This window comes from Balaenoptera musculus, chromosome 21 (genome assembly GCF_009873245.2).
Source record: "Balaenoptera musculus isolate JJ_BM4_2016_0621 chromosome 21, mBalMus1.pri.v3, whole genome shotgun sequence".
Classification (NCBI taxonomy): Eukaryota; Metazoa; Chordata; class Mammalia; order Artiodactyla; family Balaenopteridae; genus Balaenoptera; species Balaenoptera musculus.
Window position 1 is genome coordinate 26701469 of NC_045805.1, and position 144179 is coordinate 26845647.

The window sequence follows — 144179 nt, forward strand, 5'->3', positions numbered from 1 at the left end:
GTCCTCTGTTGCTCACATAAGATTCTGTCAGCATCTATGAAACTGTGACTAATCTGCAAGCAGGGTCAATCTCATACCCTTCACAGTTCTTGACCCCTGGCCAGCCCCTAGGCACAGATGTGGTTCAGAGGCAGCTGATAGATGAGTGGTGAAGCCATCTTGTTCATTTCAGCCCCAGTAGACACCACATGCAGCAGAAAAGCTGCTCTGCTGAGCCGAGCCCGGAGCGCAGAATCATGAAAAATAATAAATTATTTTGAGCTAAGTTTTGAGGGTTTGATATGTAGAAGTGGATAACTGAAATAGAGAGCATAGCTGTCATCTTCTCCTTCCGAGACAAGCTCAGACGGTTTCCATAGTCCTTTCTGCTCGTTCCTCATAAATCCCTACATATCTGAAATCTTACTTTAATGTCCAAATAGATGTGCCTATATCTTGAAAAAATATATATATATATTTCAAAATTGAACATTCAGGCTCAACAATGGCCAGTGGCCCCCACTGCTGATAGGATAAAATTTAAGGTTCTCTGTTCTGCCTCTATCCTCCTTATCAGATGATATTATCCATAGCTTCCCTGCCAGAATTTTTTTTCCTATTGTAGCCCGTGCATGTCATTCTCCTTGTTGACTCTGAACTTAAACTCCTACTGTCCCTCTGGACTAGCATGCCCTCTCTCTGTCACTACTAAGTCATCTCCATTCTTCCAGCTTGTACTCTTGTTGATTTTCCTTTTCTGCATTCTTAGTGTTACACAGATTATTAATCACATATTGATTTATGTTGTATTTTAAAAAGTGGAATTTTATATGCAAAAGCAAATGTATTCATTGTAAAACAAATGCAAAACTACAGCTATTCAGATGAAAAAAAAAAACAAAACTCATTCTACCTAACATGAGCAACTTCTAATTTCCTTTACTATATTTTCTGAACTTTTTTTTACATACATGTGTGCACATATACACACATTTACATGTGATCATTTTATTGATCATTTTATTTGTATAAGTGAATGTCATAAGTAATTTTAAAAATTATGTAATTTTATTTATTTATTTATTAATTAAAATTTTTATTGGAGTATAGTTGATTTACAATGTTGTGTTAGTTTCAGGTGTACAGCAAAGTGAATCAGTTATACATATACATATATTCACTTTTTTTTTCTTTTTTTTTTTGGCATTCTTTTCCCATGTAGGCCATTACAGAGTATTGAGTAGAGTTCCCTGTGCTATGTAATTTATTTTATTTTTATGTGAAGTTACTGGAAAACAGATGTTATTGGCAACATTCTCAACACTAGAATTGCTCTAACGAGTACTGAGTTGGACACATGCTACAAATCCACATGTCACTTTGGCATTCTACGACAGCAAATTAAATAAGAGCAAGGCAGTGGATGTCTTGGATCAAAAGATACGTGCATATTGAATGTCTTTTGACATAGATTGGTAAATTGCAAAATTTAAGCCTGTTTGTCCTTGCTCCTGCAGTGTTATAGAGGGTACATTTTCCCCACCCTGCCAAGATCGGAGATAAAATATATATATGATTTATCCTTGAAGAACTTGGGGTTAGGGGCCCTGACCCTCTGCACTGTGGAAAATCCAAGTACCGTAAGTCCCATATATACAAAGGAGTCCCGTTCTGAGAGGGCATTCGTAAGTCCCATTTGTTCATAAGTCCAACAAAGTTAGCCTAGGTACCCAACTAACACAATTGGCTATACAGTACTGTACTGTAATAGGTTTATAATACTTTTCACACAAATAGTACATAAAAGAACACAGAAAAAAAGAAAACACTTTTACTCTTACAGTACCTTGAAAAGTATAGCAGTACAGTACAACAGCTGGCACACAGGGGCTGGCATCGAGTGAACAGGCAAGAAGAGTTACTGACTGGAGGAGGGAGAGAAGGTGGGAGATGGTAGAGCTGAAGGATCGTCAGCAATAGGAGATGGAGGGCAAGCTGCAATTTCCCTCACGCCTGACACTGAGGCCACAGGTTCTGGTTCCTTGCTGGATTCAAGCCTATCTACCCTCTTGAAAAAATGATCCAGGGATGTCTGGGTAGTAGCTCTTTTTCTCTTGTCATAGATGACGCAGTAGCACTGGATTGCATTCTGAACGGCTGCTGCAACTTTTGTGTACCGTTCTATGTTCAGGTCCTGTGCCTCAAAATCTAACAGTGCCTCCTCAAATAAAGAAAATCCCCTTGCCATTTCCTGCATCGTGAATCTCTTCAGTTCTTCAGTTACTTCTTCTTCCTCTTGTCTCTCTTTGTCCTTTCTCTGGGCCTCCAATTCCGTCAGGTCTTCATTAGTTATCTCCTCGTGTTGCACAGCAAGGAGTTCAGTGAAGTCGTCCTCTTGCAGATCTAGCTCCAGATTCTCGCTGAGGGTCACTAAGTTGCTTAAGACCTCTTTGGCCTCCCTACCCACCTTCTTAAATCCACGAAAATTGTGAACAAACTGCGGGCAAATGTTCCTCCAAACCCCATTCGTGATGATGGCCGTAACCTCACGCCAAGCAAAGCTGCTTTTACGTTTGCTTCCGGATATCCTGGGCTTGAAATAAAGATACTGGTACTACTGTACTCTATACAGTACTGTGCAGTAAAGTACACAAAAGCACAACCACTTGTAGAGGATGCACGCACGGGACAAAGTACGCCAGACATGTGAACTAACTTACATGACTGGACATGCAAATGCACGTTCGCATCTTTGGAAGTTCGCAACTTGATGGTTTGTATGTAGGGGACTTACTGTATAACCTTGTAGTTGGCCTTCCTTAGCTGCAGATTCAACCAACTGCAGACTGTGTAGTACTGTAGTATTTACTATTGAAAAATACCTGTGTGAAAGTAGATCCACGCAGTTCAAGGGTCAACTATATATAAAAGTTCAATACTCCTTTACATCACTTCTTAGTTATTATCCTAATGCTTTCTGTGTACAAAGAGCTTTCATAAACACCACCTCCTTTATCTTCACAGCAATGCCACGAGTAGAAAGAGCAGGTATGTTTCTTCCCACTTCACAAAAGAGGAGATCAACACTTAGAGAAATCAAATAGCTCACATGGTTTGCATGGGGAGCAAGAGAGCCCAGAGAAGAACTCAGTCCTGTATGTCCTCTCCAGGAGTCACAGGCACCCTGTCCAAAGGTGTCCCTTGGAGAGAACTGTGTGGGAGCCCTGGTCTCCCCGCATTCCCGTTCTGAGAGGTGGTGCGGAGTTGGGAATCCCAGCCTGTCCCGACAGCTGCTGGCCCATCTGATGGGTTTCCTGATGCTCTCGGGATCTTCTTCCTTACTTGGACTCCTTATGAGCCCACCGATATATCCCTGGCTTGTAAAGACCATCGATTTTGATTTCATTCTCTTAATGCAGAGTTGTATGAAGGATGTGTCGATGAAAGTGAGAAAATGAGACAGCTTAGCCATTTTCTTCATTAATCACAGTAGAGTCTACAACCCCAAGGTAAGGGGGAAAATAGAGGTAGGACGACTGGGAACAAGAGGAGAATGTGTGCATTTCAGTTCGGTCTCCGACGGCTCTTCTCCAAGTTGCCAGCCAGCGTTAGCAGAGTCATGGAGAGAGCCCCGTTCCTCTGGCACACCAGCAAATCTTGCTAATGTAATGGAAATGATAATTATTCCCAGTGACTAGCATTTCACTTCCTCTGGACTGTAGGGGTATTAAAGTTGATTAAACACATATGCTTTGGGTAGACAGCGCATGCAGTTACATATGGAGCCGTGAGTTTTCTTTGTGCTCAGGAAAGAGACACCAAGACCACAAGAGCCAGGCAAAGGCTGAGCAGGACTTAGGAGATCATAAATGAGGGAGTCCACGTCCTTTTACAGGCCAGACAGGGGCAAAAACCTAAAGACTTTTTTTTGTTTTTATTCCCCACATCTCTGTACAGGAAAAAAAAAAGCTCAAAAAGGCTTATTAAAGTTAAAATTCAGTTTTAATAATTTTAATAGAATTTGCATTTCCCCTCTCCTCTCAATATATATATATTTGACAAAGATGAATAGGTTATACCCGCTTATCTAAAATTTGCAATTTAGGTACACATGTAAGCATATATGTCATGGATTATGAGTTGACAGAACTAGTCCATTTTACAGTGTGTGGGGAATGACTCACATGTCCTCAGGATGCAATTATTTTTTTTAAAAAATGTGTTTCTCCAAATGACTCTTCTGCAACATTTCTCAAAGCCAAGAAGTGATGTTTATCTCATTCGGAATCCTGTTTGATTAATCACAGCTTGATTTTTCCACACCATTGGCATGAGGGAATATTAAGAGGCTATTCTAAACAGGCTTTGGAATAGTTGATGCTGGGTCTTGAGATTAAACTTTTGAACACTCCACTGCTTGCCCTGCAGCCTCACCAGTCTCTCCCAGTCCTGACGTAATGAAGGGCAACAGCCCACAGCTTCCCTGCCATGGATGGCTATGTTGGCTCCAAGTCTAGGCTGGACGGCAGGTTGGCTGTTTGTGCAGCAGCTGGGCTACAGTTATTCTCCGGGGCTATGGAAATATTTTGCTTGGCCACATTTCACTTGCTTCAGAATAAGGAAAGTCCCTTCCCGCTCCATGTATTAAATCCATGGATTAAAATATATGTATTATATGGGGGAGGATAAATTAGGACTATGGGATTGACAGATAAACACTACCGTATATCAAATCGATAAATGGCAAGGATTTACTGTATAGCACAGGGAACTATATTCAATATCTTGTAATAACCTATAATGGAAAAGAATTGAAAAAAAGGAATATATATATCAATATAAGGTATATATATATTTCTGAATCACTTTGCTGTATGCCTGAAACTAACACAATATTGTAAATCAACTATACTTCAATAAAAATTTAATTAAAAATATATGTATTATATCTACAAGAAGGGAATTCATATAACTGGGTACAAAAAATATTTTAAAAAATATTTTAAATATTTAAAAAATGCCCATTTTTGCCAATATCAACTCCCCTATATTTTTAATTCTTGAAAAAAAGAATCTTTGTTGTTTGCTGTGTTCTAATTCAGAAAAATTTAAGGAAAAAGTTAAGGTCACTCCAATCCTGCCATTAAGAAATACCAAGACTCATATTTTAATGTGTTTATTTCTTTCATCTATAACTTTGGATAGAGTTGCAATCATAAGAATTTATCCTCCGTGAACAGATATGCAGGGAGCTTACATGCATATTAGTGAGATAGGAATTTACCCTGACTTTTTTAATAGGCATTTGCCCACCTCTTCAAACTATTTTAAAGCATAATTTTAATAGTTTCACTCATCAATTAAGCTTTTACAATAATGAGAATTATTCTCAATTATAAAAGTAGAAAATTTGGAAACTTAGAAACATGAAGGAATATAAATCACAGAAGAGCCCATCAAGTGATCAACAAATATTTTTAGCGTATTTTTTTCTCTCGCAATCCCCCTTCCTTTTATACACAAGCACATGACACACACACACGATGATTACCTATATGTGTGGATGTGTTAAATTTTGAAAAAAGTCAAATTGAGTGATTTTTAATCTTTTATTTAAAACTAGTTTGAAAAATTTCCAATGGCTTTACAAAGTCTTTGACAACCTTAATCTAATATCTACATAATATTTCATCATATGGATGTACCATCATTCACTTACTAGTCTTATATTGTTGATATTTAGATTGCTTGCAACTTTTTGTTATTGTAAATATTGGAGCAAACTGCATTCATATGTAAAACTTGTGAACCCATCATTAGGGACTTCCTAGGACAGTTTCTTAGAAGGGGTACAGTAGGGCCAAAGGAGACAATGTGAGTCTTCTGCCATGTACTGCATAGGACTCCCCAGAAGCTTTTCCCGTGGTGTGTACCCTCCTACAGGACTTGAGGGGGCTTGTCGCTCTCAGCCCTATGGTCTGTCCTCTGTACCTCACTGCTGCTCTTCCAGTGAGCAGCGGAAAGACTAGCTATTCTTTCCACTTTCAATAGATGAAGAAATGGCGGGAGGCTCAGAGTCGTATGAACAAACAAGCGGTTAAGAAAAGTAGCTAACTGACCTGAATCTTAACTGGGTGCTAGATCCTTGAAACAAAATAAAGTAAAATAAATGCCGTTGGTGATGCCCAGAGGCAATGGAACTGATGCAAAGCCACGAAAGAGATACAGATCAACAGGTCTTCTGGTACCACCAGCCAGTTGGCGACCCTAAAGGGAGAGACAGAAATAGCTTGTTGCTTTGAAATGTGCCTTGGTCTGTCTGGGGAAAAAAAAAGTGTGAGAGTTGTAATTTGTGGAAGTCACAAACTAAAGGGCTTTGAAATGTACTTAAGAAAAAAAACAATCAAAGTGCTGAGACAGCTTTGTTCCCCAATAACCACAATAGAAATTTGAGGTATGGTTTTTAATCAGCTGTTTAGGGAATCCATGTGGGTATTCTCTCGATGGTGGCTGTATTTATTTATGTATTCATTTGTTTGCTTATTTATTTATTTATTTTTAATTTTTAAGAGGGAGCCAGACAAAAGTGCCTGAGGATACAATGCTTCGGACCTATATTAAGCTAACAGAAAGCCAAACTCAAGCATTAACTCTTCGATGGCTCATTGTATTGGAAAACAAGTCTCAGAATTCATCACACTGGGCACCGATCACGGCGTTTCGCGCAGACGCTGGTGTATTCTATTCTGCAGCCGCCCCCCGGTCCTGCTGGTCACATCTGGATCAATTTTCTGAATCCTGGCAGTCTGAGCTGGTGTTTCACTGAGGGGTATTTACTCTCACACAGCTGTTCAGCAGCAGGAGCAGAAAATCCACTCAGATACAATTAATACCATGTTGTAATAAGGAGACATCACCAAAAGAAACAGTTGCTGAATTGATTTGGATGATGCCGAGGAAGATAACTCTAATGATAACAGTGATTAATATAACCATTACTGGGTAGAGACTCATAGAAGGAACATATTTTAGTCCTGGCTTTGTTTACACTGTTGCAATCTTTCATGCTCCAGTTACCCACATAGATCATGCACAGCTGCAGATAAACTTTGCTTTGGTCTGAATTCTCTATATAATCGATGAAAACACAGGTAGATGATGGAAGGACACCCAAATACCAGTATGATTTTTTTTTTTTTTCTGCTGGAGATAAACTTGTCTGAAATTGCCAAAGTTCTCATAAACTGAATCTCTTAGAGATGGCCAAGTAAGGCTGGTTACTCAGTATTCCTCCGTGTCCTGTTGGGGGGTGGGACTATTAGAACACCTGTACTAGACACTGTATCTCCATCCCCTAAGGGGGTTTCTCCATGGCTACCCTTCTTGCACCTGGAGGGCAATTCCCCTTTATTGGACCTGTTTGGAGAGCTGTGGGCCGTTTAGCATTTGCAGGGTCTACCTGCCCGTAGTTCCCAGTCATTGTGACAATGTAAAATGTCCCTGCATGTTCCCAGATTGCCTTCCCTGCGTAGAAATCCATTGACCTGGGCGTCAATGGGCGTCAAATCCATTGACTTTTTTCACTTTGACTTTTAAGGTTGGAAAGAATTCACTGAGATCTGTGAATTCAAATCTCCTTATTTCACAGATGAAGTGTAAGAATGTGTGACCCTTTAAGACTCTCCCTTAAAACTGATGCCTAAACTGCCACCACGGGGGATTGTTATGACTTATTACCTGGGTTCCAATCCTGGGTTTTCCACTTCTTAGCTGGGTGATCGTGCACGCGTCGCTGAACCTCGTGCTGCAGTGTTGTCGTGGTTCAAAGGGGGACAAAGTAGTCCCTTCCTCACAGAATTGTTTGGATGATAATCAAGATAATGCAGGTAACAGACTGACCCCAGATGACCACTCTGGCAACCTTCTCTCTGCGCATGCGTGATCTGCTTTTATTAAGAGCCGGACTTGAGTTCCGCAGTAACAGTGGCTGCGAGAGACGGCCAGCGTTTGTGACCCAGGGGGAGGTCCTGGCTGGGAGAGAACGGCAGGGGAGACAGAGCTGCAGCTTGCCAAGGATGACTCGGATGTTAGCAATGGTTATTACCCTGTTCACCAGAATACCTACCTCTTGCTGATTTCAGGTGCCCCAAGAAGAGAGACAAATCCTGTTAGAACCTTCCTCCTCTGCGTGGGTAGCTAGTCAGAACCAGCGGTTAGTCCTGCATCTCAGAGATTTTTCCTAGGCTAGGGACTCTCAAACTTGACTGTGAAGGGGGACTATTACAAATACAGATTCTGGGTATCTGTCTTCTTGGACTCCAATGGTTTCAAGTGGGCCCAAGGTTCTGCATTTTCAAACAAACTCTCCAGGTGATTCTGAAGTCGGTGTCTAACTTGAGAAACATTGACCCAGAAAATGTTTTCATCTTTAAAGATGAAAAGGACTTCCCTGGCGGTCCAGTAGTTAAGACTCCCCGCTTCCACTACAGGGGGGCAAGGGTTCTATCCCTGGTCCGGGAACTAAGATCCTGAATGCCGCGAGGACAAAAAAAAAATAAATAAATAAAGATGAGAGAACATGAGGCCCACAGCTGCCCAGCATCTTGGTGGCAGCATGGGGCCTGAGAGCTGGCAGCCTGATAGCCTGATAACGGCTTGTATTATGTAAAGGAGACCTCAGGAAGGCAGATGTCCCACCACTCAGTGTCAGAACTTCTTCATTTCTATAGTTTTCTGCCCTTAGGGCCTTTCAGCCTTTTCATTGAAGCTTCCAACACGCTAATTTGGTCATCAGAAGTAAATCCTGGAGGATCATTTTGTGAGCCATTTCTTAAAAGGATGCTGAGACATTTGCTCTAATGAGCAGTGGTGTTTCTGCCCAACTGGAGAGAATCAGAGAAGGATGGAAGGCAAGGGTTTGGGAAGGCCTTGGTCCCTGCACGGTGCCACGGTGGGAGCTTTGGCCCCCTCTCTTGGCCACCTGCTACTCCACCCAATATGGGTATGTGGCAGGGAAACCGGAAAAAATTCCGGTTATTGGGATCCTACTCACCACCACATCACCAAATGTGCTAATATATTATTTTTAAATGAACTTCACAGTGAGAAGATAAATTTCACTCCTTAACCCCCTGCCAGCAAACCTACTCTGAACATGGCTTTCACCTGCCAGTCAATACTCCCAGGCTGTGCAATCACTATTTATGGGCGTTCTGTGAGACAGAGACGGTTGGACACCAGCCTCCCTCCCTAACAGAATAATGTGAATGATAATAATATCTCCCATTTCTTACAAGGTATCAGGTACTAGGCCAAAAGCACTCTATATGTAATTTCTCATTTAATCCACACAAAAACCCATGAGATAAGTGATATTATTACCATTTTATGAATGCAATACTGAGGCTTAGTGAGGTGAAGTCATTTGTCCAAGCTTACACTGCTAAGAAGTGGTTCAGGTAGGGCCCAAGGTAAGACTCCCTGACTCCCAGGACCATATTCTTGGCCGGTATGTTCTACTGCATCTTGTAAGATCTCAGTCTGCCCTTTGAAACCTGAGTTGCCCACTCCTGCCTAGGACTGGGATGTCTTGTCAGGGATGGGGATGGAAAAGATGGATTTGGTGCTTGTGGGTCCATCACTGTTCCTCCTGTTAGTGACATTTCTTCCACATTTGGAAACTAAAACTGGCTTCAGGATCCCCTTTGTTAGAAATGGAGACAACAGGGGAGAGAAAGAAGCAGATTTGGACTTGTAGAGAGTGAGGGGTCTGGGAAGGTAGAGAGAAAGCTATTTGCCTGGACCCAGTTGACAAGAGAACGGAAATTCCTCTGTTTCCCGTTGAATTTCATTTGACGTGAGCCATTGGGTGAAGGGGCTCAGAGAGCACTGGAATGTGGGGGGAGACGGAAATGGAAGGATGGAAGATTTGAACTTGGCAGAATTAGACATTTTTGGGTGCTTACACATGTCTTTTGCCGAAATCCAGCTCCCAAATAGACAGCAGGCCACAGATACAATCTTCCTCCTCTGATCCACTGGGTCCCTCCCCCTGAAGTTTATTTCTACTTGTTTCAGCCATCAGAACTCCTGTTCATTGAAAAATTGGCCCTGTGATAAATGTCGATGACGGTGAGCCATCTGCCTTGCACTGGCATTTGTTCACGTGGTGGTGACTCCTTTCCAACCGTATCCTTTTCCTCTCATCAGCACCAACTGACCAGCCATCATCCTTCCCAGGGTCCGCTCAGTGAAGGAAGGAGACAGAGATGGATTCTAAAGTGACTGGACAGCAAGGCTCCCAGATGGATTTGCTCCCCCTTCCCCTTCCATTCCTCATCCCGGGCTCTAATGGGACATGTGGCCCAGTTGCCCTTGTGCCCCAGCTGGCACTGAGCCAACGTTTAAAAGACAAGTCTTTGACTTCAGACACGTGAATGATCCCAGCTGAGAGCAGCTGAGCCCACACCAGAACTGCCCCGCTGAACCAGCCCAAACTGCTGATCTGCAGAATCATGGCCTAAATGGCTACTGGGTTAAGCCACCATGTTTGGAATGGTTTGTCTCATGGCAAAAAGTTGCTGATGTATATGTGAGAAGGTAAGAGTTAAATAGTGAGAGAAAGAGATTTTGATTGGCTTTGCCAGATGCTGGTGTAAGATTTCATAGTTCCAATAACTAGGTCAAGCCCAAGTGGTAACGTTATCACTGCTGGGCCATGGAGTGGATATACTTGGCCTTTAATGAGGCTTTTTTTAAATGCAGAGAATTAGTGCTTTCTAATTCTCCTGGTACCCTTTCTCTTTTGGAGGCAGAGAGGTAGGTCTGCAAAGCAGGTGTGTCTTTATGGCTTCGAGACCTTAGCATGGTGGATCATATTAGCAAGAGATTTGGATAATTTTTTCTAGTAGGTTAGGGATAAAGATCACGGAGGTCTAATTTTTGAGACGTTAGAGTAGAGAATCCAGGGCATCAGCCAGCAGGGCTACTAATTTCCCTGGAATTGGTTATCTCAGGAGTAATCCCATCATAAATGAAAGGGGATCCCCAGGAGGAGAATGATTGAAAAGCCAAAGGCTGGTGCAGCATCAAGGTGTGGAGGTCACTTGTGAAGTCCAGCAACGTAAGCAACGTGATCTTACCTCACTGCCGTTAATCAATTTTTGTGACCTTGTGTGAAGATTTTCATATCTAGGAACTTTGGATAATTTATCCTAAGACACGAATATCTGGCTCCCTGCCACAGTTTCTGGATGGATGGATGGTCCTCAGACTGCGATGTGCCAGTTGAGAGTTGCCTGTGGGAGGAGCATTGGGTGGGAGGAGCATAGAGTCTGTGCTGGTGTATGAGTGTGTCTGGGCTGGGCGGGGAATTTTCCCTCGTTCAGAACCCAGTTGCTGAGTCTGGGGGAGGGGCGGATATTTACAGCTCCATTCGGGGATCAGACTCTAGGAATCCGCTAATGCTTAAACTGTGTAATACGTTGAAGGCTATAACATACCTTCGGAATACATGCTTGTTGGCATGTAAGAGAATTGATGGAACTTCTATAACATGTTTCCTAAATGCACACATCCTGTGCATCACACCGTGAGTGCACTTCCACAAGAAAAGAAAAGATATTACATCAGTCTCAGAAATGAAACCTCTGAATCAGGCTGATGGACGACCCAGCTGCTCACTGATTGAGGGATGATCTGTGAAGGGAAACCACGGGACACCGATTTGCGGAAAGTCAGTCGCACAGTGAGATCGGTGAGCTGTGAGGACGCATCCACTCATTAACCAAAACCTGTGCAAGGGTTTGGGTGGTTTACTGTCTACACTCCTGGATGCATTCATTGCAAAAATGGTCATTTTTGTTATAAGTCCTTAATAATTCCTGGAGGTTCTTCAGGAGGTAGTAAAGAATGTATTTGGGCTCTGAGAGAAACATTAATATTTTCATTCAACAACACTTTATTGAATGTTTACTCTGTGCCAGGCACTGTTCTAGGTACTTAAAGTACATCAGGGGATAAAACTCACAAAGATTCCCTGTCCTGGTGATGGTGTGTGGAAACTGACAAAAAGTAATGAGCATAACAAAGTAAGTAAATGTAAAGTTTGGCCAAAGGAGACATTTTCTTGTATGTGCCAAGGAAAAAAAGGATAACATAGGGATAAGAGATTTCAGGAGTGCTGAAGGCAGTGGCAGTGTTTAAAATGTGGTTGGAGTGGACCTCACTGGGAAGGTGAGATCTGGGCAAAGACATGGAGGAGGTAAGGCTTACATGGAGAGATGGCAAGTCCTCTTGTTTTTTTTTTTTTTTAAACATCTTTATTAAAGTATAATTGCTTTACAATGGTTTGTTAGTTTCTGCTTTATAACAAAGTGAATCAGTTATACGTATACATATGTTCCCATATCTCTTCCCTCTTGCATCTCCCTCCCTCCCACCCTCCCCATCCCACCCCTCTAGGTGGTCACAAAGCACAGAGCTGATCTCCCTGTGCGATGCGGCTGCTTCCCACTAGCTATCTATTTTATGTTTGGTAGTGTATATATGTCCATGCCACTCTCTCACCCTGTCACATCTCACCCCTCCCCCTCCCCATATCCTCAAGTCCATTCTCTAGTAGGTCTGTGTCTTTATTCCCGTCTTGCCACTAGGTTCTTCATGGCCTTTTTTTTTTTTTCCTTAGATTCCATATATATGTGTTAGCATACTGTATTTGTTTTTCTCTTTCTGACTTACTTCACTCTGTATGACAGACTCTAACTCCATCCACCTCATTACAAATACCTCCATTTCATTTCTTTTTATGGCTGAGTAATATTCCATTGTATATATGTGCCACATCTTCTTTATCCATTCATCCGATGATGGAAAAATATGGAACGCTTCACGAATTTGCGTGTCATCCTTGCGCAGGGGCCATGCTAATCTTCTCTGTATCGTTCCAATTTTAGTATATGTGCTGCCGAAGCGAGCGCAAGTCCTCTTGTTTATCCCTGCATCCCTTTTCCTGAGAATCTAGTCAAATACGTTATAGACGGTAGTGGCTTAATAAAACTTGATGTACATTGAATTAAAGATGACCAGATATTTCTTCAGCATGAGGTGGGTGGTTTTTCAACAGATGAATGGATAAAGAAGATGTGGTATATAGATAGATGGAGAGATAGACGGAGATGGAGATAGGTAGATATATAGAATGGAACACTATTCAGCCATAAATAGAGGATGAAATTTTGTCATTTGCAGTAACATGGATGCATTTAGAGGGTATTATGCTTAGTGATACAAGTCAGACAGAGAAAGACAAATACTGTATGGTATCACTTATGTGTGGAATCTAAAAAATACAACAAGCTAGTGAATATAACAAAACAGAAGCAAACACAGATTTAGAGAACAAATTAGTGACTACCAGTGGGGAGAGGCAAAGGCGGGGCACAATAGGGGAAGGGAATTAAGAGGTACAGACTATTATGTATAAAATAAACAAGCTGTAAGGATATATAGTACAGCACAGGGAATATAACCAATATTAAATAATAACTATAAAAAAATTAAAGAAGACCACACACTTCTTCAGCATGGGATGGGGTGCGTTTTCCCAGAAAGGGAGGTGGCTAGTTTTATCCACGATGTGTCTCTATTTTATTCTTTATTCTTTTACTATCCTCTTGCTCTTGCGCATTGCAATCTGGAGTCTGTCTGGATCGCCCCAATGAACAGTCACCATTTTTGCCTTGGTCCAGCTCTAGCTGAGGGTGAAATCCTAGAGCTGCTGTGATTTTTCTGTTCAGCAGCCGCATTCTAGCTAGTGATGCTGCAGGAATATGTACTGACGTTCCCCTTTCCGCTGGCCCACACGGCCAAGGCACTGGCGGGACCGCCAGGACACAGCCTCTTTCTTCTCTCTCCTCCTGCCGTGAAATCCCTGGCAGGAAGCAAGAAGAAACTCACTTGCCTCAACTGTTAGAGGGGTAAGATGTTAACTTCCTTGATTCAGGGGGAAATAAAAGTGATCGACAGACTAGAGAGAACTGCTCCCCATTTAGCCAGCAGAAGATATTATATGGCTGTAAGCAGGGTTCAGGAGCGTGAGAAGGTAATAAACAATGTGTATAAGCTTGGCTCTCAAGGGAAGGAGAGCTGCTACCAAACCCACACTCAAATTGTTTTTTAAAATTAATTAATTAATTAATTAATTAATTTATGGTTGTGTTGGGTCCTGGTTTCTGTGCGAGGGCTTTCTCTAGTTGCGGCGAGCGGGGCCCACTCTTCATCGCGATGCGCGGGCCTCTCACTGTCGCAGCCTCTCTTGTTGCGGAGCACAGGCTCCAGACGCGCAGGCTCAGTAATTGTGGCTCACGGGCCTAGTTGCTCCGCGGCATGTGGGATCTTCCCAGACCAGGGCTCGAACCCACATCCCCTGCATTGGCAGGCAGATTCTCAACCACTGCACCACCAGGGAAGCCCTCAAATTGTTTCTTTCTTTCTTATTTCAGGGCCTCTGTGCATGCCATGCGTAATAAAGGTAATAAAAAGGTAAGTTTATAAAGAAGAAAGAGACCCGTCAAGGACGGAAGCCTCTTTATTTGCTCTCCTGTCGTGGAATTCTTCTCAATGAAGAACGAGAAGTGACTGGCTGAATGGCAGGCATAGAACAGAAGAGCAGATGAGGGTCAGATGGATTATTCAATGAATTTACAGTGTCCTCAGTGTTGTCATAGTTTTTTTTTTTTTGATGGCAATCCACCCATCTACCTCTCAAGAGACTGATAGCTCGTTCTCAAAAAGTAGAGCTGCTTCTTGATCTACTAGGTGGTGTGTCAAAAAACTGGGTCAGAACTCAGGCTCTGTGCTGCGGTATTGGGTCACCTTAGACAGGTGGTGTACTGTTCATGTGCATCTTCCATCACTGAGTCCACAACTGGGTACACTGCAGGTGCCAAGTAAAGATTCATTTATAAATGAATTAGTCTCCTCTATGCCTTTGATGCCTCCGTTTCCTCAACTGTAAAATAATACATTAAAAATATCCTCCCCATTCTTTCCTCCAACTCTACATGAAAATACTTCATCAGCATGTTATTCACTAGAATGAGACTGAGTCTGTGGAGTTTATGAACTCCTTAAGGTAGAGTCTTTGTAAATAAACACCAGAGAGTATTACCTTGTCTTTCTTGGAAACTTCCAGGTCTTAGGAGGTCCTGGGAAGAGTCCTGACAGAACAGGATAATCATGTGACCCTTGCATATTCAGCGATAATAAGGGACATATGTTGAATACAGTGTATCAGATCCTGTGCTTCTGTGTGTTAATTTCTTTAATCCTCACAGCGTGGGGGTGGGGTGGGGTGGGGGGGGACTACTATTATCCCCATGTTATAGATGGGAAAACTGAGCCGCACAGAGCTTGAATAGCTATGTTTCCTAAGATTGACAGTTAACAAGTAGCAGAACCAAGATTTGAACCCCGGCAGTCTAGCCCCAGAAACTTCTCTTGTAGCCACCAAAATAGAATGGCTCTTTGGAGGAGACTTTCACAGGAATCTTAAGCAAGCTTTGCTGATAAAGGAAATATTATAATGACTTCCAGGTGACTGTTATTTATTCAGAGTTTGTCACCTTTCTCTTCACTGCTCAATTTTTTTTTTTCCAAGTTTCAATTTAAGAAGAACCCATAATTACTGGGGCAATTATTCGTTTTGACAGACAATATAAATAGCCATAGAAATTCCTGCCTGTTCATTTATCCAGCTGACTAATACAGGCCACTGTATTATTTACTGTGGGCTAAGAACAATGGGGATTATATGGAAGCCACAATTTCTGTCCTCCAAGAGCTTTGCCATCCATTGGAGAAACAAGAATATACACCTGAATCCTGAATGGATATGGTGAAGCAATACATGGTATGTGTCCAAGGGGATGACACAGACACTCTGCTTCATGGAAATTGAGCTTATAATGGAGCTGGAAGGACTGGGGGATGCCAGGGGGGGAGGGGCAGCTTGACCCTGCACCTTGTGGGGAAGGTAAGAATTTTTTTTTTTTTTTTTTTTTTTTTTTTAAATTTGGGCTTTTTTTTTTTTTTTAGCTACTTTATTTATTTATTTATTTATTTTTGGCTGTGTTGGGTCTTCGGTTCGTGCGAGGGCTTTCTCTAGTTAACGGCAAGTGGGGGCCACTCTTCATCGCGGTGCGGGGACCGCTCTTCATCGCGGTGCGCGGGCCCCTCACCATCGCGGCCCCTCCCGTTGCGGGGCACAGGCTCCAGACGCGCAGGCTCAGCAGCCGTGGCCCACGGGCCCAGCTGCTCCGTGGCACGTGGGATCTTCCCAGACCAGGGCTCGAACCCGTGTCCCCTGCATTAGCAGGCAGATTCTCAACCACTGCGCCACCAGGGAAGCCCGGAAGGTAAGAATTTGATGGGAGTGGAGGTGACAGCGCAATTCCAGCCTAGTGTGTTAGTGAGGTAGTGTGTCAGGGGTTGCACGAGAAGTTTCTGGAGCTAGATTGGTTGGGGTCAAATCCTGGTTCTGCTACTTATTAGCTTTAAGTCTTGAGGAACTTGACAATTTGACCTCTGTGAGGCTCAGTTTTCTCATCTAGACGGAGGGAAAGAGAGGGTCTCAACAGATGCAGTACTCTAAATAGATAAGAGGAGCATGATTTGTTTACAAGTAACCTGGAGCAGTGGGGTGAGGGAAGGGAGAGGGCTATTATCTTCAGACCTCTAGGACTGAGAGAAAGAACAGTCATTAGAACCAGCAGGCACAGTGTAGAGGGACCTGCCTCTCAGGGAGCACTGCCCTTTAGGTGAGGGGCACAGCTAGCTTCTTTTTTTTTTTTTAATTAATTTTTATTGGAGTATAGTTGCTTTACAATGTTGTGTTAGTTTCTGCTGTACAGCAAAGTGAATTAGTTATATGTATACATATATCCACTCTTTTTTAGATTTCCTTCCCTTTCAGGTCACCACAGAGCACTGAGCAGAGTTTCCTGTGCTATACGGTAGGTTCTCATTAGTTATCTATTTTATACATAGTAGTGTACATATGTCAATCCCACTCTCCTAATTTGTCCCACCACCCCGCCCTTCCCCCCTTGGTAACTGTACGTTTGTCCTCTACATCTGTGACTGTTTCTGCTTTGCCAATAAGTTCATCTGTACCGTTTTTCTAGATTTCACATATAAGCGATATTACATGATATAGCTTAAAGGAGACAGAAAGGGAAGAAACAGTGGATACCTCCTTTCTGCCCCATCCCTCTGACCTCCTGCCTGGCTCCGCCCCTCTCTCCCTATTGGCTGAGCCCAACCAGGAAGCCACCATCCTTGGGAACTGGGTGAAATCCCACAGGTCAGGCTCCCAGGATGAGAGCTGGTGCAGATAGGCAGATCGTGGGTCCGGAGGGGCAGACAGAAAATATCTGGCACAGAGTGGGAACACCAAATTGCAGAGGCAGGGAAAGGCTTGCTGGTGCCATCTTGCCAATTCTTGAGAACGGCATGTAAGGATTTGGACTTGGTTCTGAAGGCAGTGGGACCATGGAGAATTTTTCAACAGGAGGGTGACACAGTGAAGGCGTAAGTCAACCTCAGCGTCTCAGGTGGACTGAAAGGCAGAAAGATAGAATAAATCAATGCTGGGAGGAGACGTTCTGGGTTAGACCTCAGTCCCCGTGCTTCATCCCCTGCCTTCACTTTGCAGCAGGCTTCCCGGTAGAAACTCTTTTTCTGGATTGCCTCTCTCTCTCCTTCCTTGCCTGTGGTTTTAAGATCTGCCCTGATAACTGTAGCCTGGTTGGCTATGAACTTTCCAGACAAGACAGAAAGCTGGATCTGAAGCAGCTCCCTGAACCACAATCTCGCAGCTGTCACAGAGCCAGGCCACCGAACACTGTTTTGGAAGGAAAGTGAACGTGCCTCATTACAACCTGATGCAGATCGCCTCTGACAGACACCGCAGTAATGGTTCAGAATGAGCACACTCCCACGAACAACAGGAAAAGAGACTTCGCATTGTTCTCCGGGCCCATAATTCGTTTGCTGTAAAAATGACTGTGTTGTTTGTAGGACATGTTTCCTCTCTGAACGATGCCTTTATTGAATCAATTTAAATATTTTAGGAACGAAGCACTTTGTGAAAGAAGCAACCTGATGCCTGGATGTGGGCTTGAAACATCGAGGTGTCCCTGGAACCAAGTCTTTAGGGGCTGTTTCTCTACCCCCCTGACAGTTGTATGTATGTCTGCCTTGCCACAGAGGACTTGACCCTGTGTTTTCCCATCATTTTTGTGTGGCAATGGACGGCAGGGGTAAGTGGCAACTGGAAACCAGCAACAGTGACCTCAGGGAACAGATGGATTTACTCATGTCCCTTTGTGAGTGGGCTTTGGAGGAAGATGCCTGTCTAGAGATGGCTTGCGATTAGATCAGTTGGGAAGTTTCAGTTCTTCTTGCTTTCAGGTGCTCATTCCAAGCCTCTAAACCCCAAACCAGGGGTGCTACTGCTTCCTCAGAGAAACAATCACACGGCAAGACATTACGTTTCTTTCTAGAAACACATTCATTGATGCATCTCTTAGCCAAACTGTAGGCCACTCAGAAGACTGGCTGATTGCAAAGAGGCTCGATTTCAAGGTGGGAGGAGTAAACAGGCCTCTTTTTTGGATGAATGCAGATGAAGTTGCAATTTGCCGTTTTTCAGTCAAGAGCATCAGGCCACATCAGCAAAGGTCATCCACTAACCATGTTTTATAAGAGAAATCTGAGCTCCCTTCATATTCCAGTCCTCAAGGGCAGTTTTCTGCCTTTTCCTGCCATGCCCTTCAATTATAGGATGATCTCAGATGAATCTGGATTGGGCTTTAGTTTTGCTTTTGGTTACACATAAAATAATTGTTTTCGAAACAATACCCTTGTGATTAGAAACCACTGCAGCTAAAAATATTTAAATCAGGAAGCATCCCAAATAAAGGACTTGGCAAAGCACATCAGATAGGACAAAAATTTTGCTGCAGAATGTAAAATAAATATCAAAAGACTAAACTACACATAAGGCACCACGAAGCATCAGAGTTTTGATGGGTACCATTTGCCCGAGATGTTTATACATCTCCGTGAAATTGCAGCTAATCATATAAATTCTTTGTTTCAGCTTGAAATCTGTTCCGGTTGACACCTTCACTTCTGTGTTGACTATTTTTCTCCCATCTTCTGATCTCCTTCTGCCTCTTTTTTTTAAAAGAATAAATTATTGGCAGAGCATGGGCTTGTGAAGCAGGGATTTGATTCTATTTAACTCTTTTTTTCCCCTTTTCCTCATTTTCTTATGTTTGTTTCCAGCAACTCTCAGGCTTAAGCTCCAGATGCATCTCAGATTCTCTCAATAAATCCTTCTTATTTTAATTTTTACCTGTTACACTGATTTCCTCCCTTCTTCTTCCTTCTTTTCTTCCCTTTCTCTTTCTTATTTCCGTAACAGGACTTTCTCTGTTTTATAGGGTAGTTATAAGCTATATGCTCGCAGGTATTGTGGATGGATTGTCCTGCTTCGGGGGCTGAGGCGTCACAACTACATGTCATGACATCAATTTCCCCTCTTGGAAGAGAAAGCCTTACACTGAAATGAGGACTGTTCTTCCTCCTTTTGTCACTGCTTTCCCTGACCAATTGACCAAATTCAAGTTGGGCAACAGGAAGGGTGAATAACGGTCACGAATATTGTCCTCTCCCTTCCCCAAACAGGGAAGCTGTACCCAGGGATTGTGAAGTTTGTGGATAGACAAAGGTGATCCATGAGAGTGATGGGAGTTTCTGTGCTTCTATGGTCTGAACGTTTGTGTCTCCCCCAAATTCATATGTTGAAATCGTCACCTCCAAGGTGATGGTATTAGGAGGCAGGGCCTTTACGGGGTGATTAGATCATGAGGGTGGAGCCCTCATGATTGGGATCAGTGCCCTTGTAAGAAGAGGCCCCAGAGAGCTAGCTTGTCCCTTTGGCCGTGTGAGGGCACAGAGTGGCTGTGAAAGAGGAAGAATGCCCTCACCAGAACCGATCTGCCAGCATTTTGACCTTGGACTCCCCAGCCTCCAGAGTGTGAGAAATAAATTTCTATTGTTTATAAGCCACCCAGGTAATGGTATTTTTGTATAGCAGCCTGAACAGACTGAGACAGATAGAGAGTAGTGTTTTGGAGACATGAAGGGCAGGAGCAGGGTAATGCTAATGTAGAAGAGAGGGTTTGTCTCACTCATTCCTTCCCTTCAGCATCTGTGTCCCTAGAAGGGAAAAGAGTCAGGTGCAACTGCAGGCACCAGGCAGAGCCGCCCTTCCTGTCAGGCCTCACCGCCCTCTGACTCGCCACTTCCTTGGATCATCCGTGTCGGTGTTAACTAGGCGTGATCCCAAGGTTGAGAGCTAGGGATTTTTACTTCCCTACGGATCTTGGAGTAGCATCATTTTAGAATATTTTCCCTTCTGCAACATTTCAATTTATTTGACACTCTCCCCCCATTAACATCCCCAATGTTAAAACAACAGGGCATCAATTTCCATCCAGAACTTACTAACTTCCTGCTTCCTGTGATTTCAAATTGCATTTTTTCTGATTGCTCAGCCCACAGTGATCTTTCCATTTCAAACTCCCCCATGTGATACTCTGTTTCCATGAGGGTGGGCACTGCACCGTGCTCTCTTTGAATCCCCAGCATGTAGCAGAAGACATGCCACATGGCTGGAACTCAAGAAACACCTTCCAGCAGTCACCATGTATTGATGGTGCGTTTATTTTTTTCATTTAAATATGCTTTGCTTTCCAACTGGATTGTAGCTGTTGGAGGGCACTGCACACCCACCACTGCAGAGTGTGCTGTTCTTTTTGCATGAAGTAGGTGCTCGTTAGAGACTTGTTTTGATGATGATGATTAAACTCCACAAATATTTTGTTGAATCCTTTCTCTGTGCCAGAAAGTGTAGTGGGTACATAGGATGAAAACATTCAAAAAAAAAAAAAAAAAGAAAGAAAAGAACCCTGCCCTCTAGGAAGTCATAATAGACATGATAATAATAACATATCCCTGGGGTCTGGCAGAGAGATGCACCTTATTCGAATAGCTGTTGATTTAATCATCATTATGTAGCCCCGATTTAAGAAGTACCTGGGCTTTGTCATCCGATCACCTGACATGATTAATGCAAGGCAGGGATTGAATTAATTACCTTTGAAGTGTCCTGAGTTTTTTAGCTTTTTTAGTCAGTGAATTGCATGTATTGCTTCTCATTTAATAACTTTGCCAAAGAAAATTCGAAACAACCATCTGCACAGGCTCTGTGCTGGGCACTGGGCAGAGAGAGAGAGAGAGGATGTAGTGGATAAAATACGAGGTCTCAGGGACTCACAACTGGGACTCACACCAACACTGCTTACCCCTCCTGTGAGGCCGATCTGCTAAGCGCAAGACAGAGTAAAAACCAAGTGTTACTGGAATGATTAATTTTGACTGCAGTGATTCTGGCAGACTTCACAAACAAATTGACATTTGAGTTGGACCTTGATACTGGATTTTGACAAGCAGAGACTGGAGGAAAGACCAACTCAGACAGGTGAAACAGGATAAACAAAGGCATGGAAGTCTGCAAGTTTCTGCCCTTAGTACGCAGTGGAGGCCTAATATTTGGGTGTGGTTGGAATACAGATTTTTCAAGGGCTGTGAATGACTGCAGGCAGGGGTTGCCTTGGCATTTTCAAGGTCAAATTAGGCCTTTGGCCAAGTTTTGTTTGGCTCAGCACAAGGTTTTAAATGTTTTGATTGGCTGCCAACATTTAAAAATCAGGAGATTTCACAGACACGTTCAGATTTCGGGCTTCTCTTAAAAACAATCTAGCAATACTGTGCCTGTATTTCCTCTAGGTGACAAGTGGCTGGAATTGAGTAAGGTCTGTTCTTTGTAAACAGGCAAGTGGAGTTCTTCAGCTTGTCACCATCCCTGGCTAACGGGCCACCATCAAATGGCACGGACAGGTATTTGAGTTTGTACCCTCTGACCCAAAAGCTTTACTGACTGCTGCATGCTGGGAGAGCTGGTGTCTGTTTCAGGGAACTTGATACAGTGGGTGACTTACACACACATCTGGATGGCTCTTGGGAGTTGGCAGACTCTTCAAGGAAGGAAACGTGTCAGGAGGTCATCCCAGATGCTGTTCTGAGGAATCTTGTTTGTCTAATGAGATCCTAAGCTGGCACACCTGGTGCATTTTGAAAGGCGGGGGTGGGAGGTGGGATAATGACCCTCACGGTTGAAAAGATCTCTTTCCATGGCAACCCACAGTGCTTTCGTCAATCTGAGAGCTTGTTAGCCTCCCTTCTCTGGTTTCTCTTTCCCTGATAAGTGAGTTTTCTTTTCTTCTGGAATGCAGGCTGGCAGCGTGCCAACAAGAATTGGAATTCATTTTCGGAACAAAGGAGGACACGTAGGTATGTTTTTCTCTTTTCATTTCCTTTGTTCAGCGGTTATGCCAATCAGGTGTTCGTACTTCTTGGACCTTCATGAACTAACTCTTCATTTCCCTTTTTCTCATGGAAAAGTGCACTTTGGGTGTACTGGTGCCCATGGATTTGTGCTGGACTTTGCACGCAAAGGCATATGAGCGCCCCCAAATGCAAACACAGGGTGATACACACACAAAATGCAGGTGTTTGGCAGACCTGTGTGCTCTTGCTCGTGCACAGACATGCTGAGCCTGATGCCCAGTAAGAGTGAGGTTCCTGACAAAACCTTCTTTTTAGAAGGATAAAATTGAAGGTTACTGAGTCGACGAACTAATCTATCTAATTAGATGCCTCTGAGCAAAATGCATAAAATTTGCATGAATTATCTTAACAGGCAAAGAATAGGACACAGGAAGGAAAATCTCCAGGAAATTTGCATTTTGATGGGGGAGGGGGAGGCTTGGGGACTAAAATCCAGAAGGTCCTTTCTGCTTTTATGTTTTGGAACTACACTCAGGAGGACCTAACCTGTGCTGCCTGTTGTCAGCAAAGACGGCCCTTGTATCCGTGGCTTTGCGAACAGTTCCTCCAAGTCTTGTCTGCGGACCGCCTGCCTGCCGGGGAAGCAGCCAGCAGGCGGCGGAAGCCCCATTAAGGCAGTGCCCGAGGACGGGGATGATCAGTTTCAGTCCTGGCCTCTCCCTGGCTGGAGGGACAGTTGCCTCTTGGCCTCTAGGTGGCACTGTTGTATCTATTGTAAGAAACACTTCACTTTGTAGCTACATCCCTGCTATTGAAGCTGGAGGGGCGGAATAAGAGAGAATAAAATACAGCTCCCTCTTCCTGCTGCCCCCCGCCGCCCTCCGCCTAACGTCATAACCCTTTCCACCTAGGCACAGCTGCTCCATGCAGCCCAAAGGACATTATATCCTGTTTAACCTCACATGATTTATTTAAAATCAGTGGTTCTTTTAGTTCCTTTGCTCTGTGTGCACATATTAAGCTCAGGGATAATTCATTTGAGAGCTAAACTACCCAAGATAACACTTGCCTCTCTCCATTTTACTCCCCCCCCACCCCATCCCTCCCAGTTCTCTGCCTCGTTGCTGCTCATATTCACACGGTGATGGGAGCGCTGTTGGAAGGAGGGCCGTGGTAGGGCATGTTCCTTGGACCCTGAAGGCACGGCTTAGTAGGGCAAGTCAGGGCTGAAAGGAGCAGATTGACAGTGCTGTGACAGGGAAGATGGCAACCTGACCGAAACGCGGCAGGGATAGTGAGAAGAAAGCCGTGAGTTCCACTCCCATTCCATTCTTTCCGGCCACCTAGAAAACCTGTCTCCTCCTGGGCTGACAGGTTTGGGCCAAGTGTGAGAATCACATTCTGATGTCTAATTAGAGGTAGTGAGGTGGAGATGGAGAAGGAAGAGCTCACTCATTAAGATTGCCTCAGTTTCCCCGGTGCTGAGACAGGAAATCTTACTGACCCATTAGGCAAAGACTTGAGGATAATCGAAAACGTATTTGCAAAAAATATGGTAGGCGTTCGGGAGATGGGGACTAATTCTCACAACATCATAGCATACACAGTCTGTCCTCGGTATCCAAGGATTTCGCGTCCGCGGATTTCGAATCCGCGAATATGGGGGACCGACCGTATCCACGGTACTTCACCATTTTACATAAGGGACTTGAGCATCCGAGGGTTTTGGTATGAGAGGGGGTGGGGGTGGGGTCCCGAAACCAATGCCCTACGGATACCGAGGGGTGACGGTAGTGAACAAGAGGGAAAGATACTGGGAAAATAGATAACATTTGGCGGCACTATGTTTGCAAAGACGTTTTTCTCTCTGATGTTAATCATCCCCTTCCCTCCACACAGTGATGTTATCCCTACCTCACCTGGGAGGATCCTGGGTCCATTCAGTGACTTGCTCAGATTCACAGAGTTAAGGAACAGAGCCAGTTCTTAAAACCGGTATCTGCCTCCAAGTTCTACTCTCCCTGCATAGTTGTTTTATTTTTATCCTGAACAGATTCTTCAGTTGGGAAGCAATATTCAAGTCTAGCCATCAACATTTGCCTTACTTGCCACCCAAGAATCAAATCAAGATATCCTTAGGGCAAAGTAATAAAAGAAGCACCAGTTTTCTTTTGTTTTTGTTTTTGTTTTTTTAATGAAAATTCTGACTTTATTTTGACCTGAGAAGCAATAACCTTAGGGTGTACTCTTTGTTCGCTTTCAATTTTGCTGTAGTTGTTTTTTGTTTGTTTGTTTTTGTTTTGTTTTGAATTTTAGTTTATAATTTTATCTGTTTGAGTCTTAATGGTACCTTCTGTAAAATAGGTTGAATAAACTTTATCTGGGCCTTGGGAATCAAGGGAAAATAATGTTTTATGAGTCACTCAGGGGTCTTTGAATGAAAGATTCAAGACAAGCATTAGTTTTTGTCATTGTTTTAATAGCAATTTATTAAGCCCAAACCTTAGGGAATTATGGAATAATATATGATTTCCTCTGCCTGATTACATTTTTGAGTTTTGTAAAAGTTTATAATGGATGAAATAGTACTTAACAGCTTCATAAACCAAACTGTTACGCACATTTAAATGGTCTTCACTCTTATTATCTTAACTAATGAATTTTGCCAGGCATCTCTGTTATAGCTGTATGATTTATAAAGATTATATTTACTTTTTCTCCTTATAAGAACCTAATGAGACCAAACTGGTCGCATGTAATCAGCCACTGGCCTTTTTCATCTCTTCGGGATTTATTTACGAAAGCTTATTAGAGCAAACGTACTGAGTAATATGCAGCGATAGCTAGGTTTTGCCCAGTGATCCCAAACAGCCAACACAGAATGTAGATAATGAAATGACAGGCTGATTAAAATGCAAGGAGAAAAGTAAATGCACTCAGGGCCCATTTCGAAAATCCTTACCTAGGCAGAACACCCATTAACATGTTTTCAACCTAAGAACGTCTTTTTGTACAGAGACCCGGAATGATACTGTAATACATGTCTCAGAAAATGAGGGTTGAGCTCTTTGTTTTCCACTAGTGCAGGACTGGGTTAAAGTACGATGCACAAGTGGTTGTACGGAATGGTGAGTGCTGTGGCACCAAAGATTGGATGACCCCTAATTCATGACAAGAAACCATAGGACGTAGTCCGCAGGGCTTAAATTCAACAACAGCTGAAATAAATAATAATTTGGACTAACATGGGTATTTTCCTCCTAGAATCTCTTTATTAGAGCCAACATCTAATACAACCTGGATCGATATGACCCAAGTTAGAATTTATCACATGTCAATCCTCTCTCAAAGACATTAGCAAAGCACATGATGACAGGGCTGGACCAAGCACTCACCACCATCATTGGTGTATCATGACTCTACACAATCTTTTGTTGTCTTTCATCCAGAGCATCTTCTTTTTTTCCCTGTTGTGATGTTCCTTTCATTTTTTTTTTAAGTTTTTTTTTTTTTTTTTTTTTTTTGCTGTGGACCATTTTTAAAGCCTTTATTGAATTTGTTACAATATTGCTTCTGTTTTATGTTTTGGTTCTTTGGCTGAGAGACATGTGGGATCCTAGCTCCCTGACCAGGGACCAAACCCACACCTCCTGCATTGGAAGGCAAAGTCTTAACCCCTGGGCCTCCAGGGAAGTCCCGATGTTCCTTTCATTTTACTAAAACAAAGACTCGCTACACTCTCAGCAGAGCATTGAACTGACATTTTCCTAACCTGACTTCAAAGGCCCTTAGGGATGAGGGACAGCTTAATTGTTTTCCCAGATGTCAACCTTAAATGTTTCCAGTCCTCTGTAATGTTCTAGTCTGTCATGATTGGCCATTCATAAAACTTTCTGAAATTGTTTGAAACCATTTATACATTTGTTTCCTTTCTGTACCACCTGTTGGTGTAATGTACTTGGTAAGTAACAACTTCCTCTATAAAGTTTCAAAGGGTGTCCCCTTGTACTAGTATTTTGAGATCTGTTTTCACCTTCTTCACATTATTGAAGATTTTATAGTTTCAGACAATGTTCCCTTTCTAGTCTTCATGTTTCTAGGCCACTGATATCCTAAGACCTTGGACCACCAGTTCGTTGGTGAAATATTCTCTTCAGGCTATCCCACTAGGAGAGCAACATTTGGGTTATTTATTGACTTATTCAGGCCTTTGCTCTGCAACTTTGTTTCCTTCACCTAGACTATACTGCACTCATCTAGAATGACCTGAATTAAAGGGTGAAAGCAATTATGGAATCAGAGAATGTTAGAGGTCACCCTTATTGTAGGATGAAGAAAGTCAGGCTTAAAGAAATAGATGACTTGCCCAAGGTCAGACTATTAAAGAGAGAGTTAAAGAGAGACCTGGATTAGAACTGGACTCTCAGGCTGATATTCTTTCCAAGGTCTTGCTTAAGGTCAAATGGACAACTGTTTTTTGTTTGTTTGTTTTTTGTTTGTTTTTGGTTGCTGTTGTTATTCAAATGTGGTCAAAAGTTCATGGTCAAAAAGTATCAACGGTGAAATTGTAAAGTAGGCTATCCCTGTCTTCAGTGCTTCTCTGTCCCCTACATGCCTCCCATTCTGGTGAAGGTGTTCCTGGTCGTGCTTGCCGAACACCCAGGGTCCTGGTGCCACTCCTGTCTCCCACCCACACCCATCAATGTGACCTATAAGGGGTGTGTTCCTTGCTGTCCCTTCTGACCTTTTTCTGCTGCCTTCCATCAACCTGCTATGTGGCCCCTGCATTGAGATTTCCTAGTCTGGTACCATATGGTGGTCTTGGGACCCTGAGGATAACACTCTAATCGGATATACCACTTCCAGCTGAGATACTCAGGGCCCCAAATTCATGTTTTTTCCCCTGTCTTCCTCTTAATACAATGACACAAAGAGTGAATATTGTGTAAATAACAAGGTCCTACTGTATAGCACAGGGAACTATATTCAACATCCTGTGATAAGCCATAAAAGAATATTTTAAAAAAGAATTTCTACATGTGTAAAACTGAGTCACTCTGCTGTAGAGCAGAGGTTGGCACAGCATTGTAAATCAACTATACTTCAATAAAATAAAAAAAAAAAGAGTGAATATTGTGGAGCTCTGGAAATCATGACCGCCCTATGGAGAAGATGCTTTTGCACAGAAGGGCCTTTCCACTGTCTATTGCTTTTAGGTGTTGGCTTGGGCTATAGCTGGTCCTATATATGATTCTGAACACACCTTGTGCATAGAGGTTACAGCTCTGCCATTTTGATCCTCTCCATCTGCAGGTCCTTTCCTCCCAGAGGAAGGCACGGAGGTTGAATAACCATGGATGTGACTAGACATAGAACTCAGCCAGGAGCAGCGTGAGGGCACCTGGGAAAGGGCGCTTGAAGGCAAGAATGCTCAAGGGAGGGGCATATGGAGAAGGGGGAGGAGTAAAGGGCAAAGGAAAGTAAGTTTTCCTGTTCCCACATTTTCATTGTTTTATTACATCTCGCCTCCCACAGTTTTGGTTCACTTTTCCTCATTTTGCTTTGTTTTATAGTTTTTAATCTCTTTCCTGAGTTTCTCCTGTTCTACTTCCTGCAGTGCCCTTGTAGGCACATTTCTTCTTGAACTGCTGAGCAATTTTTCTCTGCTACATTGTCCCGGAGAAGTTTCCCCTGGTGAACTTTCTCCAGTTCTCCGCCTATTGATTTTAGATATTCTTCACATTTGCCTGTGTTGTTAGGGATTCTGGATTTGAAGCAAACATTGACTCCTTTGCATTCTGAGTCTCGAAAGATGATATTTCAGAGCTTAGTGCCTTCACTCCTTCTATCTGAAGCGTCTGAACCTAAAAGAATTCCCCAAATTTGACACTCGACATTTATGAGCATCTTGTAATAGCAATGCTGGATGTTATAATGTGTCTATTACCTTGAAGACTGCAAAGTGTATCTGCAGGGCTTGCCTCACAGAGCTGCCCAATCTGCCTGCTGTGTAAAGGTTCCAGGTACCTGATGTTTCTACCCTCCTTATCATTGTAAACTCACGGGTAGAAATGCCACTAATTCCTCCTTTCCAAACTTCGCCCCCTTGTTGAAGAATGCTCTGTACACAATGGGCACTCAATTTTCTAAATGGTAACTCTCAATCCTGAACTTAAATGTCCCCAGTACAGATGTACTGTAATTTAAGAAAATCCAATATATAAAAACTAGAATTTACAGAAAAATATATTATTTGTATTACAAAAGAATTTATCATAGGGCTTCCTCTAATAGCAAACTCCTGTAGTGGATTCAAGTTATCTTTTTTCTTAGAAGGCAGTTTAATTTATATGGAAAAAAATAGATGGATTGACAGGGTCATATTGATTGCATAAAATAAAAACCTTTGCTTCTTTGTGACTAAGGGCTAGGTATCTCTTTTTTTTGTTGTTTTTTTTTAAATAACAGAGGTCTTTAAAGTGTTTGTTTATTTATTTATTTATGGCTGTGTTGGGTCTTCGTTTCTGTGCGAGGGCTTTCTCTAGTTGTGGCAAGCGGGGGCCACTCTTCATCGCGGTGCGCGGGCCTCTCACTGTCGCGGCCTCTCTTGTTGCGGAGCACAGGCTCCAGATGTGCAGGCTCAGTAATTGTGGCTCACAGGCCCAGTTGCTCTGCGGCATGTGGGATCTTCCCAGACCAGGGCTCGAACCCGTGTCCCCTGCGTTGGCAGGCAGATTCTCAACCACTGCGCCACCAGGGAAGCCCTAGGTATCTCTTTTGATCATATAGTTCTGTCATATACAGAGGTAACTATTTGTCATTACTATGAACCACAAGTTCTCAATTTATGGAAATGGAAAGTATGTAAGGTTAAGGAGCACAGAGCGAAACAGCAGTGGTCTCCCGGGTTTCAGCCCAGAGATTAAGGTCTATCCTATCACAGGTAACTTGAAAGGGAATTGGACACACACACACACACACACACACACACACGCACACACACACAATATTCCCCCTTTCCCAGGTAGGAAGAGTGCACAGCACTGGCCTGCAACCCAGAATGACCCTGGCTTTGCTTGTGGACCTCCCCCAACCCTGCTCTGACCTGTCCTAAGCTCTGTGACGCTCAGTCTTTGCCCTCGTGGATAGCTTTCCCAGGGCCCAGGTCATACCCATGCTGCAGGACCGGGCGGGGAAGCGGACACAAACGTTCCCCAGCCGGCTCAGCTCTGCCACGGTGGAAACACTCCCTCACTGGCTCTCCTCTGATGGAAATAGTCCCGACCTCTCAGCCCTTTCTCTCTCTCTCTCACTCTTGAAAGCCAATTTCCTGCTTCAATCTTATTCTTATGAATAGAAACACGGAGCTTGCATGGAGAATGAGAAACTACTGTATCATAGGAAGCAATCACACAGAACACAAAAAGCCATTCAAAGTAATTAAACGACTCCCATCCCCTTTTCTATATTTCTTTTCAGCTCCGCGCTGACGGGCTGTTTATCTTTGCCATCACAACTGCGGCAGCCGCCGCAGCGGTGCCTCGGCTGATGCCGAGAGGCCAGAATTCAGACAAACACTTTCATTCTCGGCTGCCAAAGCGTTTTAGCTTCCGAAAAGCAAGGGAGGCGAACGCCATCACCCCGTAAGGAAATACATACATACATACATACATACATACATACATACATACATACATACATACATAAATAAAGGCCCGGGGGTGAGAGAAGCTTCTGGGTGATTTTCCACTTGTCGGAGGAAAGGGGGTGGGGGGCAGGGGAAGGATGGGGGAGCTCATTGTTTCCAGCCCCTGGAAGCTTTTGTTCTCTTCAGCTGGGGCAAGGAGGCTGCAGCTCCGGTCCCAGCTGTGCAGGAGCTTGCAGGCTATCTAAGGAGAGGGTGATGTGTCCCCAGCAGGCTTTGCCTGGGGAGGCGACAGCGGGGCGGGAAGGTGGAAGCCGCTGGTTCTGACTGAGCAGGGCTGAGTTAACAGGGCTCCCCGTGTTACTTCCGGCATAGATGCCCTTTTCCAGGGCAGTTGCAGAGAGAGAGCTGAGAGGTTTGCCAGAGGGCTTAAACAAAAAAATTTCCCCCTTGTCCTGGTCCCAGCGGGTCTGTGGCTGCGGCTTCAGAGAGTAGGGTACCTTGGATAGCGTCACGGGGCTTAGAGTTGGAGAAAAAAGGAAAAGCTCAAAGTGGGTCAGTAGCCTGTGCTCTTCCATCAGCCCAACCTCACTAGTGCAGCTGGAATATATTCGTTCGCTGGTGAGAATCAATGTTTCTTCAGAATACATGGTGCTGGGGCACTGGTGAGAGAGCCTGGGGAGGTTTGCCCAAGAAAGGGCTTCTGGACTGTCAAGAAGTCGGTCACTCAGTCAATAGCACTTTTTAGGTGGGAACTGAGAGGTGTCACAAAGGACCCACATGAAAAAGCTCGTAACATCAGGATCTCCAAGGAGCAGGCTGGGCTGCTTTGGAACATAACTCCCTTGTGTGGACTTCCACCTGCTCTTACCCCTTAGGACCAGCTCTGCTGCTACCCTTTTTGGGTTTTAAGAAACTTTGCATCTAACAGGCAGCCTCTCCCAGATTGAAAATTGTGCCGAAGATGGTCCATAAAAAGCCAAATCAAGCTATATGGACCATCTCAATTTTAAAGACGAAAGGACTTGCGTTCCATTCCTCACTCCCCACTGCCGCCATAGACTCATTGTAGTAGGTTTCGCTTCCTGGTTTCTGTCAATTTCATCGCAGGTCCAGAGGCCCTGGATCCACTTCTTCCCCAGTCTCACTGACCCTGCGCGTGGAGTTGCCTGTTTGGTTTAATTTGGGGAGCTGGCACCTTGCCCCTTCCCCCCCCCCCCCCCCCGATAGACCTGTAGTATTCAGTGCTCATTTTGCATCTGTCATTATCTTTTGTATGCAAGGCAGTTTAACGTGCACTAAATGCAAATGGGCAATGTATACTCTGCGTTTTATTAACTCTCACTTGAGCCTGTTGTTGCCAGAGATGGCTCTGCCTTGCCAGGATTCATCAGCAAGACCCTCAGTACTTGGTTTCCTCTGCTTGCCCCTTCTCATTTCTGAAAGCTGCTTGTATCCAAGGTCTATTTTCTGCAGAGGCCACTGTGCCCTCCTCCTCTGGCTCGTGGAGTGATGGGTACGCCCACGCTTCAGACGGCAAAATCTTTCTGGGACATTGTACTTCAATCATGACCCAGATTTGGAGGCAGGGGTCGGAGGAGAGTGGAGAGAAAGGCTTCTTGTGCACCTGTCACCTACCTACAAGTGAATATTTCAGCAGATAGAGAACAATGAAAATATTTCCTGGTAGGTAAACGCAGATGTTGCTGCCTAGACAGGAACATTAAATCCTTTCCCCCCATTTAAACATTTTTAACAGGACATAGTCTTGCGATAATTTCACTCTCTTTTCAAAAGTGTTCAATATGCTAAATGAAAATGGTCATTCAATTTATTCTCTCAGTAGGAATCCTTGTAAGGTACAAGGGAGGTGGGGCATTGCCTACCGAAAATTAAATTGAGTCTTTGGGCGCAATGGCAAAAGATCTTGGAATTCTTGACTGCCAGGGCAAGTACATTGACATTCGAAGGTCACCGGGGTTAATATGCCTCCTTAAATACTCACCTTACTCCTTAGGGTGGCTTCAAGTAATGCGACAGATTTTAATTCTGACTTTTGGGTGAGAATTGGAAGTAGTAAATCAACGGAAAATGCATTCTTATAATATTTTCTTGGAGACGTAGCCAGTGAATATTTCTGGTTTGAGGACAAGAGGGTATCCACAGTTGAATGTCAGACACAGGGCGGCGGGGACACATCGTGCTAGCAGAGTGTGTCTGTCAAGGTCCTGGAAGGTTGGAGTGGCTGTAATTGCTTCAAAGCTGTGGTTGTATTTGAGAGGGCAATCAGAACCCACAGCCATACAGCACAAAGGTCTACTACTTTATATATTTAAAATCATACTCCATCCTATCAACTTTGATTTCAGCAGGACTTCTGTGTGTGGAATTTAAAGTTCCCCTTTTTTGTTTCGTAATATATTATCCATGAGGATGTTGATAATTTGAGAATGTTCCAAATTATCCTTGGTGTAAGCTCAGGGATAAGGCTTAGCTCCTGTTTTGTGGTTACTGTAAGTCTCAGTTGCTTTATGATTTGTGGAAGTGGTTGACCCAGCAAGGGAAAGCCTTGTGCAAATTAAATAAGAGAATTAAAATTAAAAAAAGAATCAAACAAACCCTTGAGGGATTTGATTTCATAAGTTTGAGGGTTACTTATTTTGTTTGTGTCAATGATGTTGTGAGGCAGGGCGGTTGAGTGAGTTTATTTTAGGTCCTTTGTACTTGAGTGACGTGTAGGCTATTCAGTAATCATTTTTTTAAAAATTAAGTAATTTATTTATTTTTGGCTGCATTGGGTCTTCGTTGTTGGGTCTTCATTGCTGCGTGCAGGCTTTCTCTAGTTGAGGCGAGCTGGGTCCACTCTTCGTTGCGGTGTGCGGGCTTCTCACTGCGGTGGCTTCTCTTGTTGCAGAGCTCGGGCTCTAGAGCACAGGCTCAGTAGCTGTGGCGCACGGGCTTAGTTGCTCTGGGGCATGTGGGATCTTCCCGGACCAGAGCTCGAACCCGTGTCCCCTGCATTGGCAGGCGGATTCTCAACAACTGTGCCACCAGGGAAGTCCCAGTAATCATTTTCCAAAACAAAAATAGTATTTCTTCTGAATAAAAAAAAATCAGTGCTTGTTTAGAGTTTGACGGTTAGTATCTCCAGTTGCTGAGTGGACATGTGGAAATCTGCATTATTAGAAATGGGGTCCTCGTTCAGAGATTGTATGATGGTGGGCAGTATTTTTCTGGGCTTTCCAGAGAAACAGAATAAATGGAAGAGGGAGGAAGAGTGATAGAGAGAGAGAGAGAGAAGTGAGATTTATTATAAAGAAATGGTCCATGTGATTATGGAGGCTGAGAAGTTCCAAGATCTGCAGTTGGCAAGCTGGAGACTTAAGAGAGCTTGTAGTACAGTTCCAATCTGAGTCCAAAGGCCTGAGAACCAGCAGAGTGGATGGTGTATATTCCATTCTGACCCCAAGTCCTGGGACAGGAGAAGACCTCTATCCCAGCTAGAAGACAGTCAGATAAGGAGAGAGAATTCTCTCTTACTCTGCCTTTTTGTTCTATTCAGCCCTTGGACAGATGGGGTAATGCCTACCCACCTAGGGAGGGCAATCTGCTTTACACAGTCTGCGGATTCAAATGTTCATCTCATCCAGAAACACCCTCACAGACGCCCAGAGTAATGTTTAATCAAATATCCGGGCACCCTGTGGCCCAGTCAAGATGACACATTAAATGAACCATCATGAGGGTATTGTAGAGGCTTAGCTCCATGTGTCAGCTCTGCAGTGTCTACTAAAATCCCTGGAAAATAATTTCTTAAAGCTGTACCCTGCTTAGTGGGGTGATATGATCCCATAAATTGCAATCTTAAAAACACCCTAAAGAAAGAACTGTTTCAAAGAGACAGGATACACTTTTATCTGCTCTTGTTTTCCCAACTCATACCGGCTCTGCTTATATCTCAGACCATTTTTTATTAAAGATTCACATAATTTGGAGAAGGTTGAAACAGCGCCCAGGATCCAGGATAGTATATGATCTACTAATCCTTTCAGTGGGCAACTGGACTCTCCTTCAGTATACCTTTGGGAGATAAGTTTCTCATGGCAGCCGTTGCTGCTGGTCCAGAATTTAATTATCACATACTCTTGCATGAATAAGTGCAAATGCAGCTGTACCAGGCCAAGAATACAGCCTTCAGCCTGTGCCCAGGCTTAAAAATCACCAGCACCTTCAGAAGAGAAGGGCTCTTCATATCACTAGTGTTGCCATTTTGGAAATGTCAATAATTACTGAGTGTGTCCCATGGAAGGCTTTGGTTCTGGGATATGAAGTGAGAAAGATGACATTAGCTTTGTAGGCCCCCTTGTATAGCAGGCATCTGCTTTCTGCCATCGTGTTTATATCTCTTAGGAATATTTTAAACCCCTTTGGCAACTGAACACACTTTCCACTGACTGTGGGATATTAATGGGTTATATAAACAGAGAACCAGTGGAACTAATTGAAAACAGAAAAATTTAGTCAAACAGCCATTTAGAGTCCAGGGGAGGGGGTAGGGGAGGAAGTGGATAGCAGACAATAGGCAACACAATATCAGATAATCATTTTTTTTTAATGTATTACCCCCAGTGAATTTATTGAATGTGTGAGCAGGTTGCCATGAAACCAAAGCAGCCAAGCTGAATGGTCAATTCAGTCAATTAGCACTGGCTTCTTTTCAGGCTTGTTCTCAGAGGTGTGCATAAATTATGCAGGGTTGTCTCCAGGCTTTTGGGCAGGTAAAACCTTTGCAAGAGAGCAGTCTCTTTGCCCTCTCAAAATGTGCTACATTTGCAACTCCTAAGTCTGTGTGGTTTTCTATCATGGTAGGGTTGGACTGGAAATGAAATTCTTTGTAGTTTGAAAACCCGAAACCAATATGATTTGGAGCCAGAAAAGAATGGGCCCAGTGATTATGAATCTAGCTGTTGGGCTCTTTCAACCAGACAGAAACTCGGAAGATGAGTAAAAGGGCTGAAATCTATACACATTTTCTTGCATGTTATTAAACTGAGAAGTAAAGATTTGCGACTATTTCCCCAACCCTGTCTCCTTCAATCAGATATCAATTCACCATCCTTGAACCCCCTTGTAATTTTGTGCTTTTTCCTCTTCCTCTTCTTCTTTCTTCTGCTTCTTCAATCAGACACTATAGTTTTTTAAAGCATTTGTCTTATTTCATTTTACTTCATCCTTCTTGTATTCAGGAATGTTCATATTTATCTTCTTATATTTTCCAGCCTCCCAGCACAATGAATTATGCATATGTTTTGCAAATAAGTGAATGAATGAATGTATACCCAACTCGATTTGAACTTTACTAGGTTTCATGTAGGACAAGAGGAGTGATTCAAATTCACAAAGAGATAGTACACTCTAAAATGCTGGTAGTTGAATTTGAATGTCAAAATCACTTATTTTTTAAAACAAAGAAAGCCTTTTCCCTATGGTACCTAGAGGGGCATAGTTATTTTTGAAAATGTTGGACTGACAATTCCTGCAGGTTTGTATCATATGAAGAAAAAATTCAAAATTGTAACACTTTTGTCCTAAATCAGTTGCTTTGGAGAATATCTCCTTTACTGCATGTCTTAAATTTTAACTTGTGAAACATGGCATGTATTGGGTTGGGCAAAAAGTTTGTTCGGGTTTGTAACCTCTTACAGAAAAACCCAAATGAGCTTTTTGGCCAACCCAATATACAAAAAGATTTATAAAATGTATATATCCAGTTTAAAGAATGATTTTAGAATAAACATCCATATACCCACCACTCAGGTTAAGAAATAAACTATTACCTTAGAAAAGCCTTTGCGCTTTCTCTTCTGAGAAATCACACATCCAAGAGAGGGATCACACATCCCTCTCTTGCCCTCACAGACAACCACTAGATGTTGAATGAATCATTTCCTGGCTATTCTTTATACTTTCAATTTCTTTTCTTTATACTTTTAATGAGTACATACCTATGAATAGACAGTCAACAGGGTCTTGCTTAGTGTTTTCTAAATTATATATAATAATGTTCTTGGAGGGAAAGATTTAATCTCATGAGGATGTCAATTATTCCCAGATTGGATTAAATTTGATTCCCAGATTGAACAAAATTTACATAGATTTAGTAAATTTCAATAAAAATCTGCCTTTCCGTGGAGTTTGAAAATATGATTCTAAAATTTATAGAGTGGCGAAGGGTCAAAAACAGCCAAGACACTCCTGAAAAAGTGGCAAAAAGTATGTATGTGTGGAATGGGAGGCTTTACCTAACAGATACCAAGATTTCTTATAAAGCTAGAGCAATTAAGACAGTGTGGCATTGGTGCAGAGATTGACAAGTAGACCCACACAGCAAGATAGTTAGATCAGAAGCAGGTCCGTGATTGTATGGGAACTTGATATACAGCAGAAGAAGCACTGCAGACCACCAGGAAGAAAAATGAACTATCTAGCAAACCATTATCCATATGGACAAAATAAAATTGGATGTCTACTTCAAACCATGCACAATAATACACACCTATCGAATTAAATATGAATATGAAAGTTAAGAAAGTCAAAACTATAAACATTTGTGAAGAAAATATAGGAGAATATCTTTAACAACTCTGGCTGTGAATGACTTCTTTCACGAGATGAATTAAAAAAAATACAGACATAAAGGAAAAGGTTGATAAATTCAACTACATTAAAAAATAAGAACTTCTGTTCATCAAAAGACATCATAAAGAGACAAATCATAAACTGAGAGAAGATATTTGCAACAAATGTAACTGACAAAGATTTAGTATCCTGAACATATAAAAACCTCACATGAATCATTAAGCAATAGGCAAACAACTAAATTTTAAAATGGGCAAAAGACAGGAATATAAATTTCAGAGGCGAGGTAACCTATAACCCATAAACACATGAAAAGATGCTCAATGTCATTAGTATTCAGTGAAATGCAAATTGAAATCACAATGAAACTTTACTGCGTATCTACCAGATGGGCAAAAGTTAATAAAAGTTCTCTCTCTACCATTTGTGAGAATGTGGAGAAACAGGACAGGATCTCTCATCCACTTCTAGGGTGGAATGTAAACTGGTTCAAAAAAGTGTGACTCTACTTAATACATTTAAAACCACCATATCGTGTTGTCTTATTAACAGAAAAGAGATGACAGGGAAGGTGGCAGTTCCTTGAAATTATCATTAAATGCTCTTAGAAGTCAAACTGTTTGGGGACTTCCCTGGTGGTCCGGTGGTTAAGACTCTGCCCTCCCAACACAGGGGTCACCTGGTCAGGGAACTAGGATGCCCCAGGCTGCACGGCCAAAAAAAAGTCAAACTCTTCAGAGGAAGATTGGGGTGCATTGTTGATTGGAAAAACTCTCGATGGCTTTTTTTTTGAAGCTTGGCATTTTTGCATGGGTCAGTTTGTTTCTTAGGAAAATGGATGAAGTTTCATCAATTTTAGAAATCTTTGGTGCTAAGAACTGGTTTATATAACTAAAATAATCACAACATAGATCTACCATCCACACACCCTTTGCGGGACCTGTACTTGTGGCCTTAGGATTGTATTAAGTTAGAAGTGGTAGGGGAGATCTCAGAGGTTGTTCTGTCTAAAAGCTCTGACTGCCAGTCCCAAATGGGTGGGGAATTGTGGGTCCTGACTAGCAGGTTACAGACTGGGGGTAAGTTAGGAACCAACTTTTGAGTCACAATGCCTGAGTTAGAATTTTAGCTCTTCCAAGGGACTTTAAAACACAGTGATTTGACTGTACATTTCTAATGGTATATACCCTAGGAACAAAAAGAACTGTTAAAAAACCCCTTAAACTGATTATGTTCTTTATATGATTGGCAATAGTTGTAGTACTGGTGCTCTTGTAAATATTGTATATATTGTAGAATAAATTTAAAAAGCTTTTATGAGGAGAATCTAATTCTATCATTTCTGGTGTCGTTGAGAACTGTAATTCTTTGTGTGGGAGAAAGGAAATAGAGATGTAAATTTGAAAATATTAAGTATGAACCTTGAGGTCTGAATTTGAAGTGGTATTGAAATGAGTGTAAACTCGTGATGTATTTTGTCTTAATATTTTTTCTTAGTTCTGTCCATGGAAGAGGTCTAGAAGGAATGATCAATTCAGTAACAATGTGCAGATTGATGTCTTTAAATATCACTTCCGCTGAAAGGAACCAGCCATCCTTGGAGAGAGGTCTGGGAAAGGAAATTACATGGGATTAACTTGGAAAATCTTGTCTGGGCAGATAGCAAGGCAGCTATCAAAAACCACTAGGATTTTGCCAAAAGGTTTCAGGAAGCAACTTGAGTTGGCCAAGTATGGAATAAATGAACATCAGTAAGCATAACTACAACGAATTTAAATACACATAGAATTAAATCCATGAGTTTACCATGAGTTAATAATAATCCTGAGAAAACAAACATTACTGTTCATCATGGAAGGATGCCAGCAAATCCACTTATTTAGAAAACTGGTATAAAAAGGGAAAAAATCAAGCATTTATGCTGCCATTCCCATGAACTATATAATTGGATAACTGAATGGTAGATATAGGGAAAGTAATCTTTATAGAAGTATTCCTGCTAGTAAATGAAGAAGGAAGATGTAATTAGAATATCACCATTTGTTGCAGGGCAGAAACAGAGACACAGATGTAGAGAACAAACGTATGGACACCAAGGGGGGAAAGTGGCGGGGGGCCGGGTGGTGGTGTGATGAATTGGGAGATTGGGATTGACATATATACACTAATGTGTATAAAATGGATAACTAATAAGAACCTGCTCTATAAAAAAATAAATAAAATTCTAAAATTCAAAAAAAAAATCACCATTTGGCAACCCCTGATGAACTACTAGATCTAGGTGTTGAACATCAGTGGCTGCTAACATTATAAAAGAGAAAGAATCAGGCATTACGTATCCTTACAGGAGAGCACACACTGCTTATGAATCAGTCTTGTTTAAAAAAATCAATTAAAAAAAGTAATTTATTTATTTTTGGCTGCACTGGGTCTTTGCTGCTGTGCGCGGGATTTCTCTAGTTGCGGTGATCAGGGGCTACTCTTTGTTGCGGTGTGCGAACTTCTCATTGCGGTGGCTTCTCTTGTTGTGGAGCACAGGCTCTAGAGCGCAGGCTCAGTAGTTGTGGCACATGGGCTTAGTTGCTCCGCGGCATGTGGGATCTTCCCAGACCAGGGCTCAAACCCGTGTCCCCTGCTTTGACAGGTGGATTCTTAACCACTGTGCCACCAGGGAAGCCCAAAAAATCAAATTTGAATGTGATCACTCCTTTAGGTTGACCCAGCAGTACAGGAAGTTCAAGGAACAAAGCAACATGTTTGACACCACCATGAACAGGTAATCAGTGGAATTCAGACTATTGGAAATTGTACAAGACAAATGATCCAGTTTCCTTAATAATTAATTTATAAAAAAAAAAAAAAGAAAAAGAAGGAAAGAAGAAGGAAAGGAAGGAAGGAAGGAAGGAAGGAAGAAGGCACTTTTAAATGAGGCTAGCCAAAAGGTGTATCAGTTGGAAAGAATGAGCTTCATTTAGATCTTGATCCAAACAAGCAAACTGTAGAAGCCAAACAAAAGCATTAGCTTTGCTGTTGATGCTTAAAAGTGTTTTCTTAAAAATAAGTTCATTTATTCTCTGTAAGCCTTAGTTTCCCCATCTGTGTAATGTAGATAATAAACATAGCCTCCCTCATAGGGCTTTAGTTGGAGTTAAATAAAAAGATGGTCATCATAGGGACTTCTCTGGTGGCGCAGTGCTTAAGAATCTGCCTGCCAATGCAGGGGACGTGGGGTCAAGCCCTGGTCCGGGAAGATCCCACATGCCGCGGAGCAACTAAGCCCGTGAGCCACAACTACTGAGCCTGTGTTCTAGAGCCCCTGTTCCACAACAAGAGAAGCCACCACAATGAGAAGCCCGTGCACCACAACAAAGAGTAGCCCCCGCTCGCCACAACTAGAGAAAGCCAGCATGCAGCAACGAAGACCCAACGCAGCCATAAATAAATAAATAAATACATAAATTTATTTAAAAAAAAAAGATGGTCATAAACAACAAAGACCTACTGTATAGCACAAGGAGCTATATTCAATATCTTGTAATAACCTGTAATGAAGAGAATCTGAAAAAGATTATATATATATATCTGAATCACTTTGCTGTATACTTGAAACTAACACAATATTGTAAATCCACTATACTTCCATGAGAGAATAAATAAATGAAATGATATTTGTAAAGCACTTAGCACAGTGTCTAGTACATTGTAAGGACTCAATAAATGTTTGTTGTTGTTATTATTTCATTGTTATTATTATTACCATGAAAGATGCTTGTTAGAAGCTTGGGAAGCAGTCTTGTGTCACACTATCATATTCAAAATTGGAAAATTAGAAAACAATAGGAAAGCCGATCAGGTTGGCACTGGACATGACTGGAGGTGGAAGTAGGTTGTCAGAAAAGTGAGACTAAGGAACGCTTTCATCCAGAGTTCTGGAATGAACTGCAGCCTTCTAGCAAGTGTTCAGAAACTCTGGTGTGCGTTTGCCAAGAGCAGAGACAGCAACTACCAAGAAGTGAATACAACCTACAGCATGTTAGTGGTTAAGGATGGGATTTGCTTCAAGAATGAGGCAGAGCTGGGACTCAAATCCAGGTTTCTTGGCTGCTGGGTTCAGGGTTCTTTTTCTTCCCCCACACCCCATCATTATACATTTCGCTGAAGTCGAAATGCAAAGAAAGTAGGGGCCTAAGTACGAAGTGCACATTGTGGTCTTTGCAATATTGCCAGGAATACTTGTGGAACAGGGAAACATGCTGAAAGATGTGAAAAACGGCAAATAGGTAGTCTTGTATTTCCCCCCCATCCTGCCTTTATAGTTCGAATGTTTCCTGAATATAAGAGCGGTTGGAAGTTGCCAGGTGAAGCTCTACAACTCTAATTGATGTGATAAGAGAGAGGACATGCTCTTTATTTATTTATTTATTTATTTATTTATTTATTTATTTATTTATTTTATTTATTTTGCACGCCACACGGCATGTGGGATCTTAGTTCCCCAACCAGGGATCGAACCCGTGCTCCCTGCAGTGGAAGCGTGGAGCCTTAACCACTGGACCACCAGGGAAGTCCCGGACATGCTCTTTCATTCTCAAAATAGCCTTGAGAATTCATATTATTATTAGAACCGTATTTCAGATGAAGAAACTGAGGATTAGAAAAGTCAAGTATCAGCCAAGTTCACAGAACCAGAGAAGGCTGAGCTAGGACTCAGACCTAGCCATGCTTTTTATATTCCACCATCACTGAGATAAAGCATAGCCTTTAAAAAGGAAACAGTCCTAGTATTTTCATGAATAGAGAGGCAAAATCTTGTTCATTAGTTAAAAGAAACTAGATGTTTCTCCTCTCTTTCCCTTCAAAGTGTGGTTTTAAACCCTGAAATAAGATCACTGTTAAGGTCAAAGTAATGGTTACAGTAAGATCTCAGTTATTCCAGTTTTAAGTGCTCCATGTACCTATTATTCCTTAATTTTAAACCCTATCCATTACCATCAGGCCCATCTGATGTGCTCTTACACTTACCGTTGGGGCCCCATTCAATTCCTTTGTGGTCGTTACACATTAGGAGAAGGAGAGAAATCTCATTAAAGACACTACCAGTATTAAAATTAATTTTTCTCTTATTCTTGTAATTTGCTGTTACTATCATGGAAATCATATCTTTTTAAGACTGTAGAAAATTCTCCCTTCTGGTTGTTTTAATAAAAGATCGTATTTAGGGATGTCAATTGAAACTTGATTGTGAGCTACATTTGAATTAGGGAGCCGGAAGAAATGAACTTAAGATTAACCAGTGTTCAGAAAGACAGAAATTATCTTACTATGACCACTAAAGCTTGGTCTCGAGACAAGTCATTTCATTTCCACCCATGGCAAAGAGAGCTTTCAGAGAATGACTCCAGGCAGACTAGAGGTGTTATATCTCTCAATGCATTTCTTCTCATTCTCTTTTTTTTAGAAGACCATCTCAAAACTTTAGGAGACTTTTGGGGGCTTTTCTTTTGACTGTCTGTATTACTGAATTCCCCAGTGTGTCAAAGAAAAAGCTCTAGCATCATAGAATGAGAATTAGAGAATATTGCTTAAATGGAAAAAAAGCTCTTCTAGTGTGTTTTTCGATAGCTCATGGATCACTCTTTTTCACTGCACTTTTATGTCACTTAGTTTTGTGCCTTAATACTATCTAATGCGCCATCCTGTATACGAAACATTTCTAGGAACTGACCTAGACTGACTCCTCATCTACTGGCCCCTCTGCAGGATTAAGTTTTGTCACGGATGGTTCAGAAAGAATTTAAAGTGATTAAACTATGTCATGTGATCGAGTTTACAAAAGGGACCTGCTGATGCGAATGAACTGGACTTTAATTCTATCATTATAATGAAATATCTTTAACTCCCAAACAGATATTAATATCATTTCTGCTCAAAAATCACTGCAGAACTTTTCATGCCATACCATCACCCACAGAATTCCAATTCGCTGAAGGTATTACAAGCATCATTGAATCTTCTGGGCCAAGAAAACCCCCAAACAAACCACCAAACCACCAAACCTGTGCCAGGGCTCTCTGTAGCCTGGATCAGTAGAGATTTTCTCCTGTTCTGGACTGCAGTAAAGAGTTCCATCCTTGGTACATAAGTCACAGCAACACATCCACAATGCCGTGTGTTGGTTTCATAAAGCTCACCCGAGCACTGGGCCATTTTTTGTAGTAGTGGTAGGGGATATAAAGTAGAGCAACTTGTCTTTCACTTTGGAGGATATCCAGTCTAGACCACTGCACTTCCAGATAGTTCACTGAGTTGAATCATCTTGGCATTTATTGCCCATCTTCTATCACAACTGTGTCTAACCAAGGCATTTAAGGTACCTGCTGCTTCTTGTTCACCACGTTGTAGTCATGTGATGTTACTAATAACGTGGACCAGTATGATGTTCTAGGAAATGGGGAGACCATCAGAATCCCTGTGAACAAAAATATGGCAGAAGTTTGGATAGTTGATGTGGTCCTGGAGCAAGAGAGTGTTCTGACCAAAAAGAGAAAGTAATCCACTTCTGGTGATTTCTGTTCCATGCTTTAGAAAACGAAGCATTTTCCACATCAGTGCTACATACCAGGTGCTTCACTTTGTGTTGACTTGCTCCAGTAAAGAGACCACATCTGGAATAGCAGGTTGATTTTACGATTAAGTTTATGATAATTTACTGTCCTTCCTCAAGACCCATCTGCCTTTTGCACAAGCCAAGCCAGAGAGTTAAATGGGAATGGTAAGAATCCTCACCCCTGAATCTTTCAAGTTATTGGTAGTGGCACTAATTTCTAATAATACCCCAGTATTGGTTCTGGTTCACTATTGTGATCAAGAGATGGGACCCTATGGACCTCCTTTATGTGCTTCTTACAGTCTAGTCCTCCACCATTGGCCAGAGAACTAGTGAAGGTGTTTTGCTAGTTTTTGACCATCCTATTTCAACTCTATATTTAACTATTCTGGGAGGAATAGCCATAGGATGAACTAGACCCATTATGAAATAGACTGGGGCCAAAATTTGCTATCAAACCCACATAAGCTCTGGTAGACCTCAGAATATCTGAGGGACTTATACTTCAGTAAGTTTGACATATTAGATATCTGGGGGGGGAGTATCTTCAAATTTAAAAAATGGGAGTCTCATTAAAAAAGATTTTATTGCATAGTTGGGCTCTCAAGATGTAAGGAGATCTTCATGGGGCAAGGAAAAAGAAAGAGGAGGAAATAATATAAGCTGAAACTAAAATTGTAAACAATGAGCACATTTGAAGAGGTTCTCTGCAGGGGTTTTATATCACCTGCATAACTTTCCTCTGTGGCCCTGTTTTTCTGAGGGCATGTGGATATACCTTTTCTACTATAGAAAAAGTGCTTTGAACAGTGGAAAAAATGAGGAAGTTGAACTCAAGACTCCCAGATATATCGTGTGAGATTGGGAATAAACTGCAGAGATCCCAGATAGGTAGAGCCTCTGGCTTCCAGCAGAAGCAAAACCAAATAATGTAAGGAGGAATGTCTTCTCAATTTAAATTCTGAGCTCTCCCACAGGCTAAAATCAACATTATGAGCTCACAAATCATCCTGAGGGAGAGAAATAATAGATTTAGTTCCTCAAACATTTCAGATGATGGAACTATTATGTATGGATATAAGACAACTATGTGTATTGGTTTTCTATGGTTACTGTAACATATTACCACAAACCTAGTGGGTTAAAAAAACAACACAAATTTATTCTTGTACGGTTCTGGACTTCAGAAATCTAAAATCAAGGTGTTGGCTGGAATGTGTTCATTTTGGAGGTCTCAGAGGAGAATATGTTTCTTTTACTTTTCCAGCTTCTAGAGGCTGCCTGCATTCCTTGGCTCACAGCCCCTTCCTCCATCTTCAAAGTGCATCACTCAACGTCTGGTTCCATTATCCCACCTCCTTTTTCTGACTTTGCCCTCTTTTTTTCTTTTATAAAGACTCTTGTGATTACATTACCTTGGTCCCACCCAGATAATCCAGGATAATCTCCCCATTTCAAGATCCTTAATCACATCTGAAAAGTCCCTTTTACCATATAAGGTAACATATTCACAGTTTTGGGGGGATTAGAATGAGAATATCATTGGGGGAGGTACATTATTCTGTGTACCACACTATGCATGAATATTTAAAGATTTTTTTTAAAAGAATGGAATCACAAAAATGACAAGCACCATGGCAATATATGAGTAACCATATAGATTTGAAAAGAACCAGATAAAAATGTTAAAAAAAAATGTAATTGTCAGTTAAAAAAAAAATGCTTAAGATGTGGGCCAAACAACAGAGTAGATGCAGCTGAAAAGAGAACCAGTGAACTGGAAGATAAAATTGAATAGTAATTCAGTTGGATAAAAATGAGGAAAGAATAAAGAAACCAATATTAAGAATGAAAAAAAGGACATTACTACATATTTGACAGACAGTTAAAAAATGAAGATATTATAAATAATTTTATGAGTGAATATTTTAAAATTGAGTAAAGTAGGTAATATTTTGAAAAAAATACAAGTTGCCAAAACTGATACAAGAAGAAATAAACAATTTTATGAGTATAAAAAAAATCTTAAATCTACTATTTTCTTTCCACAAAGAAATCTAGGCCCAGATTGTTTCACCTGAGAATTCTAGCAAACAAATACTAAAAAAGCCAAGTCAACCCAACACAAATTTATCCTTTTTACTGGTCATTAAGCTATTGTGTCCCAGCTCCAAGCCCATTCTTTAATACTTTGCTTTCTGATGCCAGAGCTGGGATTTTGCAGTTCACAGTTCTTTTTGATTGGCTTCCTGTTAGGCTCTGTAGAAAGAGTGCACTAGGGGGAGACTGGAAAAAAAGGAGGTGGAATTATATAATATCAAATATCAAAAAATTATATATTAATTAAAAAACAGATTATAAAAATCAAAAGACAAAGTAGATAGTGGTCAAAAGAGAAGTCAAATACAATGAAGACCAAACATAAACTGTGAATTTTGTGAGGTAACCATTGTACATTTAGGGAGAGCTGCTGAGGGGTAATGATGGGACAGAAGCCAGATTAGAACAGGTTTACAGGTGCATAGACAGTAACCATGGAGACCTATGGTGTGGGTTGGTGCTCACTATTTCTGGGCCCAGATGGTACTGCAACTACAGGTTTCAGGTCTTTAGCAGCTATATTTTGACATGGCTGGAACAAGCGTGGACTGACAGCGTGGACCCCCAAGTTCTAAATATTATGAGGCTTAAGTGTGGATTAGATATTAATTCAGGGCTTTATCTAGAGTTAGCTCCGTAAACCATACGTTGGTATTGCAGAGCTAATATACTGTGGTTGATTGATTCACCCTAGTTCTTTTAATGTCAAACCTTGTTGTACAATAAAATTGTTCTTGATGATCCAGGCCACCTGAGAATTTTCCATTCGATTCTGGTTTTCTATTAACACAGATATTTAGTCTTCTTCCATAGCAGATGTTTATGCCTCTAAGGGAGTCTAACTTTACTACTTAATTAATAGTGAATAGGATCTGGTTATAGGATTAGATGGCCCAGTCCATTAAAAAAGTCTTTTGAGTCCAAGCTTCTGCCACTGGTTACTTGTGTTTGGGTAGGAGATTTGGCAGGAAGGGAAGTTTTGCTCCTGTAGGCTATTTCCAGGAAGTGATTTTAATCTGAACTACATTTACGGCGGTTCTCCTTGGTGTCACATCTCGTGTTGTGTTGGAAGATCTTGGTTTTACAGAACAGCTACAGCAGTGTTTCAGATGAGCTGGCAAAAAGGTCATGGCAGGGAGTCTATTAATGAGGGAAGCTCAAAAATTTTGTGAAGGAAAACCTCCTTCCTGGGATCAGTATTAAAATTTTTATAAATAATGTCCATATGTGCTTAAAATGAAAGAGTTTGGTTCAGTTTATGAAGCTTACCTTTTGCATAAAATTCAAGTAATTTATTAGGCCATGGAACTTCCCTTGGTCCTTAGGGAACAACCAAGAAGGGCAAAGAGGCACAAAGCAATTCATGTGCATCCCTTGAGAAATAACTCAGGCAGAGACTCATCCAATAAGAAGCCTCTCTGCTTCTCCACGAGCTCCCTCCAGGTACCACTTGAATGCTTGATTCTCTCAGGACTTCTTTGTTTCTTCTTTCTTGGGAAACTGGAGCCTCATTAGCCTGTTTTCCTTACCCTCAGAATTTTTTTTCCCCAATAACAACTTGTTCCCAGACTTTAAAGACACTGGATAAAGAGGAAAAGCTGGAACAGGACACCTGCTAATCTCAGACCAGTCTAAACAGAGTCACAGTAGTTGGTCAGGGTCCCAGGGAGAGCGTATGAACAGGAAATGTTAGCTGATGGGGAGAAGGAATCCACCCTGAAATGTCTTCTTCACATTTCTCTTGCTCATTCTCTCTTTCTCATTTTTGTTCATGGCAGGAAGTATGTGTATCTTGTGTTAAAGAAGCCATCAATCATCTTTTATAACCCAGGGGTGTATTTTATTTAAGTGTGTCTTCAAGGTAAAGTGTGCCCTACAGAACACACAATGCAAAGGTTTTTAGACTGTTTGAACTCAGACACGTCATCCTTTATAGGAAGGGACAATTTCCAGTATCTTTGGGCAATTATATGATACTGGGCCACGTGGTAGATTGTTAAGTAACGACTTCCAATGAGTCACACCTTCTAGTATCCAAGCACTTATGTACTCCTGTCCCACGAGGACTTGAAGTGGGCCACTGGCTTGCTTTGGCCAGTGATCCAAGTAAGACGTTGCCAAGCACTTGCATATTGGGGCTTTCTTCTTGGAATGCTGCCCTTGGCCGTTGCCATGTCAAAAGCCAGAATGAAAGGCCACAGAGAGAGAGAGGGGCTGAACCACCCCGGTTGTCTCTGCTGAGCCCAGCTGCTAGCTGTCCTGCCAGGTGAGTGAGCCACATGGATGGTCCACCTAGAGAGCACAGGAAGGACCACTCAGTCAATTTACAGGATCATGAAAAATAATGTCACCTCTTTGAAGAATAGCAGTAAGTTTCGGGGTGTTTTGTTGCACAAATACAACTAAAATGGGTCAGGACCTTATATTTTCATATTACATTAATTTTTGGCATATTTTTGAGGGTAATTATATTTATGATATTTCACAGCAAATCACTATGTGTAGACCTATACATATCCCTGCACATATACATTAAAATATGACTCTACAGGAAGAATAGATTGGTGGTTGCCAGGGGCTGGGGGTGGGGGAAATGGGGAGATGCTTGTCAAAGGGTACAAACTTCCAGTTATAAGATGAACAAGTTCTGGGGATCTAATGTACAGTATGGTGACTATAGTTAACAACACTATTATATATACTTGAAAGATGTTAAGAGAGTAGATCTTAAATGTTTTCACCACAGACACACACACACACACGTAATTACGTGAGATGATAGAGGTGTTAACTAATCTTATTGTGGCCATAATTTCATAATCTATATGTATATCAAATTATCACTTTGTACACCTTAAACTTACACAATGTTTTATGTTAATTATATCTTAATAAAGCTGGAAGAAATTTTTAAAAATGACTATATAGAAATGGGACAAATTTCCATAAGGCAAAGCCAAAATCCATTCCTTTGTTCAGGACTCTGTGTATATATTGCATAACTAAGGGTGGTAAGAGATTATAAAGGTTGGGTTGAAGGGTATGTGTAATTGGGTGACTAGAGAAGACTATGGCTGTGTGTGTGTTTGTTACATGCATGTGCATTCAAAGAAAATGAGAGAGAGAGAGAGATCAGGGAAATGATTAGAGGAAGCTAGTTAAATAGATAGGGTTCTCGGTGGGTGATGATGTACTAAACAGCACAGGTGGGAGAAACATGCTAACTTCTGAGTTCAGGACCTACTGATTAAAACAATTTCCATGTGGTGTTGAAGCAGTGGCTCATAATTAAAAGTCAGATGAATAAATGAATAAAAACATTGGTATTCCAGGGGATTCATTCCTAGGGTTCTTTTTACTTTTTCATTATAGTGTTTGAAATTCTTTGCAAATTAAATGTGTAATGTTGGAGCCACAAAGAAAAATGGGGCATTAAAAAAGCAGATAATCTTACTTTATACCAAATTGCCTATAGACTGTCCTATGATAGTCCGGATTTTTTTTTAACTACACAGGACACAGAAAAACATAGACTTTTCCCGATGAATAGGGAAACACAATATATTAAAAGATATTCATAATTAGAATTATGTTTGTAAAGCAATGCTGAGCCTTATTTAAAACATTCTTTCTAATGCGTGTGTGCACATGTATGTATGTGTGTTTTGCAAAGCACATTTTCAGTAGCTCAGATGTTCTCCAAGTTGAGGTTTCACTTGGTTTCACGAGGGTTGAGCCCTCGTACCGTCATTGAGGGCACTGAGGCTTTAGTAGTAGGACAGTCGATGGGTTACCACCTCCTTGTCTGAACGGCTTTGTTCTGTGTATACATGTAATGCCCATTTGCGGTGAAACAAAATAAATCCTCTTGCAGTAAACACTTCCCACAGATCTGCAAAGTAATGAGGAAACTATGCATAAATAATTACTTTTGATTTATAATAAGCAATTAAAAGGTACATGACCACCCATCCACCCACACACACACAGATACATCACACATATTAAAAGACACCACCACTGCTGCACCCCTTTGGGATCTAAACCTCTTGACTGTTTCTGGCATAGAAACCCACATTTTTGTTAGCTGGGAATAATTGGCAGCAGTATTAATCAAATCCTTCTCACTGCTTCCCTAATTGCCTTGCTATTATAACAGCGATGATTTCTTCGGAAGAAATCACTTGATGTGAAGCAAAGCGCTATTTGCCGAACGCCCCATCCAGACTCACCAGGTTAGATGGCTTTCTTCCTCCCCAGAAATTGATAAGAACACACATGGAAAGGAAGCACATGTGGCCGTGGGATGTGCTGTGTCAGATGCTCCTTGGGGTCTAAGGATACCTTGCCTTGCTGAGGAGTATGAAGGAGAACCTCAATGGTCTTATTTCTAAACGATTAGCTTAAGGACTCTTCTTTGTGCTCATAAATCATTTAAAATTACAATCTTCCCTCTTCCCTCTTCTCACTTTACACCCTCCACCTGCATCACAGGGCTCCACCGTCCACAACACATTCTCTGTGAAAATTAAGGAATCCCTAAGCCAGTGTCAATGGTGAGGTCGTTCACAGTGAGTTTGCAATGAGTTTGGGTTAAACGACTGTACTTTCGTTTAAAAGCAGTGTTACTGAAAGTGTGGTCTGGAGACCAGTGCTTCCACAGAGGGTGAATGGCACTCCAGGGGCTGTGTAATGTGTTTGCACTTGCCCTCCCAAGGCTGTGCTTAGAATTTTCCTGGGAAATAAACACATAGCAAAAAAAGTTTCTACATTCCTAGGAAAACCAATCTGAAGACCGATGAATTGAATTTTCCTACCAGCATCTTTGAAGGGTCTCAGAACGTGTGCTGTTCATCTTTTCCCAGTCCCCCTCTGCTGGAGACCAACTGCCTTGGTTACTTATTAAAGCTACTTGTGAAAATATGGATTCCTGGAACCGCTGGGAAAGTTCTGGTTTAGTAAGTCTAGCATGGGAGCAAGGAGTCTGTGTATTGTACAAGCACCTGGAAGATCTCTATGCTCACCAGTGCTTGAGAACCCCTGTTAAAGATGAGTGAAAGCTTAGATAGCATGAGGATTAATACCCTGATACACAGGATTGCTCTTGGAACAATTTGTTTGTAATTCACCAAAGATAAGTGCTATTTTATACTGTGAAGTAATTTGTATCATCAAAATGCTGTGTGTGTGTCTGTGTGTATACATTATCTATCTATCTATCTATCTATCTATCTATCTATCTATCTATCTATCATCTATCTATCATCTATAAGAGACATTTGGTCTTCAGAATCAGTAGGGAAAGGAAGTTAACATATATCAAGTGTCTACCACCAGTCAGGTACTCTGGCCCCATTTTTCTGTTGTTACATCATTTTATATACATGCTGAGCAGTACTGCCATCTTCATTTTATGGAGGGGATCACAAGACAGATACTAATGATTAACTTTGGGCCCATAGTCCTTCATATATGAGGATAGCAGAGGCTGTCAGTCGTCCCCCAATATCGATGCTCCCTTTCTTTCTATGCGATAAACTAAAGCTCTATGTAACTGGGCACGTGGACCCAAGGACTAATGACTGCATTATCCAGCCTTCCTTTCAGCTAGATGTGGGCATGTGATAAAGTTTAGCTCTTGGTATATAAAGAGGAGCCATTTGAAGCTTCCAGGGGTATCCTTTTGCTATTTTTCATTTTATTTGATTAACTTTTATCTTGCGGAAAATTTCAAACTTTTAGAAAAGTAGAGAGAACAATACAATAAATCTCTAGGTACGTGTTGCCCAGCTTTAACAGTTACCAACACTTGGTGAATCTTATTCTATTTCTTCCCCTTCCTCTACTCACTTGCAATGCCTGCCACCCTCCACTGGCCATTAAATGCCATAAAAGGGGAGGTATGCACTGTCCTTGTTACTTCCTGCCAACTGGGACATGTATGTGACAGGTGAAACCTGAGTAAATATCTCCCATCATAGGTGGAAGCCACAGGATAAAGATGGCAGAGAAAAAAGAAAGAAGGGTCCTGGGTTCCTGATGTCTCTGTGAAGTCATAGTTACATCCAGGACTATACACTGTTAGACTTTTGTATGTGAGAGAAATACATTTCTACAAAGTTTAAGCCACTATTCTATAACTTGCAGCCAAAATTATCTCTAATGTTTACAGTCGGTCAAATAGAAGAGCCTGTTGAACGATTCTTACCAAAACAATGCAGCACCAAACCACTCTTGTCCACATTCCTGCCTTAGTAAATTCAATGTCACCCATAAAAATGGAATCCTTTTTTTTTTTGAATTTTATTTTATTTATTTTTTATACAGCAAGTTCTTATTAGTTACCCATTTTATACATATTAGTGTATACAAGTCAATCCCAATCTCCCATTTCATCCCACCACCACCCCCTGCCTGCTACCTTTCCCCCTTGGTGTCCATATGTTTGTTCTCTACACCTGTGTCTCTATCTCTGCCCTGCAAACTGGTTCATCTGTACCATTTTTCTAGGTTCCACATATGTGCATTAATATACGATATTTGTTTTTCTCTTTCTGACTTACTTCACTCTAGATCTATCCACATCTCTACAAATGACCCAATTTTGTTCCTTTTTATGGCTGAGTAATATTCCATTGTATATATGTACCACATTTTCTTTATCCATTCGTCTGTCGATGGGCATTTAGGTTGCTTCCATGAGCTGGCTATTGTAAATAGTGCTGCAATGAACATTGGGGTGCATGTGTCTTTTTGAATTATGGTTTTCTCTGGGTATATGCCCAGTAGTGGGATTGCTGGGTCATATGGTAATTCTATTTTTAATTTTTTAAGGAACCTCCATACTGTTCTCCATAGTGGCTGTCTCAATTTACATTCCCACCAACAGTGCAAGAGGGTTCCCTTTTCTCCACACCCTCTCCAGCATTTATTGTTTGTAGATTTTTTGATGATGGCCATTCTGACCCGTGTGAGGTGATAGCTCATTGTAGGTTTGATTTGCATTTCTCTAATAATTAGTGATGTTGAGCATCCTTTCATGTGTTTGTTGGCAATCTGTATACCTTCTTTGGAGAAATGTCTATTTAGGTCTTCTGCCCACTTTTGGATTGGGTTGTTTGTTTTTTTAATATTGAGCTGCATGAACTATTTATATAAAAAATGGAATCCTTGATAATTAAAGATGTTCACAGGTTTCAAATGATCAATCTGATCACCTTGAAGTCTTTACTGTAGACTCGGTATACATAGGCCACCAAGTAGACTATGTATTGATTATAACATGACCTTAGTAGTTGGGTTTTGGGCCAATAATTAACATTAGTTAATAAAAGTTGAGTCAGAGACTACTTATGGTTTGTTCTCTATTATCTGCTTTTCTTTTGTTCCCCCTTATACTTGGCCCCAAGTTTTCAACTGAGCATATGACCTTATAGAATAAAGTGTGTACTTCCTAGCCTTATTTGTATCCAGGGGCCATCAGGTTACTAAGTTCTGAACAGGGAATGCAAGTTGGAGAGATATATTCGGCTTAAGGGAAGTATCCATAGGGGACAGATAAGCTCTTCTGTTACTCCATCCTCCCCTTCTTACTGCCTGGGATACAGATGTGATGCCTGGAGTGTACAGGCATTTGGGACCATGATGTAGAAGCCTCATGTTGAGCATGGTGAAGTGACCAGTTAGAATAAGCCCAGCCCTGAACCATTTACCTCTAGACATCATTTCTGTGTGAGAAAAATACAGTTCTATTTTATTTAAGTCATGTTATTTCAGGTTTTCTATTGCTTGCAGCCACACCTAATCCACACTGATTACTATTCTCACACTTTTAAAAAAAACATGAAGTGTGACTGTAATTTGAATTTTGTTAGGTTAGCTGGATTTTTATTTAATTGAGGCATACCATAATATTTTAAACAGATCCTACCTTGGGTGTATAATTTATAATGTATGTATATATATATATATATTTTTTTAAAATTTTGGCTGCACTGTGCAGCTTGCAGGATCTTAGTTCCCTGACTAGGGATTGAACCCAGGCCACCACAGTGAAAGCACTGAGTCCTAACCACTGGATAGCCAGGGAATTCCCTATAATTTATAATGTATTATTAGAAATATGTGTTGAGAAGGCAGTACAAGATAGTAATCCTTGACCTGGATCTATACAAGAAAGTAGACTTGGAATAAATACACTCCTTCCCATCCTTTTCCTATTGTTATTGGCTAAAAATTCTTTGTTCCCAAATCTTGTTTTGTGATTCTTTTTGGAGGCTCCAATGTAACTGCAGACACTTGATCAAAAGCTCTAGATATTCCTTGAATTAGAAAACAGATGAGTGGGTATGGTGTGTCTCTTCGGTTTTCTTCTTCCAGGCCCACTCTCTAACTTTCTTCATCCTGCTCTGTGCCTTGGGAGGCTGACCTATATGAAACCCATGAATGGGTTCTGTCACTCTGCTGTTAGATGAATAGCAGGCACTCACAGGTGATCCAATGGACAGAAAGAGTAAGTCAGGACACTTATTCTTATGACTTCCTACCTTGGCTGCTTCTCTTGACTAAAAGTTTATATCAATCAGCTATTGCTGCATTTAAAAGTTTTCCCCAATTTAATGACTTAAAAAGCCATTTAAGGCTCATGGTTCTGTGGGGTGGAAAATTATGTTGGGCTCAGTTGGCTGGCTCTGGTCTGAGCCTGGCTTGGCCAAGTTATTGTGGAATCTGCAGTCAGTTGGTAGGTTGGCTGGGTACTGACTGGCTCAGGATGGCTTCCCTGAGAAATTTGCCAGTTGGCTAACTGTCAGGTGGGACAAGGGAGATGAGGATATATGTGTCTTATCATCCAGCAAGGCTCTAGGTCATTCTCATGGAAGCTGGGGGGGGGGGGAGTGGTTTAAAGGAGCAAGTGAAACACACCAGGTGTCTTGGGACCTCATCTTCACTTCTGCTACATTCTATTGGCTAATACAACATAAGATCAACCCATATTCAAGAGGCGGTGGGGGGAGATTCTGGCTTTTAGTAAAAAGAACTACAAAACTGCATTGCAAAGAGCATGGTATGCCCTTGCACAAGAAAAGAATTGTGGTCATTTTGATGATGTAATAGGTCACATCCTCCATCCAAAAGCTCTCACCATGCAGATTTTTCTTTGAGTTCTGGTAACATCTCTCTATTTTTGTCCATTATCCTTAGGGGTACTAATGGCTCATGCTGTCATTAGCAGATTGCTAAGCCATCTTTGTTCATACCTTCCTAAAGAGACAACTTCACTAAACTTTCCTGTTATCCAGCTTGAGTTTGTCTTCTTTTCCCTACCAAGACCTAGCCTGAACTATTGGAGTTTTTCTATTAAACCTGGCAAACTGAACATCTGTTTTTACTTCTGGAAATCCCACTTTGAGGGGAAAAAAGCTTTAAACCCATAAGGACAAAAATAATGTGAGAGATGACAAAATTAATCAAACAATATTTTTGAAATATGGAACACTTTCCACCTTTATAGATGGAAACATAGAAATCTAAAACGAGCAGGAAAATCTGAAATGAAGAGTTTGCAGAAGGGTAAGCCAACAAGAAGCAAGTCAGTTTCTGCCGCAGGACTACACAGAAAACCTCAGGAAACTGAGGTACCAGGTACCTGAAAGTAGGGATAAAGGATGAGGAGAGAACAGGAGAATTGAATAAGGTCTGCAGGAGGGGCAAATCCAGGATGCCTTCTAAACACTTGTTGAAGACAGGTGATTTTTCTAGAGAAACTGAACCCTTGAGAATCTGGATTTTGGGACAACTGGCATAGAAATGAGCAGGAACAATTTACCTTAATGAGAACAGGGGACATGAAGTGAGAATCCATACACTGAAATGTCAGAACCCATGGTTTCCCCTTCCATCTCTCAGCCCTCACCATTCCAAGAATTCTTGCAGCCAGGTACCTATTGCCTCTACGTTGGCAGAGCAGAAAATTGGGGCATTCTTCTCTGCTGAAGTTGGCTGATCCTAGAAAAAAAATCTATAGATACTGACATCTGGATGTCCCCCAATGAAAAGGTTGGGCCCTGACAGATGATAGTGGAGCTCACTTATTGACTCTCTACCTTACACACAAAAGTTCCATTTCGCTGCTCAGTACTCAATATTCCATTAAGCCAAGGATCATTGCCCAATCAAGAAATGGTCCAAACATGACTATGTCAAAAATCAACCCAAGTGAATAAGAGTAAATTCGAGAATACAGAAACAATGCAGAGAGCTAAAAATAATACACACGAAACAACCAGCATAGTCATGATCTATATTCTCAGATCCATAGAAGCAGATATCATGTCCATAAAACAAAAATAGGATAGTCTTACCAAAAGCAACAATAGCAACTATGACAACAACAACAAAAAACCAGAAAAACAATGTAAGAGAACCAGGCAGAACTCTTGGAATGCAAAAATATAACCCCAGAAATGAGAAAAAAAAGTCAATCGAAGAGTCAGAAGTTAAAATTGAAGAAAACTCCCCAAATGTATGAAATGACAAAATGGTAAAAATGGGGGCTCAATTTAAGAGCCCTGTCTTCAGCTATAGGAATTTAGAATGAAAGAGAAAATGTAGAGGGGATATCAAGGAAATAATTTATTACAATTTCTCTGAACTGAAAAGCATGAGTTTTCATATATGAAGGGCCTACTAAGTGCTCATTATAATTAATGAAAAAAATCTTGCACCAAGGTATTCATGGCGGTCACATGGACAGAGAGAAAGAGGTTTGAAGATCTAGCTGCTGGTTTTGAAGACAGGGGAAGGGAGCCAAAGCCAAAGGATGCAGGAGGCTTCTGGAAGCTGGAATGGGCAAGGAAAAGGATTCTCCGCTGGAACTGTTCACAGGAAAGTAGTCCTGAAGGGTTTATTTGAGACTTCTGACTTCTGGAACTGTAATTACACATTTATATTTTAAGCCACTAGGTTGGTGGTCATATGTTGCAGCAGCAAACGGAAACGAAGTCACTGGCCAAAATACCAACAAAGTGTGCCGGCAAAGTAAAGATATTTTGGATACTCATGTCTCAAAACTTTCACCTCCCTTTTCCTTTTATCAGGAATTTACAAGAGAACATGTTCTATTAAAAGAGAGGGGACTTTCCTGGCGGTTCAGTGGTTGAGACTCTGTGCTTCCACTGCAGGGGGTGTGGGTTGGATCCCTGGCTGGGGAAATAAGATCCTGAAAGCCACATGGTGAGGCGAAAGAAAAAGGTCCAGCGCAAGAAAGAATATGACATGAGGTCCAGAAAACAAGATGCCCATAGGAGGGGGGTGAGGGACATTCCCATGATAAGGGTATAAGGAAGTCCCAGGTAGATAACAGGGCAGAATTTTGAAAAGCAACTGTTCCCTACTGGAGCATCGCCAGGCAGGGGTGTGCGAGGTTCTTCATCTGTGCATTTTGTGAGAGTGAAGAGCTCAAGCTGTCAGAAGCCAGAATGCCTGGGTTTCAACTCAGTTTCATCACTGACTATCCATGCAGCCAAATTATTTCACTCAGTTCTCTTTTTTTGCAAAGTGGAATAATAGTCCTACCACATAGTGTTGAGGTGAGGATTAAATTCATACATGTGGAATGCTTAAAATAGTTTCTGGTACCTAAGAGCTCAATTGTTGTTACCTTTTTATTATTAAAAATGTTTTAGAGTTCTGTTGGATATTTCAGGAGAGGAATTACTGATAGGCACATGGAATATTGAACAAATACACCTCTTTCCATGAGTCAATTATAAACAGTGTTGTAGTGCAAGTTACAGATGTCAAGGCTATTTACCATCATAATTGCTTACTACTGATTTAACCAACATCGTGGTTTAAGTGCTTTGGGAGGTTGGTAGAAGGTGTGGTGTGTGTGGTGGGAAAATGAGTTGGGTGAATAGGACATCAAATGATAAAGTATCAAACTGTAAAATCAGGTATAGCGGTATAAGCATACTATTTAGATACAGGTAAAAGAGTTAACATTGATTGCCTCTACAGATTAGGTATCAAAGTGGGAGAAACTATTTATTTCTATTATAAGCCCCATGGCACTATTTGACTTTTTAAAATATGTACATAGATACTTTGTTAAGATTTTTAAAAATGGATAATTAAATTAACATATGCTATAGAACACATTTAGCAAGGTAGGGCAAGCCACATAAGCTTTATTACCAATAGTGATATATTTAAAATTCTTTGACTCTTTTGTCCAAAAATGTGAGCTATAGAACAAAAATTAACTTCAGAGTTTTGGAAATTGCAAATATTCAGCAACCTTTAGGTCTTATCTCTAGCGATATTTCAAAGTCAATGGTGCTCAACATGGGCTGCAAATAAAAATCATCTGGGTTATACATTGCAGTCGCCTAGGGAACTTTTAAAACTTCTAATGCCTCAGCTCTACTCCAGCCCAATTAAATCAGAATCTCTGGGGGTGGATCCAAAAAATCAGTATTTTAAAGCTCCCCAGGTGATTATAACGTGTGACCAGTTGAAGACAACTGAAAGAAAACATTTTAAGTGATGTTTGATAGAATTGTTTTCACTCATTGGCTTTATAGTAAGCAACACCCCACATTCATCAGCTTGGTAGGAACAGATGTGGAACTGGTGGTAGTTTACAGAAATAAATGTATTTAAAGTATAAATATATTCATCTGTGGGTGGGTACGGGTGTGTATTTCCTACATGTTGTAATTTGGATTAAGATCACGGTTGAGCATTTCTTTGGTTAAGTTTGTAAAACCATATATAGCTTTACACTTTTTGGGGGGTTATTTAATGCACGAGTCAGATTCCCAAGCCTTAGATGTTTAAATAGTGATTTCTATTGTTGAAACACACTGATTTGTGTGAAGACAAGATTTATTAATGAACTAATGAATAATAACTAAATTACACCAGGAAGACCTAGTATTAATTACCATGTAATTCATACTGCAGTTTATAAATCAGATACAAAATCCAATAATTATAGGACAATTGCTGTGTAATTACCTTGACTCCACATAGTAATTACAGGGTAATTTTGTCAATAGTTCACATCACATATCCATAAAGAGAACTGCTATTACTTTGCACCCTGGAGTTGAAAATAACTGGCTAGATTATTCTAGCATCGGTTTAGGGAGGAAAAAATATATGATCTTTACTCTAGTTTAGGCTATAGAAGTCATCTCAGATTTCGTTTGTAACCTGCTCAGAATTTGGCACTATAATCATTGATACCAGAGATATTTAACATGTAACACAATTAGTACGGAAGGTTTTAAGCATTCTGTTATTCTGTAGCATCCAATATTTAAATTAAATCATACCTAACTAAGCAAATGAAAGTGGATATCTATGTGTAAGAATGGCCTTTGATTAAGAACAATTAGAACATGGTAGAAAATGCTGCTCTTCCTTTGGTGATACAGCGTGAATAGTTTTATTCTCGCTGAACTTGAGTTGGCCAAAGCCTTCCTTAGCAAGTGAGTAGACTACCATTTACTTAGCTCTCTGCAGGGGGTTTTTTTGGTTTTTTTTTTTTTTTCAGATGTTTCAGCTCCATTGGCAGCACACTGTGCTGGGGAGCTAAGGAAGAGACATCCAAGAGGAGGAGGAACCAATAGAATCGCTGTGAAATGGGGGGGAAACCCAATATCATCCCCTGCCCAGAAAAGGGGTTTTCAGTCTAAGACCAAATCTAAAGAAGGACAAAAACGTTTCTGCCCACGTCCAAGTAGAGCTGAAACTGGAGGGAGATTGAATCTGGAAGACTGGTATGTGGGTGCACTTCCTATGGCTCTTTGGCATATGCCAATGACTGAGATGAGTCGTCTCAGGGATTTCATTAGAGAGGTGGAGAAACAGTAATAAGACATAGATGTATGTGCCAGACTTCTGCTGCCCACACAAAGGGTTAATCTTGGACTGTCAGCTTCCTGGGGGAACAGATAAATCCCAAACAAGATGAGGTCCAGGAAAATGTTCAGAAAAGCCTCTTTCTTCATTACGGTCATAGAAGTCCTCGGACATAGATTTGAGAGGATGATCCTTCTGAGACTCTAGGCTGAGGTTCTGGATATCCTGGATTTGGAACGTTTTATTCTCATTGTTTAAAGTGGTGACAGTAATAACCACAACAATCTTTGGAAGGTTATAAAAATAAAGTTCAATTAAATGATGACAGCTAATCTGTTAACTCTCAAAGCTTTCCTGCCGGGTTAAGGATGGCCAAAGCTCAGTTCCTGGAACCACGGGAGTGTTTATAATAAGGAACCACAGAGGTGTTTGGATCAACTTTCAACTACACCAAAATAGGCTGCAGACTCCCTGACTCCTGTTCACCCAAACATAATGAGGTCATTGCTAGCGGATCAATAAAGCAATGAAACTACAAACAGGATGCAAAATCCACTGGGGCAAGACTTCGTAAATGGAACAAATAGTTCTGTAAATGTATCCTCGCCTTCCTGAAGTCTGAAATGCCCACCAAATTAGGAAGAAAAAAAAAAAAGAACTCCAAAGTTTGGCCTTTAATGCCCTGCACAAAGTGTCTTCCTATTATAACTGGAGTCTTTTCTCCCACTGTGCACTTGAGTGCATCCAATAACTCGGTCGTTTAGAATCTCATCTTTTGTTAGGCAAACCCTGCAGTTTCCTGTTACCAGGCTCTTCCCTTTATATGAAAGACCCATCCATCAGTAATGTCTCCTGCCCAAATCTTATTCTTTAAGGTCTAGAATAAATGCTACCTCTGCCAGGAAGCATTTTCTTATCACCCCAGTAAAGAGACTCCTCTTCTTTCTTGGAAATCCTAGACATATTCTCTCTGTATTTTTATACACATCTTTTCTATTGGCTCTTACCATGATTTACACATCTTCAGATTATTCCAAGATATGTATTAAATTTCACAATACAGGTAAAACTGGAATGAATGTACTTTTTGGTATTTCCTTTTTTATTTTATTTTATTTTTTAAATTAATTAATTTATTTGTTTTGGCTATGTTGGCTCTTCGTTTCTGTGCGAGGGCTTTCTCTAGTTGCGGCGAGCGGGGGCCACTCTTCATCGCGGTGCGCGGGCCTCTCACTATCGCGGCCTCTCTTGTTGCGGAGCACAGGCTCCAGACGCGCAGGCTCAGTAGTTGTGGCTCACGGGCCTAGTTGCTTTGCGGCATGTGGGATCTTCCCAGACCAGGGCTCGAACCTGTGTCCCCTGCTTTGACAGGCAGATTCTCAACCACTGCACCACCAGGGAAGCCCCGGTATTTCCTTTGTTAGAGTTTAAGCATTTTTACGCTATACAAATTACTGGACTCCAGAGGTGCTGATCCGTAGAGTAAACGTTTTTAGTGTGAGATTTTGACCAAAAAAAGGTCCATTTTATCCTGGAAGTATTTTCTTGTTATTATACTGATGATTATTAACAACTTGCTTTTTGATTGACACTGAAGGTTCAGTGTAGGAAATTGAAGGTGACATCTTTGAGTAATGTTAACAGAAGATCTAAGATTATATAATTAGACACAAGTAGCACTTTTGGAGGAGTTAAGGTATAGTCCCCTTAAAGCTTTACAAGTACCATCAGATCTGAAAGTGGGGACAGTGAAACAGGTCATGTGTGCTGTTGGAAGAGCCCGGATGGGGGTTCAGGAGATGGAAGGCTGCCCATTTCCCTCAATAACTAGCCATGTAGTTTCCATCAGGAACTAGTGGGGCAGGCCAAGGAACATCTCTGTAAAATCAGGGATTTAGTTTAGGCGTGCTCCAAGGCATCTTTGGGCTCTAAGACTTCATAAGTCTTAAGACCAACATGCTGTGAATAAATATCGTGGAGAGAAATACTGTAATGAAAAGGAAACAGAAGGCTGTGATGAAACCTTGAACTATTGGAAACAGTAATAATGAAGCACAGATAATTTTTTCTTCAGACTTGTCCCGAGGAAAATCGTGGCTAGGCACCCCTCTCTCTTTTTCTCCACTGTCCTGGTCATTTATCCTTGTTTCAATCGCAAGGGCATTGCTCTCAGATTTCTCAACGGATTCCAGTGAAGGTAGAACAGAAGGCAAGTTAAGGTATTTTTTTCTCCTGCAGAACTCTTTGCAGGAGGCACAAGAGGCCTGGCAGTTTACCAAGGTCCAAAGAAGAAGGTTTTTAGGTACCCTCACATGGGACAGGCCCCTCAACTGTCATCCCATCCACCCTCATCTCAGGGAAGAGTTGAGCAATTAGGATAAATCATTCGTTCTAATAATTTAGAAATATCTACTATTATTATTTCAATCACACTGGCACCATCACTTTAAAAGCAGCTGAAAGTATTTTAGCTCAAATCATTTTCCCAGAGCACGTGGAATTAAAATGTTCCAATTATCAGGGCACTGCAGGGCTGAGTGACCAGCCAGGGAGGAGAGGTACTCAGTTTGCTTTCTGTCCAGTCACCATTACATCATGAGCAAGCATGAAGTTCCTGCCATCTCAAAGCGACTGGTCCTTAGCCTTCCATGACAATGGAGATTTATTGCTGGGGCATGTGTCTGTCCCCACCACCTAAAACAATGCCTGGCGCAGAGTTGGGTGTTAATATACATTAATTGAAAAACAATCCTAATTGCATTATGTAATTAATGAATGTATTACACAAACACTCTTATCAGGTTACTATTTCCATCTCTGTGGGGTAATTGACAAATAAATCTTCTGAATTATATTAATGTTGGGTGAATTAGAATCTAATTATTTGGAAAGCTCGGATTTTAAGGAGAGTAATTCAAGGTCTTAAAAGCAATATCTTGTTAGGAAATTACAGGCTAGCAGGTGTATAGGTCATTTCCCTGAAGTGACCCAATTTTTCTGGCTGAGCAAAGTATACTTTTATTTTTACTTACTATTTCTGGTCTTCTGAGTTGTTGAAAATTCAATTGGCTTTCACTTCTCTTGACCAAGACTTACTTGAAATGAGCCTAGAGTTGTCTTGCAAAACCATATTAGGATTTAATGAGGGACCAGAGTATGGTGATGAAACATATGATTTACAAAGTAAAGAATAGATCCTTTGTGGAGAATGGAATTCAGAGTTTTGTTTATTTGCTTATAGCTTCAGGGAGATTGTAGCCGGTAGTGCTTCTTCATTGGCTTCCAAACTATTTGACTTAAATAGACCACGGAAATGCAGACACTATCCATTTGTCTACCATAGAAGAAAGTAGTCAGTCATTGATTTAGGGCCCTGCCCCAAATGGCAAGGCCACTGTGATGAGTATAACTCAAGACCATTTATAAATATGCTAAAGAGTAAAGCAAGACTGGAAAATGTCATGATTGATTGTCCTGGAAACACTCACAATAAAACACTACCATTTTTCTAAGGAGTGTCCACCCCTTAGAAAATGAAGTCACTTCTCTCCAAATTACCCAGTAAGGGTAGTCAGCAGGAGTGTAGCTGATATCTCCAAATAATTCAAAAGTAACTTCAGATGCTCCAGTTGATTTACCTTCCTAATTATGTTTTACATCACTTGATACCCAATAAAAACTTGGCACATTTTCATAGTGTTTAAGGTTGACTTAATAATCTTTCAATAAAAAAATGAACATATATAATCTACCAAGTCATTAGGAAAAAAGATCTGTCAGATCTTAAAAGAAAAGGACCACTGAAACACAGCCCCAGCTCTCATTCACAGCTGCTGTAAGTAAATTATCTAATCTTCTGGAGAACAACTTGGCAATACGAATGAAAAATGGTATAATGTACATTTATAAAAATACAGCAATTCCCATTCTAGGAGTTTACCAAGAAGAAATAATGTGTGTATAAATATGTGTTGAATATACCAGGAATATTCCACACAGTTTGGCTTACACTACCAAAAATTGGAGTCAAAGTAAATGTTCAGCAACAGAGACTTGGTAGCATAAATTAGCAATCATGAACACTGAGGATGCAGATCTATATTTTTTCAGAATATATTGCTAAGTGGAAAAGCAGCTTCAAAACAAAGTGTATGATATGAAACCATTTTATAATTAAAAAATTTTTTTTCATGTATAGGAAAAAGTCTGGCAGGCTATAAATTAGTTTTCAACTGTGGTTATGTTTAGATGATAGAATTATGGGTGATTGTTTTTCCTTTTACTTATCTACCTCTTCTATTTTTTTCTCATAAGGAACATGAATTACTTATGTAACGATCTACCCCAGTTATTATCCTCTTAGAACTTAGGAAATAACAACTCTACCGATATCTTTTAGACATTAGAGTTGTATTATTGTATGGGACATGTCAAAGAAAAAGTTTAATTTTTTATTTAACAAATATTTCTATAGTGCTTACTATATTGCTATATGCCAGACACAATATTCTCTCTCTGTGTTACTATCTGTCTCCTTGTCTTTTATTTATTTATTTATTTAACTTTATTTATTTATGGCTGTGTCGGGTCTTAGTTGTCGCATGCGGGATCTTTCATTGTGGCGTGCAGGCTTCTCTCTAGTTGTGGCATGTGGGTTTTCTCTTCTCTAGTTGCGTCGCATGGCCTCCAGGGCGCGTGGGCTCTGTAGTTTGCGGCAGGTGGGCTCTCTAGTTGAGGCAGGCAGGCTCAGTAATTGTGGCGCGTGGGCTTAGTTGCCCCACGGCATGTGGGATCTCAGTTCCCTGACCAGGGAACCTGCGTCCCCGGCATTGGAAGGTGGATTCTTTACCACTGGACCACCAGGAAAGTCCCTCCCTGTCTTTTACAGGTACGGTTATTGAGATAAAATTTACTATTTTTGGTGTACAGGTCTATATGTAGTGTAGTAGTGTAACCACCACTGTCATCAAGATACAGAACAGTTCCAGGACTGCAAATGTCCCTGTGCTCCTTTGTGGTAAGTTCCTATACTCTCAACCTCTAGTTCCTGGAAGCCATTGATCTGTTTTTTGTTCCTATACTTAGTTTTTGCTTTTTCTGTAATGTCATCTAATTGCAATCACGCAGCGTGTAGCCTTTAGGATCTGGCTTCTTTTACTTAGCATAATGCATTTGAGATTCAAGTTGTGTGGATCAGTGGTTTGCTCTTTTTTTATTTATGAGTAGTATTCAATTACATGGATGTACTACAGTGTGTTTATCCATTCCTCAACTGAAGAACACTTTTGTTTCCAGTTTTTAGCAATTTTGAATAAAACAGCTACAAACATTTGCATATAAATTTTGCTGTTGTTGTATCAGTACTTCATTTCTTTTTATTTTTGAGTAATAGTCCATTGTATGGACACACTGCAAATGTTTTTTTCTTTTTTTTAAATTGAAGTACAGTTGATTTACAGCGTTGTGTTAGTTTCAGGTGTACAGCAAAGTGATTCAGTTATACATACATATATATACACACACATATGTATACACACATATATATATTCTTTTCCATTATAGGTTATTACAAGATATTGAATATAGTTCCCTGTGCTATACAGTAGGTGCATACAGATTTGTATGTGAACATAAGTTTTCATTTCTTTTGTGCAAATACCTAGGAATGAGATTACTGGGTCATATGGTTAATATCAACTTTATAAGAAGCTGCCAAAGTGTTTTCCAAAGTTGCTGTACCATTTTGTATTCCCAATGGTAATGTATGAGAGTTCCAGTTTCTCTGCCTCTTTTTCAGCACTTGGTATTGTCAGTTTTTAAAAAAAAAAATTAGCAGCTGCTATCTGAAATATTTACAAACACTAACTCATTTAATCCTATGAGATAAATAGTATTATTCATCTTTAGTTCATGACAAATAATAGTAATAAAATTTAATAATTATTTAAATAAATATCTCATCACTTTACTGGTGAAGAAACTGGAAGGGACATCAAATTACTGTCTTAAGGTTGCATAGCCAGTGGGTGGCAGAGCTGCATTGGAACCCAGGCAGTTTAACCTCAGAACACATGCTCTTAGTATTATACTCTGCTATGATTGTCTTTCAATCAGTAAAGGAAAGGAAGGCTTTTAATATTTCCATTGCCAGTTTGAAAGTTTATCTTCTCATCTTGGAAAGGTGGCTAAAATTTATTGAATTTCAATTTAATTTTCCCAAAATGTACGGTGTGGTTCAGCATAGTACATTCCCATCAGCTAATTAAAGGATGTCAGTAGGCTCCTGAGAGATCTTTCAAGATGCCGTGAACTTGCTGGATTCCCCATGGCCCAGCATCCTGCTTTCAGCACTGAAACCCAGAAACCTGATCCTTTTGGTGTCCCAGAAATGACTGAACTCAGCCATGCTGGAAAAATCAAGATACAAAGTTCATCAGACTCTGATACTTTAAACACAATGGCAATTTATTAATTTACGGTGAGACATATAATGATTAAAGAGAACAAATATTCATTTCCACTTGACAGCATATCTTCTCCCTGTAGAAAAACTTTATGGGAGCCAAATTATAATGTGACGTTTTCTAGGTGTGCCTAGAAACTTAAGTAGGAGAGTTCACTGCTTTTAATAGCCTGAAGCCTTTAAACACTCATTCACAAAACTAAGTCTTGGTAGTTTGTACATGAAATACCCTTATTTGTTCACTTCTACTGACTGCATTAATCTGCCCAGGGGCCACTGAGAAAGATCAAATGCTCTGAATGGCCATGTCCAACATCTGCCTTTTCATTGCTTCACCGCTGATCAATCCAACTTCTCATGAATATCAACTTTCCTTAGATGTGAATCTTCAGCCTAATTAAAATCAATCCTTATTCATCTTTGACAACCTAATATTTGTTGATCATCGGTTATGTGCCAAGACTGTTGTAGAAGCAGGGGATATAGATTATTTTAGGAATCATTCTATTCTTTTAAGATTTTGAGGTATCTCTTAAATGATAAATAAGGCTGTCCTTAGAAGGTTATATATTGACATGAAATAGATCTATTTCCATGACATGTGCTAATCTTTGATTTAACCTGGTTGCTAAACATAAAAACTTCTTTTATTTCCCCTAATCTATAGAAATTCCATTCTTTAAGCAAATTCATTTTCCCCTTGAATTCTTTCCTGTTACCCCCCCAATCAGAAAAGTATCCTCTGCTGCTTTTAAATTAGAAAAGTGTTTTCTTTTAAGGTCATATTTTACTGTGCTTAAAAGTTATTTGTATATCTATTCCCTACTTTTCCAGATTATAAATTTATTGAAGATAGAAGCTAAAGCACATTAGCTTTTAGTTTCCCATGCACTTCCTAGCAGGTTCTCTGCCACTCGAAGGAGCTTGATGATTTAAATCTACTGAATGAACAAAGGACAGGGCGATGAGTCACCTCAGCCTTTACACACGCGTCCTGTTGTTCTCCACTCATCCCATCACATGACTTTTTCTTTAACTCCATACATGTAGATGGGCCACCATTTTCAGGCAAAGCCCACAGTTTGTTCCCTTCTGCCACCTTAAAGCCCTCATCATGGACCATAGCCCCAAGAGTTCTCTTCTTTCCTCTGATTCCTCCTTTTCTGAATCCAGTTACAGGCGTGCCCACTGCAGCCCTCCCTCCCTCTGCTGGCTGCCTGGGAAATTCCTGACATAATGGTCTGACCTGAAATGTCACTGAGGCCGGTTTTGTGCTGGCTCCAAGCCGAATGCAAACAGTGGGAAGAAACGACAGTGCCCTGCTCAACTCCCCACCAGTTAAGCTGTCATCGAAAGGGAAACACCTGCTACCCAGAGAGTCTTTATATTTCACTTTACCACAGGAGTCTACTCTGGGCTTGTCAACTGATTGCTTTGGGGCTAAGTTGGAAAAAAAAATTACATTATCTCCCCATGTAGCTATCAAGTAAGGAAAGAAGTTTTCTCTGTATGATTGGACCCATCCACAAAACAGGCTCATGGAGGGTAGAGAAGCACAAGCTATACTTTAGAAAAGGAGAAATACACTATGTCTAGCTGTTCTGTGGAAGAATAGAACAGGAGCAGACAATATCATTGTGCAGTTAGAATACCGTGATCAGTGGGGGGGTCTCTGTCCCACAGCAGCCATCTCTGTTATTCCAGAATTGTTTGTTAAAAGATGGCAGCGTAAAGCCCAGGTCTGCAGTCTTCTGAATTAGTATAGTGTGGGACGAAGGAGTCACAAGGGTTCAAGTCCCAACTCTATGACTTACTGTTTGTTTGACTTTGGGCAAAATAGTTAACTTCTTTGGAACTACTTCTTCATCAGTATCATGTGGGTGTTAGAGTTTGCCTAACTAGTTCTAACAGTTTAAGACTATGGTTAGTTAATGCATCCCAACTCCTGTACTTAACATTACTTAAAGCACCAGTCAGCATTACTTTATAAGGCAGAGAATTTTCTCAAGATTTACAGTGAAATCTCCCTGGTTTGTGTTCAGAGGGGGCAGTGAATAGTTTGAATTATGAGATACTTTTTCAGCAATGCCATTTTTATTACTTTCAAATGGGCACAGTAAATATGCTAGGCTAACAAAATGTTGCCAGGGTGTATTGCCAAGTATAGATCTTTGTGTGAATGCATCAGAATGATATGTAATTAACTTTTATTGTTTATACATCAGTGTGAACTCCTAAAGTCCTTTAAAACAGTTTGTTCCCTTAAGTGGTTTCACAAGTACCTTTGTCACTAGACTCTCATTTACATGATACCTTATGTAAAATCTGTTGGTGCAAAGGTAAAGTTGAACTCATATTTTTCTCTACTATCAGAACTTAAAGACAAGTGTTTATGATGTTTTGAATGATGATGAGTTGGTATTTACAAGATTTTCCTAGATGTATATTTTATCAGTGTAAGCATCATTACGAAGCTCTAGAATCCTGAAATCTCTGCAGGCTTTGTCTTCATATTTACACCACTGATTCAGAAGTTCTGCTTCCTTGTCTGGTTCAGCTTGAAGTGCAAGCTTATGTTGAAAACTCCAAGAGGCTCTTTGGATTTGAATCTCTTTTACTCAGTGAGTCACTGGCTATGCCTTCTGTCCTGCGTCCTTACCCTCCAGATCCTACATACCTTAGTACCAACTAGAACCTTAGAACCCTTCCTATCTTCTTATCCCATAGGACTTCTCAACTCTAGAGCTCCTTAATATAATTCAGGAACACCAGTCTCTATGGGGCAAAGCATTACAGCTTCAGAAATGACAAGTGATGGTCCCTGACAACCAGGTCTTTGAATTCTTAAGTCAGTATCTATTTATTGAATACCTACCATGAATAAACTGTAGAGGATTGAACAAAGATGAATAAGACACAGCCCTACTCTTAGGAGCTTGCTCACAACCTAGTAGAGGAGGCTAATTCCTTCATAATTATATTTCTATTTTCTAGGAGAACTAATTTTTCCTTTGTCCTCGGGCTTCAATATCTACCGCATTCTGCAGAAAGAAGCTATCACCTTTTTGGCACTAGTGACAGCAAAAGGCACACTTTTCATTAGGCTTAAACTATTCCAAGGGAGAAATGACCTCAAGACAATATTACTTGGCTTAATTGCAGCTTGCTTAAAACAAACAATTTACAAAATTATTAGAAACCACAAAATAGCCTAATGATATATTGAAAATCCCAGAACAAGTGCATAGGGAGAAAGAATAATGGGATTTTCTTTTTTTTTTGAAACAAGAAATTAAACTCAGTTGTTAGCAGTGGTTGGGGGGAAGGGATAAGGAGGATTTCGGCTCAAGGCAGCATCAACTGATAGACCACATGAAGGAAGAAAAGCCAATGAACTAGAACGTCTTGACTACCTTCCATGAAGCAGAATCTATGCTGACCTCGCCATATAACTTCATTGCTTTCAGTATTGTTAGAAAGAGGTAGCACACACTTTTATGACCTGTTGCTTTGCCTGTTGACAGAGGAGCAAAGCCTGGTATGCTTTCTGTGTGGTGTGACCCAAGGTATGTCAGGGCCAAGATGACTTCCAATAGTTCTTCCCCTGGTTGGCAGCAACCAAAACTCCCACCTTTAGTGTTTGCAGGTAGGTGCTTTCTGGAGACATTTACTTCATAGACAGACTAAGACCTTATTATCTAGAAGGTTCATGTCTTGGGTAGCTTCTATATAACAGGGCTTTGCTTATCTAGAGAGCCCATTAAATTGTTTCCCCTAAGGGAGAGAAGTGAGCTGGGGAAAAAGAATGGGAAATTGATAAGGTTTAATGAAGGGTGGATGGGAGAGAGAGGACAGAGAAAACAAGTTACGGCTGCTGATTGGTTTTAAAAAATGTGTTGGGACTTCCTTGGCGGTCCAGTGGTTAAGAATCTGCACTTCCACTGCAGGGGGCGTGGGTTTAATCCCTGGTCGGGGAAGTAAGATCTGGCATGCTGCGTGGTGCAGCCAAAAAAAAAAAAAAAGAAAATGTGTTGAAGGCTTTGGTCATCCAGGGCTGGAGGAACCGTGGTTCCTGCCCTCTCACTTCTTTAGCCTCTCCTGATCCAGAGGGATGGCTGAGGTCACTCAGCATCAAATGGTAACATGTATGTGCTTGTTTGTAGGGTCAGGACTGATGGTTTTGCTATGAACCAAACCAGACACCAAGAGAGTCCTTCACTGGGTAAGAGAGTATTTCCATGGGGGTGGAGATAGCACTGGACTGGATACCAGTTCCTTAGGTCCTCAGCTTGGCTCTGCCAGGATTTCCTGGGTGGCCTTAGGCCAATCCATTCCTTTTTCTGGAGATCCAATTTCACTAACTGTCCGTGCCAGGGGTGTTGGAGGGAAGGGAAGTATAGGAGTAGTTGCCTTGGTCCTAGTTGGAAGTCGTGCCTGTGTTTTATAAAAGCAGAGAAGTCTAGTATTTGAGAACTGGATCTTACCCGTCATTATTTCAGAAATATCTAAACTTCAATTTCACAGCACGATGGGGTCCTGAACTCTTCACATGCTACTTGGGGAGAATTTAATGCATACTAAGGTAGAGAACCAAGCTACCTACCCCAAACCCTTCCCAAGGCTACCTGACCTTCAGAGTCATCTTCCCAAGTCTGCAGATGTGGCTCCTGGGATATGCCCAGCCTTGCTCTGAGCTAGGCAGCAAACATCTACTAAGGGCAGAAGCTTGGATTTTAATATAACAACTGAGCCAATTTACAGGAGTAATATGATTTTCTAAATCATTGGAATTAGCTAGTCAAGCCTGAGAGTTACAATTATTCAGAAGCTCACAAGCCCTAATAACATCTGGCAAACTCCAGCTGGGGCAGAAGGAAACAAAACAAAACAAAAAAACCCACACCATATGCAACAAGCAAATAAACCAAAAACAAACCCAAGGCACCATCAACCATTTTTATTATGACATCCTTAGGGTCACCATGTCAAGGGATGAAAGGAAATTAAAAGGAAGCTTCTTAGAGGACACAGCTTACAAGGATTCCTTTACTTAGAGCTTGTTAATTTTCACAGTACAGTTGCCCTGGGTTGTGAATTAAAGAAACAGATGAAAAAAATATTGTGCCTTTAACTGTACTGGAGGCCCCATGTATACTCCTGTGCCTTTTGATGAGAAACATTAAACATTTTTAATTTAGTACATCAATTTGAAAATCTAATTTTTTTTTTAATGCTTTGTAGCAGCAGACGCGTTCGTGGTGCTGTCACGACCATCGAAGAATTATGAGAAACTTGAACCGCAAAAAGTAAATTAGAAAAATCTCATTTCAGTTACTCTAAAAAGAGGGGAAATTAGATTTTGATTAAAATCACTCACACATACAATTTTAGGTAAACTAATTTAGCAAGACTGACTATATAATTTTTTTTCCTGTCAGTATGTCCTTTTAATACTGGCTGTGAGGTATTTGTACCCATAACCTTTCTCAGAACAAGTGGATGAAAAAAGAAACTCTAATAAAGTGGCTTCTTGACCACTGTGTTTGAGGTCTGGTAGGGAGAGATTAAAGTAGTGTATTTGTCAATATAACAAGCAGAAGCTGGGAATGAATTAAGACTCCTTGTATAGTCTTTGTAGCTGGCCCTCAGCTTTGCCTTTTCAACTTTTTTTTTTTTTAAGTTTTCAACTTGGAAATTTTGACTTTAAGGAATGATGTGTCAGCTAATGTAGGAATTAATTGCATCATTAGTGCTGCATAATGTACAGTCTATGACCAGAGGCCCCAGTCTGGGTTAGACAAATGCTGCCACCTCCAAGGTGAGACAGGAGAACAGCAACCCACGGTTCTCATTAATTACAGGCAGACCCGGGTCCTCTCCGAAGGTGTTGCCAAGTTGAAGTGAAACAATGCATAGCAATATGTTTCATAAACTCTATAAAGTGCTGCCCAAGACTGTGGTGTCAGTATTATTCTGACATCTAAGTTCGGATGACTGCCCTGTGGTGTCTGAACTTGGCTTTCTGAAATCCCAGCGTCGAAGCTAGATTCTAGGGGGGAAAAGATTGATAGAGCATTTTAGTTATTAAGCGTTTCATACAAACTTCATTTTGAAAATTGCATTGTCAACGAATTAGAAACTTTTAACTTAAAGCTGGGGGGTGAATTATTAACTCTGTAAGGGTGGTGTCCAAAACCCATTTCCTTCCCAACTGCACAAGACATGAAGAGGCAGGCTTCCTTGAACCTGCCAATGGCATGTTATGAGACCTCCATGACATAATGGGTGTGAGAGCCTTTGAAAATAGTAACATAATGTATAAGCAAGATACCAATTAAAAAGAAATAAACTCCATGACAGTTCCCTGGTGGTCCAGTGGTTAGGACTCCACGCACTCTCACTGCCAAGGGCAGAGATTCAATCCCTGGTCAGGGAACTAAGATCCCACAAGCCGCATGGCATGGCCAAAAGAGAAAAAAAAAAATTAACAAACTCCAAAAATAACAGTTCAATGGAATGTATGTAAGTAGTAGGACAAGGAGGGTAGAGAGATTAGTTTTATTCACTAATCCCTTTACTGCCACTGTCTCCCAATACTGGTATTCCAAAGGAAGATAGATAAAAGGGATAAGATTGAATCAGGAGAAGAAGAAGAGGAATGAATTAGAAAATCTTATGTAAACTATGGGCTTTGGGTGATAAGGACATGCCAATAGAGCTTCATCAATTGTTTAACAATTGGACCACTCTGGGTGGGGGGGATGTTGATGGTGTGGGAGCCTGTGCATGTGTTGGGGGAAAAGGGCATATGGGAAATCTCTGTACCTTCCACTCAATTTTTCTGTGAACCTAAAACTGCTCTAAAAAGTAAAGCCTATTAAATAAAAAGACTTAATATACATGGATGAATACCAATTAATAAATAAATTTGAGGTTACTAAAAGGGGTTATAATGAATATGGAATTTGAAACTAAAAAATTTTTTTGTTTGTTTCTTCTTATCTATGCTTAGAGTGATAGGAAGAGCATGCCCTTAGTATTGGATACAATCATTTGAATCCCAGCTCTGTTATTTACAAACTATGACCTTGGGCAAATTACTTAATCTTTCTCTAAATCTCAGTAATCCCATCTATAAAATGTATACTGTATTCACCCCAATACTGATTTCATTGCATTATTGGCAAGATTAAATGATTTAGCATATGTGATAAATATGGTGTGTTGCACTATAACCTTTGTAGTGGTTAGGAACAAATGTACTGCTATGTGGTATCATGTGCCATTTGTGGATAGACTATGTTTGTAAAGGACTTTATAGGTTAAGAGATGTTTTGAACATCATTTTTTTTTTGATATGCACAATAGATCTGTCAGGGAGATATTACTGTCTTTTGTTACAGAGATGAGAGGCTGTTTTCTTATGCAATTGGCTTGCTTAAGATTATATGGCTAGTGTTTATGCTAGAGAGAAAATAAAAATAATACTCTGAAGTTTGAAAAAAACAACTGAAATAAAAAGATGTAGGAGTTCAATGACAAAAACAAAAAACAAAAACAAAAACCAAAAATAAAAACCAAAAAATGAATGGTAGAGTTCAGGAAAGGAACTGAAAACAACCATAAATATTTTACCAGAATGAAGCGCCATGTTAGAAGCTGTAAGTAGAATAGATGGAATCTGGGGTATGGAGAAGATGCTTGAGAAAATCACATAAAATCAAATGGGGAAGAACCAAGATATAAAGATGATTCTGTTGTGGAAATCTCAGCTTCTCTGTATGCCGGTGCCATATGAAGTCTCAGAGACGGAGTTTTGGGTGAAGTAGAAAAGGATAGCTTTATTTCTTTGCCAGGCAAAGGGCGACACAGTGGACTCCTGACCTCGAAGAAAACTACGTTTCTCTGTTTGAATCTGCCCTTTGGAACTCAGGGAAGATCATGGAGGCTGGAGTCTTGCCTACAGGAAATGGGGGACAAAAGGGCCTCCATGCCCGGGAGCCCCACAGGGCCTCACTCAGTTTCACTCCACCCTTTTTGTTGATACTCCTCAATCTTGAGGACAGATATTGGACAAGAAAGGGAACAATCATTTTGGAGAGAGATGTTACTCATAAACGGAGGAACCCTGTTTTAGGGAGACTTGGTTTTAATCCTCACTTCGGTTTTTATCTTTCCCCAAATCTTTCAGGGAAATGGGCAATGACTGTTCTGAATACTTCCTGCTGAGATGGGGCATAGTCCTGCCTAATTCGGTAATAGATACCAAATTAAAAATATTTGAGTTCCACGTCCTGGGTCCAAGTCTTATATGATTAAGATCTCAATTCCCTGGTCCGGTTAGAGGTAAGAGTGATGACTGGAACTTTAGTAGACAGAATGGATCTCATTTCCTTAGGAATTCAGGAGAATAGGTCTGAAGGCCGGTTTGGAACTGGTACTTAGGAGAGACTTGTTGTAGCCAATTGTTTCCAAACCATTCCTTGTATGGGGAAAACCCATCAAGGCAATCCTGAGGACCTGGAAATAGGAAGCTGACCACATATCTAGCAGTTAGAATTATCAAAAGAATCAGCATATGAACCTATAGGTAGAAGGTATGAGAAAGGCTAAGAAAACAGAATTTTCATTCCACTTGTCGGAACAAATACTTAAGTTTCCCAAAGGGTGAGATGTCCGCTTCTCGGGAGTCTGCTTGCTGGCTGTAGGAAGGCTTGGCTGGTCAGTCTCTGGTAATCTTCTTACTCTGGTGTGATGTACCCATGGTTTTACTCCATCCAATTTTAGAGAGACGTGAGTAGTAAGAAGAATGTCATAGGATCCCTTCCTAGGATCCCTTCTGTTTCTCTTTAAGCTGCTGCTTAGGTCCTTGCTCTTTCCATACCTTCAGCAGCACCTGGTCTTCTGCTTTGAGGGGATGCAAGAGAGCTTCCAGGTGAGGGGGAAACCTGGGGAACATAAACTCATCCATACATACAGTTAACAATTGACCAATCTGTTGTACATACTATTTAGTATTTTTCCTCCTGTGTTAGAGATGTTTCTCTTTTTTACTGTTGCTACTTTTTCCCTTCTGGCCGGAAAGACCTCTACTCAACCTTGATCCAGGTGTAATCCTCTTAAATCTTTAGCCAAAATCTCATTGAAGAGGGTGGGGGAATTTTTAAATCCTTGTGGCATCCTTGAGTTTGACATAGCTCAGAAAATTCCAAGTTTGCGACAATACAGGAATGAATGTGTCTGAAATCACATCCACAACGGTCATATAGTTTTATCATAATTACTCCATTTTGACTCTCAAATGCACTCCCCATGTCAATGTTACAGCAGATGTACAATGCATGTCTGAAAGGCCACAAAACAGGCCGCTTTTTACTGCTTTTTAAAGTTAAACCATGTATAGGCCAGAGTGACTTCCTCATACCTCAATATGTGCAGATTGTTTTCTTTTATTTCCCCTTTTGATTGCAAATCTTTCAATAGAAGACATTGATGATCAAAATATCTGTCCCTTGGTGCCAGGTTGATTCAGCTGTTTGCTCCAGGGGTAGATCATGTCCCTTGGTGCTAGGCCTCCTTTGTATTTGCCTAGTTAATCCACATTGGAGGAAAACTGATCAAGTATAGTGAACAAGCACAGTGGTATGTTAATGAGGATATGCTTTATAGGCTATACATTTTATCATTTATACCCAATTGTCACACAAGCATTGTACATGCGCTTTCAGCAATAGACCTAAAACAAGCAGTGGTACATGATGAGTAATTACACTCTGATAATTTCACTAGGTAGTTTTCCTTTCTTCCTAAACATCAGGGCAAAAGTGTGGCTAACACAATAACTTTCATAAATTCAAACTTCAATTAACAGAACTAGAATTTCATATCTATTGAAACATAATTCTTTTCTCGAAAATTACCCTCATTTTCATAACCCAAGAGTCTCCAATTTCTGGAAGGACCAGGCAGAGATAAAAGAATATTTCAATTTTTCCTACAGAAGTGTAATTTACTCAATTGTTCTAAGTTGTAAGTAGCTTGAGGGGAAGGGCTTCCCTATGTCTGGGAAAACCATAAACATTATTTACCAGCCCGCTCAGTAACTAATCCTTTTGCTAACTTTTTATGAAGCCATCAGACTCTCCATTAAGATTTTTAAAGTTTTTAACCAGTTCAGCTGTATGATATGAAATTTATCAGAGACCTGTATTTGTCAAAAGTGGTCCTTCACATAAGTCTTCTTGAAGATGAAGCACCTTTGCAAAAGCATCAGAGTACAGCAACAGAAAGACTTAAAAGGGTGAAGTTAAGCATCTGACTGCAATGTAATTGGTAAAGAAACTTGGTTACAATAACCAGGATTACATTTAACTTGACTGATTACATTTAATTTAACATACCAAATAATCCTAGTTAAATATTACTGAGATGCCTCAGGGGCCCTCTGAAGAATCTCAAAATTAGCCAGAGGTCAAAAGAAACTGTAGAAACTGCCAAACAATACTTATTCATTTTACCAAAGTGAAAGATTTCAAGGGCAAATAGGAATCTGGTCTTGCCCTAGCCCACTCCCAACAAAATTTACCCAATTAGATTTAATCCAATCTTTGAAAATCCTGATCATACACAACTTTAAAAACATGTGCTTTCTTATGGAGAATTATTCCTAAAGAGTTTACCCAACAGCTCTTATCTCACTTGCATTACTTAATATTGATGACTCTAAAGACATGTCTATATTAATCAAACCAACAAGCTTAAGCCACCTTCAATAGCAGATATTAATTCAGTACTGAATATTTCCCAGATCATGTGGTCCTAAAATTTATCTTGGCCAATTTTCTAGACATTTAGATTTAATTTGTAAGTGCTTACTTTTAAGTTAAGTAGATAGAGCTCATTTACAAGTTAACTTTTACATAAAGACTGAACCAGAGATCTCAGTTTTTTTGCTTGACTTTAAAAAGGCCTTCCTTCCCTGCCTTCTTCTTCCGTCTCAGGAACTAGAGATGGTCTAGATAAAATAAGTGTTATGGAGGGCTTAGGCACAGGGGGACAGAGATAACAATTCCTTTTCATGGGGGAATAGCTGAAGATCTCCCAATTTTGTAAAAATACCCTTGATGGGGTGTTATAAGATGGAACAGAGCTCTGATCACCCATAACAAGGCTAGTCTAAGTGGGAAAATCCCAACCAGCATTCTGCCACAGGCAAAACCAGACACAATAGGATGGATTCCCTGGTGTTGTCACATGTGAGCCGTTAGTGAGCCCTGTTATTCAAAGACGTCTCAACCAGTCAATGTAAGTACTGACATACATACATACATACAACAAACATGGTCCCACAAACAAAACATGTACAACTCTTTTCTCAGTCTCCCTTATTTTCCTTTCCCTTCAGAAACAACCAGCTCTAGGCAAAATGACTTTCCTTTCTCTTTGTGCCATCAGCTTATTACCTAGCTGCTCACTTTTATTATGTAATTGTGTGAATGCTTGAACATATGGAATTTCTCCTGTCTTTCTATTCCTGTGACAAAACAGCTCTAGCTGGAGAATAGGATAATAATTTAGGCTACCAGTCAAAGGCCATCTTTCCTCATTTTCAAGAATGTACATTGGCCAAACAGAATTACAATAGAATTTCATTTTTTTCCTAGTTATAGGTTTAGAACTATAGGTCGATGAGTCTGCCAAGATTTTCCCCAGGGGGCTATCAGATGGAGAAGGAGGAGGAGAAGGAGGGGAAGGTGGGGAAGGAGGAGGAGAAGGAAAAGAAGAAGAAGAAGGAGGAGGAGGAGGAGAAGGGGAAGAGGAAGAAGAGGAATAAGAAGAAGAAGGAGAAAAAAAGAAAAAGGAGAAGAAGGAGAGGAAGAGGAGGAGGGGGAGGAGGAGGAAAAGAAGAAGAAGAAGAAGGAGGAGGAGGAGGAGGAGGAAGAGGAGAAGGGGAAGAGGAAGAAGAGGAATAAGCAGAAGGAGAAGGAGAAAAAAAGAAAAAGGAGAAGAAGAAGAAGAAGGAGGAGGAGGAGGAGAAGAAGAAGAAGAAGAGGAGGAGGGGGAGGAGGAGGAAGAGGAGAAGGGGAAGAGGAAGAAGAGGAATAAGCAGAAGGAGAAGGAGAAAAAAAGAAAAAGGAGAAGAAGGAGAGGAAGAGGAAGAGGAGGAGAAGGAAAAGAAGAAGAAGGAGAAGAAGAAAAAGAAGGAGAAGGAGAAGGAGCACTTCCTATATTTGATTGATAAGACACTCACTAGCAGACTGAAAACTAAACAGAACCCTCGCCAGCAGACGGGAGGCTTATGCCAGAAAAAAACAGACAGCACAAAGCTCAGACTGGCTGCTTCCAAGTCCTACTTATCCCATGACCTTAGTTTAAGTGGCACCTTACAGATAGGATGTCTGAAACAGAAAATCCCCAGATGGGAACCAAACGTTCCCCAGATGGAACCAAAAGTTCTTCAGAGGGACAAAATTGAAGGAGCCTGGGAGTGCACTCCCAGGGACTTACCCAGATTCTGGCAGAGGTGTCGCGACATCAGACGCTATCTTTTCTGCTACCCCAAAACAATTCCTAGGAGTAGGAAGTCCAGGGCGGTCCAGGCAGGAGGAAGAGAGGAAGGTCCTCAAGGCAAAAAGGGCCTTGGCAGTTGCTAGGGCGGTCCCTCTTCCTCTGTCTATTCCCACCTCAGAGTTCCAGCTGCTAGGATGGCAGACGGGGTATGACTGGGGGCTCGGCCTCCAGGCAAGGGTCCCAGGTGATCTGGCCTCTAGGGACAGCCACGCCCCCACAGGACCGTCCCCGAGGTGATCCCTTGGTGATCACCAAAATTGTTACCGAAAGCTTGGCCTCTCTCTACACCGGTGCCAAATCGAATCTCAGGAGACAGAGTTTTGGGTGAAGTAGAAAAGGATAGCTCTATTACTTTGCCAGGCAAAGGGGGACCCAGTGGGCTCCAGTCCTCAAAAACTGTGTGTCCCAATCCAGGAGGATTTGAGGAGGGCTTTATAACAACGGTTCAAGGGTGGGATCTCTGACAAGATTAGGGTGTGAGCAGGGCTTGCCCTCCCTTAATCTTGTCTCAGGTGGTCGGTGGAATCTTGATGAGCGTCTCTGGTCCCTTCAATCTGGCCTCAGGTGGTCTCTTGGCGGCTCCTCCCTTGATTAGCAACTGTTCAAATCTGCCCTTTGGGACTCAGGGAAGGTCATGGAGGCTGGAGTCTTGCCTACAAGAAATGGCGGACAAAAGGGCCCCCATGCCTGGGAGCTCCACAGGGCCTCACTGGGTTTCAATTCCAAAGAGAAAACAGATATGTAAAACAAAGCAGAATTCAGTATGTTAATAATTATTTTTATTGAGAGAAAAATATACAAATCTAATAAAACTTTCAAGAATTCATTGTCCTAAAAAAGCACGCAGTTTCAAGAAAAGAAAAATAATACAGAATAAAAGGTATTGAGAGATAGCCTAACTAACTTAGTGAACTTCAAGAGAAAGAAAACTCCGGTAGAAATCCAAGTAGAAAAAGCACGAGGGAAGATGTGAAGCTGAATTCAGCTTACTACACTCTATTATTTTATTTTAAGATAGAGTGGATAAATGTCTACAGATTTCTATAGGGATAAAAAGAAACAAAAATATTTTATTCTATACCAGCTTGTCTTTCAAGTGGAAAGAAAGGCATTCTTAAACTTGCAAGTAATTTAGGAATGTAATGCTCATAAATCCTCTTGAAACAATTACTTCATGATGGAATCCAGCAGCCAAAAAAAGGAAATTAAACAGGGGATTCAGGAATGGGGAAGCAGCAGTATGAAAGATCTGGAGGTAAGCAGTGAATCTATTTACATACATAAGAAAGTTAAGAAAAAAATAAACTATGGGGGTTTTAGTTACAGAAGAGGATGTAACTGATATAAGCCTTGACAATATAAAATGATAATAACATAGCTACAAAATCTGCAAGGAGACAGGGAAGAGGGGAGTTAGAAGTACAAGAGAGGGGACAAGTTTCTTCATCTTTCATAATTGGAAGTCAAAAGACACTGTACAGAGTTGATAGAGGCTGAAGCATATAATTTTTAAAAATTATTTTTTATTTTTATTTTTGCCCATGCAACTTGTGGGATCTAGTTCCCCGACCAGGGATAGAACCCAGGCTCCTCCTTTGGGAGCGCAAAGTCTTACCCACTGGACCACCAGGGAAGTCCCAATAACTATTAATATTCGAAAAGGTTGAATTCAAAACAAAAAGCATTACACACAGCCGAAATAATTTATATTAGTAATGGCATATACCACCGTTACTTTGGGAATAAAACTTCCTAATCTTTTTGCACCAGCTAACACAGCATCCAAATATTTAAGGCTAAAATTGAAGTAAATAAATGAGAAATTGACAGATATTCTAATGCAACTGCTCTTATGCCATGACAGGTAACATAAATAAAAAATAACTAAAATTACATTGGGTTTTTACAGTATAAATAATGAGTGTTCACATACACACTTATACAAACACATGTCTATTCAAGGTAATGGACTATTTTAAAAAATCAATCATATACCTTCACTTAAATTTTTTGTATGGAAAAAAATCAGCAATTTCTAGAAGCTTCTACCCCATAGTTTTGGCAAGTTTCCCTGAAACCATAGAGTTTCATAAACTAGAGTTTGAAAACCTCTGGATTCAGAAACTAGAGCTGTGTTATTAGACTGGCAGCATGAGCAGGTTTTCTTTTGATACCAAGGAATGTATATGTAGTTTTTCCATTGTTATTTCAGAGAAAACATGGTTCTGATTACAGTTGTCTGGGCAACTGTTAGTTACAACCAATTCTACCATTTTCTAGCAAAGGAACTACAGAAAACCTGGAATCATAAACCATCTCTCAAAGATGAATCCAGTAATAATGTTTTAGGTTGCAGTGATCTTGAGCTCGTCAGGGACCAGTTGGTGTGCTCAAGGTTATCTGATCTTTCCCCTGTAATACACTCATAACTCACAAAGATTCACTTTAATAGATGAGGATGTGTTCCTGTTAGTAACAGATCTGGGGATTGAAGCCATATCTCTTGAATCCCCATTCTTCGTTTCTTTAAGCCATATTGCTTTTCCTCAGCACACACAAGGATTGTGAATATAATGGAGCTTTTCCTTTGACGTAATGACGTTACAAGAGATGTTGGGTTTAACTGGTTTTCTGACCAGGGCTCCTGTGGCTTCAGCAACTTTCCAAAATCTTCATTCTCAGCCTGAATGTCCATTATGTAAAATGTGTTCTATTGGTCTATTCTTTATAGTATATCTTGCTCACACCCAATTATTGCTGCAGAGGAGAGCTGCAAACACAACTTTTCCCCTACAAAAATCTCTGCTCAGCCTTTGGCCCACACTAAACTCATCTGTCCCAGCTCTGAGCTGACATCTCCTGGGTACTAATCTACTAGCTCTGGTCCCATGACCCCAGGTACTGCACTACATATATATTTCTTCTAACACACCGTGCATGTGGTTGCATGCATTATGAAGACTTGTTTTGTTTTGTTTTGGCCAGACCTCTGTCTACATACTCCTATCGGTTGAATGTGTGGCCAGGTGTTTAATAGGTTCTGAGTGTTTCCCTTTACAAACATATCTCGTTTGTAATAAAAAACTAGAAAGTTCTTACTTAAAGATTATTCAAAGAGGTTGTATAGTTTAAAAATGAAATATTGATTTGTTTACTGTCTTTCTAGACATCTACTCTGAGCTTTTTGGCTCCTACCGAAGAGATAAATCTCTCCTAAGCCACTGGGAAGCTCTCATCCTAACTAAAGAGAAGGGCTGGATATTAGTAGCTGTTTCTAGAAGAAACACATTTAAAAATATTTTTTAAAAATTTTATATTGGAGTGTAGTTGATTTACAATGTTGTGTTAGTTTCAGGTGTATAGCAAAGTGATTCAGTTATACATATACATGTATCTGTTCTTTTTCAAATTCTTTTCCCATTTAGGTTATTACAGAGTATAGCAGAGTGCCCTGTGTGATATAGTAGGTCCTTGTTTCCTATCTATTTTTAAATATAGCAGTGTGTACATGTCAGTCCCAAACTCGCAATCTATCCTCCCTCACCCTTCCCCCCAGTAACCACAAGTTCATTCTCTAAGTCTGTGAGTCTGTTTCTGTTTTGTAAATAAGTTTGTTTGGGGCTTCCCTGGTGGTGCAGTGGTTGAGAGTCTGCCTGCCAATGCAGGGGACACGGGTTCGAGCCCTGGTCTGGGAGGATCCCACATGCCGCGGAGCAGCTGGGCCCGTGAGCCACGATTACTGAGCCTGCGCGTCTGGAGCCTGTGCTCCGCAACGGGAGGGGCCGTGGTGGTGAGGGGCCCGCGCACCGCGGTGAAGAGTGGCCCCCGCTTGCCACAACTGGAGAAGGCCCTCGCACAGAAACGAAGACCCAACACAGCAAAAATAAATAAATAAATAAATTAAAAAAAAAAAAAGTTTGTTTGAATATTTATTTATTTATTTATTTATTTGGCTGCATCTGGTCTTAGTTGCGGCATGCGGGCTCAGTAGCTGCGGTGCATGGGCTCAGTTGCACTGCAGCCTGTGGGATCTTAGTTCCCAGACCAGGGATCGAACCTGTGTCTCCTGAATTGGAAGGAGGATTCTTAACCACTGGACCACCAGGGAAGTCCCTAAATAAGTTTCTATCACTTTTTTAAGATTCCACATATAAGTGATATCATATGATATTTGTCTTTTTCTGTCTGACTTACTTCACTTAGTTTGATAATCTGTAGGTCCATCTGTGTTGCTGCAAATGGCATTATTTCATTCTTTTTAATGGCCGTGTAATATTCCATTGTATTTATGTACCACATCGTCTTTGTCCATTCATCTGTTGATGGACATTTATGTTGCTTCCATGTCTTGGCTATTGTAAATAGTGCTGCAATGAACATTGGGGTGCATGTATCCTTCCAAACCATATTTTAGAAGAAACAATTTTAACATGGACAGTATCTTTATTTTTTTTACCATCAAGACTGTCTCTAAGCTAAGATACCACACTTGGGTCCTCCTGGACAAGTATGGGAAATTTAATTAATATTTATAAAGCTGGAAATCCGACTGTTTTAAAACCCGTTGAAGAAAACTTCCTGGAATGGTGAATCTGTTAGTGCAATGTGCTATCAATCACTTCTCATCTTTCCCTTTGGTGTCCCTTTATACATTTATAAAAACAAAAAATTAAAGCTGGACTAATTAAGCTTTGTGTTTTAGAGGAAATCTATTTTGAGATAATAATTTACCTCTGGTCCATGAGGCAACTTGCAAAATTTCAAGAGAGTTTTTGATGAGTATCTGAGCTACGTAATAGAATTGGCAGGAAATGACTACGTAATACATTTTCATTTATTCAGTTATTCCATAAACATTTGTTAAGGTACTTCTGCTCCAATGTACTGTGCAAAATGTTATAGGGTGTGTGGGGAAAATGAAGCAGGCATCTTCTCAGCTACACTGCCCGCTCACTGAGGCCAGCATATGATGTGTGTATACGTTATTTTAATAGGAGACAGGAAATATTAAGTATAATGAGATATGGAGGTGAAGGACTTGGAGAGACCAGGTGCGACTGAGATAATTTCTTGCTGGGGAATCTAGGAAGAGACAATATTTAAGATGAACATGGAGAAATTGCTAGGATCTTGATATGCTGAAATAGGCAGCAGTACACTTAAGCAAAGGCAACACTGTGATCAAAGTTCTATCAACTTCTAATTGAATTATTTTTCTTAGGATCTTGCCAGGGAACCAGGTCCATTTCCAATTAGACATCAAATTTCTGGACAACAATAACTCTGATCTCTGTGCTCGGAGTGCATATGGCTCTACAATTGCAAACCCAAGGCCAGATGACAGTATCTACCTCTTCAAGGCTCTTAAAGCCTGTGGATCACCGAGCATGTGATCAAGAGACTCAGGGCATTGCGACCCATCTGTCCTTCAGAGCCCCAGGCTGGAACATTCTTCTCCCGGCCCTCTGCTCCTGACAGCTGTGCATCACCTTGGAAAAGACCTTCCTTTGGTGAGCTATGTACAACACACGTATTGCTATGTGTTGGTTTCTGATTTTTTCTTTTTAATGCATAGTAGGATATACTACAATACAATACCACAATAAAGAAATTGGAGTTTTGTGGCAGTGTCACTATTTTCTGTAATTTTTAACAAAGTCAATTTATATCTCTGAGTTTCAGTTACTCTACTTGGAAACTGGGAATATTCCCATTGGATTTGTTTCTGCCATTCATAGCAGTTGAGAGAATAAATGAGGTGCGAGGTACTGCTTTGACCTTGGCTTTTGACATGAAAACAGATGTATCTCATTCTCTGGACAAGATTTAGTTCTATACATTGAGCTATGGAATATTTTCCACAGATTAAAAAAAATATTTTTTTCTATCAATTTTCTTTATGAAAGCAAAGTATATTCAAGGAGGGAAAAACTCAAGGCACAAAATCATAAATAACGGCCAATGCATTTTCAAAATCTCACATAACTAAGATCATCTTTTTTGATAATCCACTAGTATCAATGTATAAAATAAGCTGCCCAATAACATAATGTACTTGAAAGTAAGTTCCCCTGGAATTAATCCCATGTTAGAATAAGATAGGTGATACGAGTTGCATGCCATTTAAAATAATGTATTTCCTCTGTAATAAGGGTCTGGGGTTCTTCAGACATTCCAAGCACTTATTAAAATTCTGAGGCACTTTTCTACATGGCTGATGGGCCTGTAAACTTGAACAGCTTCTTGGAGAGCTACTTGGCAATAAGTATCAAAGGCCTTAAACTTCTTTACACACTTTGACCCAGTAATTCCATGCCTGGGAATTTATCTTAAGGCAATAATCAAAGATGTGCCCAGAGATTTATGTATGATGATATTTATCACAGCATTTTTTTTCTTTACAATAGCAAACAGTGGAAACAACCTAAATGTCAAACAATAGCAGAGTTGGTAAAATAAATTATGATACATCTATAGCCAGAATACTGTGTGATCATTAAAAATAATAATCTCAAAAATATGGGAAAGCTGTGGGAAAATGCTCATGATATTTTATTAAGTGAAAAGAAAAGAGTTGATAGAGCAGATCCCATTTTTTTTAAAAAAAGTAGACATATCTCTACATAGCAAAAAGATTATGGATGTATAGGAAAATGTTAATAGTGATTATCTATGGGTGGAACAAATGACTGTATTTTTCTTCTTTATACTTTTTCTCAATTTTTTGGTTTCATATATATTATTATTATTATCTGCAAAAAAGGTTATGTATTTATTGTGTTTTTTAGTACTTTTGGACTGCTATAACAAAATATCACAGACTGGGTAGGTTATAAACAACAGAAGTTTATTTCTCACAGTTCTGGAGCCTGAGAAGTTCAAGATCAAGGCACCAGAATGGCCGTGTTGTGGTGACAGCCCTCTTCCTGGTTCATTGTTGGTGCCTTCTTTGCTGTGTCCTCATATGGCTAGGGAGGAGTAGGGAGCTCTCTGGAGCCTCTAAAAGGCACTAAACGCATTCATGAGGGCTCCACCCTCACGACCTAAGCATCTCCTCAAAGCCCACCTCCTAATCCTATCATTTTGGGGGATTAGGATGAATTGGAGGGGACACAAACATTTGAACCGTAGCATTATAGGCAGACCTCATCTTATTGTGCTTTGATTTACTGCACATATGGTGTAAACATAACTTTTCTATGTTCTGGGAAAACAAAAAAACTCATGTAATTCCTTTAAGTGCTATATTCTCTCTATTGTGATGGTATGGAATTGAACCTGCAATATCTCTGAGGGATGCCTGTATACATATATTTTTTTTAATTTAATTTTTATTTTATATTGGGGTATAGTTGATTTACAATGTTGTGTTAGTTTCAGGTGTACAGCAAAGTGGTTCAGTTATACATATACATATATCAATTCTTTTTTTAATTTAATTTTTATTTTCTATTGGAGTATAGCTGATTTACAATGTTGTGTTAGTTTCAGGTACAGCAAAGTGGTCCAGTTACACATATATACATATATTTTACATATATTTTTTTTAATTTAATTTTTATTTTATATTGGGGTATAGTTGATTTACAATGTTGTGTTAGTTTACACACATATATTGTGTATACATATATTTTTATACATATATACATATATTTTTTAAATTTAATTTAAATTAAATACATATATTTTTTTTAATTTAATTTTTATTTTATATTGGGGTATAGTTGATTTACAATGTTGTGTTAGTTTCAGGTGTACAGCAAAGTGGTTCAGTTATACATATACATATATCAATTCTTTTTTTAATTTAATTTTTATTTTCTATTGGAGTATAGCTGATTTACAATGTTGTGTTAGTTTCAGGTACAGCAAAGTGGTCCAGTTACACATATACACATATCCATTCTTTTTCAGATTCTTTTCCCACGTAGGTTATTACAGAATATTGAGTAGAGTTCCATGTGCTATACAGTAGGTCCTTGTTGATTATCTATTTTATATATAGTAATGTGTATATGTTAATCCCAAATATATATGTCATATAATGTATAGCTTATGTTAAACATCTCCAAAATTTCCCTGCCTAATTCAGGAGATTCCTGATCTTTCAGTTGTTCTCTGTTTCCTGCTGGGATTTCCCTTGAACTCCATCCTGACTTTGTGGTGGCTTCTCAGGGTTCCACCTTCAGGTTCAGAAAGTTGATTTCATCAGTAGATTCAGAAGGTGACATGCCTTTGGGAGATGAACTCTCACTAGTCAAACTCAAAAAAAAGACTGATTTCCATGAAAATAAAATCAACAGTTAAGTAATTTGGAAAATGGACTATAGCTTTCCAGTGAACAGAATTCCATTGACTCATTGCAAATATGAGCTGGAAGAGCTCTAACAATGACGGACTCCGGAATGGTTGGGGTAACTTTCCAAGGTCACATGGTTGGGAGTGGCAAACACACTGGTCTAAAGGGGACCTTTAGACTCCCTCCTCTTCTTAGCTGCTTTTTTTATTTTATTTTTTAAAAATTTTTGGCCGCACTATGAGGCATGCGGGATCTTAGTTCGCTGACCAGGGATGGAACCCCTGCTGCCTTCTTTGGGAGCGTGGAGTCTTACCCACTGGACCACCAGGGAAGTCCTAACTGCTTTTAACTGAACTCTGAGGTTTGCTCTCTAGGACACTCTCTTCTTGCTTTCAAGATGCAGGACAATTTAACAAACCACTTTAAAAAAAAAAAAAAGAGAGAGACTTTTTTAAAGAGCAGTTTTAGATTCACAGCAAAATTGAGAGGTACATTGATTTCCCATATATACCCCCTAACCCCACATAGGTATAGACTCCCCCATTATCAACATCCCCACCAGAGCCGTGCATTTGTTACAGTTGATGAACCTGCATTGACACATTGTAATCACCAAAGTCCATAGTTTACATTAGGGTTCACTCTTGGTGTTGTACATTCCATGGGTTTGGACAAATGTATAATGACATGTATTCATCATTATACCATCACACAGAATAGTTTCACTGCCCTAATAATCCTGTGTGCTCCGCCTATTCATGCCTTCCCCCATCCTCAATCCCCGACAACCACTGATCTATAGTTTTGCCTTTTACAGGATGTCAAATAGTTGGAATCCTATAGTGTGTAGCCTTTTTAGTTGGGCTTCTTTAGCTTAGTCATATGCATTTAAGGTTCCTCCATGTCTTTTCATGGCTTAGTAGCTCATTTCTTATTAGTGCTGGATAATATTCCACTGTCTGGATGTACTACAGTTTATCCATTCACTCATAGAAAGACATCTTGGTTGCGTCCAAGTTTTGTCAGTTAAAAATAAAGCTGAATAAGCTATCTTTTGATAACTAATTCAGTCTGAGCAAGGACAGTTGAAGAATCTTCTGGGGATAATACAGACTGACTGTATGAGCTCTTGAGGGTGGGACTTCTTTTTTTTTTTTTTTAAAGATTTATTTATTGATTTATTGATTGCTATGTTGGGTCTTCGTTTCTGTGCTAGGGCTTTCTCTAGTTGCAGCAAGCGGGGGCCACTCTTCATCGCGGTGTGCGGGCCTCTCATTATCGCGGCCTCTCTTGTTGCAGAGCACAGGCTCCAGACGCGCGGGCTCAGTGGTTGTGGCTCACGGGCCTAGTTGCTCCGTGGCAAGTGGGATCTTCCCAGACCAGGGCTCGAACCCGTGTCCCCTGCATTAGCAGGCAGATTCTCAACCACTGCACCACCAGGGAAGCCCCGAGGGTGGGACTTCTTATTCAATAAAATATCTACTGGGTGGGCTGAAAGACAGTGCTTACATATGCCAAATATAAGGGTCCTTTCCAGTCCGTGGAGAGAACAGGAAAAATCAATGAATTCTTCCTCTTTTTCCTTTATTCAAGATTTTTAATGTTACCATGGACTTCTGTCATTCTGACACTATCTGCTTGCAGTTTTCTAAGAGGACGGTTGCTGTTTACATTTATATGTTTCCTTCTTGATGACCCAGAGGAAAAGTACCACTGTTTATTACATGTGACTCTAGTGCTATCCAGATATAGGGAAGAATTATTTGTGGACCTCATCCTCTTGTTGAGAAGTAGTTCCTCTTTTGTGAGGGACACTTCCCACATTATCTCCTAAACCGTGATGATATTTAAAATATCATAATCTAATTGGTATCAGTACTTTGAAGTTTTGCTCAAAGACATCAAATAGGTCAGTATATATGTTTTATGCTGACCAGAATCCTACATCTAATTTTTTTTTCTACGAGGAAACTTTCTTTTCAAATGATATCAGACCATGATAAGAGATTTAGGCTTTAAATTTATTTCTCTTATTTATTTATATCTCAATTTTTACATTATGTGTGTCCTTTAAATAGTATTTTTCTGTATTTGGATTCTATTGTTACTGAAACTGATTTTTTTTATTTCTTTGTGGGGAAACTGGCAGGTGGATGATATGAATGTTGTCAAAATAATTGAGTAAACATCTTATGATTTTTCTTCTTCACTATACAAACATTTCACCTCTAGGTACGGGATACAGAGGGTATTGGTCTGGGCGGAAGTGCATATGGGGAATTCAGCATAGATAATACCAGTGCATCTTTCTATTAGATTATGAACACCACATGAATCTGAACACCACCTGAAGGTGTAGCAGCAGAAAATTAAACCCTGTAAATGCTGCCTGGCAAATTAAAAGACATAATTGATTATATTAGCTTACTTAAGTGCTTCTAATTGCCAGATAGCGTTTGTTAGGTATAGCTTTTCAACTTGCCAAGCAAAGTTCACACTGTCAACAAGCAAGGAATAGAAGTTGCCAAATGGCTCTTTTAAAAATTTCAACTCTTAGGTGCTTAATTTTATATGATATTTTGCTCCTGGTGCCAGACTCTCTTCTGTAGTCTACGGTAAGTGGGAGAATAATTAAATCATCGTGTTGGACTTGGAAGGGGTCCCCAGTGCCCATCTATTCTTCCACATTGCAGCCAGCAGTTCTAAACCCACATCCAGGCAAAGAGATTCTATTGCCTTTTGAGTTACGGATTGTGACGGTCACATCTAATACTCAGAGATTCCTAGAGCAGGTTTTCTTGGTCAGCACTGAGGGATACCATTCTCTCTCTTCTAAGCCACAATGGTGGTTGCTTTGAGGTGCAGAGAAATCACTGCCCTTGAATCAGCACCTAAGCGCTCCAAGACTGGAGGACTCTAGCATCATGCTGGTTAGGCATCCTTTGGCAGTCCATTATTCCCTGGTACAATTGGGCTGCATTGGAGCAGCATTGGAATTCCAATTCCTGCATTGAAAAAGCGCCCTGATCATTCCTGCTTACTCCCATAAAGTTCTTAATCACACACACACATTTCTTACAGCTATTAGGGATGGACAAACAAAGGATTCACAGGTCCCCTCCACCTGGATGAAATTGCATTTGTTTTCTGAATCCTGAGTCCTGCTATTAATGAATCAATACATATTTATTGGGTACTTTTTATGCACACATCACCATCCTAGATGCTCTAGGGAAAGTGACAAGAGTATCAGTCAAAGTTTTAGTCCTTAAGGAGTTTACAATATGTTAGGGAGATAGTGCACGTTCAACCTTAAAATAGCTACACGGAAGTCAGTTATTTATAAGTGTCAACCAACACGCCTTAGGGACTTGTTCTAAATTCTGCTCCATTGTAAGTACTGAGAAAGTAAGAACTCAGAATTCCTGAAGGCTAACTTGGGGTTACTCTCTCATGTTTCCTCAGCATCTCTGCCAAGAGATAGCACGAAACATAGGTCATTGTGCTTAGTTGTTGAAAAATTTCAAAATTCAATGAACTATGTCTCCACTGTTGTCCTTTTCCACCTGGGCGGATGAAACAGTAAATGGTCATTGGCAAGCTATTTTCCTGGCCTGCCACCTCTGTTTGGAAATATCACTTACTGGAGGAATGGAACAGAGACAGAGCCAAGAAAATTTTGCTGTCTTATACATGCTCTCACATTTGTCTGCTGAGCCCGGTACCGGATTTTCCCAATTCAGATGAAACTGTGACTGGGAAAGAGTATTTAAAAGCATAAATAATAGTAACCAGCAGCATTTATGTGCACCGTGTACCGCGCACTTGGCTAAGCATTTTGTATACATGATTTATTTTAATACAATACATGTATATGTGATTTATTTTAATCCTTATGACAACTTTAGGAAGTCAACTCCTATGTTTAGTGCCACTGTTTCACAGATGGGAGTACAGAGCTTTAAGTGGTGAAGTTGCTAGTCTAGTCTCACAGAGGTAATGACGGCTTGCAGAACAAGGACTTGAGCCTAGGTCAGGGTCACACTGGTACTCAAGTTTTCTACCACTACTTTATTATTTTTTTTTTTCACATTTTAAGAAATTTATTTTTGTATTTTTTTTTTATAATTTTATCTATTTATTTATTTATTTTTGGCTGTGTTGGGTCTTCGTTTCTGTGCGAGGGCTTTCTCTAGTTGCGGCGAGCGGGGGCCACTCTTCATCGCGGTGCGCGGGCCTCTCACTGTCGTGGCCTCTCTTGTTGCGGAGCACAGGCTCCAGACGCGCAGGCTCAGTAGTTGTGGCTCACGGGCCTAGTTGCTCCGCGGCATGTGGGATCTTCCCAGACCAGGGCTCGAACCCGTGTCCCCTGCATTAGCAGGCAGATTCTCAACCACTGCGCCACTAGGGAAGCCCCAAGAAGTTTATTTTTAAGAATTAATTTTATTTAATTTCCATCTACTAAATAAAAAAGCCATAAATTCACACAGTTTGAGGGAGCTAGGAGTGGACAAAATCAAACTTTACCTAATCTGACTTAGAGAAATTAATTCTACCACTTTCGCCTTTGCACCTATTAAAAGGAACCTGCTTTTTCTCACATTCTTATTACCATTCTACCACTAGTGTAAATAACCTCTTCTAAAGCATTTTATTTTTCTAAGGGATGGCCATGTAGATAACGGTGGTGGCAGCTCGTTTTCCACGTGTAGAAGGAGGCTCTCTGGCGCCACCTGTTGGGATTTGCCGTACTCCCATTTTTCTCCTCGCCCTTAGCAGGATGCATTGCACACAGGTATCACTTCCCTACTTCAACCATGGAGTCTAGGTCGTTCCTCATTGGGACACAGGGTCCTGCCTTGAGACAAAAAAACCCTCTGTCAGATTAGGTCACACCTTTCACTTTGGCTTACACCAGTTGCTTGCCATTTGTGATTCCCTGGCCACAGTTGCCTGAGGACAACTTAAAGTCTTCCTTTGGTGCTCTGGATTCCTCAAGTCACCTGTGGCCTTTCGTAGTCATTCACGGGCTCTGTAATTGTGATGGAGGGTCTCTGACTTCCAGGTTCCTTCTTTCTCCTCCATATCACATCACTGTGTGTTTCACTGTTGACTCTGATATCAACCTCCAGGTCGGACCCACTCTAGCTTTGCTGCTTACTGGTAGCGGGGCCTTGGGGAAGTTATTTGAAATTTCCAAGCTTTAGCTCCCTCATATCCAAAACTATTTAGTAGTGCTTATACATTTGGGTGGTGGTGAAGATTAAATAATGCTTATAAAATGCTCAGCACACTACTAGGCACAAGGAAACCAGCCAACGCACAGTTGACTAGTATAAATGAATGCCCCTCTTTTTACATAGCTTTTTCTCTCTCTGAGTAACTGGACTCCTGCCAGTTTACTACCAGTATCCTGAGGCCATGATCTGGCTTAGTCTTTAGACAATGTCCTAGAGGTGAGAAGAAGTGAGTGGATGAGTCTTGGGTGTCTAGATCATCTGGATCTGCTCCAGGTACCCCTAAGGTTTCCCCAGAAGGTGGTCCTGCCCAGGAGTATTCACACCCTCAGATAATGTTATTCATACCACCCCGTGGAAAAGTGACCTCTCCGTAAACATTCACCTGCTCTGTGGGGCTGATGGTTTGGAACCACAGAAGCCCCAGCTGGCCACTTGGGAGGTGCTGCAGCTGGGCCACCGCAGCACTATCTTCATATTTCCACCCCTTTGCTATGGCTTCACTGAGGCTGCTTCAGTTACTCCAACTAAAATCTCAACGACTTAATTTCTTGCCTTGCTCCTTAACTTCTGACCACCTGCTGATCTGACCTGCCACAGGTTTGCTTTAACTGTAGGGCTTCAGTTAACCCTTCCTTCTCCAAGGGCCTCCCTTATTCCTTGTCTTCCTCAATTTCTATCACCTCTGTTTTGCTTCTAACTGAGCCCTTTGGTAGCAATGCTGCAGCCACCTCGGGTAACCTGATTGGAAGTGGGAGGAAAGCAACTCCTTCTCCAGTGACCTGAGCAAGGCCATCTTCCTTAGCTACAAGTGGAGAGTTGTTCTCATTAGGACCATTTTAACGTAGTACATCTTTGTGCCTCACTAGTGATACAGAGTAAAGCCTCATTAATTAAAGCCCCACTGATTCAGAATTTAAGATAATTTGTTCACAGGCCAAGCTGAAATTTACATTTGTACTATCTATGAAAAAAAGTTTCATTAAGTAAATCAATAAAGTAAAGAAGATTGGAGGAAACCTGTTTAATCTAATTAAGAAAACAAACTAGTTTCAAGCACTTCGTAACACCATTGACATATAAACAATGTGTTCATTACAAATGACTTTTATGTGTTCATTAAAGCATATTGAGGGAGATTCCTGTTTGACAACTTAAAAATGAGTAGTTCAAGCAAATGTATGTAATTGAAGATAATGAAACTGCTTTTAAAAATACTCTGCAGGGACGGGAATAAAGACACAGAGAACGGGCTTGAGGACATGGGGAGGGGGAAGGGGAAGCTGGGACGAAGTGAGAGAGTGGCATGGACATATATACACTACCAAATGCAAAATAGGTAGCTAGTGGGAAGCAGCTACATAGCACAGGGAGATCAGCTCGGTGCTTTGTGACCACCTTAGAGGGGTGGGATAGGGAGGGTGGGAGGGAGATGCAAGGGGGAGGGGATATGGTGATATATGTATACGTGTAGCTGATTCACTTTGTTATACAGCAGAAACTAACACAACATTGTAAAGCAATTATACTCCAATAAAGGTGTTTAAAAAAAAAAATACTCCACAGTTTTGGCCTCTCCTGTCAAGGAACATAAAGTAAGGTGTTGGTTGAGGGGAGAGCAGAACTGGGAACCAGACCGACTCGAGGTTTCCTCTTGGCTCTGCCTGTGAACTTGGGTGTCGACTGGAAAAAAAAAATGCACCACCTAGAAGTTTAGAACTGTGTTTTATCCGGCGGACTTGCTGAGGACTTAAGCCCGGGAGACAGCCTCTCAGATCTCTCTGGGGTACTGCTCTCAAGAGGTGAGGGAGGAACCAGGGTATCTAGGAGCTTTTGCAACAAAAACATCAAAAGATGACTGTTAATTAAAGAAAACCAGACATCTCAAGTTCATGAAGTTAGCTCTTTTCTATGCATGGGAAGATGCAAGAGTGTGGGCTCATTGCAATCATTCCTTTGATAAGCACCTTAGCTCTCTAGGGCCAGCATCCTGCCTTTCTCCATCCTGAGTCCCCTCAGGGCGCACAGTCCGGGCGGCTACAGTGGCTGATGGCTTGATGGCCATAGCATCCTTTGTTTACTGATACGGCAGGGACATTTTTCACCCATGTGGGCAAGGTATTCCCTTTCTATAAGCTGTGATTTCCTCTTCTCAAAGGGGTTTTGAGAAGGTGAAATGAAATAATACATGTAAAATGCTTTTCACTGGTTCTAGACATATAGAAATAAAGCAACAGAAAGTAACTATATTGTCTCATTTCACCCATACCCCAGAACCTGGGAAAATTCTTATTATTCTCATTTTACACATGAGGAAACACAGGCTCAGAAAAATCAAGTAACTTCTCCCGGTAGTAAGGGGAGGAGCAGGGATACAAACTCGGATTCCCTGGCTCCACGCATACCCTGCCCACCATGGCTCACCGTGGGGTTCTGTTTGGTGGTGCCAGCAGGGTAACCGGCACCCGGGACACCCCATGAGGGTGCTTTCTGCTGAGTACACTTGGCTCTACTGTATTGATAATCAGCCATGGTTGACAGCTGTTTGTCTTCTCTTTAGGGCATGAGAAAGAACAAAACCCTTTCTCTGTCGCATTTATTTGATTTTTAAATGTTGGAGGAGGACTAACTTGACAATGAGAAGGAAAACAAGATTAAGGATATCTGAAATGAGGCTTTTAAGAGGAGCAGAAAAATTCTCGTGTCTCCGAGAAGGCAGGGGAGAGAAAACCAACCGTGCTGTCGTGAAGGCGCCAGGCTGAGTCCAGGCAAGTACACATCGCTCAGATGAGGCCAAGAGCCCTCTCTCTCTTTTATCCGGAAACCAGAGCTTCCAAAAGGATGGAACGCTATGGTTGACAAGAGGGAAGAAATATGGATTAAGCCTATAACTACGTTTGGAGCATCAGGGGATGAATTAGCCTAATTGGAATATTAGTCTCAGTTACAGAGAGTAATCACTACAGGCTGCCTCTGTTTTCATTAGAAATTTAATTAAGTTTATCAATGTTTGGCTTCTCCAGCCTTCATATTCCAGAATTTCCCTGGACAGCCCTATTGTTTAAGAGGATTTTTCTTTCGTTTTATTTTGTTTCCCAGGAAGGGGGCTGAGCTGAGACCTTGGCAAGCTTGGTGGATGGAGAGGCGAGGGTGATGATTGGCAGGGCCAGCCCTTCTCAATGAGCCTATTACCGCTCCTAGAGCGGCTGCCGCATCCAAAAAGGGCGCCCATATCCCAGCATTGTAAATCAACTATACTGCAATAAAAACAAACAAGCAAAAAACAAGAACAAAAATAAAATAAAATAAAATAAAAAAAAATAAAAAAGGTGTGCTTATCCAAGTCAGGGAACTGAGCCTTTTCTAAATCAACTTGGAGAAGCACCAAAGTGTTTCTTTAGTTTTCTCCGAGAAAGCATAGAGATAGCCCTTCATGATTCTGCAATTTAGGATTTGACAGGCCAGTCTCCTCCAGGAAGACAGACGGTGTTGACTAATCACATGGTGTCTGTGGCCACAATTTATAGGAAGAATTATGGGCACAATGCAAATGTAAATGCTAATCAGAAGAATCAGAGCTTTTCAGTTCTGCACAGAGGATGCCTCCCTCCCTCCCTGTTTTTCTTCTTCTCCTCCTCTGCCTCTCCCTCCTCATTTCCTTCCCTCTCCTTCACCTTACACTCTTTCTAGCCTCTCCTCCTTCTTTTGCAATGAGTTTAGGTCTCTAATGACTAAATTCCCTTCTGCTGGTTCTTCTCTTCCTGGCCACTTCTACCATTTTATTTAAAACAGTTTTCAAATCTATAGATTGTTACTGTCTTGCCTTTTATACTTCCCCCCTCTCTCCACGTATGTATAGATATGTGTGTATATATGTGTGCGTTATTTGTTTTTGCTGAATCGTTTTAAAGTGAGTGAAAAACATCAATGTACTGTACTCCAATATTTCAGCATGAGAGAAGGCTTGTTTTGAAATGAATTTCAAAACAGGAAATACATGACTCTGAACATGAAGTGTAAGGACCTTCTCTCTACAGGAAGAATGCCTTGAATGGGGTCCTTTTGGGATGCGGGGAGGAAGAGGCTACATGGAGAGTTAACTGCTGAAGACAGTTTGTACCAAATTGGTGTACCAATCCTCTCCATCCCTATACCAAGAAGAAAAAGAAAAAGAAAAAAGTCTTTGTTGCCACCTCAACAAATGGAACCTAAGGCTTTTTCAACATTTTGTTCTCTTTGGTTAATAAATTCATTTTCTAGAGTAACGGATCCATTTTATCCTTTTTCTCTTGTTCCGTGCCTGGTTGTAAAAAAGCAATGTGCTCTAGATTAAGGTTTTAGGGACCACTCTCAGTGTTGCCTACAGGGGCAATGAGACATTGGTGAAGCCATTAATCTTTTCTGGTCTTCAGCTTTTCCTGCTGAAAAAAAGGGGGTGGGGATAGGGGGATATGGATCTTCTAGGAACTTGAAATCGAATTTATTGAGTTATTTACATATAACAACACGAACCCGTTTTAAGTGTACTGTTCAATGAATTTTGACAAATGCATACATCCATGTAACCACCACTCAAATCAATATAGATCATCCATTACCTCCAAAATGTTCCCTAGGGATTCTTTGCCGTTGATCTCCATGCTAGTCTCCACTCTAGGCAACCCCTGATTTATTTCCTATCCCTATAAATCAGTTTAGCCTGTTTTAGAATTTTGTGCAGTGTATACTCTTCTGTGTTGTCTTCTTTGCTAAGCATACTGTGTTTGAAATTTTACGTGCTGTTGAATGTAACAATAGCTATTCCGCTTTAGTTTTAGTATTCTATTGTGTGGAGTGTGTATGGATTTCCATTGATGTGGCTTTTGTGCTAATGTTGTCACATGTGTTTCTTCTACAGACAGTGCTTACCCCACAGCATCATGTGATCATTCTTGCTTTTAAATTATGTTTTAAAGGTACTTTAAAAATGAGAAAAGTAACTTTTTATATTTGTCCTCACATTGACCATTTCCCGTGTTTTTCATTCCTTTGTGTAGATCCAAGTTTCCATTTAGTGTCATTTTCCTTCAGCCTGAAGAACTTTCTTTCACATTTCTTATAGGGCAGGTCTACCTATGGCAACTCTTCTCAGCTTTTGGATGTCTGAAAAAATCTTTATCTTCTTTTGGAAGTATATTTTCATTGGCTATACCAGGTGGACAGCCTTTGTTTTGTTTTGTTTTTTTCTGCTATTCTTTCAGCACTTTAAAGATATCATTCCATTTTCTTTTGATTTTGCATTTTTCCTAACAGGAACTCAGTGGTAATTCTTTTTTTTTTTTTTTAATTGAACTATAATCAATTTAAAATATTATATTAGTTTCAAGTTTCAATGTTATATTAGTGATTTGATATTTTTCTAGATTATACTTCATATAAAATTATTATAAAATATTGGCTATATTCCCTGTGCTGTATATTATGTCTTTATAACTTATTTATTTTATACCTAGTAGATTGTATCACTTAATCCCTTTCGCCTGTCTTGTCTCCCCACCCCTGACCCCTCTGGTAACCACTGGTTTGTATCTGTATCTGTGAGTCTGTTTCTGTTTTGTTATATTCATTCATTTGTTTTAATTTTTTAGATCCATATATAAGTGAAAACATGCACTATTTGTCTTTCTCTGTCTGACATTTCATTAAGCATAATACCCTCTAGGTCCATCCATGTTTTTGCAAATGGCAAAATCTCATTCTTTTTTATGGCTGAATAGTATTCCAGTGTGTGTGTGTGTGTGTGTGTGTGTGTGTGTGTGTGTGTGTGTACATATATATAGAGCATCTTCCTTATCCATTCATCTGTTGATGGACACTTAGGTTTTTTCCATATCTTGGCTATCGAAAATATGCTGCAGTGAATATGGGGATGAATATATCTTTTTTATTATTATTTAATTAATTAATTAATTAATTTTTTGTCTGTGTTGTGTCTTCATTGCTGCATGCAAGCTTTCTCTAGTTGTGGTGAGCGGGGGCTACTCTTCGTTGTGGTGCACCGGCTTCCCACTGCGGTGGCTTCTCTTTGTTGTGGAGCAGGGTCTCTAGGTGTGTGGGCTTCAGTAGTTGTGGCACATGGGCTCAGTAGTTGTGGCTTGCGGGCTTTAGAGTGCAGGCTTAGTAGTTGTGGCGCAGGGGCTTAGTTGCTCCGTGGCATGTGGGATCTTCCCGGACCGGGGCTTGAACCCACATCCCCTGCATTGGCAGGCAGACTCTTAACCACTGTGCCACCAGGGAAGTACGAATATATCTTTTTGAATTAGTGGGTTTTTTCCAGATAAATACCCAGAAATGGAATTGCTGGATCATATGGTAATTCTATTTTTAATTTCTTGAGGAACCTCCATACTGTTTTCCATAGTGGCTGCACAAATTTACATTCTCATCAACACTGTACAAGGGTTTCCTTTTCTCCACATCCTCACCAATGTTTGTTATCTCTCATCTTTTTGATGATAGGCATTCTGTCAGGTCTGAGGTTTGCATTTCCCTGATTATCAGTGATGTTGGGAATCTTTTCATGTGTCTGTTGGCCATCTGTATGTCTTCTTTGGAGAAATGCCTGTTCAGGTCCTCTGCCCATTTTTTTGATGGGGTTGTTTGTTTTTTTGATATTGAGTTGTATGAGTTCTTTATCTAATTTGGTTATTAACCTCTTATCAGACATATCATTTGCAAATATCTTCTCCCATTCAGTAGGTTATCTTTTTGTTTTGTTGATGGCTTCCTTTGCTATGTAAAAGCTTTTAAATTTGATTAGGTTCCATTTGTTTATTTTTGCTTTTGTTTTCCTTGCTTAAGGCGGTAGATCCAAAAAAATATTGCTAAGACCTATGTCAAAGAGTGTGCTGCCTATGTTTTTTTTCTAGGAGTTTTATGGTTTCAGGTCTTACACTTAGGTCTTTAATGCATTTTGAATGCAGTTTTGAATATGGTATGCGAAAATGTTCTAATCTCATTATTTTATATGTAGCTGTTAAGTTTTCCCAACACCGCTTACTGAAGAGACTTTTTCTCATTTTCTATTCTGGCATTCTTTGTTGTGGATTAATTGACCACATGTGCATGGGTTTATTTCTGGGCTCTCTATTTTGTTCCATTCATCTATGTGTCTGTTATTGTGCCAGTACCATGCTGTTTTGATTACTATAGTTTATGCAGTATAGTCTGATGTTAGGGAGCATGATACCTCCAGCTTTTTTCTTTATTCTCAAAATTGCTTTGGCTATTTGGGGTCTTTTGTGGTTGCATACAAATTTTAAGATCATTTCTACTAGTTCTGTGAAAAATGTCATTTTGATAGCGATTGCATTAAATCTGTAGATTAATTTGGGCAGTATGGACTCTTTTTTTTTAATTATTTGCTTTATTTTTTTATTTATTTTTAAAATATTTATTTATTTATTTATTTATGGCTGTGTTGGGTCTTCGTTTCTGTGCGAGGGCTTTCTCTAGTTGCGGCAAGTGGGGGCCACTCTTCATCGCGGTGCGCGGGCCTCTCTTGTTGCATAGCACAGGCTCCAGATGTGCAGGCTCAGCAATTGTGGCTCACGGGCCTAGTCGCTCCGAGGCATGTGGGATCTTCCCAGACCAGGGCTCGAACCCGTGTCCCCTGCATTGGCAGGCAGATTCTCAACCACTGCGCCACCAGGGAAGCCCAGCATGGACATTTTTAACAATATTAATTCTTCCAAACCATCAACACGGGATGTCTGTCCATTTATTTTTATCATCTTCAATTTTCTTCACCAATGTCTTATGGTCTTTCACCTCCTTGGTTAAATTTATTTCTAGGTATTTTATTCTTTTTGATGTAACATTAAATGGTATTGTTTTCTTGCTTTTTCTTTCTGATAGGAATCTTTACGATTTTCCCTGTATAGTATCATGTCACCTGCAAATAGTGACAGTTGTACTTATTCCCTTCCAACTTGGAGGCCTTTTATTTCTTTTTCTTGTCTGACTGCAGTGGCTAGGACTTCCAGTACTATGTTGAACAGAAACGGTGAGAGTGGGCCTCCTTGTCTTGTTCCTAACCTTAGAGGAAAAGCTTTCCACTTGTCATTGTTGGGTACAATGTTAGCTGTGGGTTTGTCATAAATGGCCTTTATTATGTTGAGATATCTTGCCTCTATCCCAACTTTGTTGGGAGTTTTTATCATGAATGGATGTTGAATTTTGTCACATGCTTTTCCTGCATCTATTGAGATGTGGTTATTTGCTCTGCTTCATGTAGTTTCACTCAACACATGCACAGCTTAGTACTCAGCCACAGACTTATGGGGACCCCTAGGCAGTTTTCTGGGTCTCTTTCTCTGAATAGCTTCCTTCTTGTCAGTACCATGGCCCACAGATTTCAGCTGCCTCAGTGTCCTTGGACTCCCATCTTCATTTTATCAAATCCAGGAGACGGTTGTGCTCTGTCTGGTCTTCCCTTCCCTGAGTTACAGAATGGAAAGTTCCTCTTGAGAGAAAGCTGCGGTGATTGTAGGACTTACCTTGTCTGTTTTTATTCTTTCAAGGATCACCATTCTGTGCTGCATGTTGTCCAATGTCTGAAAACTCTTGTTTCATATATTTTGTCCAATTTTGAGGTTGTTTACAGTGAGAGAGAAAATCTGGTAATAGTTACTCCATCACGGTCAGAAGCAGAAACTTTCCTAATCTTTGTATCTCCAAATTTCACCACCTCCAGACATAATCGTATCTTATTAGACTTCATAACCTGAAAAATTCTTTTTTATGTTCATATGTCAGAAATGAAAACAAATACAAACACAAAGTCTCAAACTTCTCGAATGAACCAACAAATGGTAACTTTTGGTGTTTCTCAGCATCCTTTCTCCCCTAGTTCTTTCTATTTACAGACTTGTATATATTTTTTCCTCTAGTGGCCCATTAAGATCTAGGTCTGTCACTATAAAACTCTTAGAGGAAAACATAGGCAGAACACTCTATGACATAAATCACAGCAAGATCCTTTTTGACCCACCTCCTAGAGAAATGGAAATAAAACCAAAAATAAACAAATGAGACCTAATGAAACTTAAAAGCTTTTGCACAGCAAAGGAAACCACAAACAAGACAAATAGATAACCCTCAGAATGGGAGAAAAATATTTGCTAACGAAGCAACTGACAAAGGATTAATCTCCAAAATATACAAGCAGCCCATGCAGCTCAATATCAAAAAAAAACAACCCAATCCAAAAATGGGCAGAAGACCTAAATAGACATTTCTCCAAAGAAGATATACAGATTGCCAACAAACACATGAAAGGATGCTCAACATCACTAATCATTAGAGAAATGCAGATCAAAACTATAATGAGGTATCAGCTCACACCAGTCAGAATGGCCATCGTCAAAAAATCTACAAACAATAAATGCTGGAGAGGGTGTGGAGAAAAGGGAACCCTCCTGCACTGTTGGTGGGAATGTAAATTGATACAGCCACTATGGAGAACACTATGGAGGTTCCTTAAAAAACTAAAAATAGAACTACCATATGACCCAGCAATCCCACTACTGGGCATATACCCTGAGAAAACCATAATTCAAAAAGAGCCATGTACCACAATGTTCTCTGCAGCTCTATTTACAATAGCCAGGACATTGAAGCAACCTAAGTTTCCATCGACAGATGAATGGGTAAAGAAGATGTGGCACATATATACAATGGAATGTTACTCAGCCATAAAAAGAAACGAAATTGAGTTATTCGTAGTGAGGTGGATGGACCTAGAGACTGTCATACAGAGTGAAGTAAGTCAGAAAGAGAAAAACAAATACCATATGCTAACATATATATATGGAATCTAAAAAAAAAAAAAAAGGTTCTGAAGAACCTAGGGGTAGGACAGGAATAAAGACGCAGACATAGAGAATGGACTTGAGGACACGGGGAGGGGGAAGCGTAAGCTGGGATGAAGTGAGAGTGGCATGGACATATATACACTACCAAATGTAAAATAGGTAGCTAGTGGGAAGCAGCCGCATAGCACAGGGAGATCAGCTGGGTGCTTTGTGACCACCTAGAGGGGTGGGATAGGGAGGGTGGGAGGGAGACACAAAAGGGAGGGGATATGGGGATATATGTATACATATAGCTGATTCACTTTGTTATACAGCAGAAACTAACACACCATTGTAAAGCAATAATACTCCAATAAAGGTGTTCAAAAAAAATCTATGTCTGTTATCCATATCTATATTTGTACCTATATTTGTTTCTGTTTTTGTATTTCTATATCTAAGTTTTATTCCTATGTATATGTCTGTTTGAACCTGTATTTTTTACCTATCTGTCTTTCCATCTATTTAATGTAGATGTAGAAAGGCAGTATAGTCTAGTATTTAAGAGTCAGGCTCTTGGGATTTGAATTCCATTCCAGCAAATATTGTGTATCTTTGGGAATGTTATCTATTCTTTACATACCTGCCTTTCTTCACCTGTTAAGTGGGATAACAATAATGTCTATCTCATAAGTTTGCAGTGAAGAGTAAATGAGTTAATATATGTAAAGCACTTGGAAGAGTGTCTGGTACATAGTAAGCATGATTTAAATTGTAAGAGTTAGTAGCTATATCTGAGTACTGAGAAAGGTCTTCCCAAGTCCCTGGGACTAAACTACCTGCATTGTTGTGCTTGAGCCTTCAGCACCTTGACTTACTTTCAGAGACATTTGGAAGTGAATTTGCTGTTTCCTGGGGTGAATGGAAATGATGTGACTTGGAAAAAAATGAAAATTTCTATTTATATCAAGTACTATCTTCTCAGGAACAGTAGCCCTTCTAGGTAAACAGTCTGGCTCCTATGAAGACTCATGCCAGAGGGGCTCACATTGTACCTGATAGTTATTCTATAGGGCTTCAGGTTTCTGAAGGCCTTTTACTTATAACCCGATGTGGTGGTATTCACGGTGTAACCCAGCTATCAGTTGCCTCTTCTTAAAACCTCTTTTCTCTTTCCACATCAGACTTAACACTCAGCTGCTGCAGTTTCCGTGTGTGTTTTACAGGCCTTCCCCGAGGCCTCTCAGTCTATTATGACTGGCTTATGCAGAGCAGTTGATCTCTTTTCCTGCTTCTATTTCCGCATTTGCATGTTATCCCCTACCTCCTACATTCCTCATCCAAAAAAGCTTCTTTAGTACCAGGACCCATCTTCCTTAACGCTTAGTGAGGAATTATTAACAAACAAATGTGTTCTCTTGTTTTATTACGTTAGCAGAAGTATCTCAGAAATGATGCTATTATTAGGAATAATAATTCCTTAAGGAATAGAGAGCACAGTCAGGGTCACATGGATAGGATGTTGCAGAATAGAACCCTAATTTCAGCCTGACTGTCCCCAGATCTAAGTTGTTTATATTCCCCACATCACACAGTTCAGATGGTTTCATTAGGCCTAGAGGAATCCAACAGTCTAGGGAAATCCAAAAGTGGAAGCTGAGACCTATGCTTAGCCTTTCTTTGGTGTGTGTGACAGCTTTTTTTTTTTTTTTCAATTACCTGCTTCATGTACAAGTCACATTTCCTTTCTTTCTTCCAGTTATTATAAATATAAATATATATAATATTATGTTATATTTCTCTCTGTTCTTGAGTCATCAGAATGGATACCCAAGGCAATGGAAACTCCACTTTCCTATTAAGCCTGCTGGACACCCACATAAGTGGTTATTTTCTTCTAGTTTCATAATTCTGGTGCTGGTACTCCTGAGATATTTTTTCTCCTAGAGGAAAATAAAGGGGTGGGAAAAATGTGAGACTTTTTGAATCCATTACTTGCAGACTCTCAGACTGCTGCATATTTTTTTCCGCGTGGCACTGAGGGCCTAAGACAGCCTATTTTCCTCTACATGGTGTGGGTTGAACAGGTTCATGTACCCCAAGAGCATTGTGTTGGAATCATGCGATTTTTTTAATGCAGAATTCAACTCTCTCTAACTGAAGTTTACAGGGTTTTGCTTTATATAGTCACACTAGTGAGAAACAGCTGGAAACTGGACTTGTTCCAAACTGCAGAAGTGACTGCTGAGCCCCGGCAGGATCACTGTCGCTTTCGAATCTCTTCCATGACATCGCTTATTGTATTGAGTGTGTAAATGTAAACAATGACACAATAGCTAGCATTCTCCTGCTTGAAAACCAGAGCCCATGATTGATCGTTCTGTGTCTGATCTCTGCTGAGGACCAGAGAGGGAATTAACGTGGGTTGCATTTAGTGTTTGTCAGATACTGTAAACTGGTCTTAGTTGAAAAGGTGAAAGGATGTGTCTCTTTTATAGTAAATGCTTTACTGTAAGCAGATATTAAAAGATGACATGGTTGATAGATCTTCCTGGTTCTCTATCAGTAGGACGTTTGCATCTTTGGGATTCATCATGTTAATGTAGAGGTCTGAGGGTGACACCTTACTTTATCATCACACCTTAAAAACCCAATACATATGCACAACTATGCAGCATTGCTTAGCATTTGTCGTTAGAGCAAAGGGGTCTGGCAGTGGCTACACACCCCGGTGCATTGTCTAAATTAATCCATTGAGGGATATTGAATCACTTAATCACAACGCAGACTTGCTGCCTTGGTAGGCACGCTCTCCCTTCATTAGATTTAATATATTTCTCATTATACAAATCTGCCGCTGTGACAATAAGTCTTGTTCATAAATCAGTTTGCCCTTTTGCTTTGCAGATGCGGAGAACTTTCATCAAACAAGACATAAACGGAGCTGTTAGATAGGAGGTCAGAACAGTCATTACCAGATAGTAATATCTATTCATTAACATGATTTTTAATAGCATGTTTTAATGGGCAAAGGTAAAACAATTATGATTCTTCCTGTTTGCATTACAAACAGGAAAAAGGAAATGTAATAACGAGGAATACTTGGAACTCCTCCAATAAATCCCCAGACTTCTTCCCCTCATTCCCTCTGAGTGCAAAACAGATGCTTGGGGATCCAGAGCTGGCATGTGTGGTCTCTCAGATTATCATGGTGCCATAGAGGCTGATTTAAAATCCAAGGCGTAAAAAATGATATGCGTATAAAGATATGCAAAGTGTTTGGAAATCACTTGAAAAGTGACTATCGAACAATGGAGCTTGAATTATGATTATTGACTCCAGAAAAATCTCCACTTTTATTTTTTCCCTTTCTCTACCCTAGTGCTCTGTAGACCAGAAAATTTGAATAACGTTTTTGTAAGATAAATTCTGAATGATTGCATATTTAGTACATCTCTTGGCACACTTTTGGCCTTTCTTGTTTTCTTGATCATATTCCTCAAAGGACTGTCTCTGTTATTGATCTTTGCAAAGAACAAGATTTTCTTCCCCATTGATCAATTCTACTGTTTTCATTTTGTTATTATTTTATTTCATTAATGTCTATTTTTATCTTTATTGATCTCTCTTCTTCTCCTTTCTTTGGATATTGTTCTTTTATTAGCTTTTATGGATTGGAAGCTTCTTTTATTTATTTTCTGTTTGTTTTCCCTAGATCTCAAATGCACAAAAGTGGATTAATCATGGTCTATGGTTCATGACATACCATCTACTCACATTTTTTTGTTAGATTACTTATTTAACAAAAAGCTCTTGTAAAACTACCATCTCACATGAAAGCTGGGACCTTGACCGTCTTCATCTAACACTGTGGCCTCTCTGTCCTCTCTCCCTTTCTCCCTGCACTTGAGGGCACCATCATCCTGAATTCTATGTCTTTTTTCCCTTTTCATATAGTTTTATTGCATTTATACATATACCTAAAATTATGTATCTTTATTTTAGTTGTTTTATACTTTATGAGAAGAGAGTCATGTTGTATATAATATTTTGGAACTTCCCCTGCCCACCATTTAATACACATGTGTATTCTACAACTGTATGGATACAGTGTTTTCTACATGTCAGTCAGATCATGTTTTTTAGCACTAACATTTAAACCCTTTACATATTTGATGACTTTTTTCCTTATTCTATCCCTTACCGAGAGAAGTGTATTAAAATCTCCCACTCAGTTTGTGGGTGTGTCTACTTCAGCCAGTTTTTTGCTTTATGTATTTTTAAGCTATATTATTATGTGAATGCAATTTAGAATTGTTCTATTTTCCAAGGTAAAATGGACCTACTACCTTTAAGAAATCTCTCTTCTTGGGACTTCCCTGGCTGTCCAGTGATTAAGATTCCATGTTTCCACCGCAGGGGGCACGGGTTTGATACCTGGTTGGGGAAGTAAGATCCCACATCCCACATGCCACCTGGCATGACCAAAAAAGGAAAAGAAAAAAATAAAGAAAGAAATCTCCCTTTTTTATTTCTGGTAATTTTTTTTTTTTTTTTTGCCATGAAGTCTACATTGTCTGACATCCATATAGCAATACTAATTAGAAGAAAAAGACTGAAAATATAATGGAAAAAAGAATAAAAGACATAAACAGAAATATTACAGATAAAGCGAGGAAAGCTGCTCTGAAACACATGAAAGATCTTAACCTTACTCTTAAGAGTAATGCAAATAAAAATTCCACTGAAATACCATTTTTCATCTATCATACTTAAAATGGTCAAACACTTTTTGCAAGTTTTGCTCTGTGTGTTGGCAAGACCGGCGAGAGAGGCACTCATCCATGGCGGTGGTAATCTGAAAAGGTGCAGCCCTTACGGAGAGAGAGTTGGCAATATCTGATAAAATTGCATATGTATTTATTTTTTGATCTAGAGTCAACGAGTCTATCCTGATAACACTCCTAAACAAATATAAAGAAAATATGCAGGAAGTTATTAATTACACCATTATTTGTAATAGCAAAAGATTGGAAACAACCCCAATGTCCTTCAATAGAGGCCTGTTTGAATAAACTGTGATATATCATAAACATGAAGTGTTAGGTAGCTGTTAAGACAGAAATGAAGATGATCTTTATGAACTGACGTCTACTGATTTCTATGATATCATTTTAAGGGGAAAGGACAAGTCATAGAGCAGAATAAATGGTTTGCTACATTTTGTATAAGAAAGGAGGGAAAGGATGAAGAGGTACAAACTACTATGTGTAAAATAAATAAGCTACAAGGATATACTGTACAGCACATGGACTATAGCCAATATTTTATAATAACTTTAAATTGAGTGTAACCTATAAAAATTGTGAATCACTGTGTTGTACACCTGAAACCAATATAAAGTTGTAGATGAACTATACCTCAATAATAATAATAATAAATGACACCCCCCCCCAAAATAAAGGAAAGGAGGGGAAATAAGAATAAATGGATGAATTTACTCTTTTTATTCCCAAAAGAAACACAGGAAGGATAAACTAGCGATTAGGGAAATTGGTTACCAATGGGGGTGGAAGAAGGGGTGGGAAATGGGCTGGGACTTCCCTGAGAATCCACTTTTGACTTTTAAAACACACATGTTTTGGGACTTCCCTGGCAGTCCAGTGGTTAAGGCTCTGGGCTTCCACTGCAGGGGGCAGGCACAGCTTCAATCCCTGGTTGGGGAACTAGGATCCTACATGCCACTCAGTGCGGCCAAAAAAACAAACAAAAAAACCCCAATCTATGTTAAACTGATAGGGAAAGTAATTATCTCAAGTAACTTTTGAACCCACTACTTTGTACACTTTTAGCAGAATATGCTATAAGATCAAAAAGGACTGCAAAGAAATCTTAAACTTCACACAATAGTTATAGTTAGTAGTAACAATTGTAATTTTGAAACTTTAAAAGATATATTGCAAGATGAAGGAAATAAGTAAATATATTAAGGTTTTTTAATAAGAGAATAAAATGTAAAAATTTTTTAATTCCTGTAATTTAAATTCAAATGAGAATTACCAATATGAACTTTCAATTAAAAAAATTTTTTTTTCCAACCTCTGTCACTGAACATACCTGGGAACAATGACACCTGAAGAGCAATGAGCACATGTAGTGTCTCATCCCCCATTAGAGCAACCAGGGCTTCTTGGAGACATGGAGGATTCCAAGTCTGGGCTAGAAAAGAACAAGATGAGCTTAGAACATCTTATGCTAGAAAATAAGGAAGCACTCAAAGACAAATGAGATTATGTTTAAGGAACACAAAAGTCAGCTTGAAGGGGCTCTCACTGAGCAAATCTGGGACAATCTGAACACGGCAAAGAATAATGACTGTGGTCAATTTCAATGTATGAAATGAACAAAATGTCATGAGTCCACTGTGATGGGGCTGTAGGGTGGGCGAGAGGGGAGGGACTGACTATTACAGGGGAATGCTAGTTAATAAGAGAGAAGGACTGGTAGAATTAGAAAATCACCATTTGCTTTTTTTTTTTACTATGGTTTTTAAAACATTTATTTATATATTTGTGTATTTGTTTATTTATTTATTGTGGTAACATTGGTTTATAACATTACATAAGCTTCATGTGCACAACATTGCATTTCAACTTCTGTGTACCGTACATGTTCACCACCAAAAGTTTAGTTTCCATCCATCACCGTACAGTTGACCCCCTCTACCCATTTAAACCCTTCCCTTCCTGCCTCTTCCCTTTTAGTAACCACTGCTCTCTCTGTTCACTGTATCTATTTAGAAAATCACCATTTTCAATCTCCAATGAAATGTATGATCCGTTTTGATCCAGGTCAGTGTCAGCGAATGATGCTAAAGCCATTAGATAAAATGTTGTTTGGAAGCAGGATATTCAAAAATGGCTGAAGCATCACCTTACAGATTAATTACTTCCTGCCAAGTTGCAAAGGGAAAAATGCACTTTTATAATAGAGAGATCTGGGTTGTTACTGCAACCAAATGAACAAAGGTAACATTGAGAATGGTGGGATGACCTGACTTTATGAACTTCTTGATGTGATGCAATATGAAGTGTGCAACACTTGTGAGGTAGACCTGCCAAAAATGTTTTAACTTGTTAAAAATATTCAACTTGAATGAATCCTTTAGGTGTCTAGGCATAATTTTCAAGTAAAGTCAAAATTCAATAATACCATGAGGAAACGGTTAGGCAAATGTAGACTATGAGACATCCTCAAAGACAAGTGGTCTGAATTTTTCAAAAAGTCACTGTCATGGAAAATTTAAAAGAGAGAGAGAGAGAGAGAGAGAACGTTGAGGGACTGTTCTATAATGACCAAGACAATGCCTGAACCTTGACTGGATCTTTGTTCTTTTATAACGTAGTTATAAAAGGCATTTTGGGAACAACTGGGGACATTTGAAAATGGGCTGGCTGTTAGTAAGGGTTACAGAGTTGGAATTACTGTTTACTCTCTGAAGTGGAATAATTGCATTGAAGTTATTCTCTTAGGAGATGCATGATGAAGCATTTATGGGTGAAGTGTCATGATGTCTGCACCTTTATGTGGTTTGGAGAACATCTATGTATCTATGCAGGGGGCAGAAAGAGAGGCAGAGACGTGAGAGGGAGGAGCAAATATGGCAAAATATGAACAGTTCTTGACTCTAGTTGGTGGGTATACAGGTTCATTGTATTTTTCTTCCAACTTTTGTGTACGTTTCATGTTCGTAATAAAATTGCGGAAACAAAAAAACCTAGTTGAGAAAGAAAAGACTTGCATAGCCCTCTTGTTAACAGTGACTGTATTCCAGATGCTGTGCACTCGAACTTTGGTGCACAAAGTGTGGTCTGAGAATCCTCAGCATCAGTTATTGCAGCTCTATTCACCACGGTCAAGATCTGGGAACAACCTAAACATCTGCCAGTGGATGAATGGATAGAGGCAATGTGGTGTATATGTACCACGAGAATCGAGAACTGTTAACATTTTGCCATCTTTGCTCTCCCTCTGTTCCCTTTGTCTCTCTCTCCCTCCCACCTCACCTCTCTGTCTACACACACACACTCACTCATGAAATGGAATATTATCCAGCCTTTTTAAAGAAGGAAATCATGCCATTACAACAATGTGGATGAACCTTATGCTAAACGAAATAGATTGGACTCAGAAAGACAAGTACTGTATCTTGTCACTTATATGTGGAACCTAAAGAGCAAAACTCAGAGTAACAGAACAGAATGATAATTGCCAGGGACTGGGGGTGGAGGAGAGGGAAATGGGGTGATGTTGGTCGAAGAGTACAAAATTTCAGTTATGCAACATTAAGATGTTTTTGAGATCTAATGGACCAGCATGGTGACTATAGTTAACAATACGGTATTGTGTTGTACTTGAAATTTGCTAAGACGCTAGATCTTAAATGAAGTCTTCTCATCACACACACACACACACACACACACACACACACATACACAAAAGGAAGAAAGAAAAAAAGAAAATGGCAACTATGTGGAGGTGATGGATATATTAATTAGCTCAATTGTAGTGATTATTTCAGAACGTGTATGTTTCAAAACACCAAGTTGTACACATTAACATACAATGTTTGTATGCCAATTATATCTCAATAAAGCTTTTAAAATTAAGGGACTTCCCTGGCAGTCCAGTGTTTAAGATTCCAAGCTCCCAGTGCAGGGGACACTGGTTTGATCCCTGGTCAGGAAACAAAGATCCCACATGCCACGTGGCCAAAAAAAAAAAAAAAAAAAGCTATTAAAATTAAAAAAAAACTTAAATGATTAAAAAAGAAAAAACACAGAATTTTCAACCCTACCCCATACCTTCTGAATGAGAATATCCAGGTGATTCACTTGCCCATTAAATTTTGAGAAATACTTGTGTGTAAAACAAAATGACAATTGAATTCTCAGTGAAACATGTATAATTGTCCAACTTCTTCCTTAATGCTGCAACTATAACCGTCTGAATTTACACAGTCTTTGTAAACTTAAACAGGAGGACATAATGTGTCCCTGGATCTTTCTGTCCCCCTGAGGGACATAGGATAATTGCTTCATAATTATGTTTGTCTCAGGGCAGGTAGCCCATGAGTCAATAAACAATAAGCCTGCAAGCAGATTCCCACTGGTTTCTGCTCCATTTACTTGTATTTCCTCTCATCAGATACAATTACAAGAAAACAAAGGGGCTTCCTTAAAGGGAGAAAGAAAATGTCCACAGGAATCTGTTCTGGATTTCCTGTGCCAGTTCAGTATTTGCAGATTGCATTTGAACAGTTTCTCTGCTCTGCCTGGAGAAGAGAGCTGACCAGCAGAACTGAATTGTCATCCCATGAAAACCTTACTTCAAAAAGACTGGTTGGATGATGGCTATAGACACCCGAAGGGCCGAAAAGATTTTCTCAAACCCTAATTTATGAAGACTTGTAATCCTTTTCCACCTTAGGAGAAGTGTTTTACCATCTCCCTCACCATGATTTATTTGCTTTAATACATCTAATCCGGGCTTTCCAAATGCATCACGTTCCTTGAGAATGAAAAGATCTGTGATAATTCAAGGTAACTAGCACCATGGTAGTCTTTTTTCTACTTCTGATCTACACATGAATCTAAACATAATTTGGTGCATTTCTCCCCATTTTCCTGTTAAACCCCGGGCAAGATCTGGGAGAGTTTTCATCCCCTGAGTCATTTATCTCCAGAATTACTGTCCAGCTGCTGATGTTTTCTGTGTGTTCTGCCCTGAGAGCCTTGCACAATAGCTGCCTAGCACAGGTAATAAGGCTGACAAATTGCTCCCCATTTCTGACAGTTTTGAATGCAATTAAGAAGTGATATCAAAAAAAAAAAAAAAGAAGTGATATCTTGTGTAAGCACTGCTAGTGCTCTGGGGTTTGGTGGTAAATAAACTCTAGATGCTTTGATTCATATCTCTTCTTGTTTTTTACAGCTTCCTGTCTTAATCTGGCTGGGGTTTTCTGAGGGATATTCACATGATTTAAGCCCAGGCAGTGCGCTTTTCCCTCATTTACATGTAAAAGGAAATTGGACTGCTGGGATACGATGCCTCTTCTCAATGACCAGCCCTGGCGCCAGCTTTCTCCTCAGCATTCCTACTTCACGATGCATACGTAGAGTGTCGGATCTTCTTTCCCTGGGAAAAAAACAGGCAGGGTGTGCTATACCTCTTCTCCCAAGTTTTTTCTCTTTTCCTCTACAATCAATATTGGTTCTGCAACCTTGTGAAATTTCCCCCTCTCAATCTGAAATCTTTGTTAACCTGAATGAATTTAACCGGACATGAAAATCATAGCACAGCAAAACAAGATGGACTGCTGTGATTGAGGTACTGAATTTCTCAGCATCCTTACGAATTTTGGAAATTTGTTTAATTTCTCTGAGTCCTAACTTTCTCATTTATTTATTTATTTATGGTTGTGTTGGGTCTTCCTTTCTGTGCGAGGACTTTCTCTAGTTGTGGCAAGCGGGGGCCACTCTTCATCACGCTGCGCGGGCCTCTCACTATTGCGGCCTCTCTTGTTGCGGAGCACAGGCTCCAGACGCGCAGGCTCAGTAATTGTGGCTCACGGGCTTAGTTGCTCTGCGGCATGTGGGATCTTCCCAGACCAGGGCTCGAACCCGTGTCCCCTGCATTGGCAGGCAGATTCTTAACCACTGCGCCACCACGGAAGCCCCTAACTTTCTCATTTTTAAACTGCGGTTAAATGATTTAGCTCCCTGGACTACTTCCTGAGGATGTATTGAGCAACCAATGCACCTGAAGTCAGAGCACTTTTTTATACTTTTGTTTTGAGACAACTGTAGATTTACATGCAGTTGTAAGAAATAATATAAAGAGAGCCTGAAAATCTTCCCTTTCTCCCTATAGTAATTCTTGCACAACTGTAGTACAATATCACAACCAGGAAATTGGCATTGATGCAATGCACTGACCTCATCAGATTTCACCAGGTTTTAAATGCATTCATTTGTGTATGTGTGTGTATTTAGTTGTTTTAATTTCCTAGGGTTGCTGCAACAAAGGACCGCAAAATTCATGGCTTAAAACAATAGAAATTTATTCTCTCATGGTTCTGGAGGCTAGATGTCCAAAATCAAGATGTTGGTGGGGTCATACTCTCTCCAAAGCCTTGAGGGGAGGGTACTTCCTCGCCTCTTCCAGCTTCTGGAAGAAGTTCTGTGCAATTTTATCACACGTGTAAATTCGTGTGACTACCACTACACTCAAGATAAAAACAGTTTCATCACCACAAGGATCCTTTTATAGCCAGAGACCCCTTCTTCCGTCTCCTTTCTTCTACCCCACACACCCTTGGAATATCTCTCATCTGTTGTCCATCTCCGTAATTCTGCCATTTGAAGAATGTTATATAAATTTCAATCATACAGACCACTTTAAAAATCTAAAACACACACACATATGTATAGAAGGGGAGTTGGATGCACCTATAAATTTTCTAGACTATCAAGTGGCAGGAGTTTCATATCTTGGTTTTGCCCAGTTATTTTCTTCTGGGCTCTTTGCTGACCTGTATAGAGTGTTGGTCAGCAATTCCTACTTCCTCATCTTCTTTATCAAGGGAGGACTGGGGACCATGAGACATGTTTGTTCTCTGATGAGTAGATTGAAACGTTGCCAACATCACACTGCTCCATGGTAAACCTGTACTTCCTGCAGCAGACACTTGACTTGGATTTCCAACAGGCAGAAGAGTTAGTCTTAAGAAAGAAAGATCGTAACTTTCCCAAGGGCTATTGATAGCAAAATGCATAACATATCAGCGATAGAATCACACGGTGTTAGAGTTATATGGGATTGTGAAGGCCCTTTTGTCCCTTCTCTCGCCTTTATGAAGGATGTATTTACACTAATACAGATAAGACACATTCCACCGCAGGATACTCAGTTGTTCTCTAGAATGTTTTGGGGAGCTTGGCAGGTTCTGAAGAGGTTGAATGCTTTTTCCTTAGGTCATTTTTTCCCCACTCTTACCTGATTTGCCTCTTTCTACTGCCTAACAGCCTCTTTCCCTGAATTAGGTCACATAGATTTGCCTTATTTCTAGGAATTAGAATAAAATTGGAAGTCACCACAATGTGCTTTTCCACTTTCAGAATTTCCAAGCAAAAGGTATCAAATTATATTTCTAAAGAGAAAGCACTAAAAGAAGTTTTGGATGCTTCTAAATGAAGCCAAAGGTTGATCACTCACGTGGTCCAGAATTGCCAAACCATTCTTATTGGACAGTAAGTGGGACCTCTCTCAAAGCTTCTTCATTGTCCAACACTCCAGCTATTTTTGTCCCTTACAAATATTGTAGCCATTTAGCAATCTATCGACTTGACTTTTTTTCCATAAACATGCTGCCTGTTAGATGCATAATTCAAATTCACACACAAACCCTGAGATGTTTGCTTAGCAAGAGCTATAATTTAAGTGTAACCTCTGTAGAACACCATTCAGCAGCGCCTGTGTGTAAAGTGTAATTTAGTCTGTAGAAGCAATCTTCCCTCTGCCGTTCTAATATGTGAGCTTGTTTGCTAAATAATCATTGTAGCGTTTTGCTCAAAGCGGTGGCTTTATGTATTTTCCCCCCACTACTCGAAAGTGTTGCCAAGGTAAATGAGAGTTCTTTGGAAACTGTTACTTTTCACGTAGTTTTCATTTGAAAATGTCACAATAAAGGAATGTTCTTTGATGCCAAGAAGCATGGAACATTAGAACATGGTAAACATAATACCTAAATACAGTAAAATAACATAGCATAATGGCCTGATTCTCTCTTAAAGTGAGAGGCTTTTTGTTGTTTTTATTCTAAAGGGTCTGGTTGGGGGACATAGCTGGGAGTAAGATGGAGTGCATAAAAGAGCCATCAAGGTGACAGTTTGGAGGAAATTATTATTATTTGCAGCTTGGGCCGAATGGAAAGGAAGAGAAATTTGGGAGAAAAATGTACTCCAAATAAGTGAGATGGAGATTACAGTCCAAAATATGCCATTAACACCAAATTACAAAAGTCTTTCCAAGAGTCAGGCAAAGGCACAAAGTAAAAGCAAAGTTTTAAAAGGTGTAATTTGAAGAGTCAGGAGAATATACAAACAGGAAAAAAAAAAAAAAAAGGAAGAAAGTTAAGGAGTCAGCCAGATAGGAAAGGACACTATTTTTCTAAGTGCATTTTAGGTACTTTTTTCTTGTCCTGCCTACTACAATGTTAGTGAATATCAACTATACATTTTTGTGTCTGAGTCCTAAAAAAGTTGGTGATTGTTATATTATCCCTTGTACTTTTTGTATTTTAAAATTTTGATAATTTCTAAATTAAAAGATGAGGTTGGGAATTTGAGTTCATTAAAGAGACTTCAGGAATGGTAAACAAATGACATCATGATATAGTAATATATGAAATGCTGTCTGCATTGCTTTTATATATTTGGACGCATAATTATTGTCTTCCAGCAAGATAATGGAACCAGTTTGCTCTAGTTTCAAACTCCAAACATTTTTTGGGTGATTACTATACGCCATTCTCTATGCTGGGCACTAGCCATCCGAAAATGAAAGATTTTGCTTTCTTCTCTGGAAAACTCAGTATCCTGTAACTTCTTTTTTTTTTTTTTTTTTTTAATTTTTTTATAGCTATTTTTATTTATTTATTTATTTTTGGCTGTGCTGGGTCTTCGGTTCGTGCGAGGGCTTTCTCTAGTTGTGGCAAGCGGGGACCGCTCTTCATCGCGGTGCGCGGGCCTTTCACTATCGCGGCCCCTCCCGTTGCGGGGCACAGGCTCCAGACGCGCAGGCTCAGTAGTTGTGGCTCACGGGCCCAGCCGCTCCGTGGCATGTGGGATCTTCCCAGACCAGGGCTCGAACCCGTGTCCCCTGCATTAGCAGGCAGATTCTCAACCACTGCGCCACCAGGGAAGCCCCCTGTAACTTCTTAACGCTAAATTCTAGGGGAGCCCATCGTGGCTTATTTTCCCTTCTGGAGAGTTCTGTGTCTAATGTTTCTCAACTTATTAAGACACTACTTTTTTCCCCTATCATTTCTCATCATTTCATGAACTACAGAAAATTAATCTTTTCCTATTATAGCCACACCTTGATTCTGATTATTCCTCTTAAACATCTTTTTCATTATTCTTCTTCATGCCTTATGATTGCTTCCAGAAAACAATCACCAATGTATGATGTTTTCAACCATGGAAGATTTTTTTTAAATAAATAAATAAATTTATTTATTTATTTATTTGGGGCTGCACTGGGTCTTCCTTGCTGCGTACAGGCTTTCTCTAGTTACGGAGAGCTGGGGCTACTCTTCGTTGCGGTGCGCGGGCTTCTCATTGTGGTGGCTTCTCTTGTTGCGGAGCACGGGCTCTAGGCGCGCGGGCTCAGTAGCTGTGGCACGCGGGCTCAGTAGTTGTGGTTCGCGGGCTCTAGAGCGCAGGCACAGTAGCTGTGGCGCATGGGCTTAGTTGCTCCGTGGCATGTGGGATCTTCCTGGACCAGGGCTCGAACCCGTGTCCCCTGCAGTGGCAGGCGGATTCTTAACCACTGCACCACCAGGGAAGTCCCCCAAAGGCTCTTCTTGACGTGGGCCAGAGATGTCTTGAGTGCCTCTGAATCTGGTCAGTGATTTCAGCTTTTCTAGAAGAGTCCACAGCTCTAGCAAATCAAGGGTTGTTTTTCTCAAGCCAGGATACTTTTGTAAGTAAAAAGGGACACCATGAATAATGTTGCTGGGACAGCAATTGTAAACCAAGACAGTCCCAGGCCAAGGAGGATGAAAGGTCACCCTACCTAAAGGGATTGTCCCTGGTTAGCATTCAGCTGTTTCTGAGCACACAGAGTTGTCTAAAGGCCATGACTGACATGCTTATTTGGTGGCATTCCTTTTGGGGGTTTCCCAGAGCAGTCTTGCCCATCACCCTCCACTTTGATCTTCCTCTACCCTAGTAACCTGGGCCCATCTTGCTCTAGGCTCCATGCCAGTCCTTTCTCCTGGCTGTCCTGTCACTGCTCACCTTTCTTGTTTGCATTCAAGCTGATTTCCCTGGCTGAGGACTCAGCCTGACTTAAATGTTGCTGCCCCGGACTCCCGAAGCTGCACCTCTAACCTGGACTTGTTCCTAGAAATTGACTCACCCTAGGATACTGGTGCTTCTCAAGAATGGAAATGGAATTCTGCCACAGAACTTGGGGAAAGGTTTCCCATGGGCGGTCTGTGCTTCTCTTGCATGGGTGGAGGTGCCAGGGCCTCACACTGCTCTCAGCCCATTTCCATTGCGTCTCCTCTGTGGCGAGCCCCTCGTAATTCTCAGAGCATCCCAGGAACAGCGTTTTGTCTCAGTATCTTATAATCTCTCTGGGGGTGGTTAAGTCAGAAGATTACTTTGGATCACAAAGTATACAGGAAAACTCCAGTTTGTGAAAACATTCTTGGAATGGGGTTTTCTCATTAGTGGATATTTCTACTTAATTGGAGTAAAATAAATTTTTGTCTTTTATCATCCAAAGATAAAGCAGTCTTCAGTAGTAATGTAGTTAACAATAGCAAACATTTACTACGTGCCTACTTTTTAAAAAAATTTATCTTACTGACGTATAGTTGTGTTACAACGTTGTGTTAGTTTCTGGTGTACAGCAAAGTGATTCAGTTATATATATAACACATATATGTTATATGTACGTATAACTTATATGTATATGTATTCTTTTTCATATTATTTTCCATTATGGTTTATCACAGGATATTGAATATAGCTCCCTATGCTATACAATAGGATCTTATTGTTTATGTATTCTGTATATAATAGTTTGCATCTGCTAATCCCACAAGTCTGTTCTCTATGTTTGTGAGTCTGTTTCTCTTTCATACCACATGGCTATTACATGCCAAGTACTCTTATTATGTTCACTACTAATCTCATTTAGTAATAACTTTGAGAGGTAGGAGCATAATTACTCCCATTTTGTTGATGAGAAAACCAAGTCTTTGAAAGGTTACGTAACTTGTCCGACATAGATAGTAAGAGGCAAAGTAGGGATTGGAAACCAGGAATTTTGTACCTTAGTATTTAGGCTTGAGCTACTACTATATTGTCTCCACACTGACAGTAGGTAATCTCACAAGCTTCTGAGATAATTTTTTTTTTTTTCTGGTACTATCAGAATTTATTGAAGGGCTTCTTCATCTACAGTTTGTGAACTTGCGTGGGAATAAATTGCATCTTTATTTTCACTAATCTCTAACTGAAATTTGGCATGTTTTCCAATTGTAATGTAAGCAGCAAATGACAGTAATATTAGCATGACCTTGACTTTGTCACCAATACAAATCATGGATTTTTCACATCATGCTGGAGTCATCGTAGACATTTCAAAATATGAGAGAATTTTTTTTTTTTTAAGAGTGCACTTTTCAAGGATATCCTCCTTGCTTCCTGTTGTCAGTCCCAGACCGTTGCTACTGCACCTGCCATTACAACTTCTACTCCTTTGAGGTCCTTGTTATTCAACTAAACTGTCATTCTTCCATAAGGACTGTCCAATCCCTCTATTTCTCCTTGTCATGGTGAATGAATCCAAGTGACTGAGTCATTGTCTCTTGGTTCCTCCGTCCTGTCATTTCCATCAAGAGCGGGGGTAAATTTTTCAGTCTCCTATTATGACTCTGACTCTGTAACAGGGAAGAGACAATTTTGACTCCATGGTGGATCTGTTTCTTTGACTTTAGCCTTTGCTTTTTGTTGCTTTTGTTATTATAATCGTACTTAACGGCCTGCCTCAGGGAATCCTACCCACGTGAATGGCTGCAAGAAAGGAGAAATGAACACATCCCCTCCCCAAGGCTGACCCTTCCAGGAGATAATTTGCAGGACTGATGCCTTTTTACTTTACTTCCTTCTCTGATTCTATGAAAGAAACTGGCATCCAGACCCCGATAAGATGGTTATTTTGAGACACTAGTCCGCCATCTTCTTGGTCTGCTGGCTTTCCTAATAAAGTCGTATTCCCTGCCTCAACACCTGGTCTCCGATTTATTGGCCTGTTGTGTGGCGAGCAGAGCGAGCTTGGACTTGGTAACAACACCACTTCCAGTGTGTGGGTTCTTTCCCCCCACCAAGCAATTCTGTGACACCAGCTGGGTGTCCTACAATTCAACGCAGTTCTGAGACTATCTACCTGAAGATAGCATCAGATCCCACAGCTTAAGGGCTCAGTCCAACAAGACTGTTCCCCCACCGCCAACACTTCAGTGGCCAATCACAATACCAAGTCGTCACTTGTGCTTCTGACCACAAGTGATTCAGAGATCAGAACCACTCTGATTGTAAATCAGAGATTCCAATGGGTTTGATTAATTTGTGAGAGCAGCTCACAGAACTCAGAGAAACATTTTACTTACTAGACAACTGGTTTATTGTAAAAGAATAATTCAGGAACAGCCAGATGGAAGAGGTGCACAGGGCAAGGTATGTGGGAAGAGGCGTGGAGTTTCCAGGCCCTCTCTGAGCGGGTCTGAATCTCCACCTGTTCACCAATCTGGAAGCTCTCCAAACCCTGTCCTTCGGGGTTTTATGGAGGCTTCATTCCATAGGCAGAGTGATTAAATCATCGGCCACTTGTGATGGAACTTAATCTCCAGCCTCTCTCCCCTCCCCAGAGTCAGAGGTGGGACTGAAGTTTCCAACCCTCTCTAATCAAGTGGTTGGCTCCCCCGGCAACCAGGCTTTCAGAAAGTCACCTCATTAAAATAACAATGGAGTTAGAGTCTGTCATAGAGAGTGAAGTAAGTCAGAAAGAGAAAAACAAATACAGTATGCTAACACATATATATGGAATCTAAAAAAAAAAAAAAAAAAAGGTCATGAAGAACCTAGTGGCAAGACGGGAATAAAGACACAGACCTACTAGAGAATGGACTTGAGGATATGGGGAGGGGGAAGGGTAAGCTGTGACAAAGTAAGAGAGTGGCATGGACATATATACACTACCAAACGTAAAATAGATAGCTAGTGGGAAGCAGCCGCATAGCACAGGGAGCTATGTGCTATCAGCTCGGTGCTTTGTGACCACCTAGAGGGGTGGGATAGGGAGGGTGGGAGGGAGAGAGATGCAAGAGGGAGGAGATATGGGGATATGTGTATATGTATAACTGATTCACTTTGTTATAAAGCAGAAACTAACACACCATTGTAAAGCAATTATACTCCAATAAAGATGTTAAAAAATAAACAAACAAAAAACAAACAAAATATACCTTCATCACTGTTATCACAGGAAATTCCAAGGGTTTTGGAAGCTCTGCAACAGGAACAGGATGAAGACTACATCCTATTTCTACTGTAAATCACAATATCACACCTTTGTACTCAGCCCAGATAACTAAGTTCTGTTCCATGGCATGTGCACTATGATGATGTGATACTATTTCCCCGTGTGGGCTGTGAAACCTCCCACGCGCTCCTCCACGCTCACTCTATCTTCCCATTTACTGCCTGGTCTCATGTAATGGAGGACATTGGTCCTTAGGGATGGTTCACCCAGATCCTTGCTCCATCCCCATCCCCATCCTCTGAGATGGCAACTTCCGTGTTTCTTCCTCAGGAACATCCTCCCTTTCCTCCTAATTAGGTCACATTATCCGTATGTTCTCAGAGCACCAAGGGCATCGCCTTCTTCACAGCTATAATAAGTAGCAATCCTTTAATTGTACATTTATACTGTAAGTGTCCTCAGGGCAGGGTTTACTTCTATTCTGTTCACCTCTGAATCTCAACAGTGCCTGACACAGAATAGGTTCTAAATTAAAATATACTGAATAAATGAATGGATGAATGAGTGAATGAAATACAAAATTTTATTCTTATACTATTCTCCTATTTCCAGAAAAGAAGATATACACATTTTCCCCCTTAGTTGAAAAAATGGAAAAAACAGAATTTTCTGAATGGCCTTTCTTGGACTCCTAGTTCTATATGAACTACCTTGGCAATGTTTACTCTTGATTTTTCCAAAAAAATTTTATTTTCCACTAAACTAGAATGTAAGTAGAAGTTTGGTCTCACAGGAATTTTAAATATAGCAGAGTTGTGTTTTTGAAACTGTAGGCAAATAAGCATCCCTATGTTTCCTGATCACGCGCTATAATTTGTTTTGTTCGCTGCTACCTCTTTCAGTGTATCTTAGTTCCCTAGAGTCTGTAAATGGTTGAGAAAAAGAGAAGTTATTTCCTTTGGTTTATGGAAAATTGTTTTCTTACTTTTCCAGTGGAATAAACATTAGATTCTACAGTGCTTTCTACCTGGAACTAGTCTGCCAAAGTGTGAAATTTCATGCTTTATGGCCCTTGCTGATGGTAATTAACATATACGAGTTCTTTCAAAATGACTTTTGTAATTGCATTTTTTTTTTGTCTGAGACTTCAGACATTCAGTTGTTTTGTTGCAAAATTTTGAATTCTCTAAGAAGTATGTTTCTGCTCGTGATGTCAATTCCTTAAAAAAAAAAAAAAAGAGGCTCTTTCTTTAGAATTGGTCTCTTGGTTAATGTTTATCCAAGATTTTACTGAATTATTTAAAAATACACCTACCACTTTTAGATCACGCCTTAGGGAAATTGTTATGCTTAAGAGTATAAATTGTGATATTTTAATATGCTAAATTATGATGAAATCATTGAAGGCATCATCATGTGAAGAAACCCCCAGGGAGGTTATTAGCAATTTAGCATTTACAGTTCATGAGAGAATGCTAATTTCACTTACAAAGACAGTACTCATTATGAATAAGACCCAATGATTGTAAAAGCCTGAAAATGTGAAGTTGATGATTATACAGATATACTTAGAATAAATGCATCTGATAGTGTAGAAGAAGTTGAGCATCTTGATTCAGTTAAATTTCCTTCCAGATTCTTTTTTTCTGGAAACCCGAATTGCAGTGACCTGTCTGCCTTGAATATGTATCCCAGTTCTGTGATTTTAACCTGTGCAGGTGAGCACTAGCTATTGATTAGAGTATATGAGCAGATCATGGAGTCTTACACAGTAACTAAAAAAGCCATCACCGTGTCTCCTAATTGGATTAAAGCCCACCCTAATGATCTCATTTTAACCTAATTACCTCTTTAAAGACCCTATCACCAAATACAGTCATGCTCTGAGGTACCATGGCTTAGGGCTTCATCGTATGAATTTGGGGGGACACAATTTTGTCCATAACAAAGGCAGAAATGCTGAGGGGCTGACATGCCTCTTGGAGTTACGTACGGGGTGAAGCAGGCCTCCCAACCCACCCATTTGCTCAGAACAGTGCAACCATTTCAACCTCATGGATAAAATCACTTGGAGGCCTTGTTGAAACAGATTGCTGATTAGAGTTTCTGGTTCGGTAAGTCCAGGGTGGAGTCCGAGAAACTGCGTTTCAAAGACATCCCCTGGTGATGTTGCTGGCTGCTGGTCTGGAGACCACTCTTCCAGGGTCACCGCTCAGGGTACAGCCCCCAGCCCAGCGCCAATACCCCGGATGACCCCTAGAGGGCTGTGAGCAAGACTGCACTGCCCGGTCAGCCAGCGGCCTGGAGACAGGCTGTGGGGCTTTTTCTCTTTTTCTGGCTGGTGGTAGAAGCTCTTTTTTTTCTGATTGCCATGTTGAAGAAGCTCAATTTGCTCTGGAGATAAAGATTGTCACTGTTCCCTGTTCCTTTCTCTCTATTTTTCTGAGCTGTTTGCTTCAGCTAGGCTCTTCATCTGTCTGTGCGATGGGGCAATTTATCCCCCGCACAGCGTGGTGATTTCCAGCCACGCAGAAGACAATGGCTCTGGGATTTGTCATTGTTAGCCATGGTTTTAGATTTCCTTAACACGCTTAGTTGTCTGTTTCCTGAACACTGTGTGTGAGTGTATGTGTGTGTGTGTGTGTGTGTGTGTACCTGGGGAAAAGAGAGGGAAGAAGGTATGTCTTACTTAGTGAGTTTTTCATCACATAACTCCAGCATATTTTTTCCCTTAGGACAACTCTGGTTGAGGGCTGGTGCTTTTCGATGCTGTCTTGAAGCTGGGTATTACGATTTAATGCCAACTACTACCAATTATCATAAAACAAAACTAAGAAATTATGTTTATAACATTCGGTTCTGCAGGCCCTAAATTGACTACAAAGGCGTACATCATCATTATGGACATTAGTGTTAAGTGGGCGCATTAATATTTTACTTCTGTATTATCAGGGTTGAATGGTAGTAAACGCTAACAGGCAGAGTACAAAGAACTTAAAGAAGGGGTTTTTCTTTATTACTCTTTTGCCTGTTTGTCCACTTATGTGATGTGCACACGGTCCAAACCAGTCATTCCAGCCAGCTCTATAATCCATTTGGGCGACTCCATCATTAATCTGGCCCAGACAATCGGTAGCAGGGAGGAAGACAAAGGAAATAAAAGACCAGCTGTTGTCCCGTCCAACTGCCCACTGGATAGACGTAGCCTCTGCCTGCTTTATGAACTTTGTTCTAGAAAGTTACATGACTCAACTAACATTGTGTGTACGTGTGTGTGTGTACATAAGTTCACGGTCATGAACAATGCAAACTTAAAGAGATTGTACAAATGTACGGTGTAGGTGCAATAGCAAAAGAAAATGACGTAAAGGGAGTCATTTCTTTTGCTCATTAACCATTACTTGGTCTGGATTGTTAAGAAGCTGCTCTTCCAAAAATATAAGTCCTTCTTGAGATAGTTATGCCAATCATCTGTTCACTCAACAAATATTTACAAAGTGCCTTCTCTGTGCTCGGCATTTATATTAGCAGCTGTGAACAGAGCAGTAAATAGCACATAGCTCCTCTTCTTATGGAGCTTATAATATGCTGAAAGAGATAAGCAATAAAGAAGTAAATAAACAATTGAACAATGGTAGAAGTGCTACAAAATAAACAGGGTGATGTGATAGAGGATGGGGGAAGGGTGCAACATCCTTTGAGGGGGTGGTCAGGGAAGGCTCAATGAGAAGATGACATTTAGCTGAGACAAGATGGAGAGAGCAATGTGGGTAGAGAGGACCGCGTGCCGGAAAGCCTTAAATCACCAACATTCTAATCAGATGGTCTCCTAAGGGCTACGTGTTTGAAAGGATATATTTTCACTGATGGGTAAAGGTCAAAAGTAATTTTGGATCTAAGATAGTGTCAGGGGAAAGCAGAGCTTGGTGGGCAGTCTGTGGTCATTGTGAAAGCCATGGCCAGGGGGAAGAATAAAGGAAGTGTGACAAAGGCATATTTTTCTATTTTGCAATTATGTCTAAAAACCTGTGATGCCACCAGCAGTCTGTGTGCTATAGGAAATTTGCCCTAGGACAGCATCCTCTGAGAAAGGGCAGAATTCCTTAACTCTTGGTCTCTTCACATTTTGCTGGTTCCACGTTGTGGCCTAAACATGGAGAGAGGTGCACTGCACTGTTTTTCCTTGTGGTCTCACCTGCTTGCTGGGCTGTGGGCATGATGGGCTAGTCCACCTGTATAAATAATCCAGGCCTATTTGGAACTGCCCATTGATCTGAACTGCACCTCCTTTGGCCATTCAGCAAAGACAGAAGGCCAGTCTTGTATTCTATATTAGGCCATGGCTCTATCCTGCAAAACTACTCGGTTGAAGAGTGAAAAATCTATTCAATCAACCCATTGTTTAGTATTCAAAACATTTAGACAGTTTGACTGGGCTTTTAACTGAATTGGCCATAATTTGAATGGACGTAAACAACTGTTCAAATTAACCAAAATGAAATGGGGGATCAAGACAATTAATCTAGTCTAATCATTCACTCAAACACTGAATGGAAAACAATCATGTGTCATTGAACCCATCTTATTCTACCTGCTGGAGGAGGGGTTTCAGAGTCAGGACTGCTATTACACAGCTGAGTCTGCTTGACAATGGGACGCTCACGCCAGACTCAATCACTTTCCCTTTTCGTACCTCGGATGTGGAATTTACTGAGGCATCGCCATGAGCTTGCAGCAAAGATCCAGTTAGAACTTTGGGTACTGATTTCTCAACGTTTTTCAAAGGGTAATATAGTATCTACCATTTATTGAGATGAACAGAATGTTACGAGATGGTTAGGGATGAAGCTGTCTAGACAAAGGGAACAATATATTTTGGGGTTGTGAGGTTGGGGAAAAGTTCAGTACGTTCAGAAATGGTTATTCAATCGTATGCTAGAACATAGGACCAGTGGGAGAGAATGATGAGGGAATAAAGGTAGTTGGGGCAAGTTTATGAAGGATTTGTAAACACCATGCTGAGAAGGATGAGTTTATTTTTCAGGCTAGTGGTTCTCAAGCTTCTGTGTGATTAAGGATGGCAGGGTAGGGGGGAGAGAGGCAGTGTTTACAGCACAAATTCCTGGCTTATCTACTGAGATGACAATTCAGTAGGTCATGAGTGAGGCCTGACTGAGAATATGCCTTTCTAATGTTTCAGGTAATTTAGATGCAGGAGGTCCAAGAAGAATCACCATCTGAGAAGCATTTCTGTAGGTAATAGGAAGCTCTGGGAAGGTTTAAAGCTAGGGTGTGTCTTATAGGATTGCACTACCCTGGTCTAGCTGAATTCTTCCAATAATTTGCTGCATTCTCAGCTTTACTGATGTTATGGTATATGACCTGGTCTTGTATATTTTCTCATTGGTCACTGTCAGCTGGTACCCACAGGAGACTGATATGAATGATAACAGGAAGTCAAAGATTCTCTGGTACTGCCATGTGATGTGGCCACCATGAAAATCTTTCATGCTGAATTGAAATGTATAGTCATGATTCAATTTAAAAACTTCCCCAAACACAATTAAGTTTTATCTACATTTGCATGGTGCAATTGTGCCTAGCACTCTGGTGATTCATTGGCTACTCCAAATGTTTTGGTCAATCTAATTTCCTACAACTAAAGCCATTCAGAGTTCTCTGGGAGGACCCTTCTCTGTTCCTTAATGATATAATTTAGCTGGTCTCTAACACCAATCTTCTGCTTCTGAAATCTATTGTATTTTTCATATTATTGCCAGAGTTGATTTTCTAAAACTCTGGTAAAGATCATTCAACTTCTTAAAAAAACAAAAACAAAAACAAAGCAAACAAACAAACAAAAAACACCTTTATTCCTAGGAAGGGAGCTAATTTTCATTGACTCCTTCCCTTGTACCTAAGGGTAAGTGTAACAAATTACATTAAATTACATTTAACCCTTATGAAGCTGGTCTTGTTATTTCCATTTGAGAAGGAAATCTCAAGATCCAACTTCCAGGAAGCAACTGTGCTGAAATCTGAATTCTGTTCCAGAACCTGTTCTCTTTCTAGTATATTATCGAATGGTTCAGATAAAACAGAGGTAGTAGAACTACCTCACAAAGGAAGTTTGGTTCAGTGGAAAGCTCACTGGCCCAGGAGTGAGTCATGAGGGTCTTACTGGGTAAACTCTTGTTACCTTTTCTCTGTGTTCTCTGGCTTTTTATCTGTAAAATGGGGATGGACCCAAAGCTGATCTAGAATGTACTTTTTTATTTGATATTTTAATTGGCTTATTATCTTTCTCTCTCTCCTAGCTTATAAGCTCCATGATGGTAAGGATTTTAAAACTGTGGTAAAAAATATACAACATGACGTTTACCACTTTAACCATTAAAAAACATTTTGTTCCTCTGGGGGACCACTTGCCACTGTTAGAACAGCCACAGAATTCAAGGCAGTTTTGCTTAACTCGCAGGGTTTCCTCTTCCTCGAATACGCCCTTTCCTCTAATTGTGGGAATTCTACTTACTTTTTGTACTTCCTCCACAAAGACTTTCCAAATTCTCCCAGTCCTAAACAGTTGTTCTCTGCTCTCTTCTTTTCACTGCACATTTGACCTTGACTATAGAGCTAATTTAATTTTGCCATATGACATACAATAGCATATATTACCATATTTTACAGATGTTTCCCTATTCTTCTGTCCCCACTTCATCGTCTCCAAATGATTATATGGCATATTTTCTCCCGGAGGCTGGGGATATAAAAGTGACTTAAGGTTTGGCTTCCTTCAAGCTGATCACAGGGCAGGGCAGCTAACATAGGTCTTTCTCCTGCCTGTCTGTATTCACCAGGGTAGCCTCTCTGCTGTAACAAGCAACTGCTTAATCTCACTGGATTAATTTAAGAAAGGTTTGTGTTTCTGCTCCTGTCCTGGTCTAGTGCAGGTTGTTGGAGAAGCTCTGTTCCCCTCAGTCACGTCCATGGCCCCAAGCTTCCTTCTAGGGACTCAAGTATCTCCTGGGCTCTTGAAGTCCTTCTCGGGATTTTTTTTTTTTTTTTGCCTCAGCCAGCAGGCAAGGGAAGAAAGCAACAAGGAGGATAGAATGGGATCTTTCATGGGTCAGGCTTGGATGTGGAAAGAAGCACTTCTGCCCATATTCCTTTGGCCAGAGTTCTGTCTCACGGCCGCTCCTGATTGTGAGAGAGGCTTGGAAATGGAGTTTAGCTGTGACCTGGGAAAAAAGAAGATGCAAGTTTGATGAGTATTTAATTGAGTTCTCTCGCACAGACCAAAAGCAACTTGAAATCTCCTTAAGAGCTATGTTGTAGCACACAGTTCAGGGGGATAGACTTTCTTGGAAACAATAACAAGATAAGCCAAGTCGCTGAGTGGCGAGAGAGCATCACCTGGGCAGGAGATTGGCAAATAGTATTTGGTGGTACAGCGTGTGTTGGTTACCCTGATGACAGCCCCGTGGAGGTAAGCCCCAGTCTTACCAGGTCAGGATCAGACCGGAGTCAGGGATCTGATTTTTATAGCGAGGCTCCCAGAGCAGAGGGCATTCAGTTTGGAAGTGAATGCAAACGCTCCTCCCTGAAATCAAACGGACCAGGCTTCTGCTTTTATCAGGACGGGACTCAGTGGCCTGCCCGCTCTGTGTGGAAGCAAGCTGCGCCAGGCGGCCTCGGCACCACTTTATTGGAGGTGGAGGAGGTCACAGGTTCTGTCTCGCATTTGACTGATCAGAACGGTTTCCTTCTGAGGCTCATCCGCCACGCCAGTCTCTCGTTCCTCAGTCAGTCCTGCGTTCTCCCTAAACCCTTTACACGGATGGGCATTTTTGAGTTTGACAAATGGGACTGTCTGCATGGAGATGAACGAGAGCGGTCTGATTCTTATTTAAACCCAGCACGTCTGCGGTAACCAGAGATGTGTTGGAGCAGACAGCAACACCTGGAGCCCAGCAGAAAACAGGACTGGGAATGGGGTAAAGCCAGGGACAGCCCAGAGGCTTGTGCAAACCATTCCCGCAGCATTAGGGGGGAAGCGACCAGATGAGTCTGATGTGCTAATTAACAAGCCTTTCCAAGAGTGAGGGAGGTTCCTCTGGGCCAAGTCCAGTCCGATATTGCTGTGGAAACGAATCTTCTGTTCCTTTTCTCTTATAGAACCCAGGGGCCTCTTGAACATTCTCCTTTGTCACACTTATTTGTTTCAAAGAAGGAGTTTGCTGACAGCACCCCCATTAAGACGACTCCCCTTATTTATCAATCCAGCCAAGCCCCCTGACAGAAAGGGGGTTTGGTGTTTTAAAAATAAGTTTTCTTCCCAGATGAAGCAAAGCGTGGAGAAAGGGGAAAGAAAAGTGAAACGTGAAGCCTGTTGTGTGAAAGGCAGTTTCACTGTTTTCCTTTGGCTGCTTTTGTTCTCCCTGAGGGAGTGTTTGTGTCTGTCCCCAATTTGCTAGAGATGAAAGCCCAGTTGTCCAACCATAAAAGACAGGAAAGGATGTGGGGAGGAAAGGTTTTTCCGGTACTAATTCTTGGTCTTCAGATTGAAAGAGGACCTGGGGACCAGTTATAGTTGCTCAGTATATGCGGGAATGTTCCAAATGTGAGTTTGCAAGGCTCTGTGTCCTGGAAAGTTCTGTTGGACAGTTGAAGTTCCCAGGGGTGGAAAATAACATTATTGGTATAGAAATTTTATTTTTTTCAAAGCTCCTTTTCATCTCTCTGAGCTCAATCTTCTTATTCCTTTTTACCATCAGAAGAATCAAAGGGAGCTCCCTGCCTGCGCCACCATCACCCAAGACACGCTAATCCCAATGATTCCGGGAACATAATCACCCCCGAGGGAATAGGACAGGGGCTACAGATGGAAGGATGATCCAGTAAGTGCTATGGATCAATGGCATGGTGTCGTAGAAACAGCACTGGGTCAGGTAGTGATTGGAAACGCGAGGGTGGAACCTGCCTTACATCTTTCCACTTCTCTGGCCGTGTAGAAAGCATTCCAACAATTCAGACCTCATCTCCTACACTGTAAAATGTGGCTAGAGTGGTATTGGGTTACTTAGCATCTGTACCGATCTTCCTTATGATGGGGTTATGTCCCGATAAACCATCGCAAGTTGAAAATGTTGTAAGTCGAAAATACATTTAATACACCTAAGCTACAGAACATCATAGCTTAGCCCAGCCTGCCTTAAACGTGCTCAGGACACTTTCATTAGCTTACAGTTGGGCAAAATCATCTAACACAAAGCCTATTTTATAATAGAGTGTTGAATATCTCATGTCATTTATTGAAAACTGTACTGAAAGTGGAAAAGAGTGGTTGTCTGGGTGCAGGATGGTTGTCAGTGTGTCACGCGTTCACCCTCGTGGTCACCGGACTGCCTAGGAGCTGCGACTGTCACTGCCCAGCATCGCAAGAGAGCAGGTCACTAGCTCGGGAAAAGATCAAAATTCCAAGTACGGTTTCTAGTGAATGCGTATCGCTTTTCTCACCGCCATAAAATTGAAAAATCAAAATTTTATTAGGTTGTTGGTTAATCATTTAGTAAATTCCTGTGTTTTCAGAGGACTGAAGCAGACTCGTCAAGGTACTTAATGTTCACCGTTTTGAGAAAGGCTGGTTGCCTCACCATCCCTGTATTCTTTAAATCTGCTTTCAAAGTGATCCAAAACCACAGATAAAAGATAGCAATGAAAAAAATTGGCATATTTTTCTTCCTGCGTAGGTGGGTGCCTATGTAAATGTGTGTTCTGCACTCTCAATGTGTGTTAACACGGGAGTGAGTGAGGTATGAAGAACAATGAAAGCAATTTAATTAATTCTACTGACATTGTTATGCCTTTCAATACAAGGAAGAATTAAGATTGGAGACGCCTAGAAATCTCCATGGCTGCTATTGATGTTCCTTTTCTGTTCAGTAAAAATGGAAACTACAAATGAACAAAACCAACCAACCCCCGGCAGCTGATGGCTGATTGATGGCCAAATCTCTGAGGAAGTTGGAGGAATGACCTACTTGCCCAGAAAGGAAGGACTTCTCCAGCCCCATCCTCCCTGCACAAAGAGGAAGAAGGCATTTCAGCTCAAGGGAAAGGAGAGAGATTGGTATTGTGTGAATTACCTATGGGGCTCCATAGAGCTCTGTGTCACCCCTGCTAATTAGCAGAAATGCTTTCTTGATAAGCATTATTAGAGGCAATTTTAGCCACAAAAGTTCTGAAGAATGAAACCAGAAAAAAAACCATGGAAGGGTAAGAAAACTGGGTCAACTTGCAGGGCTTTATTTGAATTGTCTGCATATGTGAATAAAGCTCTGGAAACTAATTAACACTCATAAAAAATGTTTAGTTTTCAAATGGTCTATTCTAGCACTCCAGGGAGATGGTGGATTTATATGTAGCCATTGCCACTAACTTGGGCAAGTCACATAACCTCTTGGAGAAGTCCTTTCTATTTTTAAAAGTTGGATTGCTTGATTGAAGAATTTCTAAAGCCCTTGTCATTTCTATGTTGTATAATTCTCTGTCTGTAGGACAATGGTGCACAAGGAGGGGAGGGGAGTAATTTGTCTCCCAGGGGGCATTTGACGATGCCTGGAGACATCCTTGATTGTCGTGACTTGGGGCAGGGGAGATGGATTGTTGGGCTGGTGCTGGCATCTCATGGGCAGAGGCTAGGTTTGCTGCTAGACATCCAACAATGCATGGGACGTCTTGCTGCCACTCCCACCCCCCAACAAATAGTTGTTTTGGCCCAAAATGCCAATAGTGCCATTGAGAAACTCTGCTCTAAGAGTATAAACAGTGAACTTAGATCCTTGATTCCACTACTAAAGTTCCTTGGAAAATTTAAAAAGATTCAATTTCTTGATGATAACCACCCAAGATTTTACATGATGGTTTTTAGAGGCTAACATTAGGTCCAAAGACAGATGGTGGGGTGGGGCAGGAAGGGCTCCCTTATGAGGGAAACATGGTGCTCAGGTCTAGGGAAGAGGCCGTGCAAGAGCCCTAAAGGGCTTAGGGCGTGATTAGATAAAGGTATTTTCACTCATTTATAGGGCTGTTTGTCCATGATACAGGCATCAGATCAAAGGGGTAAAAGATAAAATAAAAACTCATTCTCCAAGCTGCTGATAAAGCAGATACATCTACACTTGAGCTATTTATGCAAAAACTGATCATCAAGTACCCTTTAGAGTCAAAGCTGCAACACACTTAGTGGCCTAAAACAACAAAAATTTATTATCTTAAAATTCTATATATTAGAAGTCCAATACAGGTGTCACTGGGCTGAAGTCCAGGGCAGGGCTGCATTTCCATCTGGAGGCTCTGGGTAAGAATCTATGTACTTGACTTTTCCAGATTCTAGAGGCTGCCCATATTCTTGGGCTTATGGTCTCTTCCTCCATTTTCAAAGTTAGTCTGTCTGACCCTGACCTTAACCAGGGAAGGTTCTTTTAAAGACTCATGTGATTAGGTTGGGCTCACATGGATAATCCAGGAGAACTTTCCATCTCAAGGTTCTTAACCTTAATTCCATGTGTAGAGTATCTTTTGCCATGTGTGGTCACACAGGTTCCAGAGACTGGGCTGTGGACATCTTGGTGGGGGGGGGCATCGTTCTGCCTACCACAGCAGGGTTATATGTGTTGGATATTGTGGCACCTTCTAGATCCCCTGCAGAAATGAGACACTCATTTCCCCAGTTTTAGGGAGTGTTGGCAGTTGACGGCTCTCAGCTGAGTTTCTCCCTGGGAGTTGTCCTCAGCTAAAGAGAATTGCCGCTCCCAAGCTCAAGTCCCCTTCCCAGAGGGAGCCCCCAGCCAATGACTGGTGGATGCAGCGATATAAAACTATTGGCCCCTTGTCTCAAGATAGGACACTTTGCAAGGGCCATTCCAGCTCCAGAGCTCGCCATTGGATTGGCGAGGTTTGCTGTGATTGCATTGCAGGTCAGCCCCTCTCTCTGTCTTGTCCTTCCTCCTTTACCTCCTACTGGCGCTGATCCTGAGGACACTCCCCGGTCAGCTTCCTGAAAGCAAATCTTCATCTCAGAATCTGTTCCTGAACTGTTAAGGCCAAGAGTTGTATGAGGGAGCAAATCCTCAAATGGGCTTCTGGAGCTGGCAATGAAGACCCAACCACTGTTGGAAGAATGCGTATTGTTAGCTTCCCACCACATGCCACAGTGAAATGAGTGTAAAAACCTTCACCATGCTGAGCTGCAATCAGACATTGGTAGGAGAGTCTTGCTGGAGGCAGTCTTGGATGTTTGGGAAGTTTGAAGGGGGAGTAATTATTAGACTGGAATTTCTGGGGGCAATCTCTGCACTGAGAAATACAACAGTGGGTTAAGGTGATTGATCACCAATTAAAGGTTAAGTCTGAAGGCCTCCTTTCACCATATATTGAGTATATGGTAGCCAGAGTGTAGAAAAATCTGGGGATTCTGCCTAGGACTTAATTATAAGAGTGCCAGACTCCAGAGGAGGTTGAATTTTCAGCCTCAGCAAGTCTGCTCTGCGAGAGCAGGGCCTTTATCAGACTTGAGATAAGGATATTTGAATTAATGCACTTGAACCTCTTATATCTTCAGATCCCTCTGAACTCTCTGGGCCCACAGACATGACCCATTAAAGGCTTCTCTTATAGGCTAATGCTCTTCTGTTGCTTAAAGACAGTGCAGAGGTCTGTGCCTTGCAAGACATGCACATGCCCCTCAGGACCTCCCATCCCCTCCTATCCTGATCACCAGATCAATAACTAGGGTTAAGTTACAACATAACTTGGTCAGGGAAGTTCTGGACCAGCTAAGAGAAGATGAAGGAATTGCAGGACCTACCTATCATGTACTTACATGGTCTGGGCCACATATGGGACTGGGTCCTGAGATGCTGGATCAAGGTAGGATGTAAAATATAAGGTTAGATAAGGAAGAGTTTATCTTTATGGAAGCACCTCATCATACAGGATTTTAAAAACTGGCAAGTTAATTGCTTTCCCAACACCTTATTGCTAATCCAGGGAGAAAGAGAAATGAAAGATCAAGAATTCAGGCCTAGCTGAAAATCATTCTATGATGGATCGAACCCTCAAGCCTTGGTGATATAAGCCTAGTTCTAGAAATTTCAACCAATTCAGTATATAGTAGTAAGAAATGAATTAAGACCTAATTATTCCTTAAAAATTTACAGCTAATTTCTGGAGAACCCTGGTCTAATGATAACAGATCTTAATTATCCCAAACCTACAAAATCATCTAATCCTTAGATGATTTTATGTGATATGCTATATACAGCTTTTCCAGCAACTAGTTAAAATTCATTTTTAAGAAAAGCTGTGAAATAACATCATTTTAAAGCTGAGAACAGCATGGAGAACATTTGATTCAAAGCTCTATCACGACTGAGCTCCTAAAGGGCAGTGACTATATCCCCCCAAATGAACATAATGCCAGGAACTGAGTTTTGTTAACTCAGTGTTGAGCCCCCTGATGAGTCCCACAGATGTTACTTAACATCCCCAACGTTGGACAGTGTGTTTGTGGCAATGTGAAACTGAGCTGAGTTTTATAGTCATGACTTTTTTTTTGAATTTTATTTTTTCTTATACAGCAGGTTTTTGTTAGTTATCTATTTTATACATATTAGTGTATATATGTCAATCCCAATCTCCCAATTCATCCCACCACCACCAACCCCCTCTCCACTTTCCCCCCTTGGTGTCCATATGTTTGTTCTCTACATCTGTGTCTCTATTTCTGCCTTGCAAACCGGTTTATCTGTACCATTTTTCTAGATTCCACATATGTACGTTAATATGCTAACATATGTGCTAACATGTGCTAACATATAGAAGGAAAGGAGTTATGGATATTACATTTCTGAATCACACCAGTGTCTCCTAGACAGGAGAATTAGCTCACCCAATGAATGGATAATAGCATTTTTTTCTAATCTTAGAATTTACAGAAGGTATCACTGATGATATTCATTTCTATCTTAGATTTGCATAGAATTTTTCTTCTAAAAAATCTGGAACCTGTACAGACAATGTTAGAAGCATGATTCACTTTGCTTGAAAATTTCATTAGAACAACCCACTATTAATTAAAATATGGTTATGATTACAACTGGGGATGCAGAAGTGGTGAGTTTGGTACACAGAAAGCTGGATTAAAGACACAAATTGGCAGCCAGTGCATCAAACTTGGGTTATACATGTGTTTGTTTGGTGGGGACATGCACCTTCCAATCAAACTTGGTCCTCAATTCTCCCGATTGTCTGACATCTGGACCATTTCACTTGTCTGTATTACCAGCTATACCTTAGAAAGCATCTGAGACTTTCACCATGATTAACATATCACATGCAGGACTTCCCTGGTGGTCCAGTGGTTAAGACTCCATGCTTCCACTGCAGAGGGAACGGGTTCCATCCCTGGTCAGGGAACTAAGATCCTGCATGCTGTGCGGCCAAAACCAAACCAAAAGAAAGAAAGAAAGAAACAAACAAAAAACTATATCACATGCATTCCGTGTGTTCATGTGTACGTAAAGTTTTGAAAAGAAAAGAACAATAAGAAAAGACTGTAAGACAACCAAAAAACAGCTCTTGTTTATTCCAAGCTATTTCTCCAACATTCTCCACCCCTCTTGTGCCCTTAAATCTTTGTTTGGAAATGTTTGAATTATGTAAATACAAGAATTAGAATTACTATAACAATCAGTTATGTAGTTATTTTTAAAACAATTTTAATAGCATTTCATTTAACTGCTTTGCTAAAACAATCATTGCACCATACAATCCAAATACAATTATTGAGATGGTTGACAATCTTTGTGTGTGTGTGTGTGTGTGTGTGTGTGTGTGAATATGGAAGTTCTACTCTCAGCCAATTTCAATTGTATGATACAGTGTTACCAATTATAGTCACCATCTTATGCATTAGATCCTCGAAACTTATTCTTCTTATAACTGAAAGTTTGTACCAGTTTACCAGCTGCTTCTTATTTTCCCTCATCCCCTATCCCCTGGCAACCAGTGAAGTTATTTTATCGTACTCCATCAACTGTTTACCTAGAGTATTCCTAAATAAAAAATAATTAACTCTTTACTAAGTTAATTTCTAAGAAAGAGATTAAAAATCAAGTATGGATCTTGGTGAATCTAGAATTATCTGGAAAAATAACCATCTCTCTTTTATTAGCAGTTTACTCTTGTAGTTAGAAATGCAAAGACCTGGAAACATTTTCTAAGTATCAGTTACTCGAAGGGCATATAGATGCACAGTTCCCAGGGAGAGCAGAATAGACCATGCTCATGGATAATGAAACAGTGCATTCCCTGTGCTTCAGTAAAAATCTTTCAAACAAGTTCTTGAAGTTGTCTCCTGTGCTAAAGGATTAAGCCATTAACCTTAACTGTGCCAATGCGTTCTTACTTTCAAATCCCACTTAATTAGTATCGAAGACAATATTAAGAACAAACTTCATACAGAGAAACGTGAAAAAGCATTAGTTGCTCATAAACATGATGGTCTTTTGAGACACCATGAAGGAAAAAAATGCCAGGCAGAATCTAAACTGTTATCTATACGAAGGGTAATGAAATTTGAGCCAAGAGGATACATTGCCAGAAGGCTTAGTAACATACTAGAGTGTAGCACCGTCTAAAAGAACTTTCTATGATGATAGAAATATTCTGTATCTATGCTGTCCAATAGGGCAGCCACTAGCCACACATGGCTGTTGAGCATGGAAATGTGGCTAGTGCAACTGAAGAACTAAATTTTAAATTTTATTTAATTTTGAGTTTAAATTACATAGTCACATGTGGCTAGGGACTACCATATTGCACAGTTCAGCTATAATGATTTATCATGATTTTCCTTACTTGGTCTTACCCATCACACTGATCCTTATGTCTCCCTTCTCCAAACAGCAACAACGAAAACAATAGCAATTACAGCCTTCCAATCTACGTAATAAACATGCACACTTGCCCAGAGGGGGCAGCCAGAGCCTGTGCCTGTGTCGGGGGTCCCCTGCAGATCTGGATAAAATGCAACAGGACTGGCAGTTTGATACTGAATTATTAGGGTGGATGGCAAGAGAGGGTCCACATCCAGAACTTGTTTCAGAAAGTTAGTACTATGTGTGCCATGGTTCTGGTGGAAGGAGCAGAGATAGAATTAAAGTACTTGAATCTGTTAACCTTTTTGTGTGAAAAGATAGCATCACCTATACCTATCGGAATAAGAACTTTTTAAGGCTCCTTGTCTGTTTCGTGAAGTCTTGCATTTCCAACACTTTAAACACTTCTTCTTCCAGAGTGGGATCCAATTTGTAGTTTTACATGGTGGGATGTGGTGGTGTATGTGTCCCGTTCAGGTTGGGCGGACCTTCTATTACAGTAATAATTACTTCTGACACATGGTCTGACAAAAATTTCTGCTTTCTGATTTATAGTTTGTATCCATAAAGTATTACCAAGGTGGATAAACACAAAGCACACTTAGCTGTATGACGAATTTCTTGAGTATTTTGAAATGAATACAATTGCATGAAATACTGATCATCTCTAGGTGAATGATCACCATATTAATAGCTCTTTGCCACCCCCCTTGAATCTTCAAATGTAGTTTGCTTGATAGCATATTGGCTGTGTTGACAAGTCTCGTGCTTAAGGAAAAGCAAGATATTGAAGCTGAATCCAGCCTCTGTAGCCTGACACCGAATTAAATCTCAGAGACAGAGTTTCAGGTGAAGTAGGGTCTTGCTTGGTATCAATCTCAGGGCTGCTGTTTACCTCAGAGATTGTTTTGGCAGGGCCAAAGCGAAATGGAGGGCTTCCCTGGTGGCACAGTGGTTAAGAATCCGTCTGCCAATGCAGGGGACACGGGTTCGAGCCCTGGTCCGGGAAGATCCCACATGCCGCGGAGCAACTAAGCCCGTGTGCCACAGCTACTAAGCCTGCTCTCCAGAGCCCACGAGCCACAACTACTGAGCCCACGTGCCACAACTACTGAAGCCCGTGTGCCTAGAGCCCGTGCTCCGCAACAAGAGAAACCACTGCAATGAGAAGCCTGTGCACTGCAAAGAAGAGTAGCCTCCACTCGCCTCAACTAGAGAACGCCCGCGCGCAGCAACGAAGACCCAACGCAGCCAAAAATACATAAATAAATAAATGAAATAGAGAGATGAAGCTATGTCTTAATAAATATTGCTTTAAAAATATCTTCCTTAAGAAACAATTTTTTTTCCCTAAAATTTCCAGATTGTAAGTGTTAGATTGATTAATTTCAGTCTAACACATTTCTCCGCCGGTGTTTGCTGGGAAGAGCAGTGAGCTGATGTATTATTAGCTCTGTTATTCTGAGTCTGTAGCTAATTTGTCAGGAAGTTTCTTTATTGCACAATCTCTCAAAGGTGTTTATAGATGTATTTGAGATCGCTTTATGGCTCCTGGGAAGCACATATCTGAATCATGGCATCACCCACATCCAGTCGGCTTATTATACACAAAGATATACAGAATCATCTATAAAAGGAGGACAAAGACCATATTTGAAATACCCAGAGGCCAATTATCTTCATAGCATCTAGGCGACACTATATGGGTTCGGTTATGGATCAAGTTATTTTCCAGCCACTCTGCTTGCTTTGTATCTAACAACTGCCCATATGCCTAATGCAACGAGCATATTTACCAACAAGGAACTATTAGCTATCTCTCCGCTCTCCCTCCCTTCCACTCTTTTCCTTCCTGTAACCTTCAAGAGTAATTACTACTATGTAGAAAGGCTCTGTGCTCTGCACTGTGGAAGGGCCTGAGATAAAGCATACTTGGTGTTTGCTCTCAGGTAGCTTAGAATTTGTCAGAGTTCTAGGTGCATAGAAACTATTCTATAAATGCTGATAACAAGAACTTGCCAATTACTGGGGAATTATTCCATGGGAGAAGTACTTATAGAGACCTTAATAGATGTTTGAATGCATACCATACACACCCTCTGCCTTCAGGGAGCTTGTAGTTTAGGCAGGGAGGAAAAAAAAAGTAGCACACATTAAATAACTACTGAACAATTAAATCTGAACTGTGAGATGGTGATTATTTTAATACAAACAGGCATTTACAAGGAGCGAAACTAATGAGAAAAGGAGTAGTTGGAAAATATATCATGTAGAAGTAGAGGTGAACAATTACAAAAAGAGGTCTCTGTTTCTATTTGGCTTCTGTTATACAGGCAATGGCTTTGTTCTATGATTAGGGAATAAACGAAACCGATCAAATCCATGACCATTGATGAACCCTTAACCATTTCCATGGTAGCATTATAAGTTAAATTTATTGCCATCTTAAGAATGATTCTTATAGGTTTAAGACAACTATTGCTTTTTTTAAAAAAATTTATTTATTTATTTATTTTTAGCTGTGTTGGGTCTTCGTTTCTTTGCGAGGGCTTTTCTCTAGTTGTGGCGAGCGGGGTTCACTCTTCATTGCGGTGCGCGGGCCTCTCACTGTCGCGGCCTCTCTTGTTGCGGAGCACAGGCTCCAGACGCGCAGGCTCAGTAACTGTGGCTCACGGACCCAGTTGCTCCGTGGCATGTGGGATCCCCCCAGACCAGGGCTCGAACCCGTGTCCCCTGCATTGGCAGGCAGACTCTCAACCACTGCGCCACCAGGGAAGCCCCAAGACAACTATTGTTAATCATGAAAATTTCCATTGAGACTTTAGAATAGCGCCAGGCAGGGTATGATTGTGATTTAGCTCTCAGAGAAGTTCTGGAGCCTAGAAATTCTGAAATAGGAGATAAAAGAAAAGGCCTGCAGAACCTTTGGCTCCAGGGAACCTAAGCAGGATATCTTTGATTTGTTCTCCACACTAGTCTAAGCCCTGCCCTGTGCCTGGGAGGTTGACCAGTATAGATAGAATCAAGAGATGCCTTGGCCTTCTGCCTTCCAGCTGGGTTTGGTCAATGAGGGAGGCTGGCAAAACACCAGAGGGAGAGAGAAGAATGAGGTCAGAGTATTGATCCCTCTGGCTTTCTCCTTGAGGGTCATGATGGGCTGGCTGCCTTCATCAACTGAAAGATCACAACTCCTGTTGGGTGGTCCTTTTTTTTATAGCTGTCCCTCCAGGTTCTATTAACAGACCCATTCCTTTGCCCCTTCAGGTCTAGAGATTGCAACCACTTACTAGTCTGAAGGTACTGTACAAACCCTTGTTGATTTCCTGATCCCTGCCCATTCCTTTGTAAACGGTACCTTTATTACACTCTCCTCAAGTACCCAACTGCAGTGTGCTGCCAACTTTCAGTTTAATGCAGATTCTAGGATGGCAGAGGGGCTTGGAGCAGTTGCACCACCCAACAGAACAGCCCGTCGGACCATTTCTTCCAAGCCATGCTGAAATGCTAACTCAGATGGCACGTGTGAGTTTGAGCCTGGAGTAACTTAGTTGATGTGATGACGATGGTCAATTTACCAGTAATTTGCTTGAAAATACTGTGTACTCACCTCAGACAGTTTTCTACTCCACTTCTCAAGAGTTACAGCATTCCAAGGACTCAGAGCCACCCAACTGTAGGCAAAGAGTACCGCTGACCGCCAGCCACTCTTGTCAACATTCTCTGTAGCTACACCAGTATCACTTCCCACTTGTGCTTGCAAAAAGCATTGAATTCCACGCACTGCTCAATTAGCTAAAGCTCTAACAGCCCCATTTGCATGTGAAAAATGCTGTTTGCTTGAGAAAATAGAGTTTTGTGCACACAAATGATTTGCTTATACAAAATTGTATCTAAAATTTTTGGTTTTCAAAAACTTATTACTTAAAGCTGATGGTCTTAGAGCAGTAATTACACGACAGGAAAACAACCTAATGACGGTCTTTCTTTTTCCACGTGTGGTTTTAACCCTGGCCTTCAAATCCTATCTGCTTGTCTTTACTGCTTTCCCCCTGGATCAGCCCAGGAGATTCAAGGACTTCGAGGGTAGGCAGGCAAGGAGCAGCAAGCTGACATCCTGCTTCACTTCCCATTGACAGCTGAGCTCTCATCACAGGGTCTTGCAACCAACAATGATGTGCAAATCAAGATCTCATATGGATTTGCAAGTCCCAGGTGGAACTCACAGCAAAAACATTTAAAAAACAGAACTGATTAAGTGTGATATGCCCTTCCCTCCGAGGATAAACTTGGAGAACTCTGAAGTAAGATCCACAGGATGGCGGCTCAGACACCAGCCACTCATTCTGAGGTGGTATTTGAACATCCCAGAGGCAAACTTGGGGCTTTACTCTAGAACTTAGTGAAATTATGCCACTGAAAAACTCTGGGACTGTCCACAGCCTGCACGATTTTGTTTTAGCTGTAAAGTGATATTTCCTATTCAAGTAAGGAATGTCTAGTATTGCAACTGTTAACTTGTTTTGAAAGCTTTAAATTCCTTTAAATCAATCAACCTTCTCTATCAAGTAAATATTTATTTCCTCCTGTGGGTTGGGTCCCATCTAGACTGCCAGAGAAATACATTAAGTCATGGTCCTTGAACTCAAGGGAATTATAATCTTATTGGAGTTAAATATATATGGAATGAAATAAGTAGTGAAGATTATGGCAGAGTGTCATATTCATTTCCATGTTTATTGAACCTATTTAATGTTAGCCATGGTAGTAGGGATAAAATGATGTCTTTGCTTTGATCCTGAGGTGCTTACAATTTAGTTGGTGAGTGATGTGGACACAGTTTGTATTTGTTGTAGAATTTAGAGAAGGGAGAGGGTATAGTATGTTGGGATAGTTGAGAAATGACACAGAATTTGAGTTGTCTTTTAAAAGATGTGTAGGATTTAGGTGGGTGAAAATGAGGAGTCAGCTGTAATCTAGGAGCTCGAAGCTGGAATATACATGATAGGATGGGTTAGAAAAGGAGCTAACTGGCTTCTTTAAAAAAATTAATTATTTTATTGGCGTGTAGTTGATTTACAATGTTTCAGATGTAGAGCAAAGTGATTCAATTATACATATATATAAATATATATACTTTTTCAGATTCTTTTCCATTATAGGTCATTACAAGATATTGAATATAGTTCCCTGTGCTATACAGTAGGTCCTTGTTGGTTATCTATTTTATATATAGTAGTATGTATCTGTTAATCCCAAATTCCTAATTTATCCCTCCCCCGCCCTTTCCCCTTTGGTAACCATAAGTTTGATTTCTATGTCTGTGAGTCTATTTCTGTTTTGTAAATAAGTTCATTTGTATATTTTAGATTCCACATATAAGTGATATCGTATGATATTTGTCTTTGTCTGACTTACTTCATTTAATATGGTAATCTCTAGGTCCATCCACATGGCTAAGAATGGCATTATTTCATTCTTTTTTATGGCTAAGTAATTTTCCGTGGTATATATATATATACTACATCTTCTTTATCCATTCGTCTGTCCATGGACACTGAGGTTGTTTCCGTGTCTGGCTATTGTAAATGATCCTGCTATGAACATTGGGGTGCATGGGTCTTTTCAAATGAGAGTTTTCATCTTTTTAACTGGTTTCTTTTTTTAAGACGGGATTTTGTTTGGAGAGTAGTGGGGGATGTGTCCTTATGTCTTTGACTCTTGCCCTAGAAAGTTTAAAGACCGGGACCATCACGGTACAGCACGACGGGAAACATCAGGTAGGTGGCGTGTCGTGCTGCCAGCAATGGTGTTCCCTTCCACTCTTTTCTCTTTAATTGCCAGGCATCTGTCTTTTACAATAGTGTGCCTTTTCTTCCACAGATAAGCGCTAGGTGAGCTCTCATTTTATATGTGAGAACGTTTCAGCAGTGTATTCAGCAAAAGCTGTGTCATCAATCATGCTTGACAAAGTCGGGGATGAGGGAGGAGGGGAGAAGTTTGCTTTTCATTTAGGGAAGCACAAAAGTCAGAGCCAGCTTTGCTCTCAATAGGGTTTTCAGTCCCAATATTTTGGTCTACACCTTTTTCTTTTTCTCCTTGTCAGACTTGTAGGGTTCTTTTGCCCTTTTCAACTTCTTTCTTATATGAGATGTATTTTACAAGTCTCTGTCAAGTTCCCTATGGAACATCCTCGAAGCATGAAGTCTAGAGGGCTTTTAAAAAATTTCCTCATCTTGTACTATTCAGGGAACACTGATCAATCCTTTCTTGTCTTTAGGTCCCCCTTCTCGGCTCTGCTGTGAGGACAGTGCTGGGAGAGCCAGAGAGATGGAGGAGGGGAGAAAGGGGGATGGCAAATAGAAGGAAAGTACTTCTGTGTCGGGCCAGCCACTGGCTCACTCACAGTGTGGGGCAGGTACAAGGGAGCAGAAGGGAATTGCAGAGAAGTCTTGGACTGGGTTGGTGGAATGGGAGTAGTTCAAGTTGAATGAAAGAGCAGACCTAGTGAGTAATTCAGATTGGACCTCAATCTAACCTGGATGATCAATGCAAGTTAGAGAATTAGAACCTGATTGCAGGCAAACCAGAGGATCTCTGTGATGGTGAGTTAGGGCCAGGCATGAGTCAGAAGTCAGATCAAAAGACAAAACCAGGAAGACATCATGGCAGGAGGAAGAAGGAAGGGGGAGGCACAAGGTACAGGTGTAGAGATGGAAACCAGCTGCTTCTGAGACCAAGAACAGAGAGGAAGACATGCCCTCCCCTGGGAACAGGACTTAACAACACAGGGGCGAAGTCAGCTGTCTACAGGGCCAGGCAGGTACCTAAAGAGTGAGGAGAGTGCAGTGTCAGAAGGCATAAGGGAGTGGTGAGGACTGTGGCCAGCCAGAAGCTGCACATCGGGTCTGTCTGAAGGGAGAGTTTGCTCCTCAGCTCCAGCAGATAGCTAGTCACCCAGAGGAAGACAAGCCCGGTGTTGCTAGTTCTTCTGATTTTTTTAAAGAAAAAGTAAAAAATTGGATATTTAAAATAAATCTACCTTTCAAAATAATCTTGGAAATGAATTCATATTTTTTTGAAAAACACCATAAGGCCAGGATTGTAGCAGGCTAAACCAAACACATCTGCAGGCTGCCCATGTGCTGCTTCTGTAAGTGGAAAAAACGGGATCCCTGGACAGAGTTTGCGTCTCTGCTCCTTACTGCCTGACTGTCCAACTCTTTGGACCTGTGTTACTTGCCCTTTCAAAGACTCTGGATCCTCATGAGCACGAGGTAGACAGTACTAATTTAGTCACAGAGTGCTGTAATGATTACTAGTAATATACGTCAAGTAGCTTATCTATTTTATTATTTTAAGAAAGGACCTTAATATCTGAGGCAGCTTAGGTGCAGGGCTGTGAGGCTGGAATCACCAGCGTAGCCAGCCAGAGCTGAGCAGGTCACCGGAAGTCCTGAGAGGCTCTAGAAAGCGGTTGTCCTTAGCAGGCAGACCCTGAATAGGACATTTGATCCTGTACCTAATGGAAGAACAAGTAGGAAAAAAGAAAAGCAAGAATAGATAACTTGTGAGGGATAGTGTTCCTTACAGTAGAGTCACGTGACCCTGATAATTTGGGTTCCAATGAGAAAACCCAAGTAGAAAGGAGGAAGTAGCTCCCATGCTAAGCAGGTTCCATGCCTTATGCCTTTAGTCAGATTCGCCAGCACACATTTCTAGTGGTTATTTATCCAGGACAGAGCCAGGAGAGAGAGAGAAACCCTGCTCCCTTGACTCCAGTTCTGTGTTTTTTTCCCAGCCCAACAACATAGGGGGGATATTGGTTGGTCATTGCTCAGATAATAATAATTGTATTTTCTAAATAATGAAGCTGAATCCAGCCTCTGTACCCTGACACCAAATTAAATCTAGGAGACAGAGTTTTGGGTGAAGTAGAAGAGAACAGCTTTATTGCTTTGCCAGGCAAAGGGGCCACAACCTGGACGTGGGTGTGAGGAGTTTTTTTTTTTTTAATTTAATTTAATTTAATTTTTTTATACAGCAGGTTCTTATTAGTTATCTATTTTATACGTATTGGAATTGACATATATAGACTAATATGTATAAAATAGATAACTAGTGAGGAGTTTTATAGTAATGGTTCAAAGGGGGCGTGATCAGCTTATGGACATTCTTCTGA

At 40.6% G+C, this 144179-nt stretch overlaps 1 non-coding gene across 1 annotated transcript; it reads right to left on the bottom strand.

Moving 5' to 3' along the window:
• Nucleotides 1-12849: 12849 nt before the first annotated feature.
• LOC118888092 lies at nucleotides 12850-12956 on the bottom strand. The gene has a single exon (XR_005018238.1). It is a non-coding gene; the product is annotated as a U6 spliceosomal RNA (small nuclear RNA).
• Between the last annotated feature and the right edge of the window lie 131223 nt (nucleotides 12957-144179).